At 46.2% G+C, this 124,957-nt stretch overlaps 5 protein-coding genes and 2 long non-coding RNA genes across 17 annotated transcripts; 6 read left to right on the forward strand and 1 right to left on the reverse strand.

Annotated features, from left to right (window-relative positions):
- The first annotated feature begins 4,459 nt into the window (after positions 1-4,459).
- On the forward strand, positions 4,460-8,934 carry LOC129604054 (uncharacterized). The gene is made up of 4 exons (XR_008694609.1): positions 4,460-5,326; positions 5,417-5,440; positions 5,630-5,734; positions 6,639-8,934. It is a non-coding gene; the product is annotated as an uncharacterized LOC129604054 (long non-coding RNA).
- A 15,101-nt stretch (positions 8,935-24,035) lies between these two features.
- On the reverse strand, positions 24,036-25,960 carry fam43a (family with sequence similarity 43 member A). The gene is made up of 2 exons (XM_029148918.3): positions 25,834-25,960; positions 24,036-25,721 (listed from the first exon to the last, which is right to left on the reverse strand). Coding segments are annotated over exons 1-2 (1,071 nt in total). The 5' UTR covers positions 25,835-25,960; the 3' UTR covers positions 24,036-24,651.
- A 793-nt stretch (positions 25,961-26,753) lies between these two features.
- On the forward strand, positions 26,754-31,292 carry lsg1 (large 60S subunit nuclear export GTPase 1). Of its 2 annotated transcripts, XM_029148708.3 has the most exons (15): positions 26,754-26,849; positions 27,062-27,192; positions 27,551-27,677; positions 27,875-27,995; positions 28,082-28,168; positions 28,347-28,433; positions 28,514-28,574; positions 28,681-28,857; positions 28,934-29,299; positions 29,462-29,563; positions 29,635-29,778; positions 29,965-30,088; positions 30,178-30,257; positions 30,483-30,653; positions 30,746-31,292. In XM_029148708.3, the coding sequence occupies exons 2-15, from the start codon at positions 27,094-27,096 to the stop codon at positions 30,917-30,919; spliced, it is 1,920 nt and encodes a 639-aa protein (XP_029004541.1). In that variant the 5' UTR covers positions 26,754-26,849; positions 27,062-27,093; the 3' UTR covers positions 30,920-31,292. The 2 variants fall into 2 exon arrangements, with proteins under 2 accessions (XP_029004541.1, XP_029004540.1); XM_029148707.3 differs by lacking the exon at positions 26,754-26,849 and having other exon boundaries at positions 26,967-27,192.
- A 373-nt stretch (positions 31,293-31,665) lies between these two features.
- Positions 31,666-35,631, forward strand: tmem44 (transmembrane protein 44). 2 transcript variants are annotated; one of them, XM_055508132.1, is made up of 9 exons: positions 31,666-31,974; positions 32,099-32,225; positions 32,294-32,384; positions 32,471-32,628; positions 32,852-33,019; positions 33,100-33,258; positions 33,341-33,409; positions 33,508-33,645; positions 34,595-35,631. In XM_055508132.1, exons 1-9 carry the CDS (start codon positions 31,790-31,792, stop codon positions 34,796-34,798), a joined length of 1,299 nt encoding a protein of 432 aa, XP_055364107.1. In that variant the 5' UTR covers positions 31,666-31,789; the 3' UTR covers positions 34,799-35,631. The 2 variants fall into 2 exon arrangements, with proteins under 2 accessions (XP_055364107.1, XP_029004542.1); XM_029148709.3 differs by having other exon boundaries at positions 31,668-31,974; positions 32,471-32,778.
- A 1,784-nt stretch (positions 35,632-37,415) lies between these two features.
- On the forward strand, positions 37,416-60,537 carry atp13a3 (ATPase 13A3). Of its 2 annotated transcripts, none has more exons than XM_029147196.2 (34): positions 37,416-37,616; positions 42,694-42,774; positions 45,189-45,275; positions 45,365-45,538; positions 46,344-46,586; positions 46,694-46,764; positions 46,971-47,054; positions 47,309-47,378; positions 47,629-47,763; positions 48,087-48,159; positions 48,836-48,967; positions 49,120-49,302; positions 49,388-49,545; positions 49,895-50,083; positions 50,264-50,325; positions 50,653-50,803; positions 50,955-51,074; positions 51,359-51,376; positions 51,492-51,645; positions 51,801-51,921; positions 52,056-52,180; positions 52,325-52,485; positions 52,600-52,731; positions 52,817-52,896; positions 53,037-53,079; positions 53,166-53,275; positions 53,365-53,461; positions 53,546-53,618; positions 53,709-53,886; positions 54,020-54,198; positions 54,291-54,379; positions 54,562-54,642; positions 55,307-55,399; positions 56,289-60,537. In XM_029147196.2, the coding sequence occupies exons 3-34, from the start codon at positions 45,225-45,227 to the stop codon at positions 56,475-56,477; spliced, it is 3,819 nt and encodes a 1,272-aa protein (XP_029003029.1). In that variant the 5' UTR covers positions 37,416-37,616; positions 42,694-42,774; positions 45,189-45,224; the 3' UTR covers positions 56,478-60,537. The 2 variants fall into 2 exon arrangements, with proteins under 2 accessions (XP_029003029.1, XP_029003031.1); XM_029147198.3 differs by lacking the exon at positions 37,416-37,616 and adding an exon at positions 37,740-38,067.
- A 646-nt stretch (positions 60,538-61,183) lies between these two features.
- On the forward strand, positions 61,184-88,338 carry opa1 (OPA1 mitochondrial dynamin like GTPase). Of its 8 annotated transcripts, none has more exons than XM_029147346.3 (31): positions 61,184-61,392; positions 62,203-62,524; positions 62,694-62,790; positions 62,992-63,099; positions 63,996-64,046; positions 65,115-65,191; positions 66,578-66,715; positions 68,288-68,341; positions 68,471-68,575; positions 68,692-68,778; positions 68,914-69,027; positions 69,138-69,218; positions 69,305-69,379; positions 69,480-69,551; positions 69,665-69,764; positions 70,062-70,192; positions 70,450-70,522; positions 70,692-70,764; positions 70,836-70,951; positions 71,681-71,745; positions 71,955-72,031; positions 73,053-73,218; positions 73,524-73,676; positions 73,926-74,034; positions 74,294-74,373; positions 74,466-74,606; positions 74,925-75,041; positions 75,143-75,236; positions 75,430-75,540; positions 86,696-86,769; positions 86,884-88,338. In XM_029147346.3, the coding sequence occupies exons 1-30, from the start codon at positions 61,364-61,366 to the stop codon at positions 86,758-86,760; spliced, it is 3,081 nt and encodes a 1,026-aa protein (XP_029003179.1). In that variant the 5' UTR covers positions 61,184-61,363; the 3' UTR covers positions 86,761-86,769; positions 86,884-88,338. The 8 variants fall into 8 exon arrangements, with proteins under 8 accessions (XP_029003179.1, XP_029003184.1, XP_029003182.1 ...); XM_029147349.3 differs by lacking the exon at positions 61,184-61,392 and adding an exon at positions 61,419-61,528; XM_029147348.3 differs by lacking the exon at positions 61,184-61,392 and adding an exon at positions 61,446-61,561.
- Positions 88,339-103,939: 15,601 nt separating this feature from the next.
- Positions 103,940-111,906, forward strand: LOC121202224 (uncharacterized). The gene is made up of 4 exons (XR_005897679.2): positions 103,940-104,495; positions 104,839-104,945; positions 110,608-110,826; positions 111,209-111,906. It is a non-coding gene; the product is annotated as an uncharacterized LOC121202224 (long non-coding RNA).
- Positions 111,907-124,957: the final 13,051 nt, after the last annotated feature.

Below are 124,957 nucleotides of genomic sequence, written 5' to 3' on the forward strand. Positions count from 1 at the left end.
TCTTTAGAGGGAACAGGGTCAGTGCACAAGCCTATACTGTACTTTGAGGAGTTCTATGTAACAAAATGTTTTGAGCTGATGTAAGTAAAAAAAAAAACATCAGTACCACTTGGTACAGAACATAGAGTTCAGTGTTGGTGAAGTGTTCTCTGCGTTACACGTCATTGCAGCCAATCTAGACGGTAGAGGATTAGTGGTAGCAACATATGAAATATATTTTCCAGACTCACTAAATCTATCTCACAACCACATTCAACGCATGCACTGCAACCTCTGAACCTTTGAGATTTCCAGGACTGACTTCAAACATAACGCTGTGTTGGTGATGTTCATTAGAACATGTGACTGGGGAATGGAAGAATACAAACACATTTATATTACTGCTTTTTACATATGCAATGAAATCAAACCACCGATTCCCTAATCCATCACAGTCCAGTGATGCATTTGTGCACAATGTGGTTTTTAAGGCATTTTCAGTACCTCAAATAAACAGTGACTGAAGATGCCTGTGTATCTGCTATGGTACTAAGTTATCACAACGCACACTCTGTCCCCGCTTCTCTCTCACCCCATGTTGCATCTTTTCACATGTACAGCCACACTTTCGGGCTGCGCTCCGTAAAAATCTTCAAAACACGTGGCATCGGGCGCATGAACCTGAAAGGGCTTTTGTGTTGGCTGTAATCAAACATTGCCTCAGTCTCTATCATTAAAAAGCACCTTCAGGTAGGTTATGTAATAATCTCTGTTATGTAAGGACACGGTGGGCCACTAACTACTCCTCAAAGCTGCTGCATAGCTGTCAATGGAGGCCTCCACCTCATGCACGCTGCATCTCTCGATGCAGAACAGCGTGATACGCCTTCTGTGGGAAGCAACAAAATGTTCCTCTTTTTATCTCTAGTGAAGAAAACTGTAATCTTAAAGTTTTTTTTAACAGAGGCAGGGACTTTGTACCTGCTGTAAAAGCACTCTGGGAAAATAGCTGTTGGTTTGACATAATCCAAGGATTAACCCCATCTACTCACACTCACATTGCAAGGTGTGCAGCAAAACTCATCAAATATCACTCATTGATTGATTGTAGTCACTCTCATTGTGGCTGACTTTAATTGTGTGATTATTCGGAGGTGTAACAGAGTCACACAATTTCAAGGTGCAAAAATCAGTCTGTTATTACTAAGAATTACAGAACTGAGTGTTAAAGCCTTTATCGTAGATTGTACAACGCACTCACCCTCCCTCACAATTACCTGCCTTTCTCTTTATCATTCGAAACGTGTAAAAATCAGCATGAACTATTTATTAAGGTGACACATGTGGCTCATGAATTAGACAGAGCGTGTGGATCACTCCAGGGCCTCATTATACCAGCTAGCACAGGCAGATGTGCTGCTGTTAAAGTGAGAAGAATGGTGCAGGGTAGACGGTGTAACACTGAACAGAGCAGAACTAAAAAACTTAGAAGATGCTGTTTTTACCTTTTCACTGTGTTTTGTGTACTTCAGAAGGTTTACAGGTAAAATGTTCCTGTTCAACTGAGAGTCACTGGAATGAGATACCATTGCACATTACAACTCAGACGTCTAATATGGTCAATCAGTTTGTGTGTATTACTTTAAACCTTTCTATTCTGTGTGTTACCAGCAGATGCAGGAGGAATGCATGAGGCAGATTAATACGGCGTGTTCCCGTTTTTCACACTCACACGTTACATCATCGGAAGGATTTGTTTACAGTGAGCTGTGCTAATCGACTGAAGTGTGGGCCACATCTGAAGTCTGCTCCGACAAGTCACGCTGTGATATTTGGGCCGAGTGTGCCATGTCGCATGTGGCGTGTAGACTCGACTTTGGAGGGCGGCCACGGCCAGTCCATCGCCTCACAGATGACGTCGCCTTTTCCTGCAAGAAGACTTCATCACTGCACTCAGATCAGAACGTTATACATATTTTCCGTGACAGCTCTTGCTTTCTCACAGACTTTACAAACACGTTAGCAGCCTAACACACAGAAATGGACATAAATGCATGATTTTCACATTCATGACCTTAAATTAAAAGGCTCTTACTTAATATGAAGATGGTTTGATTTACTGTTAGGCCTTAAATTACTATTATTAAAGTTAATCTCTAAAAATGAACAACCCAACTTTTTCTGTTCACTAAATTCCTCTGCAACTTCAAAGGTCTTCTGAGACTTAGAGAAGGACACCAAATACCACTTTTATCATTTATGAGCTGGAATTCACCTCAGCTGCTGGTGTGTGAAATCATCTCTGCTCAAAGTGACCACACAAGCTACTTAGTGAGCTAAACTGAAACCGTTAGAGCTGATGTATCAGAGTTTCAGTCCGCTTGAGTTTTTTCTAACCTAATAAGGCCTGTCCTGCAGTTGTAGGTACTTTGGGAGATAGACAAGTAGTCTGGCCCAGAGCGATAGTATGTCTTACCCCCTGAAGAGTTCACTTTCATGGTATTATCTCTTTCAAGTGGCCAATAGATTTCCCAGTCATAAGATTCTCGAGAGGTCATAAGGTGACGGGTGCAGCTAATCGATCACACAGACACGTGTGCACTTTTCTACATAAGCATATTTCAAGTCTTTTAAGTTACAAACCTAAAAAAATGTGTAGTTCCATGAGTTTTTGTAGACTACTTTTGCATTCATGTCTAATTTAATATACTTTCACAACAATAGTTTTCCTATCTCAATCCATTAATGCATAACTTGCACAATTTGAGTAAGATTACACTATGGTAGGTTTTAGGACAATTTTCATTAAACAATATTTCACGTTTTGAACATTTGCTCAACAGTGCAGCTCCGACTCTGTCCTGCTGCTGACAAAGCAAAGCAAAGAGCCAATGATGCTCAGGCTGCTGCTGCTGCTCTTATCTTATCTGCCCTCAGTCTATTTTCCTCACAGCCGTCTCATTTACTCAAACCGTCTCAGGACTGTCATTAGCAGACTACCTGCCAAGAGAAAATGCCATCAACTGCATCAAATGTGAACAAGCTGTGGCAACACGCCGCCTCTAAATGTCTGCTAATATAATTTCCCCACAATGATGGAATTCCATATCACCACATTATGTATGAGAGACATTTGATCCCTGGCATTTCATAAGACAAATGATCTGAGAAAGTGCTTTAATGTCATCAATGGAAAAACATCCCATGACATGATTCATAGCTGGAACACAGTAATTAGTGTAACCATTCTTTTTTGTCCCTGTTCTCTCTTGTGATCATTAGTGTTGTGTAATCCTCACAACACTCCGCAACAATAGCGGTGTTCTACATCTGCCCACAGCCAAGCAATGAAAAAGTGCTTTTTCAGTTAGAAATTTAGCTTTTTTTTTTTGCAGAAGCGGATCGCTATCACTAGAATCCAGATCATAGTGTTCAGTCAATGCAAGCCTTTTAAGAACTGCTGCACTGGTCCCGAGGGAAAGTCTCATTCAATAAAGGTTTTGAGTGAAAGCTGAAGGGGCCCTTTGTGAACGTATGAAAAATGGAACAGCTTACTAAACAATTTTAGCCCCGTGCTGGCAGGCACAGCTGCAAAAGTACAGGAAGTGATTTTCAAACCATCCTCTTTTAGACATTTTCATAAAACGATTAAAGCAAGCTGTCACATTAGGTTTCAAACACGGACCTGTACAAAATGACAAAAGACTTTGCTTCCCTGGAATCTAATTTAAAATCTAATTGACAAAAAATCCTGTCTAGGAGGCCTGGAGTAGATGGTTGTAATGGGAGGAGTTGTATTTGTACGCAGTACTAAGAGGTTCAGTTACAAATATTTGTTTGACATCTAATAAAATAAAATAATTCATGACAGAATCAACATTTGGCATCAAGATATGAACATTTATCATTTACTGATCAGCACAGTAGAATTTGGCAAATCATGACAATGACCTCCCACACACAAACACAAGACCACATCACATACTTTAGGGACGGACGCCTGATGTTGCAGTCACAACAAGAAGTAATGACAATTTGTAACTTCTTGCTTTTCTTCTTATACTGGCCATAAAATGGGACCCATTCCTCCAACTAACCCATGATAAAACACAGGGTAACTAGGTACAGTGCGCGTGAGTGGCTTTGGAAAGTGCTTCATGTTGCCACAGACAGAACGCGGGAGAGGAGGTGTGACGTGGGCCTGGACTCCTCGTTCTCTGAATGGAGAACGGATCTGGGCCACAGGAGGGAATAAATAGGACAAGGTCATGTAAGTGTTACTCTGTCCACAGAAGTACACCTCTATCAAAGACCATGATATTGGTGGCAATAATTGCGTTTCACAGTTCCTGTTTAAATGTTCAGTCAGTCTGTGAATAGATATATAACATATGTTATATTTTTGTATTATATGAACATATTATTGTATAGTATTCATCCACAAAGGAACAATTACTGGTAACGAGCAGCCGTGTGAACATTTGAATGTTACAAATACAAGTCTGCCTGTTGTTTCCAGATATTATTAAGTGGCCGGTGCTGGTAAATGGGGTGGCCTGACTTTAATTGAGCAGATGGAGCTGCTGACCCGAGGGTGACCTGTCCGCTGACGTCCTCCTTCTGACTCATGATGAGGACGAGTGGTGCCGCACAGACAAAACAAGGCTTTAAGACACTTCATAGGATCAATCACGCACATTTGCCCTTTCAATCACAAAAACCCAGCCTTTTCATTGCTTTGCCGTCCTCTTTTACTTCTTTTGTGTCTTGAATGTTTTTATGAACTACATTATTGATCATGTACATGTTAAGAATCACGATAAACCATTGCGTGTTCAGCCTTTAAGTTGGAACTCCACGTTGTTTGAGCCACTCTGCGTGTGCGGAAATTCCACCATGTGCTGCTGACACTGTGCGCAGATGTTTCCTCCCTCTGTTGTTGTTGTTGTTCTCGTGCGGCACCCTGGGGTCTCGATCACTCAGCCCGCGGCCCTGCCAAGACAATCCTATTAGTTTTCTTTATTAACAGCGGTTTTTAAGGGCATCGCCGCCGGATCGGACAAAGAATGTGAGCGTCGGCGGTTTGCTGGGCCATCAGTCATCTTTTCCACACTGGCACAGGAAGCTACTGTCCCAACACCGGCCGGCGGTTTCCTATTTTTAAGAGGAACTTGGTTTACTGTACAGGAAGTGATCATTTAGAAACAATAAATGAAGGAGGTTCCTCCCCAGCCAAGGCAGAGGAACCTGTGGCTCCTGAGTTCACAGAACTCTGCTCCTCCTGGTCGTGTGCAGCAGGATTGAAAGAAACTAAAATGACGAATATCTTTTACAAATGGAAAATAAAGTAGGTCTTCGTCTACACTTGAGATCTGTTATTGTGTGAGGTTCTACCTTCGTAACATCTCACTTTTATTTCTTTCTCCTCACCTTCCAGAGATCTTGAAGCTCCTATTGTGTGGTGCGTACGTGTGTGCGTGTGTGTGTGTGTGTGTGTGGTGCGTACGTGTGTGCGTGTGTGTGTGTGTGTGTGCGTGTGCGTGTGTGTGTGTGTGTGTGCGCGTGTGTGTGTGTGTGTGTGTGTGTGCGTGTGCTCCAGTAGAGAGGACGTGCTGCCCTTTCACTACCTCACCGCTCTCCCGTTCTTTAGCATCACGTGCGTGGAGCGTGCAGCGGGACGGGGGTCTCGTGACAAAGCGCCCGTGGTAAAAAGCGTCTGATTTGGAACCGCCGAGCCACACGTGTGTCTGAGGAGGTAAATATACACCGAGGTATTTATAGGAGCCGTGAATGATTTTCTCCTGCAGCTCTGAGACCCAGCATGGACTGTATGTCTAAAGATACCTCTGTGTCGCTGCGTCTGACTAACGAGGTGCTCTGATTTCCGGCCAAAATAGAAACGGGGACACACAGTTGATCAGGCCGTGTTGTTCATGAGAGAACACTGAGGTACATAATACCGGGTGAAACAAGCACGGCCCCTTGTGTTAGTTACATTTCGGCCCCCGGCCTTCGGAGGCGCCGTTATGTTTGTCTTCTCTGGGCTGCGTGTGATGCCGCTTCCTGTTCCTGTTTCCTGTTTGGTCTAATGATGTCAACCTGCTGCCGTGTCCAGTATATCAGGACTCACATGTTTTTGTTTTGCAGTTCATGTCTCCAGTTATTGCAATGATGATCTTTTGTTACTTTGATCTTTTTTAGTGAGTTTTGATTTCGTACATATTAGATTTATTATTTCTCATGTACTTGGTTCAAGTCTGTGCCAATGGCTCCAGCCTCTGGAAACCTTTGCCGTGGCCTCAGCAGCTCTTTACTTGTCAGTCGTTTTGTTAGTTGGTGGATTAGTAAGTGTGTGACTGTCAGTTTTCTGTGCAAAAGACCAATATTTATTCCAACATCTCGCAGTTATGCACTGTGAATTCAGGAGTCCCTTATTTACCTTTTATGCACACAGTCACTCAATATTTGTGGAGAAAATTATGAGGAAAGGGGAAAATAGTCTTTTCAGACAGAATCCTGCAAAATCAAAATGAAAGCATTCACAGCTCGTCCTTGAAAACCACTTTCGCTCACGTGTTTGATATTTATTTTACCAATCTTTCCCTTTTATTAATGAGTGAATTGAACAGTTTGTGTGCTACTTTGACTTTGTCTTCTAGGAATTGCTGGGCCAGAGAACAGCAGGTTTTCTTCGTACACAGCAAGACGTGAACAGATCAATAAGAAGCGCATCACAAGAATTCTGGCACATGCGCCGACGCACGTCTTCACACCCGTGAAATTCTTAGAAAAGGGCCCTAAAAGACATTACAGCCCATCAGGCAGTGATCTCAAATCATTAAATCATCCTACAACTATTGGATAAAGACGTACATAGCAAATTACAGTTCGTGTCCCACAGTCTTGGATGCGTAGGGTTCTAAATGAGTCTTATTTGTTATAATGTGTTTAAACGGGAGACAAAAAGTGTTTTAGCTCAAGGCAGTGGCAGCTGTGAAGCTTTGGGTCGTGTCCCTGTTTCTCCGCACCACAGCTCAGTTGTAGCCTATCGCTGACACTGAGCAGACACGTTCATACAAAGCACCTTTAATGGGAAACGCACACAAACACCAGGAGCCGTTTGGCCGCAGCAGATACAAGCCAGAGGCTCCAACGCCCCGAAGCACTCGCGTTATTGTTTCACAAATAGGCCTTTGGTTAGAAGTGACCTTTCTGTTTAAGGAAGTGACACCGCAAACAAATGAAACAACACACCTGTGGAACACAGCCATCGTTTACCCCGGCGAGGATCACGGGGGCGAGTGATGCTGCTGAGGAAACGACGCGTGTGTCCGTTGGTTCGGAGCTTCTGTGTGCGTCGCTCCTCTTACGTAACTGTGGTATTTAGCAGAACGCGGCCTGAGGCTACACGGTTCAACCCCAGACGGAGGCTGGAACTCGGGCGCACATGGAGCTGCACTCTCCCACCGGACGCCTGTGACTGTTTGCATTAAAGTGAGACGTGCTCACGCAGCAGCACGTCCTCCTACTTCAACCTAAGCCGCAGCCCTGGAACAGACGACGCTGAATGACTTACACTCAGTCCTGTGTTGAATCCTACAGGTGCAGGTGTTGATGTTACACCTGTACATCTATCTGTACTATAAAACATCACTACAGGCTAAAACAACTGTTTGCCTGTGATGCAGACGAGCCCAATGACTTCCTACATACTGTATCATCAGCTTCTTTTCATAATTCATCTCAGGATTTGATTTCACAACGTGGTGTGTCTGGATTTAAGGTCGGCTCAGCTCAGAGAGACGAGACGAGACGCGGCCACAGTAGTAAAAGCCGGACACAAACGCGTGTGTGGTGTAATTTCTCAGCGGGTGTTTCGAGAGGGAACGATGACCTTAAAAGTCCAGCATCCACTTTAAAAATGTGAAGACGGCCTCTAAAGAAATATGAATCAGATTTAGATGAAAATCTTTCTGCATCTCAACACGTTCCCCTGCTTTTTTCTCTGTTTTCACCAGCTCTGGTAGAGAAATGCCTTGAAAGTGCCAAACCAGTCTGCACAAACACTGTGTCAGTGAGTGGCCACGCAAACTTGGGATAAATTCATTATGTTTCAGCTTGGTTGTGCCTCCTTTTTTTCGTTATTGGTCGTTGTTATTGTTCGATCCGTTGCGATCAGCTCGTCATCTGATCACACGAACGCGTTCCTCCAGGATCCCGGTCCGTGGGGTCGAACGCAGACTTCGTTGCAGCAGGTTGCATCATGCACAGTCTGCGTGTGCGAGTGGATTTGTATGCGCGGGCTTTTTTATTTTGCAGGTGCAGCGATGGCGCAGGTTCGGAGACAAACCGTGCAACCGTGTGAAAAAAGCCTGTTAGAGATAAAGACGTTCGCTGTTGGTTTTAGTGGAATAAATCACCCAGAGCGTGAAGACGCCTGCAGCTTCGTACCACCGTCATCTTTTGTTTGCTTCCAGATGATGTAGTATCGCTCTCCACTCCCACTTACTGCCTTGTGAAATGTTTTGGTAAACGGACGCTGATGAATGTGTTATTATGGTAAGATCACACTCAAATATTTACAAGTGAACCACAAGGATCTGGTCTCAGGCCATTTATTGGTCCTGTCCTGATCTATTACACATTTGGTTGTTCTCATACTTTATTCTGAGACACTGTGGTGTCTGACGCAGATTTTTAATATGCACATTTCAATAATAAATCGAAACGTAAAAATAAAACAAAATATTATGCCAAAAGTCAAATGTCATCATGGCCTATGGGATAATCTGAATTAGACACATATTTATTATTGCTCATTAGAAAAATGTTGCAGACCTTATCAAAATTGAATTAATATTCACGCCATAGAAAACATTTTGATCAAATCCTACATTTACTGTATTTGTACAACTTCCTAAATCCTAAACAATAAAATAAATAAATAAGTGCAGCTAAATCTTATCACTACTCTTGTGCTGGTTGTTGCTTCTTGCCTGTTGTCACCGTTCAGCATATATACTGTATAACATATGCTGAAGTGCAACAGGCAGGACAAACCCATTTTGTTGAAAAGGCCATGAAGGTTTTAATCCCATCCAGAGCCCACGTCTGCCTCCCAGGGGGCCGTGTGACAGGAAAACGCCAGGCGACTGCTCATCACATCAGCGGGGTGGGTTTAGGTTTGGCTCACGAAGCTGTGGGTGCTAAAACAAAGCCCGCTCCACGCCGTGCTTACCTGGAATAGGAGCTTTTCCACTGAACGCCTCGCTGGGCAGAGCGGCCATTAGGGTGAATAGCTCTTATAACGTGGCCCTTCTCTGCCGCAGAGAAAAACCCAGGGTCACCGCACGCTCCAAGCACCATCACGTGTAGTCTGTCGCCGGGGACTCCTTTAAAGCAGGAAACACTGATTCCCCTGTAGTCTTAACATGTGAAGAGCGGGCTAGAGCCAGGTTGGTCTGTTTTACAGTGGATTTCATGACTTTAATGGAAAAAAAAAACATTAGGCGTCTCCAGATGGAAAAAAAAATGCAGCATGTGATGAAACAATGGCCAAATCTTGATTTATCATATAATCCATTTAATAATGTAAACACCAACACATGCTCATTAAATAAAGCTCCCTTCAGCTGGAAGTGACGCCAGTTCTCTCCCAGGCTGAAGGCTGGCTCTTTTCTGAAACCCCAGTCCCAAGATGGCCTGTGTTGTTTTCATCTGCTGTTACATAATCCCAGTGAACAGATGCGTCTGTGAATGGACACTGGCAGCGAGACCAGTTAATGGCTTGTTTTTGCTGATTTCACACACAGACACAATGCTCTCTGTTCCCAGGACATCAAGCTGTATTTTAACTATCCGGCCGCCTCAACAAAAAGGAGAAAGGAGAAACAATGTCATGTATTAACTTATTATTTATGACTTATAATTATTTTTATAGAATAATGTGTTAATTATCTGATGCCAAAGACGCACATTCTGAACTTAGAATGAACATAAATCAAAAAGTGCACGCAGCAGTTTGGAGGAACGAGTATCAAGGAATGGCCTGGGTCCAAAAAGCGAACTGGTCACGTCTCAACTGAACCTCAGTGGTCTGAGAAACCGCGGTACACATGTGGACATATGGGACACTTCCTGTTTGTTCTTTGTGCTCCCAACCTTATCAAGATGTGGAATTGTTCCGCGTGTACACAAACGTGACCCACGTCGACCCTAAACACACTGATTTCAAGCGCAGGGTTGCATTAAAATGTCCCACCTGAGCTTGAAGCTGCGATCCGAGCATCGTCTGCCCATGTGTTCACACATTAAATGCCCTTTAAGGTCATCGTGGGTCACATGTCTGGAACAATTACACAGCAAAGACATAAACAGGAAATGGCTGTTTTGTATTAATCTCCAAAGCATGAACATTTTGCTGCTTCTTTTCTTATTCAATGTGCATGTTCTTAGTGCCTGAGGGTTGTTGCTGGACATGTAGTAGTGAGTCAGTGTTTGTGTGTGTCTGCATGCATGTGTGGGAGGAACCTTTCAGGTTGGGCTGATGGTTCCAGAGCTCTCAGCAGAGGAGATTCTGGAAAACGTCCAAGAATATGACGCGCGGGACAAATATAATCATTCAGACTAAACGGCCTAAAAACAACTCTGATGCTCTGATGACTCTGACACTCCAACAACTAATAGCAACCTGTGCTGTGTCATCGTCACAACTCATCTGGAATCAGCAGCAGGAAAACGAATCTGGCTTAACCCAATCTGACCTCATCTCATTTTAGTGAATCTTATATATTGCAGTAATTGGTGCTATAATGTGCATTTTTTTGTCTGAATAAACAAATAAAAAAAGTTTTGCATGTTTTATATTTTATGTGTGTGAGGACATATTTTTTCATATTTCTTTAAACAAATCTATCTAGTTGCAGCATTGAACTCAATAAGTAACAAATAGCCATGAAGTACGATAAAGTGTTTCATTCATTCAGTGACGGCGCTGGTGCACAATGAATCAAATCTATAGGAAATCAAGCACTAAATCAGGTCTGTGAGTGTGAGAAAATGCACTTTGCTGGTTGTTCCGTCAACATGTGCACAAGGTCCAAAGCTGCAAAGAAAAAAGAGCGATGTCAGCGCTAAAGAGCGAAGGTGCTTCCACTTAAAGGCAGCGTCAGTTCTGGGTTTCTGAGGAATCTGGTATCAGCAAGCAGACATTTGCAACACGTCATCACAGGACACGGATTCATGGGTTGAGCATGAACTGATGTTAAAGCTTTACTTTCAGTCTGAGTCATTCAGGAACCGCATACGCTCACAGTGCGTGTGCATTTCCCATCCTGCTGGAGGTGTCGCTCACAGAGCGCTGGGTCATTGTGCCTGCGTTGCTGTGCAGCAAACTCGCAGCGTCCCGTGCGACTGCTGGCACAGAAACAAGCCGGTCGCGCCGATTACAGCCTCCAAAGCTCTTCTCATAATCGGCAGAACGTCCCGGGATCCGGGAGGTGAACGGCGATCGCACAGAGGAGCGGGTTGTGCTGTGTGTGTCTGAATCTGCACAGTATGGGTGTCATTCACTGAGGCCGCCAGAAGTGGTGTCTCTCTGAAGGAGCAGGAGTTTGATGAAACAGAACTCAGGCAGTTTCATGCAGTCAACAACAGAAATAGGAAACAACTGAACAAGCATTATGCAACGCAATAGCGATAACGCTGAGGAGCAGCAGCAGCTTTTTCAGGCTTTTCCCAGAAAATGTTCAGTGCGGAGTTATTGCGTTTGATTTGTTTAGATCAAACGGAGGAGGAGCTGGTGCACACAAACATGCGCGTCGCTATTTAAAACCCCTGTCTCTGTGTAATCACGTCCGTATCCCAGCCGTCAACGCGACGCTGCATTACGTTTCCACCCGGCCGATCCCTCCACCGAAGCCCCACCTGCTGCCCGGCTCTCGCTTCCCCTGATAACAGTATCAGCCGTGTTCCTAAAACAGCTCTGCAAATTAGTGGAATAGAGATTATCTGCCTCCCAGGGGGCACAGTTAGTCTCACATGTCGCGGCTCAGGGCGCAGGGAAGCGTCCAGGCCGCGTCACCGCTCTCAGGGGCCTCGAAAAAGCGACAGCTCCGTCGTCTGCCTGCCTTTTGCCCGGCGCCTGCTAAGTATAGCGCCCGCACGACGCGCTCCGCATGTCCTTGGACTGAATCTGGCTTCTGCTGAAGTCGGTTACTGTGAATGCCCGTCTGCACGGGGCGAGTCTCAATCAGGGCGAGTAGGTGGGTGTGGGAAGAGGAACGGCAACAACCCGCCAACGCGTCCCAAAGACCTGCTGCTCCGGTTAAACTGAGCGCACTATGTAGTCAACATGAGTAAGCTAGTAAGTCAGGGGGGTAAAAATACAGCAGGGCGAGGTGAAATAAGCTCCTCGCAGCCATGAGCACGCTGTTACTTCATGTTAGCTGTGCTGCTGAGTCAGCGGTGAAGCCGACAGCTAACACAGTCACCGCATCCCCTGCTGCTAATCGGCAGAGACAGAGGAGGATGCCAGGGGCCAGACGGGGATCAGGCTCTGCGAGGTGTGTGGAAGCTAGCGCCTAAAGTCGCACAGAAGAGTCAGACACACGCACACAATCCTCTGCTTTGTCTCAGCAGGAAGTCGCTTTGTTTTGCCTAAAATCCAACCTGAACCCTGCAATAAAAGCCATGTATTACAGCACAGTGGAAAGAAAAGCACCCGAATAAAACATGATGTTAAACACCTGTTACAGTTAATAATAACACTGACAAAATAGTTTAGCTAACAGTTTAGCTTTGCAGAGCTGACCTTTGACCTCTGGCCTCCTTTCGCCTCCTCACCCTGGAACAGCTTCTCTACGTGTGTTTATGCCTTGCTTGTTTCTGTTTATAGAAACATTCAAACGCTTAAACAACTTTTACAGCGTTCTGTTTTCAGACTCTCACACTGACACTAATTGAATAAACACACTCCACTCAAGCCATCATTTCAAAGCTCCTCATGTCTGGGACGAAACTCTTCTGTACTTGTCGTCCAAAACTGATTTAAGCCGAGTCATTAAAACCAGATTCTATCCAAACAATAACAACTAAGGACATTCTGTCAGTGTGAACAAGGCAAAGCGGGATTTGTTTTGTTAGTTTGGAACGTTTATGACCTGTTTTGACACTTTGGGAGAAACTGATCTGAGCTTTCAGGTGGCAGTTCATGGTCCGTCCATTTGTTTCCCTGTGTGTCAGATACGATAACACAACTGGTGGATGTTCCACAGCAGCTCTCTGTGGATTAACAGCTGTAAACTCAGTGATTAAAAGTAAACAGAGTCAGTGTTGAGAACTCCTTCACACTTGCCCTCTGGCAGAAATCCAGGATTCTCAGCTCTGTGCTTTCATGTGTAAATATTTTCAGAGGTGTTCCTTGTAATAACCCCCAGAATCAGTTAATTATCTCTAAGGAGCCGTTGTGTGGACTTGTTGACTGTACAGCTCAATGCGTGAGTGCGAGAGGAGGAGCTGGAGGGGGTGAGCTGATCCTGTTGGGGGGGGGGGGGGTCGTGATCCACTGAGCCAGGGATGCTGACTAAACTGCCAAAGAGCCCCAAGCGGTAGATGACGATGCAGAGGAAGCTGAAAAAACCCGGTCCAACTCGGAGTCAGTGCCTCTGTCCTGTTTCCTGTTTACAACCAGCCAGCGCTATTTTGGTCTACAACATGTACGAAGCACGGCCTTCAACTTTAACAATAGAACGTGGTGTTGGAGGAATGGAAGAGCTGAGAGATGGTCAGACACGCTGCCGTCCTTATCCATTTCCTGTTTGTTAGAAAAGTGTGGGGGTTCAATGAGTGCACGGCAGGTTGGCTCCAGAAAGGCCAGTGGTGTCTACCCAGTAATAAAATGGCGTTCAGTATATTTACTGCTACAAAGAGAATGTGAGAGTTTCAGCAGACACTAAAAACAGAAAAAGGCCGCGACTCTATATTCAGAAGAGGTGACGTGAGAGGTTGAAGAGCACAGGTCAGAATCCAGAATAACGTTTGAGTGAAGCCGTCTGTTCAACTGGCCATGACGCCTGTTTATCCATTAGCTTCCTGTATATGTGTGTGTGTGTGTGTGTGTGTGTGTGTGTGTGTGTGTGTGTGTGTGTGTGTGTGTGTGTGTGTGTGTGTGTGTGTGTGTGTGTGTGTGTGTGTGTGTGTGTGTGTGTGTGTGTGTTACCCTGAACCCATTGCTCCGTCTTTGTCTCATCCTCCTGTATCTGCTTTTAAGATCTCTCTGTCTCAGACACACACACACACACACACAGACACACACTGTATGTTTTTTTATAACTCACATTTTCTTAGTCTGCAGTGATGCTTAGTTTTTTATGTCCACAGTCGATCCCACACTTTTACCACTGATGTTGTCACTTCAGCAAAGAGCAAAACTCTGTAACTAAGAAATGAGCAATTTCATGCGCTGGCAGCTCTGAGAGTCTTTGGCAGCTCTGTGTTTTTGAAAAGAGGCCGTCACTCGATAACAATCGAATCGTTTGCGACATGTTTCAACGGCATCCTAACTTAAATGACCGCAGACACATTTAAACTCTATCCAGCGTTTCTCAAAGGCGCAGAAAGAAACTCTTCGGTTCACAGTGTGATCAGTTTCATGGACTTTTGTCAATTACTGTAAATATTATGCAGCAAGATTTCCTTTTACAGTAAATGTAACCAGATCCAGCTCACTTCTTCTTTCTTGCATAGTTTCTTTTAAAATGTCAAAATGTCAAGTCAAGTTATAAAATCTCAAACATTATGAAAACTTTGATTCTTTTTCTGGGCGGCTGCAGCTGCTACTACACCAAAACCTTCCTAATTGATAAAGACCTGGGAATCTCACGCAGGGTTGTTGAATGAACTTTATAGTCTTACACATAAAGCAAACCTTAAATGGAGATGACACTAATGTAACTGCCTGTCAAAGCTTCAGAGCGCTGTACAATCTGTACAACATGGAGTTTGATCCTCTGTCCTTGGAAAAAAAACCCTGTGGAAGAGCTGCCGCCACCTTTTACTGTGGAGGTTAATTAAAAGGTATTATGTGCTGTCCATTAATCACAGGCCTGGCAGCTCGTGTGCCTAGGTGTCCTTGAGCAGGACACTGAACTCTAAATTGATCCAAATTGTGCAAGTCTGAAGTGCTTTGGAATCAATGCATATTCATTAAAGGGAGTTTTCTCCGTGAAAGCGGAGACAGAGGCGCGTAAAAAAACCCACCCGCGACACCTTCATGCCCACGCGGCCTTTATTAAGCCCCTCCAACCACAGACTCCCACCCACACAGCAGCCGCTTCACATGAACCGTGTGTTCACTGTCTATTTTAACCGCACGCCCGTGTACTGTGTACTGAGTACTGTGCTGGGCAGAGTCGGCTCCGAGTGCAGAGCTATGAAAAACGACGTTTCCCATCCAGATAAGAGGGATTCTGCTGCTCTGGCAGATGAGGAGCCTCTGCACAACAACAATGAGCCCTGCAGAAGACACACAGCACACGCAAAGCAAACACGCACATTCCTCCTGGCTGTGTGTGTGTGTGTGTGTGTGTGTGTGTGTGTGTGTGTGTGTGTGTGTGTGTGTGTGTGTGTGTGTGTGTGTGTGTGTGTGTGTGTGTGTGTGTGTGTGTGTTAATTAAGAAATTAACATAGCTAGTAGCCATGTGCATACAAGGGTTTGGTGTCAAACATATTTAAACGTGATCATTCTGATCATTCAGGTGATTTTATTAGAATTAAAAAAACAATGTGATCTTAAATGTCAATCCAAATGATTTCACCTTTTTAACAGCAGGAAGAGAGTTTAGGATGTCAGTGATTACAAACTATATCTACAAACCAAGATGCCTCACGCTCACTTTTTCTGACCTACTTTCACCCTGTGATTCCTGATTTCATTCATCTCCGTCTCCCGTTCAGCCGTCGGGTGGAATGTGAATTCAACAAGGCGTTCGAGCTGCAGTAGGAACGATGATCAAGGCCGTTCCTTGACGATGGAATCAAAGCCGAGTCTTTGTAATTAGGTGTGTTAAGGCAGGTTGGAGCTTATGGGAGTTGCCCTCGGAGCTTTTGTTCTGCTGCGTCAACCGAGGCGCTCACATAAATAAGTCAGAATAACATTCACGTTGCTCTTTACCTGCTGCACCACCGCTAAATGCCAGCGTTGCTAATGGACTCGGTCTACACAGGATCCTTCCTTCAAATGTCACTTTTATACTTAAATACCAGCACACATTTATTCCGAGCGACATTAATTATCATTTTCAGACCCTCCTTGGAAATAGACTCACTCTGGGCTCTGGGCTCTGCAGCGTACAGGATTATACTGTACCAGCCCGGTTCATTAGCCGGGTTCCATTTAAAGCCATCGATCCCACACGCTTGCAATGGGTTAAAGGTCCCATCACAGGTGCAGCGCGGTCGCTTCTGCACTGACGGGAACTTTGCTGGACCAACGGGGGATTTGTCAGGAGCGTGATCACTGGCCAGATTGGGAGATTATGCAGACTAAACCCAATTTGGCTTGTTTTTGCATGTAGCGAAAAACCTGAAGGAAAATGAGCAGTAATCCTAAAACACATGGACTGCAGCTCGAGTCACCGAGTCGCAGGAGGCGGAAGCACAGAACGCGCTGCCGGCGTTTCAGCCCAAGCTTTGCAGGACAGACAAATGCGCAAATGCAACATTTTTAGCATATTTAGTTTTCAACCGTGCATGTGCTTCAGTGGATACGCCCCAGATCGTCACCGAGGCTTTTTAGGCTGGCTTCCTGTTGACTGGTGATAAACAGGCTGGTCAGGTAGCTTCAGGTCGCCACCAGTCAACCACCACCAGTATTCAGAAGTATTATTCCGTACTCTGTAATGTGTTTTCTACATAATAACCATCGGGACAATGCGCTTGCTTAAATGTCAATGCCATTTAAAAACGTTACGGTGTGGAATTAAACAGAGCCACCGGGGACGAGAACGAAGCCGTTTCCTTCCTCGTCCGAGCGTCGGGCTTCGCCCCCTCCTGCAGCCTCCACTTCACTCTTTCTCATTCTTTCCTTTGAACGTTTTTTTCTTCTCCTCCTTTCATCTTCTTTTCTCTTAAGCCGCTGGAGGAATGCCGGTTTCTTCAAAGAGGCCAAATATGAGCGGCTTTGCATTCCAGCCCGCCTTCGCTGGACAGGTTGGATGAGCGGGCCGGGCCGCAGGCACGTGACTGCTCTGGGGACAGATGGGGACCCGTCCGGCCCCAGCTTGGCCTCGTCTCACTGGAGGATTTCACATTCTCGCGCTCCCTCCTGCTTTTTGCTCATGGCAGAGGTGCTGCACGGTGACTTTCACAGCCCGGCTGCTTTAAAGCGATCGCTCGTTCTCCTCTCCCTTCAGCTCGTCAGCGCGGCCTGTTTATGAAAACACGCGCACACGCATGCACACAAAGTGCCGTACAATCCCATTTAATCACAGGAATCCTGACTGGGAGCATTCCTGTCGCACGGAGTTTGTACAATTTGCTTATTAGAGCAAACAATGGTATCTGTCAATTTCATTTTCATAAGCTGCAGGATTACAGAGCGATGTGCTTATCCTCTGTATCCAGTCCAGCGGATCCTCCGGTTCCCACGTCTGACAGGCACCGCGATGCGTGCGACACCAGCAAAGCCTCGGTTCTCTGCAGAACCCTCATGCGGAGCTGGGCCGGGCCCGTTGTGTTGGTCCGGCTGCAGCCGAGCCCACACGCATGTTATTGGATTGCAACCTTGTTTAAAGACGCTCCTCTGGCCATGATTGCACGTCTCAGCCGGCCTCGTGTCGCCGCGCTGCAGTTACTCACATTTAAACAGGCCCTCCCAGGTATTAGCCTGCACCTGCTTACTCCCATTTTAATGATAACCTGCTGCACCCGAAGGTCTGCATTACTGCGCTGCTCACAACTCGGTTCAGGACCCGATTAGCGTGTGTGCGTGACACATGATAGATGCCTCACGTATGTGCACAAGCATGTGTGTGTGTGTGTGTGTGTGTGTGTGTGTGTGTGTGTGTGTGTGTGTGTGTGTGTGTGTGTGTGTGTGTGTGCGCGCGCTCACATGCTGCAGCTTCGCTTTTGTCCAGAAAACACACCAATATCAAAACAGGCGCACGCAGAACTGGTTCCACTGCATCCCAATGCATTGCTACATACATTGCGCTGCTTTCGTTTTGCCCTCGAATAATATGCGCGTGCGTCTGTAAAAATGCGTGGCGCTGTCACATTCTTTGTGTTTGTGTGTTTCCAGGTGGAGGAAAGAGGGGGTCGGCTTGCAGCAGGGGACCGGAGAATGAAATGAAGGAAACGGGAAGGAAATGACGGAGGCCTGAGCTCTGAAACGGCCACGCTCTCTTTGTCATGCTGTCTGGAAGCTGGAAGACACACACACACACACACGCACACACACGCACGCACACACGTACACACACGCACGCACACACGCACGCACACACGTACACACACGCACGCACACACGTACACACACGCACACACACGCACGCACACACACACACACGTATACAGCCTGTTGTTCTGAGACACAACGCCGTAAACAGCACATAACAGAGAGAGAGGACCGGGTCAGGCAGATAGAAAACATTCACTGGGTGAAAGGAAGAAGAGATAAAGTGAAAAGTTGTCAGCTGACGAAGGAATAAGACACAAACGTGACTTTGTCGCACAAAGTCAAATGTTTCTCAACAGTTTCATGGGTTTCTGAGCTTTAACTCGAGGCCCTTTAGGAAGCCAGTCATTCCACACTGATAACCTACAGGGCACCCGGCTGCACTGGCAGCACAAACATCCCCGTCGCCGCCACAACACGCCGGGCCCGAGTTAAACACGGACCAGGACGTGTTTTCTGTCTTTTGTTTCAGGCAGCGACGCATCGGGCGGCTGTCGATGGAACATAACATTCAGACGTCCAGGGGCCAGACGCGATTCATCTGCAGAAGCGGGGAATGTCAGAGGAAGGTCAAAGGTCACCGCAGGAATCTCACTGGCTTGTTTGTTTTCATATAGCTTTACATTCGTGTGTGTGTGTGTGTGTGTGTGTGTGTGTGTGTGTGTGTGTGTGTGTGTGTGTGTCGGTGCATGCGTGAGGACATACACATGTGCACATGGTGCATTCTGAGTTTTCTTCATTTCTGTCAGAGAAGAAAACAAAATGTCCCCCACTGAGCTCATGATGGGTTCATGTGAAACACAGAAGTGACATCTTGCATTAGTTTGTGTGTTTCAGGGGACTTTCCCCTCTGTGTGGGTTCATTACTTGTGTTCCTTTGTGTTGTGTATGTTGTTGTTGAGTCAGGGTTTGTGTTTATCTTCATTTTACATCATTGTACTAATCATCAATCACATGCAGCACGTTGTTCTGTTGGATCGTTTTGTTGTTGACACGTGTTTCATTGGAATTCAACTCAAACCCAAGTTACAGTAGATAAAGTGTGAGCCAGTGCAGCAACACTCTCTTAATCAGTTATGAATTTATCCAGAGAAGTGTGTCATCGCAAGCGGCGAACGCGACACAAAGTCCAGGCTTTTAATAAAAAGGTGCTGGTCTAAGCGAACGGTGGAAGGTGGCAGTGAGTGAGGTGGCAGAAACCCCCCCCCCCCCCGTGAACAGGAAGTGATGCCTTTTATGTTCTGGGCAGCTGCAACGGGGAAATACATGTAGTGGTGGAAACCAAACTCTGCAGCTGCAACTTCCAACACGTAAAAGGCCCGACGGATCCCAGAGCGGAGGCTCCGCCCCCCGCTGATCTCCAGGAAGGAGCAGCAGCGGTCACACGGCGAGGCGGCGGAAGTCCAGCGACGCGCTGTTGTTCCTGGAGCTCGTGGCCGGCGCCTTAAGGAGCTTTAAAAGGCTTGGAGGAGATGAGATGCCATCTGGCTGGATCCCAAGCGGGCGGGGGGGGGGGGAAAGGCAGGTGACCAGAGCCGGCTTCCCCCACATCCACACACGGAACCTTCTGCTGACTTGATCCAGAACCTTGTTTCGTCTAATGGCTCGTTTGTTTTAAGCTGCTTTGGGTTTTTTTAATGCAACTCTACTGCAAAGGCTTTAGAGTGACTCTCAACTCATCCAAGTTCATCGCACTGGAAATAGAAACCCAAAGGAAACCCCACCCGCACCCACCAGCGCCGCTCAGCAGAGAACACTGCTCTACGTTGTGTGGGTCCAGGTCCAGGTACCGGTCCAGGTCCAGGCCCAGGTTTAGACCCAGGCCCAGGTCCAGCCCAGGTCCAGGTACCGGTCCAGGTCCAGGTACCGGTCCAGGTCCAGATACCGGTCCAGGTCCTGGTCCAGGCCCAGGTTTAGACCCAGGCCCAGGTCCAGCCCAGGTCCAGGTACCGGTCCAGGTCCAGATACCGATCCAGGTCCTGGTCCAGGCCCAGGTTTAGACCCAGGCCCAGGTCCAGCCCAGGTCCAGGGCCAGGCCCAGGTCCAGGCCCAGGTTTAGACCCAGGCCCAGGTCCAGGGCCAGGCCCAGGTCCAGGTACCGGTCCAGGTCCAGGTTTAGACCCAGGCCCAGGCCCAGGTCCAGCCCAGGTCCTGGTCCCAGAGGACGGTGGAGCAGCCTGACACCATAGAGCCTCACCTGGATGAGTCACACGTCACAGACATGTCCAGATTGTGTGCAATGATCCGTCACGGTTCGTCCTCCACGAAACACATGAGCCCCACTTTGAAGAAAGACGCAGCCTGGGCTGCACTGTGATGTCATCGGACAGCGCGTTTTCCACTCTTTTAGCCCGTGCGCTGCGTCACGAGGTGTTGACACCGTCAATATCTCCGCGTAAACGTCTGACAGTTCCTAAAAGAACCTGCTGAGACGCTGGAGTTCAGCGAAACCGGCCTCGGCCACGGTTCTGTTGCCTAAACCTGAGCGCATGCGGGCGTCAGGACCTCGGCCTCCGTCAACATGAAGGCTTCCTGTCGCTCACACCGCTTTTCCCGCCGGCGCCACTCAGAGATTCACGCTCCACTTGCGACAGCGCTTCCTCAGCAGAGACCCATCTCCACTGCTGGGACGGTGAGCGCCGTCGAACCGGACCCGTTCCCGGCGCCTCCGCCACCGCCGGTGGATGAGAACAGGTTCTGCCAGTCACACACAACAACATACCAGCACACATTCCTGCCCCGACCGGTCGACGCAGGCCCTCCCGGTTCCCCAGTGGATGCGGTACCGACCCAAACTGGTCTCACAGCAGCCTCCTCTGTTTCCATTCTTCCTGCAGAGAGGCTCGTGGATCACGGTGCTGACAGGAAACGGCTGCAGACTCAGGTTAAGATCAGCTGATCTCAGAGCTGTTCCTTCTCCTCCCTCACTAACGGACCTCAGGTGCCGTTCTAGGCTGAATGTGCTGATAGCGTATCTGGATCGGTGACTTCAGCTGAGACAGTCACACCGTGGAGCGGGTCACGCCACGAGCTTCTCTCGCTCTCCCCTGTCATGATTCCATTTCCTCCATGCGAACGGACGGAGAGAGCAGAAATAGCGGCCCCGAAACCCGCGGCCCTCCGGGGGCAACGCTTTTGTGTCGGAGCGAGTGGAAAACAAGCGCAGCGGCGGCCGGGACAGCGCGGCATCTCGAGTTTCGCGCCCCACGGGGTTCGGCCCGCGCACGCGCACGCGGACGCTCGTTATTGAAACCGACTGCGCGGAGCGTCGTGCGCCCGCGATCCACGCGGGGAACCGTGGGTTGGACGACGGGACGCGCAGTGATGAAACACTCTGCAAGTACGCGCAACTCCGCGTGCGCCGCACCGACGGGAGAGACCCGTAATGAGTGGAACTCAGGGAGGCTAACGAGGAGCGCGAGCAAAACCTGCTGATTTCTAGCGGTGGAAATCATTTGAGGAGGCGTCCACCTCGAGCGCACCTGCACGCGCGGACGCGGGCCGCTGCTGAGAGACAGCTGTCAGCGTCGGGCTAACGAGAAGCAGCCTGGAGCCCCGATGGGCTCTGACTCGGCACGCGCGCGTGTCCGCGTGCACGCGGCCCCGAGTGACTGGAACAGCGTTAGAGCAGCCGCGTCTGCCCAAGAGCAGTGGTTTGCGTAATTGTAGGGCACGTTAATTACACACCTCCGCGGCGAGGTGGTGATGCACGCTCACCTGCCCACACACACACACACACACACACACACACACACACACACACACACACACACACACACAGTCTACATGCAGCATCTAATTATGCTCTGCGGGCAGGCAAGGACATGTTTCTCTCAGCTATACTTAGATATTGGCTGATGGCGTCCGTTTCCAGTCAGGAGAAGGTCACCAGCCCCCCCCCCCACACACACACACACACACACACACACACACCGTGCTCTGATTCGACCCCTGTCGTGCAGCTGGTGTAATCAGACCCAGACACGCTCGCCATCGCTCCGGTGCTTCCCCAGCTCTCCTCATGCATTATAGACCAACAGATTTTGTGGCACGGTTCAGAAATGAAGGCCCGGCACCGGCGTTGATCCGCTTCAGCGGTGGCCCGTGGCGATGTTCCGCTAGCTGGTAATTAGAAACTTCTGCTGTGAGGCTCCAGTGTCAGTCCAGCACCTCCAGCACCACGTTAGCCTGCCCGTTTGATGGTTGGGGGATGATTCAGTGTACAGTGGCTAATCACAGCAGGCCGCTCAGTGATGAGAACGAAAACAACAACAAAACTGAACAATTGCCCAGTATTAAAATAGATGCCCTGCAAACGTTCACTTTCTAAATTACCTAATTAGAATCAATCCAACTTGAATTCAGTCGTGTCTGACGTCAGAGGAAACAACTGGATGCAGTGAGCAGTCGGCACCTGTTGCAGACAGACGTTATGACGAGATGCTGGACGGACATGGAGGCTGATCCAGGTGAAGTTACAGGGTGACGTCCTCATGTCGTTTTGGGTCAGACCACATAAAACAACACTACTGTGAATGTAGGTCAGGGAGAAGTGTCCGGCGATGACTGCGTCGAGCAGCTGGAGGAAGGCGAAGGCGAACGGCCGCCGGCTCCGTCTCCATGTTTACGCGGCCGATCGCTAATTACATTAAGATGAGCGCGCGCTGATGTCACGCTGCCTTCGAACTGCAGCTTCCATGACGCTGCAGCGGGTGTCGACGGGGCCCTGTATGAGGAAGTAGGTTTCACACTCACAAATACAGCTACTACTGTCTGTGTGTGTGTGTGTGTGTGTGTGTGTGTGTGTGTGTGTGTGTGTGTGTGTGTGTGTGTGTGTGTGTGTGTGTGTGTGTGTGTGTGTGTGTGTGTGTGTGTCCTCTGAGCACACAGATTCATTATGATCCACTGACCCACAATCCTCTGGCTGAAATACATGAACCCTCTGTCTGGGTCTCGCTTTAAAGCCGTGTTGGGGCAGATTTGGTTTCCAGCGGATGCCTCCGCTCGGGATCGTGGCAGCTGCCGAAACAGTCTGTTCTGACGGCGCTGCCCGTGCCCACCTCGCCTGGACCCGCTCCCTCGCCTGCTGCCGCCGCTGCTGTTGGCAGCTGGATGCGCGGCTCGAACAGCTTGTGTGCAAAAATATCTGGGTCTGAGTCGATGGCTTCGGCAGCAGCTGTGCGGCAAACGTGTGGGTCTGTTGCTGCAGTACGTGTGAAAGGGAAGTAGGAGGAAGAGCGGCGGGTCTTCCTCATTCGGGCGGCTGCTGCTGCTGCTGCCGAGGCCAGAGGTCAGACGCGGAGGCAGCGATGTGGAGAAGGAGCCACTGCTGTTTTCCTGCACCGATGACGTCTCCGCCCGCAGCACGTGTCTGGATGCGCTTGTGTCGTAGGCGCGAAAGTCTGACCCGGTTTTGAGTCGGTTAAGGTAAATCCCCACCCGCGTTAAAGGGACCGCAGCCCGCTCAGCTTTTCCAACGCAAACCTCCACATATCAACATTGACAACTTCATATCATTTATATTTTTTATTGATAATTCTATGAGGTTCACATAACAAACCACATTTTAATTCTTTAAAAAATAACATTTATACTTAAAACATCTTACTTTACATCAATATACATTAAGGTGTTTTTTCTTTTGCACAGCAAAGATATGACACAAACGTGTCAGACAACATTCCAACAAACATATGTACATGTAGTCAACATAATACTTGAGTGAATTCCACAACAATGCAAAATAGAAATAAATGAACAGGCTGATTGAAAAGCGGCCAGGTGGAGAAATGAGACTCACAGAACCACTCAGGACGAAAACAAAACATTCTTTTTCATCGGAATGGTTCTTTTTGGATCACGACGAGCACTTTTCACCAGAAAAATGCCATTTTCACGAGAGAAGAGACATTAGGTAAACAAGCTTGAGGCTACAGCAAATCCTCTTAAATAAAAGAGATGGAATTAGCGCAGTGTGTCCTGGGATTGTGTGGGTTCAACCAATTAACTCCCAAACGTGCGTGCACTTGTTTTTCTCCATGTTTTTTAGTGTGTTTGCTCTGCACAGTTTTAAAAATACCACCCGGGCCCCGGTCTCAGAACCCCGGGGGGTCTTTACTGAACCCTCTCCGCTACTCATGGAGGCACAGATTGGACAAACACTCTCCAACACGAGGACACGACACAGAGGAAATGGTTTTAAACGCGCCCAAAGTCACTCAGGCAACCTCCTGCACCTTTATCTCCTCGAAGCCATTAATGAGCGGAGGAGGCTCCTGGTTGCTCTCGATGGACGACTCACTCCCCGTGCTCTCCCCTGACAGAAGTCTGGTGACTCGGAGGTCAGATTTGAGCGTCTGCACATCGTTCCCAATGCTCATCTCTCCCAAGTCATTAATAATCTGAGTCAACTCGTGTTTACCGTTGGCAACACGCTCATCGTCCGTGTCCAGGATGTCCTCGCACTCGAAGTGCATGGCTTTCTCCTCCTCCTCCTCCCCGACCAAGTCCTCCGTGATGGAGCCCAGCTTGGGCGCGCTGCGGCTGCGCTCCACCGGCGGCTTGTAGTAACACTGTCCGTTCAGCAGCTTCCGGATGGGCACCAACGGGATGGTCTGGTCCCCGATGAGCTGCTGCTGCTGGTGCCTGGCGTCGTCGCGCCGCTTGAGCCTCTTGAACTCGGCCAGGGCCGTGGCCGACGTCTGGTACAGCAGCAGCGCCATGGCCTTGGCCTTCTCCGGCTTGGACACCATCACCGCGTGGCAGCGCAGCATCACCGCCTTGTGCTTCATCTCGTGCCTGTAAATCCACGCGAAAACCTTGGGCAGCCGCGGGTCGGCGACGCAGTAGGTGATCCGGTGCAGCAGGTACAGGTGTCCCGGCCTCCGGGCCTTGTCGTCCACGTGCACCATGCGGATGCCCTGCGAGCTGATGGTCAGCCGCATCTTGGTGCCGTTCTTGCCCATCTCGCTCTTGCCCCAGATCTTGCTCACCGCCACGTCCGTGCAGCCGTCTCCCTTGGACTGGATGGTGGTGGCGTTGCCCAGGTAGAGGACCGTGTACGTGGGGTCCTCGCTGGTGATCTTCACCTTTTTCCGCTTGGACTTGAACATGCTGCCCACTCGGTTGAGCGCGCTCTCGGGGCAGGACTTGGCGAAGGAGGTGAGCGCGGAGTAGTTGAGACTCACCGCATAGCCCTTCTGCTTGGACTGCTTGTCTTCTTCGATGAGGTCGAACTTGTTCTTCTTCCAAGGCAGCATTTTATTGGCGGTCCCAGTCAACAGCAACACTGGGAGAAAAAGAAATAAAAAATATACTTTATATTTCTACTAAATTCTATAAAGCGCTCGTCAGACCCGCTATGTGCTTCTCTATGAAGGCTGAACGCAAAGACCCCGTACTTCATCTGTGCGTCTTCTCAGTGCGCTCGCATCCATAGATTCGTCTTCTCGTTGCAGCGCAGAGCACAAGCTTCAGGCGTGGGACGAGCTTCGCTGTTTATAAAGCGGGAGAAACCATTTCACAGAGAAACGGGGGGGGGGGCCGAACCAAATGGGAACGTTGGTTTATGACGACTGTATCCATTGATAGAAACCCCTCACGTGTGTCTGGTGTTACCAAATAGCTGCAAGATATTTTTGTATTGAGTCATACTTAAGATTTAGTATTTGAAACAACGAGCTGTTATAAGCAGGCTGTTTATGCAACAATTACAAAATGGCATTAACAAACAGAAAATAAACATAAGCCGAAAAAGCAGCCCAACTTTTCGTTGTTTAGAAAAACACCTCAAGCTCAATATTCCAACACATTAAATTAATCATGGTAACATCATATAAACGACAGGAACAATAAACTTATAAATGAAGAAACAAACTGACAATTGATTTGTAAGGCTTTTAGCACTTTTCAAGATTAATGTATTATTTGGTTACAAGTGTTTTACCAAGAACGAAATGTGTGTTGCTGAACTTATCATGTCAAATAAAATAAAGTATATACATGTTTATTGATATATATTTGACTCTGAAATGAAAGCTATAATCTACACTATATAGCAGAAAAATGTTCAGTTCTTTCAAACTGGTCTTTTACATCTTGCTGTTATATACTGCCCTCGGGTGGTTATCAGCAACCAATGCGTTTGATAATTCTGCGTATTTTTGTATTGATATTTCGCATACTATAGATTTCTGTTATGATATTTTTATACAGGCTGCTATATTTACAATTAATATGCTAGTATCATTTATACTTACTTACATATACTGATTTTTGGCCGGACAGGGAACGTTTGTGAGAGTTGTCCTTTTTTTCCTACGAGCACATTTAAAAGTTCGACCTACAAGTGGATTCTACCATTACTTCTCTAGTCTAAAGTCTTTGAGTGCAGCGGTAATCATGACGCGATTTACAGGTTAAATATCCTCGCATAACACATGAAATAACATATAATTAAATTAAATAGAAATGTCTATAATGTCTGAGTAGTAACCGTGGATTCGTTCAGCTTTTCAACGGGTTGGTTTGAGCCACTTCCGGTTCTTCTGACGACAACAACCCACTGCACATGGGCCGCAGTAGCTGGTGACATATCGTCTTGAAAGTTTGTGTTTAATTAAATTGCAGGGTATTGTGAGAAGTGACAGTCAGAGGTTATTATGGGCAAGAAGAAAGCCGGCGGAGGAGGCAGCCTGGGCCGAGCCCTGATAAAGGAGAGACTTCAGGCAGTGCGTGGAAGCAGGAGGGTCGACTCATGGGTACGACAGAGCACCAGCAGGTCTTTGCTGTTATGATAGTGGACCCACTGTTAGAGACGCGTTTTTGTTTGTGATGTAGAAAGTTCTGAAAAGTGTGGCTCGTTTCTTGCACCAAACTCCCTTAAGAAAATCGTATTTCCTTATGTATTTAATCCTTTAAAACGCTTTAAAAATATATTTCGGGGACAGATACTTCATACGAGTTGTGTTGATAAAAGGTAATCATGGAAAAACGTCCTGAGTTAGTATGTACCAGTAGCATCTTGTGTGTCTAATGCTGATTTTCTTGTGGTATCCATAGAAACCCAGATTAAAGTGTGGCTGTTTATTAGATGTAACTGATTTATCTCCCGTCCAGCTCCACACTAGTGAACTGAATGATGGCTACGACTGGGGACGGCTGAACCTGCAGTCGGTGACGGAACAGAGCTCCATGGATGATTTTCTGGCCACCGCTGAACTGGCAGGAACTGAGTTTGTAGCTGGTAGGAGAAACCTCACTTATGATTAAACTGTACATAAACATCATGTATAATATTCATTTACTTTGTTAAAGCAAATTTGCTTTGCTCAGTACATTTGACATGTAGGATAGGGAAAATGTTCTTATACTGTTAGGCACTACATCTCTGTCTTTTTTATCACAGTTCCTGACTTTTTTCCTTTCCAACCTTTTTTATAGAGAAACTCAACGTGAAGTTTGTGCCGGCAGAAGCCAGAACAGGCTTAATAACAGCTGAGGAGAGAACCAGGCTGAAGAAGCTCCATGAAGACAACAAACATTTCCTCAGAATTCCTCGTCGGTAATTGAGACAGATCAAGGTAGATTAATCAAACCTAACATTGGTTTGCAGTGTTTACATTGTAGCATTTCTGTGTGAATTTTAAGGCCTCACTGGGATGAAAGCACAAGTCCGGATGCGCTTCAGCAGGCAGAGAGAGACAGCTTCTTGGAATGGAGACGAGAGCTTGCACAGTGTGTATTTATTTCAAATAATTCAATGTAATAACACTTTTTTAAGCATTAGTGTCATTTAATAAGTCAAAATGTTTAAAAACAATTATGAGCATCGGTTCATTTGCTCAATTGTGCAGGTTTAGTGGAATGTTTGTATTAGATTATCTGGTGTGATTCAACACATTTTGCTTTTAAGGCTGGAAGAAGAACAGAAGCTAATTCTTACCCCATTTGAGAGGAATCTTCAATTCTGGCGGCAGCTGTGGAGAGTCATCGAGAGGAGGTAGATCAAACTCTGTAAAGCTGTCAGATCAAACCTGATCTAATGAGTGAATGCTTAACACAGCATGGTTTTCTTTCTAGTGATGTTGTTGTTCAAATAGTTGATGCCAGGAATCCACTGCTGTTCAGATGTCCTGACCTGGTAGGAAGATTCCTTTTTAAACTGTGTTCAAGTGGAAATTTGTGTGAAGTGTGTGTGAGATCTGGGCGCTACACTTTTATTTATGCATATCTTTGTCGTTATCTAGGAGTCGTATGTGAAGGAGGTGTCGGAGCATAAGGTGAACATGCTGTTGGTGAACAAGGCAGACCTGTTGACGAGGGAGCAGAGACGAGTCTGGGCTAAACACTTTGAAAAAGACGGAGTGAGGGCAGTTTTTTGGTCTGCTCTGGCTGAGAACAACAGGCTGGAAGCGGAGGACAAGGTGAGGACATGGAGGTTTGAGGAGTTACACACTAGATGAAGCACAGTGTAAATGTCTCAAACATATTTCTCCACAGGGAATGGAGGTGGAAGACAAAGAGTCTAGAGGGAGTGATTCAGAAGAGGACAGGCAGACGTGTAATGAAGACGTCAGACAAAGAGGGGAAGATGAAGACGGATTGAAGACGAAGGAGGAAGAGGAGGATGAAGAGGGCGAAGAAAGTGGTGAAGAGGAAGAACAGCAGGAGGTTGCTGTGGACGAGGAGGACTGGTACACCTGCTCAGAAGACGAGGATGAAGAAAAGGCGCAATCTGCCGCCCCATCCAGCAAATCCCCCTTTTACAACTCCAGCCGGCTGCTGCGTAAGGATGAGCTGCTGGACATGTTCAGGGCTGTTCACAACGGGCCCCAGTGCAAAGAAGGACAACTGACCGTAGGACTGGTGGGTAAAACATCCTGCTCTTCCACCGTTTACTGCAAGCTTTACCCAAACATTACCCCAGCAAGATCCTTGTCGTTTATGATTGATTCCAAATCAATGCATAACTGTGTTGGATGTATAAAAGCCTCATTCATTGTTTTTCAACGTGTGTGGATTTAACAGGTTGGGTATCCTAATGTAGGGAAGAGTTCCACCATCAACACTATTCTAAGGAACAAGAAGGTGTCTGTCTCTGCCACACCTGGACACACCAAGCACTTTCAGGTAAAGGACCCCTCTTTAAATACAAACTACATCCAACAACAGAAATCTGACTGGTATTACATGTATCACAGACGCTGTATGTGGAGCCAGGACTGTGCCTCTGTGACTGCCCAGGTCTGGTCATGCCCTCCTTTGTTTCCACCAAAGCTGAGATGATCTGCTCAGGGATTCTGCCCATTGATCAGATGAGGGATCACGTCCCTGCAGTCTCTCTGATATCCTGTATAACAGTGTTTTGGACTGGATTCCCTAAGTTGCTGAAATAATAATTGGTAAACGTGGTGAACATCACTGATTTGTATTAGATCTACCTAACTTTCACGTTTACTCTAAAAGATGTTACTCGTGTGCATTACTTGGTTATTTTTTAAAAGGTTTCTGCCCCTTAACTCATTTGATAAGTGTGTCAGACGATACCACGGCACGTATTAGAAGGTACCTTCGGCATCATGATAATCCGGCCTCGCGAAGATGAAGACCCTGACAGGCCCCCCACCTCAGAAGAGCTGCTCATGGCTTATGGATGTGAGGCTTTAAACAATTTCCTGTGTGTCCATTTTTTCTGTTTTCATGTCTTCCTTTTGTTAAATTTTGCTCTCTTTTACTTTTTTCAGACATGAGAGGCTTCATGACGTCTCACGGCCAGCCTGATCAGTCCAGATCAGCCCGGTACATCCTAAAGGACTACGTCAGTGTATGTTCCAGACCAGGTTCATATTTATAAAGTCTCAACTATAAGAAAGTCTTGCTTTTGGTTTGGGAACTACTGAAAGTGGGATCTTTTGGTTGGACGAGGCACCATTCAGGCTGTAGACTGTGTAGAATAGCCCTCTTTACTAAAATAAACATCACTAAAGTAATGGTGGCCACTAACATGTGGCCTGACTACAACTCACTATATAATATTGACTCTTTACAGGGCAAGCTCCTTTATTGCCATCCTCCTCCACATATTAATGCTGAAGACTTCCAGCCACAACACAGCAAGTTTGACAAAAGGGACTCGGATATCTGTGACCTCTCCACAACAACAAAGAAACAGAAGGTCAAGAGAATCGAAAATGTGGTGGACAAGAATTTCTTCCACCAGGTAAAACTAAACCAGTTCCTCTATTAAAACGCGGCTGCACAGAGGATGTTCATGGTAAAGTTAATGGTTTGAATATTGATCTCTGTCTTCAGGAAAATGTGCGGGCGCTGACCAAAGGGGTCCAGGCCGTCATGGGCTACAAACCAGGCAGTGGACCTGTCGGCCCAGGGAACGCTGAGGCGGTGGTGGGGAAGCCCTGGAAAAAACACGGCAACAGAAATAAAAAGGAGAAAGTGCGACGGCTTAACAAGCATCTGGACGCCTGACAAAGATTTGAAGTCTATGAACTCGCTGCTGTTAATTTCAGATACAACACACGTGATTCCAAGGGAATCTAAGCTTTGACGTGTCTGTATGAATAATGCCATTTAATAAACACTTCAGTTGTGTGAGTGTGGACGGGCCACGTGTTGCTCAGGATCAAGATCAGATTTGTGCAAATCATTCCATCAACTGTCTCGTGTGTTCCGTGCTCAGACACTGATCCAGCATCCAAATGAATCACCATATCCAGTTTGTACTTTGAAGCTGTTTTGACACCATGTGGACTATTAATCATAGGCTGAATGTTGGGATACAACATACTGTAATGATTAATGTACTTAAAATGGATTATAGATTAAAACACATTCACATTTATGTTGCTTTGTCTGCCTATTTTTATTAAATTACAATTGATGACATGACATGGAGCAATGTTGGAATGAAAAATAATCTAGTTTTCTACACAGGTGCATGGATTAATATATGTGATAGTCCGTGTTTGGGTGGGGATTCTGGGGCCCAGCATGCGTCCGTCACCAGGACCAGCTCAAGAACTTGAAGTTGACAGGTGTAACTAATAAAGTGGCCACCGAGGGAACGAGATCATGAAATACGCAGCTCACAAAGGACGAACAGCTGTGACGACATAAATAATAAAAAAATCTTTACAAATAATAATAAACCAACTAAAAAGTGGTTTTAACTGACGCCTGGGGGAATAAAGTGAGACTTTATTGCCGAGCCTGCGCTTTTGAGGCGTGACGGCCCCTCCCTCAAATGCGTCCGACGCCCAGTTTGCGCGTCAGGTGCGCGTGTCGGAGCGGGTGGCTTCATTCACCGGACGCGTTATCGTACACGACCGCCTGTGAGACATGGACAAACGCGCGCTGATCGCGGACGATCAATACGGAGGGAGCCTCGACACTCTGCTCCCTCGTTTACTCGACTTTTGCGTCGCCTCGTTCGCCGCCTGCTTCTCCCGGGACGCGGGCGAACTGTGCGTCCCCGTCGGCCTCTGCGCCGTCTCCGTGCTGCTCCTGCTCCTGTCGGCTCCTCTGTGCGTGATCTGAGCCGCGTCATTCAATTTCCTAATGACTTGCTAAAGCTCTGGCGTTAACTGTGTGCGTGCGTGCGTGCGTGCGTGTGTGTGTGCGCGTGCGTGCGTGCGTCAACTGTTGAAGGTCCGTGTACCAGAGCTGCAGATACGGGGCACAGAGGCCTGGCGCGAGCAGCGTCTTCCTCTACTGCTTCATCGGTGACCTGTGCGGCACCGTGGGGGCCGTTCTCTCCAGGCAGCTGCACGTTCAGGTACCGCGCCGTCGGCCGCGCTCTTCCAGGCACCGTGACTTCCAAACGCGAGCTCCGTCTCCTTTCAGATCCTGGTGGGAGCTTCCGCAGCCGCCGTGGATGCCGTCAACGCTGCGTCCTGCTGCCTCCCGGCGCTGCTGTGCAGGGCCTCCACCACCGGTGAGTCCGAGCGCCAGAAGCCAGTAGGCAAAAGCACCGGCGTTATCGGGGACGCTCTCCGATAACCAAAGCGTGTGGTCCCTCAGAACGGCGGCGCCGCCTGCTGAGGGGGAGGCGGAGGAGGCAGCGCCTCCTCGCCGTGTGCGTCCTCATGGTGATCGCAGGGGCCTTCCTCCGGTCCGGGCTCAGCCGTCCGTCAGACGGGCCCGTCGTCGGGAGGAGACTGCTGCGCGTCGCTCCCCGGGTAAGCCGCTTGGACCCCCTGCTGAGAGCCAGGATGCAGCGCTTCACACCTGCCGTTGAACAGGACACCACGGCCGCCCTGGGTTACACGCTGGGCCTGGTGTCCGTCGTCATCGCCTGCTCCTCCAGGCTCCCGGCGCTCTGTGGACCTGTACGTACGGCACGCCGACCCGCTCGCGTAGTTGCTCCGCGGCGATGACCTCTGCTTTTCCCCCCCCCCGTAGTGCAGACAGTCGCCGAGCTGGGCCTCCGCGACCTCTGACCTGCTGAGCTCAGCGGCCTGGGCGCTCTACGCCGCCGCCCTGCTTCTCTATGACACTCGGCGCAGCTTCCTGCTGAGCGCGCTGCCGTGGCTGCTGTCTGCAGTCTGCTGCGCCGCCCTGGATCTGCTCGTATCCTCGCTCAGAGCCTCGGGGGGTCCGAGCGTTTGTCTGGAAGGTGTCGCGCGTCGATCTTTAACCCGGCGTTTCAGATTCTGGCGGCCCAGTGGTGTCGGTGGATGAGGGGCGCCGGGCCGCAACCAGGGAGGCTCTCCTCAGACACAGAGCGCCTGTTGGGAGATCCAGGCATCGCTGATGAGGAGAACGCCGGCATGAAGAGAGCCCAGATTCGTTCATCAGCAAATACAAAGGCAAGTAGCATCAGTCAGTTCAGCTGCATCTACATGGAGAATATCACTGCCTGCCATCATGAACGGTTTTTTTTTTTCTTAGAATAAAAGTGCTCAGAATGTGAGTGAAATGGGACGTTACATGGACGTCAGCGGCCGCCCTGCACGAAAAGTGTGCACAGAACGCGAGTAACGCACATGTGTGTTTTCACTCCTGTGTCAAAGGTCACGGTCCTCCTGTGAACACACACCTGTGCGTTGCGTTCGCAGATCTGTCTGAAAGAGGTGACGGTGGCTAAAGACAAGGGAGTCGACCGGTTTCCCGGCAGAACGGTGCGAATACTGCGCGTTGACGGCCGCTCCTCTACCGACACATCCGGCGACTCTTCGTTCAGTTCAGACCTGGAGGTGCGTACGGCTAACGAACGTGAGCACGTGGAGCAAGTATGATGATCAAACTGAACAGGTGAAACAATATGGGGTCCACCACTAGGTGGCGACAGAGGGGAGTGTTTCCCTGCTGTTTTCTTGTGTAATGTGAGTCATAGCTGTAACAATGAAGTCACTGTCAACGGTTTAATGAAGTAGATGGAGCCTTGAGGCCCTGCAGAGCAATTCCGGGTTATGTTAGTTATGGCTGCACGCTGTAGTTGAGGACTGTGCAGACGGAATTTTGCCCCCAGACGTTTGTTACTGCACTTCCTTCTTCAGACTCAGCAGTTCGTTATAGTCACTAAAACTAAAAAAAGCGACAGTGGAGCGCTGTTTCCAAGTGATGCCTGTGGAAGTAACGCAGACGTCCACGGGACATTTGTTGTAATGAGCAGCACAGTCAGCATGTTCTAGGACTGTAGCACACAATTAAATAAAGCCCTGGCTCCACAGCAGGCCTGGCCTTCGTTCGCGTTCGTCTCTCCTCTCTCAGGCCTAGTCTCACCTCTTAAGGGGTGTGAAATTACAAGCCGGCTGCTTCTCGGGGCCTTGAGCTCATATGAGAAGCGTGCGTACAGCCAGGGGCGGGATTGTTTAGGATTTGCCTTGTGGCCCAATTGTTCTGCTGTAAAGGATCTTTGATTAAATACCAACACTGGGCCGGCCCTGTCTGCCTAGGAAGTGGTGCAAAATGCCTGCCTTGTCTTTAGGGGGCCGCTGCTGCCCTCTGCTATTTTTGGAGATGTTTGTGGTCCCATGATGATGCCTGCTGCCTGGAATTCAGCCGCGTGTGAACGCTTTTTACGGGTTTTCATCTTATTCTTATTTCATGGGAGCGATTGAGTCATTTAATGTCCAAGAGGACCCGATGGAACGAGGGTACGGCCTCAATCTGGGCCCTGTGATTCTTTGTGATATGTTACAGTGGGATTTTGCAGAGGCGCACGCTCGGTGGAGAGACCCGACGGCAAACGCGCCGGCCGGGGAGAAGCTCCCCCTCCTAGAACGGCCCAAAGCAGCCCAGCCCCCCCACGCCTGCGCCACGTCTGGACCCCCACGCACGGCGCCTGGTGCAGAGGAGGACGGGAGCGTCTCTGTGAGATTAGACGAAATGGCAAGAATTGTCTGAGCGTGATGTGGGCGTTACACACATCTCCTGCTCGAACGTCCCGTTCTAAGAGCTGCAGGTATTTTCTTGTTGTCTGTTTCTTTAGTTGCTTTAGTTTTGGCGCGTAATAAACTCCGGACTCCAAAGACCAGCGGTGGTTGCAGTGAATGGCCTGGCGCTGCTGGGTGATGGCGGATGCATTGCTCCACTGCGTGTCACTGCACTGACCGCATTCATCAAGTGGCCTGAGAACCCAGGTCCGTCAGGAAGGTTTCCAGAAAGGACCTGCCCCAATAAAACAATATTGGTCCCCCGCTGCTTTGCCGGGTTATTGGGTCATATCCTGTATTTTGCTAGACGAGCTGGGTTATCGGGCCCGGACGGGACAATGCGCCGGCGGGGCCGATAAGCAGCGGACTAGACGGCCGGAGCTCCTCCGTCCTCTCAGTCGCGCCCAGGCCTCTGTCCGTCAGCCTGATCCGACGGTGCTGGACGACTAACCGGGCCGATCTATCACTGAGGGGGCTTTCTGAGGCCTGATAACAGAACAATACACAGATTAGAGCAAAGGTACGAGGGACATTTCTCTCCTCCCCGTTACATTTCCTCGAGTGACATGTGTGAGATAAACGACTGGGAAACATCTAATGAAGCGGAACCGAGAACCTGCTGATATCAGCAGCGGCAGTGAATGCACCGCAACGCCTCGTTTGCCCTGGAAACACGAAACACAAGGACTGGAGATAGATCGTTATTCAAGTTGATTGATTTTCACTATAATCATGTTTTTGTTTCAATAAGTTATGTTCATCGTTAATGATTTGGAGCACGTTACGATTAAAGGACAAAAAGAACCTCATCTTGTATTATTCAATCTAAAATGCTCTTTAATCGTCTGTTTGGGTCATTTGTGTGTAATTCTGGATTGATTTTATTAATATAAAAAAAAACTATATTTAACTTATGATTCTACCAAATTGACCCTTGTTGGTTTTTTTATGTTGGGATGTGACTAATGAACCTAGTGAAACCAGATGAGTCAAAATCTCAGCTTTAGCATTGATTTATAGCCAATTGAGGCAACTGGGAGGTCTTCAGGACAACCAAGCCCTGCTCCCATCAGACCTCTGCTTCCACTGGGCTAGACTGGACTGGACTGGACTGGACGTCTGCATGATGTCTCCCAAATGTGCCTGCTTCATTCTGTTGTTTTACTCTTTATGTCATCATCAGGTATGCCGCTAAGTCTTAAGAAAACAATGTGTGCTCTATTAATGCCACGAGACGTCACGTCGAATACTGAGCGAGCACGGCTCTATCTCTGGCCTTCGTCTCAGTCCTTTCTCCAAATGACAACAAAACGCAAGCTGCGTCCCACACAGAAAAAGGTGGAATTCTGTTTGCAGACATGTTGAAGGGGAAGGATTAGCACATCTGAAGGCACGGTGGGGAACGGGCCTTTCTGTTTGCCTTGGCCCACGCGTCCGTGATCGCTCCACTGCAGGGGGACATAAAAGATGACGAGCGGAGCAGCATTGTGCTCACCTTGCGTGTCGGAGGGAGGGAGGGGGGGCTGTTCACGGGTAACACAAAACCCTGAAGAGGGGCCGACGAGCAGGAATAAATCAGTAACAGCGCTCGATTGTTACTGATTGAAACAACCCTGAGTTTTCCATCTACAATAGAGTTGTCAGACAATTGTGGAGTAAAAAGTACAATAAATCCCTTTGTAGAAGCTTGAATCAATAATAGAACTTGGTCCGTGGACCTAATGAGTCAGAGAGACAGAAGACTTCAGATGAACGTTTGTTCACTCCCCACCAAATAATTGTGGTACAGTTCACGTATGAGTCAAATATCTTTTCTAGCACAATCACATCCCGACTGTACTCATGATCTCCTCGTGGTCGTGACTCACGTGAGCTGCTTAGCCTCTGACTTCAGCCAAGTGGAGAACCTCTACCAACACACCAATATGCGCTAGAAAAGAGGTCTGAAGGAACAGATCAGTCCAAAGCACATTTTTGTAAAACATTTTAAAACTTTTACTGCTTATTCTCACCTATCTGTTAGTTTTCATGAATATTTTTTCACTTTTTTTTCACGTTTTTTCACTTTTTGTGCGTCTTTCCCATGAAGCGCACGTTGTCGCCCTACAGTGACTGCAGTGTGTTCTGTCTCTTTGGGTCAGTGCTGGGGGCACTTGTGTTATATCCATGAGCAAAAGGAGGTGGCATAAAGCAGATCTTGAACTGTACGTGACCCGTGGGTGGATTACCACAGGAGGTCAAGAGGTTAAGGCGAGTGTCTGTACAAAGTGTTTCCAGTTCTTGTTTGAAATTTGCCAATTAGATGCTGATCTGATTTGTCATAGCGGCTCCCAGAGCGGGGTGTTTAGCCGTCTGCGCCCTGGAGCTCATTTTCCCATAATCCCACTGGAGAGAACATTTCCACCAGGCTGAGCTCTTAATAAAAACTCATAATTACCTTTACATCACGGAGCTGTGACACGTGTGACGTCTTTTACTGCTATTATATTTTCCTAACGGTAATGGGTGCCATGCACCTTGCGCCCCCCCCCCCCCCCCCCAACCTTTGAGAATGACGTCACGACGTGTCACTTCCGCCCGTCAGCGAGCCAGTTCAGGCCAGTTCACTACCGCTGTAGTACTCGGCGCGTCCCTCTGAGCTGTCAACACAAACCCTCCACAGTGCGCGTCCGCGTTCCCCCATCAAACTTAGTCCGCGCGCTCCTCCAGCGACGTTTTCCTCCAGATAGCAGCCGCCCTCGTCTCGCCATGACTCGAAGGTGATCTTCGGCGTGTCCAGGTGGTTCTGGGTGAGTGCGCGTCTCTCAAGTAGCGTCCTGTGTGTCCAGATTACCCCCCCCCCTTGTCACCGCAGCCCATGTGTCTGCCGCTCCGAGCTAATGCTAACGCGCTAGCTACTGTATGCGGACGTCAGCGTCCATCCGGCGGCGAGGCGGCAGCACCGGGGCCGGGCGTGCTGATAATAGGAAAATCGCGGTCACCCGTGGCCGTTGACGGTCCGGTCAGCGGCAGGAGACGCACGGATGCCGTTAGCGAGATAACGTATAAAGAGCGAGATAACAATGAAGCGCGGCTAACGTTAGCCGGCTAGGCGACACCCAGCGATGTGTGGTCGTGCTCCCGATCCAGCGCTGCCTTGGCCGCCGGCGGCTTCTAGTCATGATTTATGGGCAGCAATTGTGTTTTATCATCATCCCCATAAAGCGGCACCCTCCACGTATTCGTTATTAACCAGAAAAGGTAACGCGGTGCATGTGTAGCGTGTGAACATGTGCGCGCCACAGTTGGATCTTGTGGATGAGGTGTTTTCTCCAGGAACAGGAAGCGTCTTAAAATGTCACTGACCAGTTGAAAAAGGACTTCTCGAGGTTCGAGCGGATGGTTCCGTGGACGTGCAGACAGTTTCCATCCTCCCTCCAGACTGCGAAAGTTTTGCAGAGTCGTTGTGCACTCGCTAAGTCACTTCAGCCACACGCGACAGTAATGTATAGTAAACATATGATGGGAATTTATTTTACTATACAGCAGAATTACTGAATATTGGAGTCATTCTTTGGTAGATTTGCTGTTTGGGCAGAGGTGCCAGTTGTGCAGCCTGCGGTCACACTGTACTTTCTCTTGTGCAACAGCCTGAGGCTCAGTCAAAATTCACTGAGGCTTCTGACATATGTTCAATTACGTTTTGTTCACTGACATCCAAGTGTTCTGTCAAAAACCAGCAAGGTCCTACATGAATTGCTTTAATCATTGGCCACTTAACAAGGCGCTGGTAGTAGTGAATCGTTAACTGCTGTTGCAGGTTCAGTTCCTCTGAAATGTGGGATCTTATTTTTCACCGTCGCTGGGTTTTATTTACTTGAACTAGAACCCGTCCTGAATTTGTTTCTATTATTGCTTGTTTTTCATTTTGTGCGTTATGTATTGACTAATGTTGTTCCTCTGTAATTTGACTGAGTTTGGGATGTTTTATGCAGCTCCAAGAAACATAATGACTTAATGAGTGCTTTCCAGTTACTGTGTGTGTGCGCTATATTTGTGGATCAGAGAGTGGCTGTGCATTGCTTGCATTGTTTGTCAGTCAGTGCATTTACAGTCTGCTGTTTGACATGTAACCGGGGAAGCTAGTTTTCTGTAATTAAACAAACGTGATTTTTCTCACATTTCTCTTGGAGAGTTCAGAAATTCCCCTTTCATGTTACGCGTAAACAGTATTTTTTTTATCAGCGTTTTACAAGCATGCGCTCAAAGGACAAAGGCTGCAGGAACTCGAAACTCTACAGCTGTTAGCAGAGAAGAGCATCCAGAAGAAATGGGAGAAGACAACGCAGGATTGACTCAATACTGATTTTTTACACAATGTTTTCTTCTATATCCAGATAATGAGTTTCAGTGAGCAATTAATCAAGAAGTGATTATGCAGCTTTATTCTGTATTATTACACTCCTCAGTAAAAGTCTGTTCAGGTTAATGTTACACTTTACAAACTTTCACAGAGCAGGTTAGGGCCCTTTGTCTCTCCACTTTATATATGTATATATATTAACCAACACGTTGGTTTGTCTGGCACAGATCTTTTGCACCACCATAGCAAGGCTTGGTAGATAATTGGTTTATGAGGCTCTAATGAGAATTTGACCTTTGAGTTGAGTGGGATGACATTCTCATACAAACACATGGAGTGATTTGATGTTGGTCCACATAAGGAAAAGCTTTGAAGTGTGTGCAGCCTGTAATGACACATTGACGATTCAGAAATTATAAGCCGTCTATAAATAAACTTTCACGTTACAAAAGAATGGGAAGCATAACCATTTACTGCTGCTGGCTAGGATGAGTCCTTCAGAATTTTCACTCTGTGTGTGGAGTAATACACAAACAGTGTGATTTGGAAGTTGTCTAGTGTCAGTTTAAGAAGTGAGCCACAAATATTTGACGGGCCTTTGAGCCAGTATTGCAGGTTTTCACAGGTGAGCCTAAAGACAGCAGGCCTGTTAGTGTTGATTCAGAATGGAGACGAGAAATGTCCTAACATGGTATAAAGTCCTCTCCACAGTTCCACACCGTTTGGTAGGACCCCAGTGCAGTGTGATACACAGAAACACACCTTTCTAGTGCTGGCATAGCGGTTTGCCTCCAACAAGTCCAGGACAAACCGGTGGCCCACATCAGTGGAGGCAAGAACCCTTTAAATGAAAGTGGAAACATCTGTGAAATTTAACATAGTAATGCAAACCTGAATGAATACCTGGGGCTTCACTGTCTGTTCACCATTAATCTGAATAGTCCCTTGTCCAGAAGCTTCGCTACATGACTTTTCTGTACCATACAAGTTTAGTTTATTCCTGTATTTGAAAGAGGTTTGAAGTCTTGACCTGTTGCAAACTGACGATGCAGATGATGATTCTTGGCCTTGTGCTGCATGGCAGACTGTCATTTGTAGGTCTTTTTTTTTTTTATTGTAAATCAGCTGCTTGTGTTCGCTACTGATCAGAATGTTCAGCTAGTTCAGTTACTCCTCTTAAAGGCTCTCTTCTCATGATGACCATGGAGCAGAGATAACAATTATGTAGCAAACAGAAAACCACAGCCCAGTTGCTGGTGACGCCACTAACCCCTCTGTTATTTTGGCAATGACACAGCCTCGCACTTATTTCATTCGTCATTCATTCTGAAATGGTAATCAGTCTGCTTTGCATTGCAGAGCAGGTCTTTAAAATACGAGGCTTCTGAAACTACGTTGCACTGAAAAGGCTCACGCTTGCTTTACTCTGTTTAGTGAACTGGTATACATTTCTATCAACTTTATGACATAATCTTGTCCGTAATTAATTCTTAATTTTATTCTTAAGGAAGGCTTTAATGTGTTTATACCGGGGCACTCTAAACCACTATGTCGGTCTATGAAGTAAAACGGTTTTTAATCACTTGCATGGTGGAACGAGCACTTGTTGTTAAACTGTCAAACAATGCCATAGTTAATCCAGGAGCATGTGGTCTGACTTACAAAACCAGCGTACTTTTGATCTGTAGGACTATTGTTTCTTTCCCAGGCTTTTCCTTTTATTCAGTTTGGGGCCATGACCAGTTTCAGTCCAGTCTAAGTCACCTTTTGTTCTCCATGCTTGAGAAAAGGAAGCTCGTCTTAATCAAAATGTGACTCTTAGTGTACGTGGCTACGTGGCTTGATGCCTTGCTTCGTCTGCTTTATCACTGCCTTGCGTGATTGCAAAACGCATACTTTCTGACTTGTCAGGGAAGTTTTTCTTGGTTTTGAACCGAGGAGGAATGGGCTTAATCTCCTAATAAATTCCCTTATGATGTGGGTTTCAGTAGTGTCCTAGTTACAGAACAACCGTTTTGGTATAGGTAAATATTAGCCGTTTGTCATTAAAGTGAACACAACTGGTCATTATTAAAACCATGTTCCATTAATGAAAGACCTGATGAGGGGTTTATTTATGGTTTTGCTCGATAACGCTGTGGACTTTACCAAGCTGTTAATCTGAATCTGATCTCCTAGATCAGTAGGAGGTAGAGGTTTGACAGGTGGTCATTGACTTTAAGTAAAGAGAGTGATGAACAGTTTGATTGGCTCATAATGGGGAACAAAGCTTGGCTATATTACCCTGCGAGTAGGAAGGGAAGTGATAAAGAAAGCACATGGAGTGCAGAGCTGATAGCAACAAAACACTTTTTCCTCTAAGTGCTTCCATGAATTATAGGCCTCTGTCATTAGGTCATGGCTCATTGTTCACTTTTTCCCTTTTGTCTTTGCGTTGAAGACTGAGACCGAAAGAGAAAGGAGAGCATGTCTAGTCCTAGCTTGTTTTCTATTATTCTTTGCTTTTGTTTTTCTTGAACAGTTTGATTCACTTTGTCCATCCTCATACCATGAACACACATGATCTGGATCATGACAGGCAGTTCATTCTGTTGTTGACATAATCAATCATAGCAGTTATAGGATTTCTTTTTACTTTAGAAACAGGATGTTGCTGGATCCAGCTTGTGCAGTCTTTACCTGTGTGACGATGAACTAATAAAATAAACAGAGAAAATAATCAGCGGATAAATAATGGTCCATGTGCTGATGGACAATGTATTGAAAATAGCTTGAAGGCAGTTGATGTATTAGAAAGCACGGCTGAAACAATTTTATTGTCTTTGGACAATCATAAGCTGTGGTTTGATAAAGATTTGTTTAGACATCTCCTCAGGAGCCTTGATGGTTGTCAGGTTAAATCTTAAACAGCCGCCACGTGTTTTTATTCCCAAGCCAGCATTGCTTATTAATACAATAGTAGACTAATCAAATGAGAAACAACAATGTGCCCTTAGGCCGGGCTCGAGGAAGCTATAAATATATCTGAAGTCACGCGAGCTTCAGGAGGCCCCACACAGGGTCCTCTGTATTCTGGTAAGAACGCTGGTTTCTCATCTCATCCTCACATTGCCGACATGTCTGTTCTCTGTTACTGATCATGTTGTGTGAAAGTGAATGGGGTCAGGAGTGGGTCAGGAGCAGTGGTACAGGATGGCCTAGCCCGATGAAGGGCTACGAGTCACGTGGAGTCACCTGACATGCTGCAGTGCATGAAGGGACTAAGGCCATGGCCATTTGTTCAAGCAATTACTAATCAGGTTGACACTTCCAGTACACAGGTTCTTGTGTCACTCAGGAAAATGCTCATTGGGCTCCAGGACTGTGCGGAGTAGGATTTAGCACCAGGGGAATTAAACTGTATGTTTAGAGATAATATTGCTGTGACTTGGGCAACCTGTGGCGTCTCCAGTCTTATTTTTGCTGTGAATGTGCCTTTGAGGTTAATTGGAGACCTAAATGTTGGCGTGTGTGTTCCTCTGCAGGGTTCCAGGTTGGTGTGGCGAGAGAGCAACCTAACTGCGTTGAGGAGGACCGCCTTGGGCATTGTGTCCCCGGCTCTCAAGGTAACATATCGTTGATATGTTCCCATTTAGCCATTGTGTTATATTGGATACTGTTGTTTTTGTGACCCTCTAAGACCAAAGTTAATCATTAACTCGTGCTGTCTCCAACCTTTAACATGTAAATCCTGATAGTTAGGCCTTAAACAGTCTAACAGTCCATGTCTAACGTGTCTTTCGGCCTTTTTCAGTCTGTTCGGAGCCTGTAATTGCTCAACCCTCTGTTTTCTGTGGGTACACTTGTCTTTTTTCTGATAGAATATTTTAATATTACAGGCTTGGAAAGCAAAGCACATGTGCATTGTAGGCTTAAATTATTTTGGTATGCTGTATTTGTTGTTGCTCTCTGTGCCAGGACGGCAGTCTTATGAAAGGCCATACCCATGATGCCTTGGTGTCGGCATTTCCAGTCATTGCAGAAGCTTGGGAAGGAATGTTCATGCTGCACTGCACCCACTGTGCAGCGCCGGTCAGGGGGCCGCTATTGTAAAATACTAGGAAGGGCTTGGCCCAAAGCAAAATATCCCGCTGTATGCCAGAGAAAGACTAATCGAGTGCAACAGGCAGATAAGATCGCAGTGAGGGGGGTACAGTGATAACTCAGTGGTGCGGGGTGACCTTACGGGCACCGTGGCCTGATGCAGCATTCTAACACTCGGCAGTGCTTTAATGATGGGTATTATGAGATGCTTCTATACAACCCTCTACTCTGCATGCATTGCTTTCAATACCCTGCATATCCATCTCTTACATGCTCCCACGTCAGTGTTCGTAGTATAGAAAGCTTGTTGGATGGGATGTGTTGTTGTTGTGGGGACTGCTGAGGCCAGGAAATGCTGAACACAACAGTCTTGTACAGGACTGAGGTTGTTCATAATTGCTGATTAAGTATTAGATAGCATCCCAAAACTGCTTGTCTTTGAGTTTTACCTGTAGGACTGGGCTTTACCTCAGAGTCCAGCAGTGCATGGCAAAGTTGTCAGGTCTGAACAGTGATGCACTGTGTGTAATATGCAACTGTGCTTTTTACAAGAACATTTTACCCAGTTTTTAGCTACAGTAGGTGGATTCATCTCTACTTTGTTAATAGAGTTCAACTAGTGCTTGGCATCTTGGCAAAAGCATAATTGGATGCCATCAGCTCCACCAGAAACCCCTGTGTAAGCCTTCATGTATCCAGTCTATTAATTGACTAATAACAGCTGGCACTGAATCCAGCCCACTAATGAGCTTTATTATTAATTCTTACTTACGACACACACAACTTCACTGTGGCACAGAAACAAATGTGCTGGTTCTGCCTCTACCTGCTTAGTCATCTCCACCAGCCAGCTCGTTTTGACCCAGACGCCCCTTTCTGTCAATATCGGTGCGGAATTCCCATACACACTCACACAGAGTGACAGAGTGCCTTTGCTGGCAGTCAGCCGCTCCTTTGGGACATCTGAGCACAAAAAGGGATGAGCTGGGTATTGTGTGTAATATATCTGACGAGTCAGTCTGTGTGCTCCCACACTCTCGAGGTAATCTCAGGTCTCAGCCAGCTGCTAGACCTCACTGCTATACATTATTGTATTGGAACATGCCCTAGGTATATCAATGACTTGTTGACATTGTCCTTAAGAGATCACACTGGGTATAAAACATTTCTCTGGAATTAGGAAGTATGAAGATTCCCCACAGTTTCTGATGCAACAGGAGATTAACACGCTGAGTAACCGTTCTAAATGGATTCCTTGGAAACGTTTTTAGGGTTAGGGTCTCTTATGTAACTGAGTAATTCAACAGTTCTAGCAGTAATAAAAATATGCCTCTGGTACCGCAAAAAGATTTTCAGGAAGCTTTTATTCACACCAGTATTTCATTTTTGCAGGGGTGTGAATTAGCCCAAAAATAGGAAATCTCATCATCATCACTTACCGTCATAATAGCAATTACATCATCCAACTAACCAACCCTAGTACATTTAGGAAATTCTGAACCTTTTATACACAGTGTGAATTCAGGAGATGAATCATTACCTCTGTTTTGAACCTTTTGCTCTTCTATCAGAAATTGCTCCGGTTGAAATAGTAGAGTGGTATGTGTCAGGTAATTTTAGTGTTTGTTTTTAGTGGTTACTAGACCATCCAAATACCCTCAGAAACTGGTGTTACAGTGGTGGTAAGGAGCTGATACTATATTAAAATATGTTTGCCCACACAATAGTTCCCATACCAGCTTAAGCTGAGCAAAGAACACAGATGTCCTAATTTTGCAACCACAGAAATGCATGAAGTCAAATGGTGAATGATCATCTGGATTTTCCCCTTTTTATGAGAGACACCATAAAAACGTGTTTTCCAAAAACTCCTGCGGCCTCACAGTTTGACTTAATATTTGGTTTCATCCTGACATTTTGTTTGCTGTGTCCGCAGTGACAAAGGAAGGGGCTTGGCAAACTGTTCTGCAGCATGGAGAAGGAAGACCTGAAGATTCTGAACAAGGGGGAGGAGGAGGAGATGGTATGTCGTCTTCATTTTGCAATTTTGCACCAAAGCGAGCCTATTTAGCTTTCCACTTATCTTTTTGCATCAACCCCCCCCCCCTTCAGGAGTTGCAGGGCTACCGTCTGTGTCGATGGCGGATAGCCCTGGTGCTCCTCGGCGTGGTGTGTTCAGGGGGCTTTCTCCTCCTGCTGCTCTACTGGATGCCAGAGTGGTGCGTGAAATCCACCTGCACCCGCACCACAGCTCGTGATGCCGAAGTGGTGTTGCTACGCTCCACGGTGGGTAGTCTGCAAAGCTGCACGTTTTGGATTTAAGCTTTGAAACGGCTTTTGTCATATTAAACAGTAGCACAAAAACCGTAAAATATTTTCATCAAGCAATTAAGAATAAAATGGTCAAAATCAAATAAGTAGCTGGTTAAGTATTTCTTTCATTAATTAATTAATTCATTCATTCATTCATTCATTCATTCAAACATGTAAAAGTGGTAGATATACCAACACACATAATTTTGCACATATGCTTTCAATTTAGTTATTAGTTATTTAGTTATTTAAAGTTATTTAAACTCCTTGATATAAAAAAGTCAAAAGATAATTTTATATGTCGTCTCAGAAGCCCAGAACCGTAGCGGGACGTTGATTGAATTGTACGGTACATGGTTAAACAAAATCATACAATGGCAATCAAAAACAAACAAAATTCCCTGTGAAAAATGCTGCTCTGATTTTTTTTTTTCCTCAAACAAGGTACTGGAGACTTAAGAGTCTCATTCAAATGCTTTCAGACAAGAATTTATGCAGAGCAAATAAAGTTTAACCTTGTAAAACTTGTATATTCTAGTAACAAAGGAACTGATGTCACAAGTCTGTTTCTGTTTTGCTTTATTTGTTCTTTTTTTGACCTGCTTGTTTTCACAGACTTGAAGCAAGCATTTTACTAAATACATATCAGTACAAATGAGTATTCATGCCTCTTGTCAATGATATACATTTTTACATCCAGGATTCCAGATCTGTCATGTCGGCTTAGTAACGCAGAGGTTCTGGACTTGAACTTGTTTTGCTGGGCTTGTTTGACTAGGATGAGTTCCGGCGCTGGTTCCGGGCCAGAGTGCGAGTGATGCTAGCCCCGGGGAGCAACCCCTTCCACAGCCTGGAGACCCAGACCACCTCTCAATCCTCCCCTCCTCCTCCCCCCTCATCTGCTCACTTTTTCCCCTTCACAACCTCCCCCACGCTGGCCAACGGACACACCTCTCACTCCTCCGATGGCATCTCCAATCAGGAGCTCCTTAAAAGATACTCAGACTACCAGCCCACACAAGTAAACTCCCAACCCTCGTGTGTCATCACAATATGTTGACATCTGCACTGAACACACTCAACTTTGCAAATTTCCGAGTCTTATTTGTTTTTTTGTGTTTCCATCAGATTCGCTATTTTACCTTCCATAGCACAAAGTATTATTGGGACGATAAGGCGCAGAACTTCGAAGTTTTAACGTAAGCATAATTTGATTATTTACAGCTTTATGTTTTTTTTGCTGACAAATCCAGTATTTTATAAACTAAATTGTCTAATGATTGTCCTGTGTGCTCCTCAAAATGCTAACAGCTGTGTAATGTTGTGATGTGGAATGTTGGCACTGGTGTGTGTAATTATACTGCGTATCATTTGTCTTTTGCTCTCGCCTTATTTCCTCCTCCAGTGGGCTGGAGGATCTGCAGATCAGCTGCTCCACCCTTCATTCGGCGCACACTGCAGGCCTGACCAGGAATGAGCAGGAGTACAGGTAATAACCAGTCTGAGGAATAGAGGGGTTGGCGCATATGTCACATTCTTGGCAAAACAAGCAGCATTCCCCTCGTTAGGGGAAACCTGGACTCAAAATAAATCATTGTGTCCTGAAATTAAAGCCCTATTAAATGGCATACAATGCAGTGATTGACATGTGGCCATAAATCGGGTTTGCTATAGTGTTTGTACACATATGAACGTCCGGTTCACAACACACAATTCATGAATGTCTTTTTGACTGCTTATCAGGAGACTGTTCTTTGGAGTAAATGAAATTGCAGTGAAAGTGCCTTCTGTTTTCAAGCTGCTTATCAAAGAGGTAGGGCCCAGTTTGCATTCACACTACCCAGATTTTCTGTGACTCTGAATATTAAATAGTAAGTTATTGGCTCGTAATAGAATGGATTCAAGGTTGTTATGCTCAATATGTTGTTTAATGTTACATTCTTGCAGCGGCTGCACATAGAAGCCTTTTTATTTTATTAGTTTTGTTTTATTTTATATCTGTTGGACACATTGCATACATAAAGTCTTGAACCTTAGGCTCTAACCTCTGTCCTCTCCTGCAGGTCCTTAACCCTTTCTACATCTTCCAGCTCTTCAGTGTGATCCTGTGGTGTACTGATGAGTATTACTACTATGCTGGGGCTATTGTTTTCATGTCGGTCATATCCATAGCTACCTCTTTGTACACCATCAAAAAGGTGAGCGTCATAGACTATAAGACACATTTCAGAGCCTTTATAGGAGCTCATCTTGATTGCAGGGCTATTGACTATTGTTTGGGCTAACAGTACACCAAATAAAATACTGTATATTAAGACGCATAACTACAAAGGAGAGTCACAGGAATGTTTATTGAAAGATTGAAAAATGTTGTAAAAAATATAACAGTACAGCAGTCAGGGTAGCATCATCTGCTGCCTCTGGCTTCACAGCGCACAGACCCCGAATAAAACCATAATTGCAGTCACACAAGGTCATGGGAATGAAGGATCTCACGATTTCTTCTGTTTTCTTCCTCCAGCAATACACCATGCTTCACGATATGGTGGCAGCTCACAGTATTGTTCGTGTTTCTGTATGCCGAGCCGACAATGGTTCGTTCCTTTATCTTTTTAGTCCCTTCTTTTTTGCACGTTGCCTCTGTAGAGTCATGTGAAGTGGCTGCACACAGCATGCACTCTGTCTAGTCTCTCCAAACCAACCCTGACTGCAGACATTCTATTCTTTCTCTGCCTGGCCTCACTCAGTCACATAGTCCCTCTGCTCTGGCTGCCCTCCAAATGACTTGGTTGGGTGGGACACTGCGGACTGAGACTGCGTATGTGGGCCAGAGGGTGTAGCATATGTCCTTCGTATACTTCCACTTCACTCTGACAGGTTTTACAATTTTCTACATGTGCAAGCTTTGTTTTTTGTTTAATTCTTCAGCAGAATTTTGGGGCAATACAATGTATAAACGTCTGAAGTCTCATCAGGCTGTAACCATTTTAGTTTAAGACTGGAAATCTGACAGTGTACTTTTTATGATCATTATGAAACCTTTCTATAGATTGTGAGTCACACATTTATTTTTCACACTGCTCTTGCTTGTATTACCTCAGCTTTTTTTCACACTGCCTAAGAGAGTAATATGTGCTGAACAAGACTTTCTCCTTCCTGACTGTGCTCCCCATCGACCATCAGTTTTTGCCTTCTCATTTATTACCCACATTCTCCCGCCTGTCTGTATTTAATGCACACGTTTACCTTCTTCCCTCCCCTTTCTTCCAGTTATTGAAGAGATTATGTCCACCGATCTGGTGCCTGGTGACATGATGGTGATTCCCAGCAATGGAACCATTATGACATGCGACGCAGTGCTGGTCAGCGGCACTTGTATCGTCAATGAAAGCATGCTCACAGGTTAGAGAGGGAACCTAAAAATGCAAATCTATTAAATCAAGAGAATATTGATATATTTGTAGATAAACCAAAAATCACAGTGACTCCAGCAGGAACAAGCTTTGTATAAACCTTCTAGCAACCATTCCTAACATCAGTCTATCCCTCATCAGGCGAGAGCGTTCCTGTGACAAAGACCAACCTCCCAAACCCGGGGCCAGGGGACAGAAGAGACCAGGCTGAAAGTGCCTACAGCACAGAGGAGCATAAAAGACACACTCTCTTCTGTGGCACCAATGTCATTCAGACCCGCTACTACACGGACGAGCTGGTCAAGGCTGTGGTGGTCCGAACAGGTGGGGGGGCGTTTTCAAATGAGCGTTTGCATGTTGGTAATCCGTAGTAATCAGCTGTACTGACCAAGTTTTCCTGTTGGCCCAGGTTACAGCACAGCCAAAGGCCAGTTGGTGCGCTCCATCCTGTATCCCAAACCCACAGACTTCAAGCTGTACCGCGATGCCTACCTCTTTCTTTTGTGTCTGGTGTTTGTGGCTGGAATTGGCTTTATATACTGCATCGTCCTCAGCGTTCTTCACGAAGTAAGGCAGCAAGTGACACACAGATTAATCAAATGTTTCTGAAGGTGCTGTGTGAGTTGTGCAAATAAGTATCAAAGGATGCAGGGCCATTTATTTTACTCTTCAGGCATACCTTAATTACCTATAATGTTTTTGCAGACTGCAAAGCTTTTGAAAGCTTAGTGTGAATCTACAATTTAACCAGAAGAAACCTTTTTGTTCTACACTTGTCAGACCTAAAGTGGTGCTGTATCTTTTGACTAAGCTCATGATTTTCTTTCACCACTGGCCCATCTCCAGTGATAAAAGGAAAAAAAAGGGGGGGGGGGATTGCAGAACTTTAAAATCTTTTCCTTCCTGCCTCCTTCAGGTGCCGGTTGAGACCATCGTCATAGAATCCCTGGACATTATCACCATCACTGTGCCACCGGCACTGCCAGCAGCCATGACGGCTGGCATTGTGTACGCCCAGCGACGCTTAAAGAACATTGGCATATTCTGCATCAGCCCTCAGAGGATCAACATCTGTGGGCAAATCAATCTGGTTTGCTTTGACAAGGTGAGCTGCAACCGTCCTTTGTCCCATTAGGAGAATGATAAAAGATGATCGGTGATACCTGTCTCAATTGTAAAGTTTTGAAGGTGCCTTTTGATATCAACAAGTAACTGCTGATAATAACTAAATTGCAAATTCCAGTCTGGAGTTGTGTGTTAGATTTGACTATTCAAATATTTGTAGACTGGAACCCTGACGGAAGATGGACTAGACATGTGGGGAGTTCAGAGAGCAGAAAATGGCCGGTAAGCTCATCATTCTGAACAGATGTTAAACTACACCAAAACATTTGACCAATATCAGAGTTTATGTTTAGCAGTTGATGAGCTGATGTAGTAAACTGGGTACTTGAATTCCTGCAAGAAGTTGCTGGAAATATTTCAGTTTGTCATATTACATATTCAAATAAACCATGAGCGTCCTGGACCTGCTATAGTTACAACCCTAACAAACCAGTCTGTACTTACTGAAATTGAATTTCTATTTGATTGCACTGTGAAAATATTTTATCTTGTAGCAATTATTGTACATGTGCGCATCTCACCTACTTCCTATATGTCCCGCCTCTTCAGTTTCCACCTCTCAGAGGAAGATACCTGCAAAGACAGTCTTGTAAAGTCCCAGTTTGTGGCATGTATGGCCACCTGTCACTCTCTGACCAAAATAGAGGGCGAGCTGTCGGGAGATCCACTGGACCTTAAAATGTTTGAGGCTACAGGCTGGGTGAGTTGTCTTGTTACAGTCAATCAGCTAATGTTAGGAGGACGTGATATTCCACTCACTGAGCAAATATGTTTACCTATTCCTTAATTCAGTATTGCTGTTGCATAGGAATTTCTGTGATACGTAATTATTTCAACCTTTGCCTGCCCAGATCCTGGAGGAGGCCACAGAGGAGGAGACAGCTCTGCATAACCAAATCATGCCAACTGTGGTTCGACCCCCAAAGCAGCTCTTGCCTCCGGAACCTGCTTTATCATCAGAGGAGGACATGGTATGTGCAGCAACCCGTTCAATGGTGTGATCACAAGTCTGGGGAATATCTAAGATAATATGAATAATATGAAGTGTGTGACTGTGATGGCTAATGCAAACCTATTAAATATATAAATTACATATGAAGGTTTTGTAATTTCACCCAATTATGTTGAGCTGTGCTTGTCTTAATTTACCTCTGCTTGTAATGAAGCTAGCTCATTCTTGTGTTATTTACATAAATAGTACCTTGAAGTATTATTGTGTCATACATCATCATATTTTATTTATTTTTTTTTATAGGAACTCTATGAGCTCTCGGTAAGTCGTAATAATACTTTTTTTAAAACTCTTAAAGTGATGATTTAAAATTTCCTGCGGTCTTACTGTTTTCACCTTTATTTTGTGTCGTTGCCCTTTGTTTTCATGTGCTCAGTCAAGATATGAGATCGGTATCGTGCGCCAGTTTCCTTTTTCCTCGGCTCTCCAGAGAATGAGTGTGGTGGCTCGCCGGCTGGGGGAGAAACGTATGGATGCTTACATGAAAGGGGCACCAGAGGTGGTGGCTAGTCTTTGCAAGGGTGAGACAGGTGAGACGGTCGATTACTGTTACTGCTAAGACGGGGAACAGCTCTAAAATGTACATCATATTGCTTTTGCCACTAGTTTCTTAATATCTACATAATATATTTTGAAATACATTTAGTGAATTAAGCAGTCACCCTTACATCTGCTCTCTCTACAGTGCCAGAAAACTTTTCAAAGGTGTTGGAAGACTACACAAAGCAGGGTTTTAGGGTCATTGCTGTTGCTCATCGTCGTCTCGAATCCAAACTCACCTGGCACAAAGTTCAAAACATCAACAGGTAGCATTGCCTTTTGCTCTTATTTCTATCTCGTGCAGAATATGATTCGCTGGTTCCTGGTACTTTTGTTATATCTAAAATTGTTTGTCATTGAGATCAGAAAGGGAATTCTTACACGTATTTCTTTGAATTAGGAGTAACATAGAGACAAACATGGAGTTCCTGGGTTTGATCGTCATGCAGAACAAGCTGAAGGCAGAAACCCCGGGGGTGCTTCAAGACCTCCGTAAAGCCAACATCCGCACTGTCATGGTTACTGGTAAGATCATGCAGATGTCTGCACATGCAGTCAAACGCACAGCCTAAGCGTGTATTTGTATTGTGTAGCTACACTAGACAGAACAGCCTTCCATTTAATATTTTTACATGCCGTGGAGTAAGTGTTTCCGCCTTTGTGTTGCAGGTGACAACATGCTGACTGCAATATCGGTGGCTCGAGACTGTGGAATGATTCCTTCACAGGACACGGTCATCATTGCTGATGCCCTTCCTCCCCGTGATGGACAGGCTGCCAAGATAACCTGGAGATATGCTGACAAGCCAAGTAAACTATCTCATCTAGAGGTGAGGTTTGGTTACATAATACAACCGTAAACAAAATTAAACAATTAATGTAAGAAACTTAAAAAGTTTTGTTTAACGTTTTGGCTTTAATTGATGCAATTGTGACCTGAACAGGAAGTGAACATCAGCCTGGAGGATGTGTGTGATGTGGATAAGTCCAAAACGCAGGAACGCTACTACCACTTTGCCATGAACGGAAAATCCTTCGCTGTAATTTCAGAGCATTTCCCTGACATGCTTCAAAAGGTAGGAGGCCAGTCCAAAGCTATCATGAAAAGGTGTTGAAATGTCAACCCTTGGTGGTAATGTTCTGTTCTGCTTTGCTCTGTAGCTGGTGTTGCATGGGACAGTGTTTGCCAGAATGGCTCCGGACCAGAAAACACAGCTTATTGAAGCACTACAGGGTGTTGAGTGAGTATTTCAGTCAGAGTTGACCCATTGTACATGCTGCTGAAAATCATAACAACCATAACACAGAGTAGAAAATGTATATATTTTATTGATTTTAATAGAAGTTGTTGAAGAAAACCCTGTTTTTATCCTTCCTACAGCTACTTTGTGGGCATGTGTGGAGATGGAGCGAACGATTGTGGGGTACGGTTAAGCCAGTTTACTGATAAATGTTGTTGTGAAAGTTTAAATGTTTTTAAAGTATCCGTCTCATCTGTCCCCTCTTCTAGGCTCTAAAGAGGGCTCATGGTGGCATCTCTCTGTCGGAGCTCGAGGCCTCGGTAGCGTCTCCGTTCACTTCCAGGAACCCCAACATCTCCTGTGTTCCCAGCCTCATCAGGTTTCGCTTTTCTGTTGCCAGTGACTTGTGTTGACCTGTGTGGTGTGACTTCATAAAAAGATTTGACTGAGTTTCATTGTCTTTCTCAGAGAAGGACGTGCTGCTCTCATCACCTCCTTCTGTGTGTTCAAGTTCATGGCACTCTACAGCATCATCCAGTACATCAGCGTCACTCTTCTCTACTCCGTATGTGCAGTACTGCTGCCAGCACAATTGGTTGTAGAAGTAGGATTTGTGAATTTTTCATTCTATACTGTCTTTGTTTCTCAGATCTTTAGCAACCTTGGTGACTTTCAGTTCCTCTTTATCGACATTGCCATCATCCTCGTCGTAGTTTTTACCAGTGAGTACAGAAGGCAGGTTGGCCACAGACACAGGCTCATTATTGTCTGCACCTATATTTAATTTCTTCTTGTATTGTTTTTATCTGCAGTGAGTCTGAACCCTGCGTGGAAAGAGCTGGTGCCACGTCGCCCCCCATCTGGTCTTATCTCAGGGCCTCTGCTGTTCTCTGTACTGACCCAGATCCTGATCTGCTTGGGCTTCCAGAGCCTTACATTCATTTTGGTTAAACAGGAAGACTGGTACACGGTCTGGAAACCATATACTGAGTAAGCACCTTTTGTCATGACTAATGAACACCAACCTACAAATCACATTGATGTTTGTATACTGCATTGAGCAAGTTAATTTAATTTCATATGTTATGATGTTAACTGTTTTCAAATCATCTTCTCCATTCAGTGTCTGCAACACGTCATCGCAAAATAACATTTCTGGCCACAACGAAACAAAAGAAGACGACCACAACATTCAAAACTTCGAGAACACCAGCCTCTTCTATGTCTCCTCCTTCCAGTATCTCATTGTCGCCATAGTTTTCTCCAAGGGCAAACCTTTCAGACAGCCTAGTTACAAGAATTGTAAGAAATCTGCCTGCTAACATCATTAATTGTGTCCTGAAGTGATACTTGTATGACTGTATGGTAAATTTGTTTTTTGTTGTTTTCTCTAGGGCCTTTCATGGCGTCTGTATTGAGTCTGTACTTTTTCCTGCTGTTCATAATGCTCTATCCTGTGCAAAGCATTGACAATTTTCTAGAGGTAGGTGGACATTTTAATACAAAACTTATTAGTTCTGGCTTTGGTAACAATTCAATATATTTCAGTTATGTCTTCATTAATATATATCTTTGGATTAAAGTGAGTCTGTCTTGGTACTAGTCACACGTGTTTGTAATGTCATCACATTAATGGTCAACACTGGAGTGTCTCTTTCCCTACAGATTGTGTGTGTCCCGTTTCATTGGAGGCGAACGCTTGTCCTTATCATCATAGTCAATGCTGCTGTGTCTTTTGTGGTTGAGGTAAGACACCTATGGAAACATATAGCAACAGTAGGTCTTTTTCTCATGTTCAGCTTTTGTTTTTTTCATGCAGTGTGCTCATCTTTGTGTCATTAACTGGACAGCAGTATCGGTATTGAGAGAGCAGAAATGATATGCTAAAATGAGAATGTTGTCTCTGAAGAGACACACAAGGCTAGATTTATGGGTGAAGAGTCTGCATTTGGGCTTACAGAAGACATACACTTGTCTGATTTTTGGATAAGTAGAAAACAACGTTTTGCTGCATGGATAGCTTGTGCCACTAACGCAGCAGTATGTCTCTGCCTTCGTTGTACCAGACTGACCACACACACATAGACATCTTTGCAGGCACCACAGATTTAGATGCAGTTATTGGCAAAACTACTAGTGCAAGTGTTTCCACATGAATGGAATTCATTGGAATTTTGAGTGGTTTTATACAACAGCATCCACAGACTCTTTTTCTCACTAATCATATCTAATTTTTACTCTGCATGTAGTAATTAACGCAACTCAATGGACAGAAAAAAACATTCCACACGATTACGGAAAACTTTGATTCAATGTGGCTCTGCAGAAGCAAAACACAATAGCAGGAGGTGTTTGAAATCAAATTAGCTTCTCTGTAATTTTTTCCCCTGCCCACTGCGCTATTCCATAGACCTTCATCCTTGACATCGTCTTATGGAAGCTTGTGTTCAGCCGAGACAAACAGGGCAGCTTTGGCGTCACTCCTGCCGCCCCGACACCACAGGTTGGAACAATCTGACACCTTCTTCTCCTGCCCTTTCATTTTCCTCCTGTGTGGTGTTCCCTCTTTCTGTCCCCACTTCCTTTTCTACTGTTACTTGGCACATGTATCTATTTGTAACCTCTAACCAAGACATGCATGTTTGAGACATCAGTGCTATTCTGATATGCCCTTTCTCTCCACTGTGCCCCCGATGAGCACTCTGTTTAAAGATAAGCCCCATATCTGCTTTTAAGGACAAGTTGGTAACTTAGTAATGAATAAACTGAAGCCTGTGTTAACATCTCGTCGCTACTGTTTAATACTATAATTATATTTTCTCATTTGGATACTTTTATCCAAAGCACTTTAAATGTGGTGCAGAGCAAGGAAAAATAGGTCTAGGAGAAGACAGTGTGAGTGTGTGAGTGTCAGAGTGAGTGTGCCCCATAATATGTAATGGTAGGGTAAACACTGAATTTAACAAATTTTTATTAACCCTTTTTACAGTACAACATGGCAGGCGTTGTTTGGCCATATTGGTTATTATCAGTGCTTCCATCATGTACAGTGTGTTCTGAAGAGTGGGAAATGTTTCTGTAAAGATCTGCTGTGGACTTTTGTTTGCGTGATATTTGGCTCCATAAGCTTGTTTTTAAGAACTAGTCTCACTTACGCTGTCTACTGCCAGTGCCTTTAATCACTTACCATGCTGAATTTTGTTGTGAATGACCTGCATGCACGTACAAGTACTACAGTTCACTAGAGAAGAGGTTTTTTGCATGCAGCAGTTTTAGCATGTCCCTGTTCGAAGTTTATGATGACTTCTTTGCCTCCATTTCTGCATTTTTTTTTATTTTTTTTTTTAAATCTTGAATTTAATTCTATATTTTCGGGGGTTTCACATTTGCAGAGGGGAATTGACCTGCAGGAGAACAAATGTCTGTCTTGGCTGAACTACCCACGCAGCATGCCCAAGGCCCGCTACATGCATTTGGCCCAGGAGCTCAGCGTGGATCCCGACTGGCCTCCAAAGCCAACGACGACTACTGAAGCCAAGCCCCATCCTGACTCCACCTATGAAATCATGATCCACTCCTAGCACCTCCACGCTCTTTCCCAATATCAAGTAATTTTATCCAAGAGACTTTCATAAATGAAATTAAATTAAATTAAAAGTAGTGATTTCCAAATGCACTTTACATAGAATTGTCAGGATGAATGCTTGACATCACTGTTTAGAGATTCTCATCTGATTAAGTAGATCCAGAGATATTTTAGCAAAAACTATTAAGATACACATAAATACCAAATAAAGCCAAGTTTAAATATAATTTACTCTCTAGCTTGTCCACTTGCCTATTCTCAAGGTGTCTTGACCAGGATCAATATCTTTGAATCCCACTTAATTTACAATTTCATATTTGGTATAAAAAGCAATAACAAGGCACCATGGTTAAAATTAGATTAGAAATGACTACTACTGTGGCATTTGAAAAGATACAGTATAGCATAGATATTTACACGCGGATGCCTCATGTGAGCTGGCGAGTTTTTTTTCTTTAGCTACCATATTGAAAGCAGTGTTGTTCAGACTGCACTGTAATAACCTGTATAAACGTATATGCTGTACATACAGTGCATGTATCTATGGGTTACTGTGAAACTCTCATAATATAGAACAGGTCTTGGATGTTTCATATAAAAAAACATGAATTTCATTCATTGTTAAAATGCTAAAACGTGACTCGCAATTTAAATGTGTAAAATATAAATTGTCAGTACAAACTGAAATTAGAAATTTCAATTTTAAAAGTATGAAAATTAGGAAATATTGCTTGATTTATAAAATATACTAGGTGTAAAAATGTTTTATCAATTAATTCTGTATTAATGGAAAGCTCTCGTGGCTGCCATTTTACAGTTGGCTAGGAATAAAAGAATGTCTTTAGGAAGTCATTTCTAAGTTTATCTCTAAAATTAGATTCACATTACAATGGTTTTCTGAGGTGTTTCGTTTAAGCGGTTTGTAACTATTCATAGTTATATTTCTGACATTTGCATTAAACCAGAGTTGTAAAACATGGATAGAATGCCTGAAACAACAGCAGCCTCTCATCTGGCATCTACCTGTGTATATCTATGCCTCCACAGTAAATTGTGTGAATGGGATGTTTTAATTTATTCATACAATGATACACAAAAGAACGTGTAGCCATGCCAGCTTACTAGACAACAGATAAGTTCAGAACATCATAGGTCTTAAATCTAATAAGTAATAAATTCTCAGAAGCTCCATGCTTCATTGAACGTCGTAATATAGCATGTTTACATAGAATGCAAACAAATTAAGTATTTTAATGCATCAAAACATGTTTGTGTAATACGTGATAAGCTTTAAACTTTTTTTTTCTTTTTTTTTTTTTGCTGCCAACGTGACTACAAACCTTTAAAATTATGTTTGGATATTTAAAAGCCATGTTCTCTCAGACAGGAAACTGAAAGAATCGATACTTGCATGAAGCCAGTTCCATTGGTTTAATAGAAGAAAGATAAATGTGAATGCCCAGCGTTATAGTAAAATTAGAAAGCATTTACATTGACTTCTCAGAATTAAAACGTCCAAACAGGGGCAGCATGAATCCTGCTGATGGACAGACAGTTAATATCATGCATGAAACAAGATAAATCGCACCACTCCACGTCTAAAAAAAAAAAAAAAAAAATTCTATCACGTTGGCTAGATGAAGCCAGACGATGAAACCTTCTAAATTTATTTTTTTAAACAGCATTTCTTCCTATGGAAGACTGATTAATGGCATCGCACTCAATTACAGTAACGAACTGTGCATCCCATCCAGTCGCTGCTCTTGCCATCTTCATAACAACTAGCATAGGTTGAATGCGACATACCATGTTAAACTGTACTGATGTATTACACATACTGTAGGCTATCTGCATACACAGTCAAGGGCTATGTTTTCTAATCACTGTTCTTTCACATGTAAAGAGATCCTCTCCTAAAGTCTGTTTTTTCCTCTTTACCTTTTTTAAATTAAAAATGTTTTCTGATTATTCAGTCTGTTGTACAGTAACTAATTAAAAGACATACTGAGATTAGACTTCAGTAGGACGTTAAGGAGGAATTTTTAGTTTCTTTTAAACTGCTACTACTGGATCTACTGAAAGGTGGTCACAGCCACTGTAGGGGAAATGTACATAAAATGCAGACTTTGGGTAGAGCATGTCTTCTAAGCAGGAACACCCACATCACTTCAGGAGATTCACTGTCGGTATAAGTGTATACAAACCAACCTGCCTTTCATCAAGTGTTTTTAAGATTCCCAAAGCATTTCCTGAGCACAGTGTGAAACAACTGTAATTTTTTGCCTTTTCATGACGATGTTTATCAAATTGTTCCTCAAATAATGTAACACTGCTGTTACTGCTGTAATTGTACCTACTGTCATATCATGTGTTACACACAACATTTAGTCTGTCTTTTTGTAAATTCAGTGACTTCATTTACAAAAAAAAGATCACTGTCCTACCGTTGTGTCAGTAACAGCATCTAAACAAGTTAAAAGCCATTGTCACTAAATACTTGCAGTATTTGTAATACTGTACACATGCATATGAAATCTATGACCCATAGTTTTTATATTGCAACAGTGACTATACTTTAAATTGATATTTTGTTTATTGAACCGTTAGTTTCTTGTGGGCAGCCTCTGAGAAAGTTTTAATGTAGACAAAACTGGTGATAAATGCATAAATGTACATTCTTGTGCCAAGTAGCAAGAAAACTATGATTCTTCATCAGTAGAATGTTTTGGCTTTTGTTTTGTTTATTTTAGCGATGTTGCAATGTAATTGTTGCTTTTTCTAGACACTTACTGAGTCTAAAATTGAATGTTGTGTAAAGAAGAATATTTAACCTAATGCAATTATGGTTATTGCGTCCATTTCCAAAGATTTTCCATAAAATTTGAGTTGTTCTTTTTAGAGAGCTTTTATTTTTGGCCTCTGCTTAGTTCTGTCAAATCATGACCAGAATTTGTAATTAAAAATTAGAGCTGTCTGTCTGTATATATGAAGTGTACATTTCTAAAGAGGTATCAAAGTAAAATGATTTAGTTGAGTTATTAAAGGGCTGCTGTCTTGTTGTCTACTCTTTTGGTACTGTGCTGGATCTTTTCAGCTTTTGATTTGTGTGTACTTTTGATCTAGAATTGCTTTATTTGAGCTTCCTTTTTTGGGCATTACTGCCGGGCATTTTTTTTTTCACATTTTGAAGTGATAATTGTGAAGGATATTTAGGACACCCGCTTCAGTATTTATTCTGTGGTGTTCGAATAAAGCTTTATTCGAATAAAGCTTTATTCGAACTTTAACTGTTCTGAAGAGAGAATTTTCTCTGCTGCTTGCCAGAGTAGATCTTCTTCTCAACGTTTCCATTTTATTTCATGTCTGTACATGGTAAACATCTAAAAATCTCATACAAGAAGGGAACTGAAGCAAATTCAAAATTTGAAAAACATTTGACAATCGTGTTGATTTTCTGATTTTATGTGTGTTTTTGTTTTTTCGTGCTTGGGGTTTTACAATATTTAGGGCTGAATAGAATATCATTGTCAAAAATTTGCATTGCTGCTGCATTTACAATCTGTTGTGGAATTGTTTTTTTTTCTGTATCATAGCCACACCTTGTTAAAGAAGACTTATCATTATCACAGTTTTTATTGCTAAATGCTACAGCTTTCGCCTTGACACAGCAATGACTTTAATGTTGAATCTTTTTGCTCTTATACAGGTACCACAGATACTGTACCAAGATTTGACAGATTTGACAGCCTTAGCCATTATGTATTTTAAACAATCTACTGAATGGCATTTAGATTGACTCGGCCACTGAGTGTATTAGACTCACATGGATGTTGCTTGTAGGAAACACAGAAAATTAAGTTATACCCAGCTGTGATGAAAATAAATTGTGGGGCTGCAGCAAATATTGTACAATTTGTATTTCAGTTTTTTTTAGTACTTTATTTGTGTTTTGTACTTTAATTTATTTTTAATTTATTTTTCATATGGTTTCCCCTGAGGATTGTATTTCAGATTTATCTTGATTTATTCCTTCTCAATAAATATTCATGAAATGATCTGTTGCGAGGTTGTGTATTTGTATTATAACAGTGTAAAAGTAATTTGGGTAAAGGGATAAAAATGTTAAAAAAAATATCAAGTTATGGCTTTGTTGTGTCATTTACTGAACACAGAGACCTCCAAATTCAAGAAAAATTATTTGCACGCGATGCACAAATAAATGTTTTTCTGTGTGCTAATTTCAATTTCAGGACTGTGGCATATCAGCCATGACTATGTCCTGCAGCTTGTCCTTGAATACTTTTAAATTCACATGTTTATTCAAAGTATATTTTAATAATTTCTCATCAAATGTTTGCAGTTATAAACCTCACTCACCGTGCCGTATAGTACTTTATAACAAATGTCTCCAAAGTACAGACTTAATAGCAAAGGTGTTTTGTAACCAAATATGTAACATTTACCATGCCCAAGGTATTATAATTAATTATTTATATAAAAACTTTCATTTTATGCAGCTGTTGTTTTTAATTCAATGTTACACTGTAAATTTATAAATTGATAGATTGATTATTCTTGTCAACGATTTTATCAAGAGCATCCAAAGGATTCAATGTATTTTATTATTAACATGAGGGGCTGCAGGCAGTGGAGTGATACGTAGGAACAAATGCACTGGCGTGTTTCTGCGGGTGTTAATTTAGATGTAGTACCGTCGACAGGAAGTGGACTGTCATTCGGACTGTGTCCTTGTTAGCTAACCACACAGCTAGCTGCCATACCAGGCAAGCCAATGTGTACTATGTGGGAAGATGAATTAAACTGTGCCTGAATAGTGAGTTTGGAAAAGACTTGTGTTTCGCAGCTGTTACTAACGGCACCATGCTGCGTGTCGGGAGCAAAGCCGCCTGGTAAGTTTATTAACGGTGACGGTTATAGCAGGTAGTAATGCTAGCTGGGGTGTAAGGAAAGTGCATGGAGCTGGCTCTTTTGACAGCTAGGGACGTCCGAGCTAACTACCCTCCTCCTATGAACATCATAGGTCCAGTTGAGTAAGAGCCGTGTTTTTATACGGATCAAGTAGGTTTTTAAGCTTTATCCAAAAGATATGACTGACAAATGTAAAATAAGCTACGAAGTCACTGGTCCTGCTCTTTGAAACTGGCGATACCTAGCCGGCTAACTGACTGGCTAGCTAACCCAGGTTGCTGGTGGATGTGGTCTCGGTTGTAATCAATTCAGCTGGACAGTGTGATCTTCTGATCCGTCTTGCATTTTAATCAGTGAATTTGTATGTATAGGCTCAGTAATACGTCATTAAATAAGCATTAATAACTAAATAAATGTAATAACGAGACGACTGACACGTTACTCTAAAACAGAATTATTTGGATTTAAACATAATTGCATCTAATCTTTGTCTGTACTAACAGGTCTACTTGTATGACTGATAACCTGTGTCATATCATACAGTGACTCGGTTGTATACATGGTAGTCATTTATGAGCCACTATCTCACTGTGTGTTATGTTCTCTTCTCTACATCATACAGTTTGTGGTGGTGTCACAGGCTTATTTAACTTTAATCCTAATATTACATTGGTCACCACAAACTGTAAGGTGTAGAACTATGCTGCCTACTGATGTAGTACTGCCATAAATAACAGCTTTAATTGACAAGGAAATTAATTTGTGTAATTTGTTGTTCTTTTCTTTATTAGCATGGCCTGCAGGAACCTAGTCTCCACCAACATGGGAGTGAGATTTCGAATACCACTGCAGAAGCTGCACCCTCTGTCCCGTGCCATCCACCATCGCTACTCTGGAAACACCAATCCTCAGCGACCCCCTCATCGCACGGCGGCTCGTTATTTTACCTCCATGTCACGGTTGCCCATGCGGCCACCCAAGCCTTCTCCTGGTTCAGGGCGTAGCCACCAGCAGCAGCGCAACTTTTGGGTGGTTCGCCTTGCGGCTAGGCTGCTAAAGCTCAGATATATTCTGTTGGGAACAGCAGTGGGAGGAGGGTACACAGCTAAAAAGGTCAGCATTGAACTGCAGAATGTTTGTCAACGCTTTCTGGTTTTAGAATTTGTTTTGAATAATATTAGAAGTTGAGTTTTATTTCCGAATTTGACATTTGTGGACATCATCATTTGTGGACTCCATCTTAAATCCTGTACTATACATGTAAATGTCTTTTCTCTTTCAGACATACGAGGAATGGAAAGACATGTTACCAGATTTCAGTGAATATAACTGGGTTATTCCTGACTTTGTCTGGGAACTGAGCGAACAAATTGATCTTGGTAAGTGTGTATGTTTCAAGTTCATATTTTAGTTATTTTAATTAACATGCTTGCAACTGGCCAAGTTTCACTAGACACAATCTGTAGGTTTCAGGGAGTGATTTCAATTGATACTTAAAACCTGACTGTAGAGTTATTAATCAAGGGAGGAGACGCCAGACTTTGTGTTTTCCCATTACAGCTTGTGTCATGTCTCCACAGATAAACTGGCTAAGGCGCTACCAGAGATGGAGGAAATTGCTAAACTGCTACCTGATTTTGACAAGATAGGAGAGAACTTCACCTTCCTCAAAAGCCTCCTCTCATCTGGTGAGTGAACACAAACTTTAGTGTCCTGACAGGACTATTGGATCATAGCATAAAGTGTCTCTCAACCATTGTCCACATTAAATAGTTGTCAGTAACTGAACGGCATCAAAGTCCTCTACCAAACCACTGATCTCTGCTTGGGTTTAAGTAAATTGTGGGTTTCCCTTTCTTCCGAGATACTGCTCTACTTCAACTTTAAATAGTCTTGCAACAGCATGTTTATGGTTGTTGTTGAATTTTTTAAAGAGCATTTCATTACACAATATGACAAATAAATATTTGAGATCAGCACTTTGTAGTAATGATAAAATCCCAGCGTCATACAAATGTCATATCTCTTCTCTTTTCTCATTTGTGCAATTCTTTCCTATCATAAGATAAATACACTTATTATTTCAAATGTACAGTACTTCACACAGAGTTAATCTAATGAATGGCACTTACAGATTTATTGCGTATTATTGCAATTTCTGATTGAAAAATTTGAGATATGTAGTATTTATTCTTTTCTAAATTACTTTATTAAATGGTATTTAGCACATTAACTCACAATCACAGTTACAAGGCAATGAAGTGACATTTTTAGACAAAACTAATTTTACTCTTACAATCTATAGAAATGGGAATTTTTTTAATGGCTGCTAATATGTTATGATAGTTTAAGTTTGTACTATTTGAGCATCTGGTTTAGTTTGGCATTATTTATTTCGATTAATAATTTTCATTAGGTGGCTGTTTCACCAAAGCTCCAGCTATGGCATTTTAATACACACCTTTATAGCTGTATCCCTGCTTTGATTACCTTCCCTCTGCTACTGTCTTTTATGATTTTTATCTTGTGTTGTTTTTCCTTTCTCCTCCCCCTTCCCTCCTGTCCTCCTCCACATTCTTCACAGGTGTGAGTTTGGGTAGTGAAGTCAAAGGAGCTGGTCTGCATCTATTGTTAGGTGTGTAAAGCCTGCACTCGGTAGCGGTCCTGTTTAACCACCATCTTTCCACATTGGCATGGGTTCTTAATGAGCTCCTGATGGTGGTCCAGAGAAGTCTCCACTATGGTTTGGCTCTAATGGCAGGACGATTTACTACCACCTTGGCTCTCAGGTTGCAGTCCTCTGCTTGTGGTTATTTAGATTATTTTTATTTAAGGTTTGACAAATCATGAGGTTGTCTAAAAGACAGGCGTATGCTTTTGATGCTTAGCCATAGGCAGTTTCACCGTAAGTGACATTCTTCAAATTTGCAAAAGACTAAAACTTAATTTTTAGACCCCTCTCGCTTCCAGGAAAAAAGACAATTCTCATAGAAAACACAGTTTCCTTGTCCAAAGAGTTAAAGTAATAAAAATTTTAATGTTTCATTCCTACTCTACAAAACCTCAAAAAGCAGATCTTCTGTTCACCTTTTAATTTAACATTCTCTTCTTTTATGACCTTGGCTGTAGTTTGTCCCACCTTTTGTGGTGTTTGCCTCCTTTGACTTCCACCCTCTCTCTTTCCTGGTCTGTACTGGTTGCTTTAAGACTTACACCTGTAGCAGTATTCTCTGCAGCAATTATTTATATATTTCTGACACTTGAGATGTTTGGAAAATGTGCACGTAGAAATTTGACATACACGCGTAGTAATTTGGAAATTACTATGAAGTATTTCAATTAAAAGATACCAAATAGTGATTATGAACTAAATGCACTCAGATTATTCACACATGTATGAAGGACCTAATGTAAGGTTATTTGTATACTGGGAACCTGTACAGCTGTAGCTATTTGTATTTATACTTTAATATAATAATAAATTAAAAATGTAAAAGAAAAATGTGAAATGTGCAATATTTTCCAAACAGCTGAAATTTAATCACTGCTATTTTTTTAATTTCTGGCATGTATTAATTGATTGCTGTCTAACATGTTTTTCAATGTTTGTCTCCTTCAGCTTGTTTAAGATACATATTTTCAGTACTCAAGACTCATTAATGCATTTTCATTAGTAACCTTTTTGTTGTTTTTTGTCTGGTAGAAACCTCAGGTGACCCTTCACTGAAAGCCACAGACTCTTCAACTACAGCCACACAAGATGACAAGCAGTACAAAAAGGCGAGTTTATGAAACCTGCTAATGCTCTCTAGCTTTGTAGCTTTGGCATCTTCCCTTCACTCTAGCTTGATCTCATTCTGTTTCCAGCTTGGCCTGTATATCATTCTAATGCTGGTGGGCTGAACCAAAATAAAAAGGAAACACTAATGACCAATATAAAACAAGAAAAAAGAAGAAACAGAGGCAAATACTGTAGCACAACAACGGAACTCGAATCACATCATTTATATATTCATCATATTCAGTAAACTATAAATGTGTGTATAAAATATCTAGGCAAGTTATTAAGACTCCATTTTTCCTTTTAATGTGGTGTACAACTATCAAAAGTTGTTATTTTTGTTGAATTTATTGATTGACAGTATATTTTAGAGCCATTCTGATGCAGTCCCTTCTCCTGTTTATTGTAAAATGTGACTTTTTCTAGCCTATAATCAGACCATATTAAGTATAGAAGTAACATTGTTTAGCTTTGTTGCAATATTACGGTAACAAATGGCAAATATGTAATTACCATTATATAGCAAGCCAGCCAAGAGGATAGTTGTTTTCTAAAAGGTTGTCACTGGAGATCTCACTCTTGCTTTGTCTTGGTGTCTTTTTGGGGTCATCCACTGTCAGCAACTCTTTTTCAAAATATATTATTTTCCTGTGTCATTTTCATAATCCTAACTACCATTTAGTGTTCATTTTGTTTATTTTCTATCGTGTCTACTAGTTTTATGTATCATCATATCATTTTAAGTATTTGTGTTTTCTTACACTCCAGCGAGGTTTAAAGACAATGAAACCTGCTCTATACCTTCCACCAAGCACTGTTGTGCTTGTTTGCCAATTGAGCAATATCTGAAGTGCTTGCTATGCTCCTCTAATCATCAACATCATCAGATTGATTATGTTCAGAACTGCCTAACATCACTCTTACAGTATTTTGGACTTGACGCTGTAGAGTTACTTCTTGATCAAACATGAGTTTGTGCTCCTATAGTTGACATTGCTAAGTATACATATTAGCTGCAATTCAGCATGGAAAGAACTATTGTTGCCACTTGCTGAGAGGTGCCTGTTTTTTGGTATTGGTTACCTTCTCTGCCTTCAGTCTGGCAAAGTTTGGCATCTCCCTGTTGTGGATGAGAGACACTGACTTTGTTGGGTCACACTGATGATTGTGGCAAGATTACTTTAGCCTAAAAATCTTCATTCTGTTAAACTTGGCCTTTAACTAATAGTGATTCTCCAGCCTGAACGTGCCAAGGCTAGGGAAAGAGACACTGCTATAGCCCTGTATCTGAAAGCAGCATTTTCCTGTAGGGATGACCAGCTCACACGCTGGTTCTTGTATTTTTGCTGCGCCGACCTTTGTCTCACTATCACGTACCCCAGCAGGGTCTACTTGGAGAGCTCATTCTTATTCAGCAGCAGATCCAGCGGCATGAGGAGGAGGTCCGACGCGCCGCTACAGCCAATAGTGTGCGTCCCCCATCACCAGAGCCTGCTCCTAACCCCCCTCAGCAGAAACCCAAGGTGAAGGTTCCACCCCACTTAGGCCGCCCTGTCCATCAGCTCCTCCGAAAAGATCAGTCCTATAGAGTAGGAACAGAACACTTGTCATTCATACTACATATCAACAAATTGGCAAATAATTAGAGTAACTCGGCAAAAACCAGTGGTTCGCTGCCTTTTGGGTAAGGGCTCTTTAAATTTGTTGCACCTCTGGTCATAGTCACTATTATGTTAGTAGTTGCATATGGCCAGAAGTGTGCTCTGTTGCACCTTGCACACACTAGAGTGAAGTCAGTTTACTGGCATGCCCTGGATTACGCTTCAGGTCAACTGCAGCAAGGTGAGAAGTTTGGTCAAATGCTAATTTCTAATTCAGTTAAGTTGTTATTTATAGGCATATAGCCACTCTATCAAGTTAAAAATGAATTTCTATTCCAAATCCAGAATTTAGTGGCCATTCTTTCTGTTGCTTATGGAACATGCGTGGAATAGAGGTCACAACTGCACAAATATCATCTTAATAATGAAAATAATAATTATGTTTCAATGTTGTGACCATGCACAAAAAATAATATCTAATGAAACAACAATACATGTTTACCTTTTGTTAAAATTAAGTCCCTTTTTGCACCGAACAACTGCCATAAAATGCATTTCCTTTTCTCAAACAGTTTATTGTATTGCTATTCTATTGCAGTGCATTATAATGCAGTTGCAGTTGCCTGCTCCTCTATCTTAAGGGCAGTCTTTGTGTTAGTAATATTCTTTGTGTCCATCACTAGCGTGGACAAATTGGCCTCACAGTTCTTCAGTGTGTTCCATACAATTCCCAGCAGTGGCCTCTATGTGTCAACCCATGGTCTGTCAGGCTGCGCTAACTTTCGCTTTGCCAGTGGGCTGTGGAAAAGGCATGCATCAAGTGCTTGGGAGGTCGTTTTTAGTGCTCCTTTAATGTACAGTAGCATTGCATGGACAGAAGTGGCAACTCACCATTCCTCACTACATGGCGTGAGCAGCATTAATTTAAATGCTGTCAACATTGTGGGCAAAACTTTGATCAAAGTTCACAGGGACTTAATAATTCCCTTAATTGTGGGAGCATCGTAATAAACGGAAAGGTTTATTCTGAAGCATGCTTCCTGTACTTTTGGTGTGGAAGTGTGGAAAGCGATTAAATCAACCCATTTTTTTTTTTCAAGCATGTTTGTCTGTGTGTTAAACTCCATTGTTTCCGCTGCGAGTCCTATTTGATCATGGAAGCTGTTACTTCTTTGTGTCTTGTCTTTCATCACAAACGTGTTGCGGTTGTATGAAATGCAAACTAAAATGAGCTCTCCTTGATTTGTGGCTTTAATTATAGAATCTCTGGTGTCTGTCTAAAAGTTTGTTTTGATGAATATCTCTTGATGCATTAACTCGATTCAACTCTTTCTCTCTGTATTGCTTTTATCTGAATGAACCTTAGTGGTGCTGGTGAAATTTCTTGCTCGTAAAGCTGCAATGTGAAAGTGATGAGAAGGCCCCTTATAAAGTCACACATGCCATGCTATTAACATGGGTTGTTTTTTTCTGTTTTTGTAATTGAACATGTAGTCCTCAGACAAAGAGAAGATCGACCAGCTTCAAGAGGAATTGCTCCGCACACAGGTAAATATTGTTTAAAAAATAAATGGGCATAAAAGCAAACCTTATACATCTTGAATGGAACAGAGCACTTTGACATGTAAGGTTTGACTATTGCTGATTTTTGATCGTCTTATATTGTTCATCCAATAGCTTAAATATCAGCGCATGCTGGAGAGACTGGAGAAGGAGAATAAAGAGTTAAGGAAAGTAGTTCTGCAAAAAGACGATAAAGGGATCCACCAAAGGAAAATAAAGGTGGGTCGTAGCTATCAACTCACTAACACACTATAGTTTGACCAGCATTACTTTACCATGGATCTTAGTCTATTATCATTTAAAAATGATGATCATTTTTGTTTCTCGTGATGTAGAAGTCGCTTATTGACCTGTATTCTGAAGTGCTGGATATCTTATCTGATTATGATGCCAACTACAACACCCAGGACCACCTTCCCAGGGTAAGTGGCATGTCAATATGCCAGGATATTTATTGGCTTCTCAGTTGTTAGAAATTCTCTCTTTGAGTAAAAGTTGAGTGTAATGTTCTTCTTAGTCTCGGTATGTACTCTGTCGACCTTTCTTCTTCGCTTTAGGTTGTTGTGGTTGGGGATCAGAGTGCTGGTAAGACAAGTGTGCTGGAGATGATAGCCCAGGCCAGGATCTTTCCTCGGGGCTCTGGAGAAATGATGACACGCTCTCCTGTCAAGGTGTGCTGATTCAGACTCCACTACTGTTAAGGGTCAGAGGGTTTTTGGAAGTGGAAAATGTGGAGACTGACGAGTAAAGCACTAAAGCTCTTGATACTGTTTGTGTTCAGGTGACACTAAGTGAAGGCCCCCATCACGTGGCTTTGTTTAAGGATAGTGGCAGAGAGTTTGACCTCACTAAGGAGGAGGATGTAAGTCACATTTATTCACCATGTCCACTAAAGTTCCCACCAGCTATTTATCTGACCTCACATTTTTGTGCTGTTTTGTCCTACAGCTGGCTGCTTTGAGGCATGAGATTGAGCTGAGGATGAGGAAGAGCGTAAAGGAGGGACAGACAGTCAGCTCTGAGGTTTGCCAACGTATTTTCATTCAGATTGCCTAAAAACACCTAATTATGATTTACTTTTATAGTGGTCTTTAGAAAAATCATGTGCATATCTTCAAAACAGACAATTTCGTTAAGTGTCAAAGGCCCTGGCATCCAGAGGATGGTGCTTGTTGACTTACCTGGTGTCATCAGTGTAAGTATATATTTCCTTGAAAAGCAATAATTCTTGTATTTATTTGAAGAATATATATCACACAATACAATGAATCCATCTAATTGACTTTTTGTCATATTTGTCTTTCTCAGACGGTGACTACAGGCATGGCCACAGATACTAAGGAGACTATCTTCAGCATCAGTAGAGCCTACATGCAAAATCCCAATGCAATTATTCTCTGTATTCAGGGTGAGCTGTGAGCAAATGTTTACAATCTATATACACATACACAAATATACAGCACTCAAACAGAAACAAAGATGAAATATTTTACTTTACAACCTAGATTTCATCACTTATCACTGTATCACTTTCATTTTTTAAATTAAGTTTCAGAGGAGCATCTGTATGAAGCAAGTGTCAGTGGTGTAAGATTATGTCAGAGGACAAATTCAGGAACTAGCTTTCTTGAGCACTAAAGCCATCCACTTCCTTTTCTTCAACATACCTGCTGCCTATTCTTTAAACAGCCTTATTTGCATACAGATGGCAGTGTGGATGCAGAGAGGAGCATTGTAACTGACTTGGTCAGTCAGATGGACCCCCATGGGAAGAGGACCATCTTTGTCTTGACCAAGGTGGACTTGGCCGAGAAGAATCTGGCCAGCCCCAGCAGAGTAAGACCGTTTAACTGTTTCATTGACCTAACATTATGTGTTCACATGTCTAACACATTCTGATTTAAAATGATGTCACTCTGAAATCATGTAGTGAAGCTATGAGCAGAACACTTTTTTTGACAAAAAATCATTTGGCAACAATATGCAGTTGCTCCACAAGGGGGAGCCCAACTCGCACAGTATATTTTAACTTTCTGGTACACCAAGTGGAAAATATTTACAATAGATCCATTACTTCTCTCATGTTCTTTTAGATCCAACAAATAGTGGAAGGGAAGCTGTTTCCCATGAAAGCTTTGGGCTATTTTGCTGTGGTGACAGGAAAAGGTGACTTTTTATTTATTGAGAATGGTTCTTTCTGTTTATAATCATTGTTTTAATTGTGCCAGTTAACTAGCTAAATGTAAAACTCTTAAATTTCTACAATTTACAAGACATTTTACACATTCTTGGGGTTTTAATTCTACCTACCTTCATCTCTTGCACTTGTTTGTAGGGAGCAGTGGTGAAAGCATAGATTCCATTAAAGACTACGAGGAAGACTTCTTCCAGAGCTCAAGATTACTACGGTAAGTAAAACACAATTGATCAAAATGAGATGCTACGCTGGATTTATTGATTTAAAGTTTTATCCAACCAGAGATGGCATGTTGAAGGCCCACCAGGTGACCACGAAGAACCTGAGTCTGGCTGTTTCCGATTGCTTCTGGAAGATGGTTCGGGAGTCTGTTGAGCAGCAGGCGGATGTCTTCAAAGGTAGGACTGAATGTTTGCTAGTGTGAATGGGCTTTACAGGATTTTATTTAGTTAAAACAGGGCTGTTTTCATTAAGCTGCAGGTGCAATCGGTGCTTTATGTCTGACTTCCCACCGGTGTTGGCCTTACTCAGCATAGCCATCCACACTTTTCTAGTCCCTCCAGTCTTGCTTTCAGCTACAATTAGTCTAGACAATCACAAGCCCATTGCTAACAGCACAGGAGATTTATAGCTGTGAGACTGCAGTTCCCATAGGCCTATTGTGTGCCGTATCGATCCAAAGCCCATCAAATCACACATAGCCGTCCTCCGTCCTCCATGCTTGGCGCCACTGTGGCCCCACACACCAGCAATTAGCCTAATCTCCACTGTGGATAGGGAGCTGTAGGACGGGGCAGCAGGCTTGGTATGTGTGTAGGCGTGTGTTCTTTACCCTCTCCCACTGTCCATCTCTTTTATATGTGAAGAATTCATTTTGAGTGTGTTTTGCCTAATTCCTACTGCCTCTAAAGAAATGTATAAAATACAACTATTAACAGATACAGTACACGCCATTCTCAATTTATAAAGCAGATGTTATGAGGCCACACGCTTTGTTAGTTATTGCCTGTCATTATAGAGAAACATAAAAAAGTAATAGAAATCGGATTTTGAATTTGAGGTTTTGAATTGGGTTTATTAGTATTTAATATAAACATATTTACTGTCACCTTTTCTCTTTACCCCAGCGTCCCGTTTCAACCTAGAGACTGAATGGAAAAACAACTACCCTCGTTTAAGAGAGCTTGATAGGGTGAGAAGTCAAAACAGCATAAGTACATAAGTTACTGTTTTAACAGAACATCTTTGCTTTCATTTCATTTCATTACTTTTGCAACAATGTATTTTAACTTGGATTTGGACCTTGTTGGCATCAAAGAGTCTAACTGAAGTTAGACAGTTGTACACAACCAAAGACATATTGTGTTCATTTACATGTCCTTATACTTTTACTATTTGCAGAATGAACTGTTTGAAAAAGCCAAAAATGAAATATTGGATGAAGTCATCAGTTTAAGTCAAGTCACCCCTCAACACTGGTGAGTTAATGTTGAGTTACAGTGTATCTGTCTTTTTTATATTCCACTGATAAACGTATGACTGTTGTTTGATTGTTATTTTGAACCATATTAGATTGAAAGGCTTTAGTTTGAACAGCATCTCACAGCTCATTTACTAGCTGATCTCAAGTATCTTCAGGTGCTCTGCTTCAGTCAGACATGCATGTAAAGCTTTTTAGAACAGAGACTGTTCTCCAGCATTGTCCTGTAGTATAGAGACTGTTCTTCCTCTAAACGCGTTTACCTGGGCCTGAATGTCTAGTTATACCTCAAGCAGATGAGGAAAACCTTGCAAAATGAGATACAGAGTATGCACAGTGTTGTGTTGGGCCATCATTTCTGCTAGATCAATACTCTGATGAATGGCCCGTGGACAGGAACAAGGGTGGCCCTGTTAGCCAGCCAGCAGCTAGCCAGCACTATTGGAAATAGCACTTATTGACAGTGAGAGGTAGGCTGAACAAAAGCGGGATCTCAAAGAAATATGAGCGTGTGTTTATGATGAATGAGAGAGGCACAGCAACGCTTTGGTCTCAAGGGAAATGGGGAGGCTTTGTTACATTGTCATTCTGCAGTGGGGGGATAGAGTTAGGAGGCTGTTAGCTTGTAACAGTGTCATAGTGGAGCTGTATAGGAATCTTCAGTCAAGTCCAAAAGCACTGTCTACACAAGTGAGAGCAGCTTAGCCTGCAATGATCCCTCTTCACTCATTCTTTCCTTGCCCCACTGGGTCGCTTAACAGAACTAAGCTTGACACCCAAAACAAAGTTTGTCCAGAACACTTTAGCTCGTTAAAGCAATTTTGCATCCATCTTGAAACATGATAGCCAACATCTAAAGAAAACATTAAGAGATACATACACATTAAGGCTCTTTAGCAATTAGCTTGTTATTCGAACACGTGCAACAAAAAGAGACAAGACAACCAGTTCCAGGTAGAGGTACTAACTGGAATTTCTTTTGTAACTGTTATCGATACCGATATCTCATACTCTTACAGGGAGTCCATCTTACAAAAGAAACTCTGGGAACGAGTTTCCACACATGTAATTGAAAACATTTACCTGCCTGCTGCCCAAACTATGGACTCTGGAACCTTTAACACCACTGTAGACATCAAGCTCAAGCAGTGGACCGACAAGCAGCTTCCACACAAGGCACTGGAGGTAAAGCAGACTTTTGGTCTTCATGACTCTTATCATATCCTATCATATCTTATAAGAGATCTAAAATAGTGAGGGTTGAATTTTACTTTGAATTTAGTAGTTCTTTGGTTTGTATTTTAAATTCCTTTTTGATAACATGTTTGGGTGACGTTCAAATTCTGCACAACATTTTAACATTGTTCAGCTAATATCTGATTTAACTCTTGTGGCACAACCTGTAGAAATTGTAAGAAATATCTATTCAGGGAGTGACCTTGAGGTTATGCAGTTCTTGTTCTTACCCACTACACTTCATTCCCCATCAGGTTGCCTGGGAGACCCTGCAAGAGGAGTTTGCCCGCTTCATGGCTGAATACAAAGGCAAAGACCAGGACGACATTTTTGACAAGCTGAAGGAGGCTGTGAAGGATGAGAGCATCAAGAGGCACAAATGGAATGAGAGGGCCATGGACAGCCTGGTAAACACACAGCATATTCACCTCACTCCAAGTACAAGAATACAGAATAGAAGTTGATTTAATCTGTCCCTGACAAAGGCTTTTCTATCAACGTGTGCCATAATTTATAAAGAAACCGTTCCAGGTGGCATTGGTGCAAGGGCCCTTCATGATTACAAGGATTATATTTGTTACAGGACATGCGTGCTTAGCCGTTACTTTGCAGCTTTTATAATATGATTTATTTTTGTGTTTGTGTGTATTTTTCAGCGTGTAATTCAGCATAATGCCCTAGAAGACCGTTCCATTACAGACAAGCCCCAGTGGGATGCAGCAATCCAGTTCATGGAGGAAACTCTGCAGACACGCCTCAAAGACAGTATGTTGGCCATAATGACCTCATACAGGTTTACACCCAGGTTATGACTTCCCATGTGATAATTAAGCTGTCAAGTGTCTCGCGAACCTAACAAACATAGCATTAAATCTGGCTTTAAATCCAACCACTGTACTTTGGGCTACAGCAGTGTTTTTACTGTTATAGGCTGTTCACCAGGGCTGTTAGGCATGCCTGATATAACACGTGTCTTTCTCTTTTAACCCTTTTGTGTTTTTTCTGCTGCTTTTCATCTGTTCAGCTGAGTCTGTAATCAAAGACATGGTGGGTCCAGACTGGAAGCAGAGGTGGCTGAACTGGCAGAATCGCACACCAGATCAGGTCAGAGTTGGTGGAATCTGCCCCAAAGCCTCTGCCTCCTCTAAACACCATCAGGAAAGACGGTAGTCACATTCTTTTCTTTAACCTTTTAGCATATTCGCAATGAAACAAAAAACGAGCTGGACCGTTTGCTGAAGCTGCACGATGACCACACTGCATACTTGGCCAATGATGAGGTCACCACAGTTAGAAAGAACTTGGAGGGACGAGGGGTTGAAGTTGACCCCGTTCTGGTGAGATCACAACTTCTGTTTCTTTGACTTTGTAAATAGAAACTAAGACACTATAGCTAAAACTTCACTCTACATCTATCATTGTATTGGGTATAGTATGTATGTGTAAATTTTATTATATATTATTGTCTTTGTTTTCTTTGTTTAATGTGCATTTGTTTAGCTGCTGGTCTCTGAGAGTCACTGAACAAATCTTGGTCTACTACTGCAATGACAATAAAAGACTCTTTATCTTTATAGAACAGCTAACTATTGAAAAAGAAGTTTAATGATGACTGCCACAAAGGATCACTGAGAGCTTTATCTTCTTCTCTACAGATCAAGGACACGTGGCATCAGCTGTATCGACGACACTTCCTGCAAAAGGCACTGTCCCACTGTAACCTCTGCAAGAGAGGATTTTACTATTACCAGAGACACTTTGTTGACTCTGAAGTAAGAAATGTTTTCCTTACTCGTGTGCTTCTCAGTTTTCGTATCTCATTTGTCAGATGTTATTGTGTGAAGTTGAGCATTGTGCCTGCCTGTTTGCCCAGTTGGAGTGCAATGATGTGGTACTGTTCTGGAGGATCCAGAGGATGCTGGTCATCACCGCCAACACACTCCGGCAGCAGCTCACCAACACTGAGGGTAAGGACTGAAGAATGATCCACTAGGAGGTTTTACAGATATACTACAGATATTGAATATGTTAAAAGATCAAGACATGGTTAAATGACAGATTTTTTTATATATGTATACTTCAAAATCTAAAAAAAAGCTAATTATTGTAGATATAGAATTGTATTCATTTCACGTCTGTCTGTGCCATTCGCCTTGGTAGTGCGTCGGTTAGAGAAAAACGTGAAGGAGGTTTTGGATGACTTTGGAGAGGATATGGAGAGGAAGACCCAGCTCATCACCGGCCGCCGAGTTCAGCTGGCTGAAGATCTCAGTAAGTCCTACAAAAGCTTCCGGTTGAAAGCCAAAACCTTTTTATAAATAATTTTTATCAAATGATACAGTAGTCAGCAAATTTTTGACTATAGCATATTGTATACATGCATGCATAGAAATATGCTTACATGGCCTAATATGAGGTATATCATTACTATGTATTTGTCTCCTAGTTGTCAGTAGGTGGCAGTAGTGTTTAAGGAAATCATTAACAGTGTGCTACAGCAGACTCCATCCAGTTAATGCATTAAGCTGACACAGTACAGACAGTTTAAACTCACTTGCATGTTAAAGTAGCTGGTCGGCTCTTTTTCAAGCTACTTGAAAGCCTTTTTTAGGCTACAGTACCAAATGTGTATTTGGTCAGTGAATGATTGGGCTAATGAGACCTAAGCATGTTTCACTAGCATTGACCTGAAGAAAGCTCAGCTCTCTGTTTAGGGATAAGCATAGACTTTAAACTTTATTGTTCCCACAGTGGGGAAGTTCAATTGTTAAAAGCAGCTGCAGAGACAGCGAAGTACAAAAAAGAGAGAATAGAAAAGTGTTTTGGACCTTTTGTGCTAGACCTGTGAAGATTGTGTTCTTGAATATGAGTCTTGATTTATCCTCAGAGGAAGGATGGAGGTGCACTGACTTTCACCTATCTAACAGCAGTTTTTAGATGCCTTAGATTAGCATTTTTGTAGACTGTACTTAGGGAGGAAGGAAATTTACTCGCTGGTAGAATTCAGAATCTGTTAATATTCTCAGCCTTGTGGTTAACTTCTAATCTTCTTGTGTACATTTATATAATTTTGTAAATGTATTATAGTATACTCACCCAGTGTCTGGGTGTGATTTTTGTGTGTATCTGTTAATTGTTACCCGTTTGTTTCCTGAAGCCTCTTGGCTAGTACAATGGGATCTGCAGCTTTGCTCTTACTCTGTAAAAACTGTGTCCACAAAGCGTCATGGCAGGTCGTGCTGCCACGTCATTACTATGTATGACACACATTCAGTACACGTTACGTTCTGTCATCACAAAGACATGCAAGGCAAGCACCACCGAATCATATAAATATTTGAAAGAGCAACTGAATGGTGTGAAAAATGTATAAGCTGTAAAGAAGCCATTTTTGGAGGTCTGTAAACTGACAGGGTTCAGCTGAGGTTGCTCTGCCCTCTGGCCCTGCCGTCCTTTTATCTTTTTTTCTATACAGATTGCTCAGACATCACACTCTCAAACATTACCATGTCCTACATTTGTTTAAACATGTACCCATACACACAATACCTGTTGTTTCACTTCTTCACGTGGGCTTCCTGGCTGCTGATATAGGGCTCTTGTAAAGGTCTACGACTGAATGACGCAGGGCTCCTGTGGTTAGTCCATCTGCGCGTTAATTTGATTGACCAAGACTTCGTTATCACCTTAAGAAAACACACACCCCGTTCATTTCCGTCTGGCCTTTGTTACTATCTGTGTAAATACACTCGTGCACCTTTGTACTCGTATCATGTAAGAACAGGATACATAATGTGATGTGCTTTCAAAAAGCAAGCAGTCACACACAAACGCACACTTCATACAGACATACCATTCCACGGCCTCTAGTATATGAGACGTATTAGTGTCTGCAGTGGAGCCAGGTTTTCACTGTCACCAGCCTAGAGGAAGGAACACACACAGGCACACCTCTATCCATTCCACTCACTGTTAGGAATGCTCAGACCTGCCTGGCCTTGCCGATCCTATAAGGCGAGTCGACCCCAAACTTTCCCGAACAGAAATGACATTCCCACTTCCCTCCGCTGAAGATTCCCCTCGGTGCTAGATGTGGGAATGCGGTTGGGTTTTGTCACAGGATCCTATAGCACAGGAATTCTCAGACTTGCCTGGCCTTGTAAATCGTAAGTACATGTTGATCCCACACTTCACCAGAGCAATGGATTTCCCTGTTCCATTTACACCGAAGGCTCCTCTCAGTGGTGAATGTGGGAACGTAGTGGTCTGTCCAGATTCTAAATATGCATCAAGTCATGCCCACCCCATACACTGACTGCCTGATCTTATGGTAATTCCACTGGCTGGTACTGGCTGGTAGGACTAGATTTCAGTCTACTCTTTATAGTAAATAATAGTAAACAACAAAAGTTGGTTTCCTGACATAACACCTGTGGTGTGTTGAATTTTTTAAAAATAAAACCGATCATCTGCGCTGTTGTAGTGGTTCAACCACAGAGAAAGTCCCAGGTCTCAGGCAGGAGTACAGGGATGGAGCTACTGCAGCCTGTGTGTGTTTTTTTTTTTTTTTATTAAAAAAATCATGTTCATATACAGTCAATGGTTATTGTAGAAATAAATTAAATGACTTGAGGAAAAGTAAAAGTGAAATGTATACACACTAGAGATGTGCAGATCTCTGTGCAGGCTGGTGGCCTCAGGGTGCAGCCACAACCTCCTGGTTTCCGTCTGGCTAGAAACCTTTTGTTAAACAGTTTTTCTCCTCTCCTCCTGTCTGTCTCTGCTGTCTTCTCTCTAATAAACGACTGATGAAATACTAAAAATATATACAACACCCAGTTTTCTGCTCCGCATAACTGCCATATTCTGCAAGCATACCTTTCAGCATGCATACATTACATTACTAAGTGCTCATTTTAGTGTGATGTCAGATTTTTCTTTTCCACCTACTAAAAAAAAGTGTTCCGGACTTTTAGCTTTGTCAGTCTGTCAGGTTGAGTTAGTGGGTGAGTGGAGGATCTGGGTCATTACTTCTCTGACACTTTGCACAGGGCTCTCTGTGTAATGCAGCCTGGACCCATGTGTGTGGGCGTGGGTATGTGGGTCCATCAGTCTAGAACCGAGCTGCATGGCTGATGGGCTGACTCGGTGACATGCCTCAAAGCACAGCACAGTCAGAACACTTTTCTTGGGGCAAAAGTTTTGGGAGTAAAAGTTCATACCAAAAAAAGTCCTGTAGCAGAAACCTTTCACTTGCGGTGTTGTCTGTATTATGTGTTGCTTCCAGAGCATAGCTCTAATGACTCCTATCATATTGGTGAGGGTTAAACATAGTATTTCTGTTATTTTAAATCCTTTATGTACATTAGTACACTGTCCATAATGAGCAATTATTTCCTCCACATGGTGCATGTGACTGATTTTGATTCAATGCAAAGATGCAAAGATCTGCAATGATCTGCATGACCAACATAACAGTTTGTGCAGCAACTTTACTCTGTGCTTTATGAAATTATGCCCCCGCTTCTGTTGTTTTCTCTTCATCCAAGCAGGTCACATTGCCCCAGGTGCAATCTATGGCCTGACCCCACAGGTCGGCAGACTAATACCACCGGCTACTTGATCCAGCCGGCGTTGCTTTTCACTTCTGACTCTTTGGATTTCTCCGTCATGCGTTCGCTGTTTCTGTGAAATTCTGTCCAACTGACCCCCGTCCCTGTCTACCCTCAGCTCTCCCTTGACAGCCAGGGGAGAGGGGGAATAAATGGGGAAACTGAGAGCAGAGCCCACCTTCACCTGACGGCACCTCCTGTAAGAAATGGAGGGAAAGGAGAGAGCTATGGGCGGCAAGAGAAAGGATAAACACACTTAACAAAGGCAGAAATGTGTTCCCAGGGGCAGTCTGCTGTTAAGCTCTATGTGCCCCTACTCGCAGACGGGCCCAGCTTCGCTCAGGTTACAAACACAGGTCAGGTGTGTGTGTCGGTAGCAGATACCACGAAAGCACCAGTAATGAGTGGTACCATGTACATAGCAAAGGTGTGCGCGTGTGCCAGACCAGCTGTATGGCACAGTGCCGCCTCTGGAGCGAAGCCCAGACCTAGTGTGCAAGCGCAGGCTTTCTGAGCAGGGCAGTGTGATGTCGCTCCACTGGTTCAACGCGCCTCATTGAAAGAGTTTTTTCTGTGTACTGTCCTGCGGAGAGATATTTGGACTAGGCCAGAGTGTTTCTGCAATCACAATGATGTGAGGCACCTATGAACGTGGATCATGGCTTCATTGTTTCTCTGGCTTCTGTGGAGTCAGAGTTTTTGTGTGATGATTTTTCTTCCTTAGACGGAATAGAGCCGTCTTCACAGTCACTTCCATGTTATGGGCTTATTGTTGCGTGCCTTCTTTTGAACCTACTAGCTTAAATAAATCTTTGCTCCAAATTCAAGTTCGTTAGTGTAGTAGGTGAACTTCTGGACAGTAGACGACATTCAATACAATACAATCACCACTGCTCAAGCCGACGGCGTGTGGAAAATCGTAACTTTCAGGTTTTGTGTGGAGGCTCTTCGAGGGCTAAGGAATTAAAGGTGTCAACAGAAGGTGCTCCGAAGGACAATGATAATGTGTGAAGGCTGCGCAGGTTTGCACACGCAGATACTTTCTCCTCTTCCTTGTTCCTCTGTAGGAGCAGAACCCCATCAGACCCCGGTTGTCTGGGCTTGCTCACCGGAATGCCCTCTCAGCCTCACGCTCACTTCACTTCCTTTCATCTCCTCCCCCTCCCGCTCCCTTTGAGCTGCCTCCTCCAGAGTGATTAGTGAGGGCTCGATGCGAAGTGTTCTGTTCTCTGCCGCACAGATGACGTATGGTCTTAAAGTGCTGTGCACATGTGCCTGTGTTCAGAGCAGAGGCGAACGCACACGGACGCTTTCTGCTGCCTCTGTTTTCTTTGTGCCTTTAAGGACACATTCTGCATTTGGGTATTAATTAGTTTCTGTGGCCTTTTATAGGTGTGCTTTTTTTTCAGAATTAGATAATTCTTTGGTTGATTTTTAGCTCAAGGTGTTTTGATGAAAACGATAAACCAACTGGAAATGTGGCCACTAGACAGTAGACACGCTCATTTTGAGAGTATGAATGCAGAAACGTGGCCCCGTAAAGTTCCTATTGTGTTGGTAGGTGATTATACAGCATGAACCGACCACACTGTAACTGCCCACCGTCTCTATCAGCCACTGCTCTTACTGCTTTTTTTAGTATGGAGCATTTTTAGAGGTCGTAAATGCCACAATATTTCGAATCGAAAACCAAATTTCAGTGTATGAACAGGACTGCAGCCCGGTCTGACTCGACTGGTCTGCGTTTTGGAACGTGGGGGAGGTTGTGTGCAGTGAGATAGTGGACAGACTGTCTGCTCCTTGGCATGTTGCAGGGTGCTGCCCTTGCACTCCTACTTCAATCTGACCTTTTATGAATTAGAATTTCTACATCTGTTGTTTAGTTTCTCCATCAACACTTGTTCATGCTACGGGCGACTCCCCCATGGACGCTGGCTCGCTGCTATACATCTCTCTCTCTCTCTCTGGCAACTGGCTTTTCCTTTGACCCGCCCAGTCTCCCACTCGCTCCCTGTACTCTCTGCAACGCTCAGTTCCACTCCTGCTGACCACCGGTTTCATTGTCTTTGTATTAAATTGGAGATAGTTAGCAGTGTGGCCCTGTAAAGCGAGAGGCTTAGAAGCTTTACAAAAAGTTTGTTTTTTCCCACGAAGGAGAAAACCTCAGGCTCCAGAGTTGCTGCCAAATGATCCATTTTCTCCCCAGGAGCGTCAAGTACACAAACACTGAATCCGCAGTTGTCATAACACTGGCACAGATGAGGCGGCCCCTCCAAGGTTTTCTCTAATCTTATCCTGTTAATGTTGTGTGAAAGCGATTTCCGAACAGAACAGGCTTACTGCTTTTCTATTGCAGGACACGCTCAACGTTGGAAAATGTCTTTTTCCACATCTTGTGACGGCTTCCTTTGTACCAGCTCCAATACTGGATTAGTGTTAGTGAAGTAAACAATAGTAGTTTGTATGAAAGACATTTGTCACTATTTTTAGTTCACTACAGTCTTTTACCTATTATCACTGATTTCCTCCTGTCCTTCATAGTGTCTATTGATAGTTTCCCACATTTGATCATCTGGTTTTTCTTACTATATCTAAAATGTGTTGTCTTTCTTATTTTATACTTTTTGAATCATCCTAATTTCAACATCCACAGTCAAAGTGTGGAGTTTGATAACTTGTAATAATACAGTAAGTCTCACTCCCCTGCAGTTCTTCTCTTGTCTTATCTGATCTCCTGCCTCCCAATATTCTCCCTCTGTAGAATGACTTATTTTTAAGCATATGGTACATTACTCTTTTTTTATATACTCTTGTGCATTGGCTTCCTCCTTACGTTTTTTCTGTCTTCAATTTTCATAGCTTCCCTGTTTTTATTGTTTTCTGTTGTACAATGTCAATATCAATGTCTTCCATAAAAAACTTTTTTTTTCTTTTCTTACTTTTTCTCCTCCCTTCATAAAGGTTGAACTAGTCCGTTACTCCCATTTACCAAAGTCTGGACCTGCTTCTGTTTGCACTTTCTTTCATCCATCTCGTCCCCCTTATTCCCTTCACTGTCAAGAAGCAGGAATGTCTTGCTTAGACATTGTCCACAAACAGTTCGTGGAGCAAACTCCCTATCTAATTGGCAAGCTTTTAAAAACACACTGTAGCATGCTGATAAGAGGCTTACATGGAGCACTCAACCACTCTTTCTGTATAGTTTAGTGTTTGTACTGCACATTTCTTCCACTTTAGAAACCACCAAATCGCTGACATTGAAATATTAGCTGTTAGCAAGATTGCTGTAATGTTTCAGCGGTTCACCATCAGACTAAGTTCGCCAACAGACCGTCTGCAGATGATGTGGCCGCTTTTGAATATCCTCCCTAGGCACAAACTAAAGAAAATAAATCCCGCAAGGAAGGAACTACGGGAAGACGAGCAGCATGTGTTCGATGACAACCAATCAGGAGGCGACGATGAAAGTGGTGACTCTCCTCAGGGACAGATGACGAGCAAGTGTGGGAAAATAGGAAAGAGAAGGAAGCGTGTGTGATGGGTGGGGTGGTGGGTGTGTGGGGATCACACTGAGGCTTCTGTTCACATGTTTCCAACACAGCATGGCCTCCAGGGACCCACTCCCTCCGGTTCTCTTGTCAGTCTTTCTTACAGTACAAAGATGCAACATCAGGTGCTGTTTATGTTGTGGTAATAGGAAAACCATACACACCAGCTACATAACTATAAAAATACGAGGAACCATGCTTTTGGGTTAATGTTCCTGTGTTTCGTTATTGTCCAGTTCAGGTAATGGCGATCACTCTTCTAGTTGTAGATGAGTGGGCAGCAGTTGTTCCAGTTCCAACACAAATGTGTGGTTGCGTTTTGTGTGCACACTCTGGAGGCTTGCGTTAGTTATCGACGCGCACACCTGCGGCTGATTCAGCAGTGGGGAGTTTCTCTGAGGAGCTTATGACAGGATCTCCCTTTAAACCAGACTTGTCAGCCTTACATCCTCAGGCCCGTGTGGTTCTGGGAGATTGATGGCCACTTAGCCTCAGCGCAGGCATCCATTTGAGAGCAAAAGGCGAGTCTCGGTGAACTTCAGACTCCTGACTTGCAGTGATTTACGCTGGATTACAAGAACACTCGTTTCTGTGCGTGTGGCAGTGTGGGATGCTGCGTTCTCCAACTGTTGCATCATTGCCTGAACACCAGTGCATTGTCTCCCAGTTAAACACCCCCAGGCCTACATTAAAGGCTAGAGTGTCTGAACCCGCACAGCCAGTACAACCTGCGCTGCATAGACCGAATCAGCCATTACTCACTTTCAGGTCTACCCTGCATTTTGCCGTTCCTGCATAGTCTGGCCTCTACCTGACCCCGAGCTCTGACCTGTTGAGAACTATGCACTATATGTCTTTCCGTGGGTTACCCCACTCTCCCCAGTGCATCTGTTTTCCACATACTAGCAGTGAGTACGGCTGCTGATTCATTGCTCTGTCACTGACATAGCATTTGGGCCACTGACATCCCCGCTCTCCCTCGGTCCACGTCTCCCATGGCCCGGTTTTATAGCATGACTATTCAAATTTAGTGACAAATCAAGCAGCAGCTGGGGGGAAACGCTCTTCTGTTTGTTACATTAAAAGCTCGCCTTTCAAAGAAGGGAGCAGCAGAGTGTTTAAACACGCAACATCCACACCTACGCCGTGACCTTGGCGGCCGTGAGGCATAAAAAGTTCCTACATGAATGATGACAGTTTGAAATGATAGGGACCAACTTTTGCACCCCATTGTCTTTGGTGTCCATGCTGTGAACTGTCGCCGTCTCAGAGCGCTACGCTACAGTGGCCACAACCTTGGCAGCGAGCTCCATCCACTGAAGTCTTTATGTCACCACTTCTTCATAACAGGCAGCTTCTCTTCACGGTTCCCTCCCTTTCATATCCAGTGAAGATCTGTGGTCATCTACAGGAAGAGGATTAGCTTCTCTCCCAGTAGGTTCCAGGCCTCTCGCCTGTTTCCCTCCTGAACCTTCCCTCTCTGTGTTGGCTACTAGTCCAGCGGGGCCACGCAGTTTCACAGTCTAATTACAGGTCAATTAGAGGCTTTCTGGCTCAGCCCTCTCTCTGCCAGCGTTTCAGCTGTAGCAGGCTTTGGGGAGTCCACCGAGTGAGAGTGAATGAGAGATCATTTCATGTGGAGATCAGCCGAGAGAAGGCCTTGAAAGAGGGGATTGGGGGGAAAAGGCTCCCCTCTCCGCCTCTGAATGGATGAGAGTCCCTCCACCCTCAGCAGCCCGCATAACACCCAGCATCTTAAAGAAGGGGCCTCTGGGATCGGGGCCAGAGGATTATGGGAATATTCATGACCAGATAAAGGGGTGAGCGGTTGAATGACTGTGTTTTGGGGCTCATCTCTTAGGTAAACAGGAGCCTAAATGGAGTTTTAGATTGCTACTCCCACTGCACAGTGAGCAACAGGGAATGGTGACTCTGTCCACATCTTTTTGTTGCATTTCACCGGGAAAGTGAATAGCGTGCCTTGTTTTGGCCTTTTCTCCCCCCCGCTGCCGTCCTTTGGTGGCAAACAGATGGTACTGGGGAAATAAATATCTGTTTTTCACAGATTTTATTCACTGAATATTGGCTTTTGTGAAAGGCACCATTCACGTCCACCTGTGGCCTCATGTGCTCCTGCAGGCTGTGCAGGGCTCGTTCTGAAGCCATTAAGCGTTCTGCTCTGTGGAGTGTCCTGCGTTGACGATCATGTTGTCTTTTCAAATATGTTTTGTCCATTTTGCTTTTATCATTAGGATTCTTCGATCCTGTTTGAATTAGCCTTAATTTGAATGTGTGTCGTTTGCGTTTTGCTTCAGCGTGACTGTAAAAAGCAGCTGCCAACTACAGACACACTTTTTGAACTGTGCTCCATCACTGACTGACGGGTTTCAGATGTCTCACCAGAAGACGTTGACGGGAGCTCATCGAGCCACGCAGACAGTCTGGGTATTCAGATCTGTGTTTCCTCTGCCTCTGGTGGTCTCTTCTCAGCAGTTGGCGGGATCATAAATGTTTGACCTGTATTAAGCAGGATGCCTGCGTAACGCTGGGGCTCCGTAGAGCACCTTCCCATGAGCCACATCTCAACCCAGTTCGAGGCTTTGAAGCTTGAGCCAGGGGATTTCCCGTGTTTTGATGATCTGACAGTTCGTACCCTCCTCTTCCCGCGCCGGCCACAACTCCACACCCCGACTCCACACCATACTGTACCCCGCGTCTCCTTTTCTACGGGTCCGGCAGATGTTGATAATCCCGCTCTGATTGGCTTGGATCGGGTTGTGTTGTCCTGTGGTCGGGATGAACCCTGTCAGCTCGCCTTTGAGCCGTGCCCTGCGGTCGGCTGCCTTTTGGAATGGCGTACCGCAGGGTTATGTTTCATTCAGCCCCACACCTGCTGCAGCGACTTGTCAGCGTGCCCCTCGACGGGGCCCCTTAATGCCTCCATTAGGTGCTGTAATCTCCTCCTAACGCCCTGCCATTTTGCCTGAGTGTGTTAACAGCGTATCAAAGGCAGGGGATTTTTTTTCCCCAGCTACCTGCCAGCAGCGAGCGTGTAGGAAGGTGAAAAAAGGTGGAGGTGGCATGACTGTACAGCTCTTGCTGCCTTTCACGGCGTAGCGGCGGCTCCGCGCGCCGTCCGGGGGCCAAGCTTTTCTGGCTGTCGGCGAGCGTTTCTCAGCTCGGCCTACCTGTGCGAGTTTGTCACTTCTCCGCTCTGCTAGTGTTTCAGAACATGTGTGGGGGTGTGCCTGCATATCTCCTAACCACCCGGCGCTTTTCATCCATCAGGAAAAGGATACCTCGGCAGCTCAGCGCTCCCATCAATGGGGCTGCACACAAGCCCCCGAGTACAATATTTAGTTTCACTCTAAAGCGCGCACACAGTTATAACCTTTGTGTCGCCATGAAATGGACACTAACAACACTCGGACTCCAAGGTCCACACGGCCGCGATGTATCTCCCTGAAAACAGACTTTTTAAAGCTGTTCTCGTCACACAATTGACAATGGGCCGCCTGTGCATCTCGTGTAGCTGATTGATCGCGATAGAGCAGAGCTGGTTTGTTCTTGGGTTGCTGGTGTTTGAGTTTGTGCTTGGGGGAGATCCAGACAGATTAGAGGGGGTGACGGGGAAGCCGAAGAGCCAGCCAGGCCTCGAGGTGCATCTGGCACTGGGAGCCGTGGCTCCTCTGGCCGCGTTGGCTCCCAGACTTAGTTCAGCCACTGTTTAACCAGCGATTAAGAAGTCTCGTGTGACGGTACATGTTGGGAGGAAGGATTGCCTGTCTCCGGACAATAGGAGTGTAATTATGAAGTGACTAACTGTTATTCCCCCTTTCATGTGAACTGTCGTTGTTATGGTATGTCCTTCTGTCCATTAGCAACGTGCCCGGGAGGTACGTGCCATGAAACGGGACGACTGAGAGCTTTTGATGTGGTCTCTGTTAACTGGGAAAGTGTGCGCGAGCCTTCACCACCAGATGTGTGAAGGAGCTTGTGGTTTGGCTTTTACTGGCAGAGGAGACCATCTGGTGTTTTGGTGAACGATGCGAGAGCTGGAAAAAGAGCTTGACCTGCAAAACTACACTAGAGTGTAGTAGTTTTAATTATGTTTTTTTACATAATAATTAAAATCAGAGAAAACTTTTATTTTATGTTTTATTCAGTTTAACTTCAGATAATGCCAAACGATGATCAAAGCAAGTTTTCTCATTCAGTCTAAAGCCTAATTACTAACGAACTGTCTGCTTTGTGCCTTCATTGCAGAGAAAGTTCGTGAGATCCAGGAGAAACTTGAAGCCTTCATAGAAGCTCTTCACAAGGAGAAATGAGACTACCAGGTTTTTGTCTTTGTGTAATAAATCTATACATACACAGAACTTGTGTTGAAATGATCACCGCTAACTAAATTGAATATTCAGCCGTCATTTTAATTCTCTCCTTCCTTTTCTTAGAACCAGTCAAAGAAATGTTCAAATCACAGGAGAGAAATGCACTGAGAAAGAGACAACTATATCCATACATGTTGTCATCATCTCCATCTGGCCCCGCTCCACCACTCACCTGAAGCTGACCCCCACACCTTGGCTTCCTGCTTCCCACTGGACACTTCTTGGAAAAATAAACCTGACAGTTTACATTTGTTCTTTTTGCCTCACCTGAGTCCAGGAAGAACCGCTGCACAGGAGTCCCCCTCAGAAGGACGACGAGAAGCTTGCACAGTGTTATCAGACATCTGACCAAGATCTTAGTTTAGTTCTTTTCCCCTGGTTGGTGGTGTTTGTGTATAACAGATTATATGAAGGTGTATATTGAGTTGTGTGTAGAGAAAAACAGCAGTGGTGCTGGTCTTAATGGGCCCGACTGGTAAAAGCAAAATACATCTCTGTTTAATGTTCAAAAGAATCTGTAGTAGCACTTCATAAGCACTTATGTCATCCCTCCAAGCTATAGACAAGCATTTACTGAGTATATAAACCTAAATGAGTCATTCACACACCTTCACCTTAAATCTATGGGGAGAAAGTGTCTATGATAATAGAGGATGATGGAAACAATGTTGTTTTGTTCAAAGTTCATTTGACAAATGCTATGTTTGCTTGTCTGCCAATTGCACACATCTCTTTAACCCACCTTTAACTTGATCCGTCATTGTATAATTTCATGCGCTGTTGGCTGTTCCCATGTTTCAACGGACACACAATAATTTACTTCCTCAAAACAGATTGCTCTTAATAGATTAAAAATGTAATTTAAAAGTACATTTTGTCATTGAGACGTCTTATTTAGCATCAATTTTTTAACCAATAATCAGTTGATAGGTTTTTTCCCTAACTTGAATAATAATTAAGCTGTTTCATTTGATGTTGATAGAGGTTTCATTATCTTCTATTTGTTACTAATTTGACTTGGTCTTTAACTGTCCTGTGTCCAGTTCTAGTCCAGTTAAACCGGAGTAGGTGTGGGTTTATTCTCGGTTCAGTTATTGAGAAGCAGGGATGTGCCCTTTTTTACATCAACGCCCCCAAACCAGGGGAACACGCATCACACCACCGTCTTTGACCCTCTGTTGTTTAGACCAGGCTGATTCTTTCCATCATCCTTCCAAACACCCTTCTTCTAGCTTGAAAACTCCTCCGCTGTTTGACGTCAGGGGTGACGCGCTCTGGTGCTTTATTCAAATGCGGATCTGGGGACGCACTAATGCGCCGCGCACTCTGTACATTTACATCATGTTCAACACGCGTTCACAGCCTGAGCCACTTATAACAAGACTGGTGAGTTGGTTCCGACACATGTTCTATGTTGTAGAAGGTAATGTTTGCATGGTGTCTCCCATCAGGTGTGGTTTATTTATTACATTGTGTTTAAAGGAAAATAAAATTGAGAAATAAAAAGATTTTTCATGACGTGTCAGTTGAAGCTACTGTAGATCCATTCGCAGGTGCACCTGGTTATAAACTACACTGTAGCTAATTTCAACCGGAGTGATATAAGAAGAAACAATCAGCTTTATTACGTATTGTAGCGTGTTAAGTAGTAAACATGAAAAGCTATATCAGTTTTCTGACAATTTATTGGGAATTCGACATGATCCACTGGTTTACACTCGTCCCTGGAGAGTGGAATTGTTGTTCTCCTACAACTGTTTAGCCCCCGGATGCAGTGACCTGTGCCCCGATGTGCTGAGGCCTCGGCTCCAGGCCCGAACAGACCCTCCGAGTATTTGACTCTCCGGGCTGTTGCTGCATCCCATCCAGCTGCAGCAGCCCGAGAGAAGCAGGCAGCTGAGTGTCTGACTGATTAATAAGTCTGAGTCCAGAGGTCCGACACTCCTGGGCATCGTCTCGTCTTTCACGAGAGCAGGGTCGTTACTGCATCTCCACATCGCTTAAAGGCCGGGGGAAGAGGGGGGGGCTCATCCTCACCACCATCACCTGAGGCTTTACACATGCAGCTAACTGCCTCGACTCGCTGCTTTCTGGGCAGCTATTATATTCATCTGTTTTCATAAAAAAAAACGGAACGAGCGGGGGAAAAAGTCCTAATGACTTGGTAGCGGCCGTGAAAGGAGAGGAGGGGAAAAGTCAACCTCCAGCAGAAGGCCTTTGTGTGATCAGATAGCCGTGTTCTGGGAGGAGGGAGGCCGGCTGGGACACACTATGCACCATTAGCATCTGCAAAGGCCGTCACGTTGACTAATAGCCAGCGCCACAACGGCACAGTGGCTCAGTTTGTGTTTTCACTCAATCCCCTTTATGCCGCTGACACAAAAGCAGCCGGGCCCAACCTGTCAAATGTGCCACAGCAGCGTCCGCGCACAAAGCTGCGTTCCTGCTCTTTCTTAGGAAAACGCAAAGTCCGATCGTGTCGCTTCATTTTTTAATCCCCCACCTCATCGCACAGACACGTTCTGGGTGTTTCGGCAGCAGGGGTGTGGCAGGTCAGTATATGATGAAAACTTTGAATAAGTCTTAGAAAAGGGCAATAAATTGTGGGGATGGGCCTTTTTTTTGGCAGTAGCAGCGGTGTTAGCGTTTGTTTGCCTTCTTGTTGGCTTTGTTCTCATCTTTGTGTCTCTTTCTGTCGTGGAGCTGTTCGCTGGCTGTGGGAGAGGAGAGTGATTCCAGCAGGCGGATTATTGCACAGGACGTCCACGGCCGCTCAAAGCATCCTCAGGTGGTCACTGACCAGGACGTAGCTCCTTCAGCGACACGGTGACGTTAAAAAATACCATATGGACCTGTTTCCAATTTGAAAAAAACATGAAAAAATCCTGAAAGATCCAGGTTGGTTCATTCAAATACTGACAATTGTAAGAGACTGAATCCGACTGAATCAAACATCTGAGCATCTCCTCCCAAATAGGTGGGTCTTTGTCCGAGTCTGTTCATGAAGGACTCAAAGAGACGCCGACAGAAGACACTGATTTGGCCACAGAGCTACTTATCTGCACTTCAATCAACAAGTGCAGATAAACATAGTGGATGTAAATCTAACACTTTACACCCAGGGAGACAAACTGCCACTGTTGAGTCGCCGCTGATGAATCTTATCAGAGGCTTGTTAGAGAAACAGGCTTCCTACTTTGCCAACAAAACCTTGTACTGTCCCCGGGCGGCGCTGCTTTCTGCCCTGCAGAGAATAGCGTCACAATTGGCCTTTGTGTTCATTATGTCGGAGGCATCTTCCCATTGCTCTGTGGGGCCCATTCCAAAGCTGAATTAGGCCCATGGGGATTTTTGCCAAGTCAAAGGGGTCAGTGACCTTCCCCGTCATACCCCCCAACATACACACACACATACAGGGCGCCCTGTTCTTATCCTCGCTGAGCTATAAATTGTGGCGGCGGTCGGATCTTAAATTTTGGCGGGTGGAGGAGGCCGGGCCGTGTGAATGCGGCGGTGGTCCCGTGTCCGCGTCTGTTTGCGTGACACCCGGCCGCTGTTTTCTCAGGGGTGGCGGGTGCAGGATGACGGCCCGTTCTCACCGTCCGCTGACGCGCCGCGCTCCCGGTGAATCGGGCCATTGTGGAGGGAAACGGCGTCTATTAATACGACCTGATGGATCCTCCCGTCACTCACACACACTGAGGTCATCCTCCAGACAACATACGAGACAACAAACGGGGAAGAGGCTCGGAGCAGCTTAAACCATCACGTCAACGGTTCAGATCAGCCTGTGACTCAGACACATGAAGCCTGTTGTGCACGGTTTTATCAAGATGCGGCGTCGGCCTCCTCCAGATACTGGGTAGAGTGGGAGCGACTGGGAAAATGCTGGGGCAAGAAAGACAGGGGGATGAGTGTTTTTTTCACAGAGGGGTGGGAATTTTTCCTGCGAAGAATGGGAACGTGCAAAGTTGCCATGGATAAACTGATCGTCGCGCAAACTGTTCCTTAATCGAGTGGGCGGGAGGGAGGGACTCCGAGGCCCCGGCACAAGAAGCGGCTTTCGGGTTTGCATGGACTTAGTGGGATTATGCGAGCATTCATGGCGACCAGTGAGACCAGCAGGTGAGGTCTGGGCTCAGCTGCCTGAGCCTTTGGGCAAACACCGAGTGTTGCCAGGCTGAAATTGTATCTGTCCACACTACTCACGTCAGGCAGCCTGATGGGGGGGGGCACGGGGAGTGCACTTGTTGCCGGATGGGGGGCGCTGAGGACCAGCTTTCATAGTCTGAGTGCCACAGTGGAGCAGACCAAAAACGGTCTGGTGACATTACTTGACTGGCCGTCAATAGTATCTTAGCAGGCGCTAAAACCAAAGGCAAACACGGCGGCGAGGCTGCGTGTGAACGTCAGCGGCGCTCACACTTGGTGAAGTGATCAAGTTCGTCTCTTTTCAGAAGACGCTGATCTTGTTACGACGGAGCTTACGCCTTAAATTAGATTTGCATTTTCAAACCTGCCTGTTTTTACATTTGTTTAGCGGTGAAATGAGCTCAAGTCGCATGAATCGCTCACTGTTTCCAACACAAACCTGTCTGACATCACGTCACTGAGGATGCGACGCTTTGCCACGAAACACATTCAGGGTTTTTAGGAATTCACGCACATTCATTTCACACAAATCGAGCCTGTGACCTTTGAAATTGTGACCTTTGCACAAGTTAAAGAGGGAAATAAGATTGGAAGTGATCGTCCTCGTCATCTACGAGCGCAGCCCTTCGTTAGCGCCGCTGTGGTCGCGTCTCCTCAGCTTTGAGCCGTCTCCCGCTCCCTCGTTCGTGCAGAATAAAAGGCGTGCGGTGCCTGAGCTCCTCTGTGTTTGTTCACCTGCCGCTCGCCTGTCGGGTCTGGGCTGAAAGGCCACCGCATCCCAGCGACCTCCTGACCCCTCAGCCTCCACACGCCGCCTCTGGACCCACAGACATGGAACCAGTCACTGCCCAGTCCAGGTCATGCTGTGTGTGTGTGTGTGTGTGTGTGTGTGTGTGTGTGTGTGTGTGTGTGTGTGTGTGTGTGTGTGTGTGTGTGTGTGTGTGTGTTTGTTTTTTTATTTATTATTTTTATTTTTATTTATCCTGGTCTGTCTGTAGACGTCCATCCACACAACATACACTGCATGTGGACACAACTAATCCTGTCTTGTACACTATGTGCGGCCTTTGTGTGATGGCAGTGTCTAACTTTCCTGTTTTGTGTGGCTTGGTCCAGATTAGTTCCTGTTTCCCAGCTGCGTACGTCCTCCTTCTGCATCGTCTGCGTACTCTTGTATGTGTGTGTGTGTGTGTGTGTGTGTTTGGGAGAGAGAGACAGTGTGTGTGCTTTTGAGATCCCGGCTGTTCAGGAATGTTTGCTCTGCCAACACTCAGCCGACTGTAGTCGTCGTCGTCCCTCCAGCCTTCGGGTGAAACAGACACTTTGCAGCCTTTTATCAGCCGGACGCGGCCGATCCCTCTGAGAGGAGGAAGGTAAATAACGGCGGGCCTTTAATAGGTGGATAATGTGCTCACAGGGCACAGGGCGGACTGTCCCTGAGCAAACAGGAGCCTGGACGTGCGCACACACACACACACACACACACACACACACACACACACACACGGGGCAAACAAAGGGAACGTCACAAGTGTGTACGTTCAGCGGTTTATCTCACGCGTCCTCCAGCCGGCGTCCACGCTTACAGTGCTCAGGCAGAAGGTTTAATAATGAGCCTGTTAGCACACAACACACACATTCTCCTCCTGTGAAGCAACAACTGAACATGCATCCGTCTCATTTTGCATCTTTGCTAGTTTTAGCCTCAATATTATGTTGTTGTGTTTATATTAATTATGATCCTCATTTAAGGAAACTGGTGTAATTATCAATTAATTAATTAATTAATTAATAGACAGTGTCAAACAGGAAATAAACATCAAATTAAACTTTCAGTAGCCACACACACACACACACACACACACACACACACACACACACACACACACACACACACACACACACACACACACACACACTGTTATCATGTGTCACATCCATAAAGATACAGCAGGTTTAACGTTACATACAGACAAACACACACACATGCTAAAGACTCCAGAGGCCAATTAAGATAGTCTGCTCACCTCAGGGCATGAGCCCCCCATCACCAGCTCCCCCTCCTCCCCCCTAAAGACCCTTTGACCCCTGACACACGACCTCTGCGCTGAATGAGTACACACAGGAGCGTCAGAGCGAGACCCCCGACCATTCCTGCACACACACATGGCAACACACACGCACGCACACACCCCCTCTGGCTGCGTGCACTAAAGTGAACAGTAAAAGAGGGATGGATCACCGGTCATACACAAGGCGCTTCACTGCTCGGCCTCCTCGCCGCACGCACACAAGCACACACAGCTGGAAGGTAAGAGGTTAGTGGCGGGTCACAGGTTAATACAGTCCAAATGGACAGGACAGCTGTAAAACTCCCTCAGCTGGTTTAGCTGCTGAAGTCTGAGCACTGAGGTGTCACTTGTGTAAAGTGGGACAGAGGGAATTCAACAAAAACACTTTGAAATCACCTGTATGATGCAGATTAGCTAAAAGAAGAGAGGAGGCTGCAGATTTGAAAGATTAGGATGAAGTAATGGAGAGAAACGGAGAAGGTTGAAAGAATGATGGATAGAGGGGAAGATGCTGAGGAAATATGGCAAGTCATCACAGATGCAACCATTGATCACTTGTCTTAAAGAGAATAAATAGAAAAATGTAAATGAATGATTAAATTAAGAGCAAAGACAATTCACGTGTTGTTTGTGTGATCCAGTATTATCACCATATTATAATGCAGAGACTATTAAATGCACACACACACACACACACACACACACACACGGAAATCTCTGCAGTGCTCTGCATGAGTTGGTGATTGAATATAGATGTTGATATAGATTATAGACTGATATGGAGGAAGGTTCATCTGATGTGCGTTGCAGTGTAGTTCTTTGTATTATACCTGCTCTGATGCATCAAATCCAACACAGTTGCTCTGCTTTCATCCAAACTGTGAATCGTTGCGATCTGGTGGTCAGCGCATGAGGACATCAAAGGGATCAGTTCAGTGGTGGCAACAGTGGGAGGAGGATAAAACCAGAGGCAGACAACAAAACTAAACCCAACCTGAAAGGCTGCCGGACCCAGTAATACGGGATCATCCCTGGTGTAATTCCTCCCTCCTGGTCCCGAACAAAGAGACCTGGGACAAGAGCTGCACATCTGGGGGAGGGGAGAGTGTTTCAGGGGAGGTCCGGTGGTCTGACAGCCACTGACCAGGTCGCCATGCCAAGAACACTGACAAAACCTCCTGCAACAGTCCAGAGCCCCTTGCCCTCTTTCATCCCTTCTATATTGTGATCAGTCTTCCTGGGCCTCACATTGTGTGTGGACGTGTCCAAACATGGCGGGAGAGCAGAGGTCAGCCTGGCCGCTGACCTTGGCCTCAGAGGCCCATTAAGGCGGGGGTTGCTGGATGTGGGTGGTGTCGGGCCACGACTGTGTGCCTCAGTGGCAGGTCCGGTTCCTAATCAGCTCAGGGGCCGGTTGGAGGCCACGGGACCGGCCGCGCATTGTCCGTCTCCAGCTGAAAGGCCCGGTGCTGAAAGGGCAGGGAGGACGGGGTCAGACCGGCCTCAGCGCTCCGCTGCCTTTCAAATGCCATCGATACCCTCCTTCACTCTGTCCAGCGCTGCGTGGTGAGCACCCAGCCGGGGACGACGTGCTCCGCGTCCACAGAGGACGTCAGGACGTGGAGAAAAGCCTGAGCAGATCCTCACACGCAGAAATAATGAATATGCGTTTCCAAATGTAAAAAAGTCTTCATATTTCACAACTTTTGATGCATTAATCCTAACCAGAAATACATAGTTCTTAAGATATGAAAAATGACTTTATTTACACACACACACACACACACACACACACACACACACACACACACACACACACACACACACACACACACACACACACACACACACACACTCCATCATCCTTGTTGACTCAGGACTCAATTTGCAGCTGATAAAAAGAGAGCAGGCTCCTAATTCACTTCCACTCACAGGGCTGCGGACGCCCCCGGAGGTTGACCCGCACACGCTAAGTCCATTACAGCTGTCTGCCAGACTAATTTCATCAAGCATCTCTCGCTAACGTACACGCACTAATCACATTTTCAGCAAAACTAATTCTGATCAATGAGGTGGGCAGGGTGATTAAGTGGTGTGGGAGCCTCTCTTTGAGGCGCATTCCTCACAATCAGTGAGCGTTTTTTTCCAAGAACTGCTAAATTATGTGTTAACGAGCTCAGGTTATTTACTGAAGTAGAGTAAATATGAACCAATCAGAATTATAACAAAACAAGTTCAGTTTTACACGGGGCTGTTGCTTCATTTACAGGCTTTCTGGGGCCCTCTGACCTCCTGGGGCCTTCTCTCTGATTAAGGGGTCTGTTTGGTGATGAATCCCTGCAGCCGATCACCCTAAACATGGAGTAAACGCCGTTCAATCTCTGAGCCCGCCGTTGCGGGCGCCTCTCTGATACCACAGGCCTCCAGCATGTGGACACCCACAGGACGGGCGACGCTCCGGACTCCTCTGCGCTCGTTGCCTTGCAGACTAATAGAACCTGCCAACGGAGCTGTCTCTTTTTCCCCTCACAGTCAAGAGAAAGGCGCACAATTAAGTCCAATTGGAGCCCACGGCAAAGCGGGGACCTGGGCCCCAGGAGGCCCCGGCCGCCTGGACGTTTAATCATCATCTGACCCAGTTGCTGCTTCTGATAAATGGGCCTAGGGAGGGAAAGCGCTGGCTGGTCATTAATCTACAGTCAGATGGGGACAGGCGCACACGGACGCTGCCAAGTTAATTGGCCACTTACTTTAGCACGAGCGGGTGGCTGCGGCGAGATGGAGATGGATGTTCTTCCGCTGATCCATAATTTGGCCCTCTGGGGTGCTAATACAAGCAAAACAAACAGAGCAGGAGGAGGAGGCGAGGCGGCGAAGAGGAGGAGCGGGAGGAAGAGGGGTCACGTTCACCAGGAGATCTGAGGGACTTCCACTGCTTTGCGGGTCGGGAAAACACCGCGTGGAGCGCGTTCATAGAAGCCAGCTGGTGGTGAAGGAACAGATGGTGTAATATATACAGTAAACAGGACCATGGAGAAGTCATGACTTCCTAAAACTGGCCACGTCACGAAGGAAGAATGCCGAACTGCAGAACACTCAGCCTCCTTATCTGCCTTATCTCCTCCTCCGAGTCCTGGCTGTCCGAGCAGGTCGCCGGTCGGGTCAGCAGTCGTCCAGGTGGCCGAGCGCCTGATGGATGAGGGAAACACGGGGGATCACCCGCTTGTGATAAGGAGCCTATCTTGACAGGGGCTTCCTCTCCAAGCCTGCGCTCAGTCACACAGCGTTGACAGGGAGATGGATGGATGGATGGATGGATGGATGGATGGATGGATGGATGGATGGATGGATGGATGGATGGATGGATGGATGGATGGATGGATGGATGGATGGATGGATGGATGGATGGATGGACAGTTGACAAAGTCTAACCTGTCCTCCTGTGTTCAGTTGGTGTCTTTTAACACAATTTTACACCTTTTCACAAAATTATTGGTCAGATTTGGTTGAAAAGTGAAACAATTTCAGACACAATTCGCAAAAACAGCCACAGATCATCACAGCGAGAGGCACGAATGGATCCCAGAGCTGCTGCTCTGAGGGCCCGGGGTGTGTGTGTGTGTGTGTGTGTGTGTGTGTGTGTGTGTGTGTGTGTGTGTGTGTGTGTGTGTGTGCGTGTGTGTGTGTGTGTGTGTGTGTGTGTGTGCGTGTGTGTGCGTGTGTGTGTGTGCGTGTGTGCGTGTGTGCGTGCGTGTGTGTGTGTGTGTGTGTTGGGGGGGTGCTGGGCCTGTTTTTCTCCCTGCCGTCCCGTGTCACCTTTGTCGCATGTGCGCCGTCGAGGACAATCGCCATCTGTGTTTCCTCTGGGTTAGTGCTGCATGGCCGCCGCTGATCCGCGCCGTCATGCTCCGATGCGTGCGAGGAATCGGCCCGAACGGCGGGACGCCGATCAATATGATCAATTCAGGCGCCACTGCACCGTCCAGCCTAATTCCAGCTAATTGGGACTTTTCACACTCACCTCCTTTCGCCCGCTGATCCGCGGCCCGGCTGACCTGCCGGCTCCTGGTTCCAGGCCCGACCCCCGTGGCGGCAGAGCGGGCCGGGGTCAGGCCCAGAGTCAACAGCGCCGGGCCGGCCTCTGTGGCCTCCCGCCGCCGGCCTCTGCTCCCCTGACCCCTCAGGCCCGGCGCTGCCCCCGCGGTGAGTCGGGGGTCGGTCGCCTGTGGGGTCATTGAAGCGGCCGCTGACCGAGCGGGGAGCGGCGGCTGTGAAAGCCGGGGCGCGCCGGCACCCCTGCCGCTGGGGCCTAATTTGGCAGGATGCCGGCGCGTCAATGGCCCGGCGCTGGTAAACAATAATGTTTGTGCAAGGCCTCTTTCTTGGGGCCAATCTGAGGCTCACAAAGCCCATCGGACATCAATGAGGTGTCCCGAGATGCTATTCAGCACATCAGTCTTAATTTTGCCCGGCTCTTCAGCGGAGCTCCTCTCCGGATGCTCAATACCCAGTGTTGGCTGATACTTAGAAATTGACAGATGCTATAGATCTGAAGCTTTGCAGAGAAGTGAGCATGTGTGGAATCTGTCCGTTATTAGATTTAGGATTTCATGCCGTCCTCCATGCAAGTGTGTAAACTCTTCAAAGGAGACAAGGACGTCCCAGCCTGAGACGTGACTCTAATTGGCTTCAATGAAAAGAGAAAATGAGGAATCCCACAGCTGCTATGACAAATCCACGTGCCAGCTCTTAACACACTGTTGAAAACATTGTTGCGGATTCATCGTCACAGAAACAATCACAGACTGAACTCACTCCTATGAAAAGCTGGCAACGAGCTGGTTTCTAACACTTTTCTTTTCCCGCCACCATCGGACGATTGGATGGCGTTGGGATCCGTTCGAGGCCGGCGTGCCGCGCTGCACGGCCTCCGTCTGAAGTGATTGATCTGCTGACAGGCCGCCGCTTGTCTGGAGGTTAAAGGCGCGAGCTGCTTGCACAAGTTTTCCCCCGACGCGCCGAGAAAGTCCCACACGGAGAAGGCTCCTCATTCAAGCTGGATTCTGGCACGTATGAGTCATGTCTTTATTCGGAGGAGTGTGGGAGGAAGTTTGGAACAAGATGGCCAGTTAGTATTTTGTTCCCAGTGCTGGGACTGGGCCGGGGTGAATAGTCAGGAGGCTAATGAATAAGAGCAAGAGCCACAGAGAGAGCGTGAGAGTGGAGGAAGTGAGCACAGCGAGTGGCAGATAGAAGCCAGGGCTCGCTCTCTGCGTGTGTGTGTGTGTGTGTGTGTGTGTGTGTGTGTCTCTCTCTCTCTCTCCTTCTGTTCCTCCCTGTCTCTCGCCCGATGCGGGACAGGAAGTGGGACCGTCGGTGACCAGCACGTGTGAGCGCGGCCCAGCATGCTGCGCTCTGCTGAGTGAGGTCAGGCAGGAAGTGGCCAGGCGTGGGCTGTGACCTCTGGGTAATAAGTGGGGGGGGGGTGCTGCCTACCGCCACGTTCCCCTGCACGCGCACACACACACACACACACACTGAACTAATTCATTTAACAATCTCTTTACTTGCGTTACTTGTGTTAACAATTATCCCAACATCTACTATGTAATAACTGTGTTGCTGTTGTTTGTATTGTTATTCTGGGTTTTATTTAAGGTTTTCCCTCAACAAGAGTCTTAAAATCCATCATCACTTTAACTTTACTGCTGTTTAATAGTGTTTTCTATGTAGATGCCAGGAGTCACGCGAGGAGACGCAGGGTGACACATGTACATTATGTTTATTAGTTGTTTTAGAAAGCAGCAAAAAGCACAGGGATCACGTGCGTGAGTGTGTGTGTGTGTGTGTGTGTGTGTGTGTGTGTGTGTGTGTGTGTGTGTGTGTGTGTGTGTGTGTGTGTGTGTGTGTGTTTTCGCCTCCTTTTGGCAAACTGCCCCCTTCCCATGCCTCCTGCCCTTTCTTTGGCATACTGCTTGTTAAGCTCTGCCATTGTCTGCGCCGTGCGTTTCATGCGTGTCTGGGATTCAGTGTGTACGTCAGCGTCTCCATCTGTTAATGCGTCTTCTTCGTGCATCGTTGTGAGTGTGTGTGTGTGTGTGTGTGTAAAGTGGTCGGCCGTGGCGTCAGCGGGGCAGGGACGCCTACATCCGAGGTGCATCCTGGAAGGATGGGGGGGTGGGGGTGGTGGTGGGGGTGGGGGGGGGGGGGGGGGGGGGGGTCTGACAGCGGGGCAGCCAGCCAGGTTCCCAGGACACCCTCTGCAGACCACTCGAGGCCAAGAAACAGAGCAGAGAGGGAGCAGGAGAGGAGGGAGAGACAAAACACAAAAACCTGGGGCCACATGTCAGCGAGGCTTTCACAGCCGTCGCAGGTAGCGGTGCCAGAGAGAAGCCGAGTCGTCCTTTGTCACACAAGAGCCATCCAGTGGGAACAGGATGCTGTCTGCGGGACGTCCCAGACCCCGCGGCGCTGCATTGTGGCGCGTGTGTTTCAGTGCGTGTGCATGCATGTCTGGCCCAGTGTTGACTTTTGGGACTGGGGAGGACCCTCCTCTCCGTCAAACGTTTGACAGAGGATGAACTCAAGGAGCCACAACGGGAGCTGTGATTTAGCACGTACGGCAAACACAGGTTGGACGGACAGACTGATGGAGAGACGTGATAGAAGCAGTGAGAGCAGAGGACAAAGGACAGACTCTGTCCTGCGGATGAGTTACACACCAGACCTTCCTCTCGTCCCCAGGACGCGCCTTCATGACACACCTCCCGCGTGCCCAGAGTTTCCTGGCCACATTTTAGGGCTCGGGTGAGACGACCCGACGCGTCCCGCACAAAAGAGCCAATGAATTTATGTCAGCTGAAATCAGCGCAGGGGGACGGGAGGCAGCTGCAGGTTCCCATGGCGACGGGGATGAAAACACGCACTTCCTCGTGCGCTGAGCCCGTATAAGGGGTCCGCTGGGCCGATGCCGGCCCAACAATACCTTTAATGTCATAGCCCAGCGAATGGGCTTTGTGAGCGGGACAAAAACTCAAAGGCAAAATGGATTAGAATATGAGAGAAAAGATGACTGAATCAAACCCAGTGGATTGGAGGAGATTAGGTGAAGGGATTATGGGAGAAATGACACACTAATTACTTTCTGGTGCGGTAGCACAATTTAAAGGTTGTTACTAGCACTCAGTGGAGTTTTTGAGTAAAATGATGATCTGGTTGTTTTGAATTTGGAAGTGGATCTATTGTAATAATAAAAAAAACACTTGAAGCTTCACCCAGAAATTAATTATTAAAATCAACGTAATCGGGATCTGCAGGATTATATGAGCGACACACAAAATGATTTTAAAAATCTATTTACATTTGAAGTTATTGGAAGATTAAAGCTGCTTTAAAGGCAGACAGTCTCCTCCAGCACTAGTCACAGATTGATTGTGTAACATTTTCGTTTGAGCATTTAAGATTCAAAAGCCTTTAAATGTCAAACATCCCACAGTCAACTCTAATTCCTGATCTTTACCTCCTGGAGGCCTCGGTCCTTTTCCTGTTGTGTTTGTGAGGAATCTAAACTCAAGTCAAACACTTTGCCATAAACAACAGCGAACCACTCAGACCTGAAATGTGACTTTGTGGGCGAAAGAGCTTCTCTCTCTTAATTATTTGACCAAACTGGAGTCGGGAGCTTAGACAACATCTTGTGTGGAGTTTGCTCTGCTCTCCAATTAGCCTGAAAGGACCCCAGGAAGGATAGTAGAAACAATGGAGGAGAAAAGGGAGCAGGAGGCAAAGGGAAAACAAAACACAACAATCAACAAGACCTCCTGGCACATATGTGTGTGTGTGTGTGTGTGTGTGTGTGTGTGTGTGTGTGTGTGTGTGTGTGTGTGTGTGTGTGTGTGTGTGTGTGTGTGTGTGTGTGTGTGTGTCCCTCCCATCCCTCACAAATGCTGTGGTGTTTTCTGAGCACCGGCCGTCACTGTGGAAACCTAGAGCTTCTTTTGCTCATTGCATTGGTTCACTTCCCTTCCTCCAACACACACACACACACACACACACACACACACACACACACACACACACACACACACACACACACACACACACACACACACACACACACACACACACCGGCATCCCCCTCTACTTCCCTCCTTCTCCTGCTCCTCCATTCACGCCCTCTTTTCTTCCTGAGCTAAAACAAAGCACGGGGCTGAAAGGACTCTGAGGTAGGTAAATGTATTCAGTGACACCGGCCGGATGATTCCATTCTGCGCCAGCCCTGTAACATTTGTTTCAGTCCTTGTCTGAGGGCAGGGACAGCATGTTGAGCCTTTTGTCCCGCGCGCCCTCTGCACAGCCCTGCAGTTAATGGTGGCCTTGTCCCAGGCTGCTGGACCAGAAACCGGCAGCCCCACGGGATGTGCAGACACGGTGACATGGGAAGTGGGAGAAGCTTAGCATGGACAGGGAGCTATGGGATGCTGGAGCTGCCCAGCTGGTGACCTTTCCTTTGCTTCCTCTCCTCTCCTCTACTCTCCTTTCCTCTCCTCTCCTCTCCTCTCCTCTCCTCTCCTCTCCTCTCCTCTCCTCTCCTCTCCTCTCGTCTCCTCTCCTTTCCTCTCCTCTCCTCTCCTCTCCTCTCCTCTCCTCTCCTCTCCTCTCCTCTCCTCTCCTCTCCTCTCCTCTCCTCTCCTCTCATTTCCTTTCCTTTCCTCTCCTTTCTTCTCATCTCCTCTCCTCCTTTCCTTTCCTTTCCTTTCCTTTCCTTTCCTTTCCTTTCCTTTCCTTTCCTTTCATTTCCTCTTCTTTCCTTTCCTCTCCTCTCCTCTCCTCTCCTCTCCTCTCCTCTCCTCTCCTCTCCTCTCCTCTCCTCTCCTCTCCTCTCCTCTCCTTTCCTTTCCTTTCCCTTTCCTTTCCTTTCCTTTCCTTTCCTTTCCTTTCCTTCCTTTCCTTTCCTTTCCTCCCCTCTCATTTCCTTTCCTTTCCTTTCCTTTCTTCTCCTCTCCTCTCCTCCTTTCCTCTCCTCCTCCACAGAGACCAGGTGCTTGTGGAGAGGGTGAACTTGATCACTGGGGGCTCGGAGGCCGACTTCCAGCTGCGATCCGTCTGAAGAGGGCCCCCAGCCTTTAGCAGTGAGGGTCCCCACTCTTTCACTGCCGGGTGCTTGAGAGCATCTTCACTCCTGTTTTGTGCGTCTCTTGGTGGGAGACGAGTGGGCATTGGGCCTGAGGACTACACCACACTTGACTCTGGTAATCTGCAGAGCGGCCGCCGTGGATGTGACGGCGGAGCTTTTTGCGGCGCTGCTGCTGTTCGTAACGCAACGGCAAACGCATGTGCCTGAAACATTTCATTAGTGTCAGGGGAGCGTGAGGGCCGTTATTTTTGTGCTGGACCGGTAATAACAGGCTGACAAAACGTAGCGGAGGCGCGTCTGTAAAACTTTAAAACATCTTTTGATGCCTCTGCTGAAGATGTGACATATACCACCCAAAGATGTCAAGCATGCAGCTTTGCTAATTCATGTCTGAGTCTATCTAATAGGGTTTATCTGACAGAAACAGGAAATACATGTAAACAGGCGGGAGGAAATAATACACTCATATATTTTTGAGTACACAGTCCTAAGTAAAGTCTGAATACTTGAGGAACTGTAATAGTACATACAGTGATTGTGGTTTGATATAAAATGCCAAGAGGTCAACATGTACCTGCCAAAGTGGGGATGGAACCAGCTGTGATTTGAGTCCAGAGCTTTGGAACGTCCATCTGTCCATTACGCCAGCAATCCCAGCATCCCCATCAGAGTGTTCGTGCCTTTGTGCTCGCGAGTATATTCATAAGCCCCAAAACCCAATCCACCCCGTTTGGCAACAAAATCAGCTCTAGTGCTGGGGGTCGCCACTACAAACCGTGTGTGAGGGGATTAGGGGCTCCTTGACCACTTCTTCAAACACACCCCCAGCACGGCCGCCGCCATTATGACCATTAGATGCCCTGAAAACGAGAGCGCCATCAAAGGGCGGAACGCCGAGGGCTTTTCCCAGGGATGAATCTGGCCGCACGTCCAGCGAAAATGAAAGTATAATCCAGCTCCGTACAAAGGCCGGAATGGGAAGCTGTCCTGGAGTGTTGTGCTAGCTCGCTGAGAGAGGCTTTATGTTTCTATTGCCTCCGTTGAGCCCGGGAGTGCCATAATAATGATGAGAGACTTTAAAGGATAGATTCAAGTAAAGGCGACGGCAGCTTAGTCTGTGAAGTAATTTTGGGGCAATTGAGCAGGTTTCTTAATGGGAAAATTCCTCTGAACACGAGTGAAAAGCACACGGGGCTCCGTTCAGCATCAAACTGATCAAACGACTGGGTGAAAAAGGCGACGGGGCACCTTAAACGTGCTCGCGCGCACGCCGTCGCCTCCGCACGCGGCACCTCGCGGCGCAGCTCATACCCGCGCGCGTGCGCCGCTTATCCGTCGCTATCCGGGCTGCCGTGCAGCTGAAGGTGCCGCGGGGCGCAGGGCGCGAGGAGGCGCAGGGCGCGAGGAGCGGCTGCGGGACCGGAAGGCTCGCCGCGTGCACGCCGCAGGCCTCCAGCTCCCTGGACGGAAGGCGTTTAGAGAGAAAGAGAGCTGTTAAAGCCCGCGGTGGCTGGGATTTACCTCAGGTCGGAAACGGGGGGGGGTTCTAATAACAAGTGACGTCATCAGTGAAGAGACATTACCTGCATCGCATCACATGCAGAGAACGTTTACTCAAGCAGAACGGTTCCTGGAATAAAACATATTTCACAATCATATGAAAAACCCAAACGGGGGGGGGGGGGTAGAAAGCCCCGAGAGACCCCCAAATAGCCCACGACCACCTTCTCCTCTCCAGACACACAACCTGCTCTTCTGCCAGCATTCCTCGCTGTCCGACTCAAACCAGAGAGCGTGGAGCTGTGCAGATGAGAGGGAAGGCCACTCAAACATGCAGGGAATGGAGGGAAGAAGCCATACCAGGAGTCGGCGTTAGGGAACTTTCAGTGATTTCTTTAGATTTCGATGCACACATTAACAAATGCACAAACTCAGACCAGCTGACTGTCAATTATTGGGCTTCTCATGTGCTGAACTGTGAAACGCTCAGATTCCACCGACAAAATCGTCTCACACGCCACATTTAATGCAACGCGTACGTTTGGGCACGCTTCCCAAGTCACGCGTTCCCACCCGGTTCTAATTTGAACGACGCTCTCTAGAGTGATGCTGCGACCGAGGGACGCTGAACGCAGCGGGAGACGTCCGTACCTCCGCCGCTAGAGGGCGCTGTTGGCTCTGATTCCCGCCTGCACCGCTGCAGGAAGCCCGGAGGCTGGAGACGCCGATCAGAGGACGCTTCTCCGGCGCGCGGAGACACGTGGAGCCGCCTGCGGGTCGCGGTTTGTGCGCACGACTGCAAAGAATACAAGACTGTGAGTGAGACGATTAGATCGTCCTCGTCCGGTTTAAGTCTCCACTTAAAACGAAACGTCCTCGTGAACTGGTTTGCGTCAAACGCTACTAACTGTTTGTTTCCAAAACCCGTTTGGAAGCGCTTTCAGCTGTTTGTTAATGCTCCCATTGCTTACACACCACTCTGACTGTAAAGTGCAATTTCCCGTTGACTCATGTTTCTGCCCTGCAACTATCATTAGCCGTGTGTGTGCGCGCTGTTGGTGTTTACATATGCGGCGTGAACGCACCCCCGAAGGCTGCGCGTGTTTTTCCTGTCAATCCACAGATGTGGTCCGGCATCAAAGTGCGCTTCTTCCCCAGGGTGATGCATCCGCACCCGTCAGAAGTCAGGAGGCCTGTGTTTGCTCCAGGGATTACATTACCACACCACAGAGCTGCCAGACAGACCCGCTGCACCACCACCCAAGGTAAAGCCTCTTTTCCTGATGGGTGTGGATGCTGCACAGTTCAGCGCTGGTCCTTGGGGGGGGGGCTTCATGTTGTGCCCCCTTTCTGTGCTGCTCGTCCCTCTGGGGGAGCGTGTTGACTCAGATGGGGCTCGTAAACAGAACCGGGGTGAAGCCATGTGGCCGCTCCATTCTCATGGAGCCGCGGCCCAGTGGATTAGGCTAATGCCGGCCCGCGAGAGGGGAGCGGCGGCGCGGCCTTCCCTGACAGGAGGTGATGGATTAGGGCTTTGTCAGGGCCCATGTCAGCCTGAGGGACCCAGCGCTGAGGGACGCGCGGAGGTAGAGGGGAGATCGGGGCCAGCTCAATCCCAGGATCAGCAACATGTTGACAAGGGATTATCCTGTTTGTTGTGTGTCGCTTCAGGAGCTGGGGAAGGAATATAGGAGGTGTAAGAGCACTGTGCGGTGAACTGCGTGAAAGTGTGCGGAGAGCGTGGATGTTGACGAATGAAAAAAACTGCACGTGTCCACGTCTCAGATGTTAAACTCTGCAAAAACATTAAAAAGCAGCTGCCTCCATGACCGCGAGAAGGGAAAACCGTCGCCGCTTCGCTCTCAATGGCACACGATGGAGAACTGCTGATTTAACAGCAGCCGTAAATCCCCACACATGAGCGCGGATCGAGTTACAGTGAGCGTCGGCGACGGCCCCCCCCCCCCCCCCCCCCTCCTCCCCGAATCAGCGGTGGCGCGATCGCTCCACGTTCTTCCATCCGAATGGGAAAAGCAGACGGGGGCTTTTTATGGGCTCCCTTTGAAATGTGCCACACTTGACCCTCCCTCAGCTGTGGTTTTACTGCGCGCTCCCTCCGGTTTATTTCTGGAGGCCTCCTAACGCCGCTCGGCTCATTCAAGACGCCCGCCGGCGTGTGCCTTTTGTTTACTCTGCCAGTCGGGACGAACAGCGAAGCGGCGCGATCGAGCGCCTGCACGAGGTCGTGAACGCCCCGGGAGGAACCGCAAAGGAACATTTGGAGGGAGGCTCGTCAGGCCGCAGTTGTTGGTGGTGTTGAGTGGAGACGGCTGGGTGGGAATACATTACCAACTCCACAGTCGCGCTCCGTGGACTTATTAAAATGTGAATGTAGAGTCCGAGCAGAGCGGTGGTCAGATCGCTGCTGCTCGACGCCGCTAACGGATTTCTCCTGCGCGGGAAAACAAGCGATTATCTGCGTGCGCGTCGGGACGGCGAGGGATGAATGGAGTCGGGGGGGGGGGGGGGGGGGGGGGGGGGGGGGGGGGGGCGAGACGTGGCTGTGACTGACATGTGGCAAAGAGGCGCCGAGCTGCCTCCTGCCCGGCGGCACCACGCTCCGCGTGTCGGGCCCTGGCGCGGTCCCCGGTGTCAGGCGTGGGTGGCCTCCTGACACGCGTGTGTGAGCGTGAGTGTGTGTGTGTGTGTGTGTGTGTGTGTGTGTCACGTCCGTCTGGCCTCAAACGCACACACGCGCCCACGTAATGACACTGACACCGCGCCATCAGGCTCGCCACCAAGCCCAGCCGGAGGCGCCGGCGAGAGGAGAGCGGCCTCCGTCGGACCGCTCCGCCCGTCCTGTCGCTCGTTGGCGCGGCATCAGCTCGCAATTTGGGCCCGGTCCATCCTATCTAATGTAGTTACGGGCGTGCGAAGCGGGACGCGGGAGCCGGCCCGGCTCTCGCCCGAGGCCGGTCCGAGAGGCAGCCCCGCGCCGTGCAGCCTAAGTGGCTGTTTGAGTGGAAGCGAGCGCGGCCCACACAGGCGTCACTCACACGGACCCCACTCTGTAATTGCCTGCTGGCTGCAGCTCTGGACGTGGCGCTGAGGCTGAGGCTGAGGCGGCGGCGGCGCTGAGGGGAGGAGGGACGGGAGATGTGACGCACAGTCTCCCACTTTCTGCTGTGCTGGTGGACCTTTTTTATTTTTATTTTTTATGTTCTGCCTTCAATCACCTCCCGGGGCTCCGTGGAGGCGGGCCCGCCGACCGTCCGGGGTCCGGCGCGGATCAGAACCGGCTGACGCGCTCGCGGCAGGTAGTGACTGCGCTAGCTGTTGCTGCCGCAGCGGAACGCTACTAGGACCCCATCAATGCGGCGAGACAGTTGGAGCCGTGTCATTCGTATTCACAGAGGAGGCCGCGTGTCTTCACATAACAGATGTCAGTCCATTTGCCGACGCGCTGCATATTCATTCCGGTGCATTCCTGCAGGTGTGTTTGTGGGCGGCCGTCTCCGCGTGATGCGCCACTCGGCATAAAGAGTGGGAGGATGGGGAGGGGTGGCGGGAGGGCGGCCGCGTCTTGGGGGACAATGGGCCTCCCCTCGGTGCTCCGTGGGCGTGGGCGGGCCGCGCTCACAGGCCATTCAGAGCCGCGTGCGAGCAGCATTCTGAGGATGACTACCTGCCCAGGAGCCCTCTCTCTGCCCATCTGTCCCCCCTCCAGAGACCCCCCCCCCCCCCCCGCCTCTCCACACACACACTCACAGACCAGTGGGTGACGCTGACTCAGCTCTGCGACAGGCTGACAGTGCAAACAGAGCGAAGCAGGGGGTGAGGAGCGCGTGGGCGTGGGAGGGAAGGGGCTGCTGTTGCACGTGTCGGTGTGTGTGGGAGTCGCTAGGTGGGTGAGTCGGCATTCATTAGCGCTGATGGATGTGTGCGTGGGCGTGTGTGGCTTTTCATGTGGGAGGAATTCAGTGGGTGGTTGTGGGTGCCGTGCCGCGTGGGTGAGCGTGTCTGATGCAAAATGGCCACTTTATTAGGTACAGCTGTGCTGTCCTGTTTCAATAATACCAGGAAGTTTGCCAGATTGTAATTATACTGGGTTTGATGTAATTTTATCTTTTAATATCTGCATGTTTGTATTTTGTACTAATGCCAGTATTTTGTGTGTTTGGTGAGAAATATGTAGCTCTGGGATATTTTTGCGCGGCATGACTTGCTTTGCTAGTGTGTGGGTGTATGTTCTCAACCGCGTGCCCTTGTTTCTTGGAGCAAGGCAGCAGCTTGTAGCCCGACTCTGCAGGAAGAGGCACAATGTGACCCTCATCCGAGCGCGCTCGGCCCATTAGTCCAATTTACTCAGCTGTCAAGCTCGGAATTCACACTCGCGCTGTGGTAGCCGATTTCTGCCCATTCCTTCACCCTCCTGGTTTCAAACCTTGTGGTCTTAGCACATAAACGTGCTGAATAAACCTCCCTTTCTGTCCAGCAGTGAGAAACCAAACCTCACCCCCCCCCCCTTCCCCTTGGTTGGAGGATGACTGTAGACGAGTTAGCTAAACACTTTGTGGCTAGCCAGCGCCGGCGTCGCTCGGCTCTTTCTTCCTCGCTTGTTTTCCCTCCCCTCTTCTCGCTGAGCGGAGGAGTCACCGGAGGGGAGGTCAGCCAGGGAGAGGCCCGCAGCTGCGGCCGCGAAGGTCCCGGCGTGTTTGTTTGGGCGAGTCCAGGCAAAATAAGCCGAGTCGGGCCGCGCTGCCGAGGACCGCGGCGCTTTTCATCCTGACAATGGGGGAAGCGCCCGGGCCGAGCGGGGGGGGGGGGGGGCTGGTTACTGCAGCTGCCCCGTCTGCGAGGGAGGAAGTGTGCCGCAGATGTGGACAGGATATATGGTTCATGTTCCCACACCTACTCCTGTTGTGCAGCGGTTCAGCCGTTATCGGGGGTCAGTGAAAAGGTTCCTTTGTGGACCTTCAGATTGTGTAATGTGACCGCGGTTCTGGGAGCAGCTCCGTGTTGCGTCGGGACCTCAGGTTGCAGATATAGTGTAAAATGAACAACACAGTTGCTTGTGTTTTATTGGGAATGGACAGACTTTTGTCTGCGACCGGAGAATAAAGGCTCCAAGTTAAACAGAGTAAGAGTCTGTTTCAGCTGAGCCTAATTATAGGTGTCGCCCTTCAGTATGTTAATAGCTATAATAAAAACAGCATTCGGAAGGGCCATAAAATGCATGAAGTCACAATGATGCCTTTGATTGACTCACCTCCTCTGCTATCTCAGGTGATCTCTGCTCGGGTCAGCGCCTTCGGCTGCGTGGAATAATGACATCCCCGCTCGGCCTGACTCATCACCACCCCCGTCCCCATGGTGAGGTCCACCCAGCCCTATGCAAATGCTCGCAGGTGTCGCCCCAGGTCCTCCGAGGCGGGATGACTGACAGCAGCGACCACCTCTGCACATCTGTAGCGGGCTGTAAAGTTGAGGGATAATTAGCTGGGCCGCTCGTGTTCAGCGCCTCGTCCCGTTCACGCCGGCCGCGCCGTGGAAGTCGCCGCCCGGCTTATCTGCTGTATCTGCAGGTTGCCCTGTCTCCTGCCTCGCCCCCGCCTAGGGCTTCAAGCCACCTTTACACACCTCCTCCTTCTGACCTCTGCACAACCTGTATCCTTCCTTCGACATCACCCCTTCCCACGGCCTTTCTTGCAGTAGCTCCTGTCAGTCAGTCAGCACCCTAGGTAAAAGGCCTGGATATGTTTGCTCCCCCCCCCCCGCCTCTGAGAGCAGGGAAACTGCGTGGGGCCTTGAAGAGGGACACGTGTCAGCGGAGCCGACAGACATGGCAGGTGCTGTGGCCAGGGCCTGAGGAGGGGCAGCTGTCCATCAGACCCACTGCACAGCCACCACATCACATATGGCCACTAGATCAGGGCCAGCTTGATTGACAGCCAGGCTGGTGGTGGCAGGAGCTAACGGTGCTGATGTGTCCTGGCAGAACCAGTTCAGAGGGACTGTTTACCCTAAATATTTGTTGGAGGTTTATTATCCATCTGTGTTGCAGAAAGGATGCTTCACCGTCTTGTTTCATATCTATCAAAGCACAGCTACCAACATCCACGGACTCCAACTACCATCTGACCCTAGATTGTGGTGCCTGCAGGACGCTACTCCTCGAGCGCCTCATCGAGGAGGGGGTCCCCGATTCTGAAGCAGCACCCCCCCCCACCTCCTCTGAAATTAAAATGCAAAAATGCAGACTGTCCTGTGAGAATGCTCTACATAATTTGCTGTCCTCCCCCACCTTTAACCCCGGCTTCCCTAAAGCATCACTCTGAAGCCTGACAGCAAGTGGGTGACTTGTGACAGGTCGCATTGATCTCCTGGCTGGGAACGCAGTCGGCCTGACAATGGAGAACATGTGTCCATTTTAAGACAAGCCCCAACTTGTCTGACCCCCCTCTCTCGTTTGAGATGCACCCACACATGCAACAGCACATCTCGGGCAGAGGAAAAATATCTTCTCCGGAATTTGTTTTCTTGTGACTTTTCTTGGTTTGTCTTGTTTTAAATTAAGTCGACACAATTGCATTTTGTTGCATTTAGTTTTCTTCGTTTGTCTGCCGTGTTGAGAGCTTTCTATCTGGTGTCTGGTGTGGTAGATTAGACTCTGGGCTTTCTTAACATCCTTTTGAAAAAGCAGATGAAAAAAATGTTATTGTCTGTGTGTGATTAGGTAGTCGTGCTCCAGTGACGTTTCTTCCATGTGAACATCAAACAAGTGCCAGCCCACTTCTGAAAAATCTTTGATAGATGATACAGATTCCTTTTATGCGCATTTGAAATGGCTCATTCTGTTCGCATTAATAACAGGCGTCATAATCGGGACATGGAAAATGCTTTAGTTCACTGTTCCATTCTTCACAGGGATCCATGCTGCAGCTCACGCGAAATTTATTGCCGGTGAACCCCTTCGGCTCAGCCCTGCCTCCATGCGCGCCTGTTGGTGTTCTCTTCCTCACTCGCTTCCTGGTTCTGAGGTCCGCGTGCGTCCGACAGCAGGGTTCAGCTGCTCGGACCGACTCATCACCGTTGACGTCGGTAGAGTACTCGCTAAAGTAGTCACTCGTTGCTGCAGGAGGAAAGGTGCGTTTGGCTTCACAAGTAACTGTGTGAATGTGTGACTTATTCAGGACAAACTGTCTCTTTTCCCTTTTGTATATAATGTTTGAATAAATAATGACAGTTAGGGAATTTCCTGAGGTTCACGATCACCACTTGGAGTCAATCACACAGAAAAGGGCCTAAAAGATGCAAACTTCACAGTGGAACTATTCTTTTCCTGTTTCTCAGCCGCATGGAACACTTTCCATCTTCCACTATATTTTTCTGTCAGGTTGAGGAAGGATGTGGGGTTGACCCGAGTCTGGAGACACAGAATTCGTTTCAGGATTATTTAGAGTTCCTGCTCTGAATTTAACAAGATTTGCAAATGGAAAAAATCTTATTTATCAAGTGTTTCTTCCAGGGATGGAGCAAGGTGAGGACTGAAGAGGCCGGAGAGCGAGTTTCCTCTGAGTCTGTTTCTCCCGTTGTCAGAGGAAGAAATAAATTTAGCTTATTGCATTAGCGGGGCACTTTATTTTCACTCCATATCCAGAGATTACACCACACACGGCATCAAAACCTTCCTCCCAGATGTGCAGTAATTGCAATTTAATCTCCTAGATTCAACTTTCGATTGAAGCTGATCTGAAAACTGCAGAATTTTCAAACCGACATTTATGGTACAGTATATGCTCCTTATGCTAAAGTGACGACATCTTGGCTTGTAAATCTATCAGAAGATAATCCTTTGGAAACAATAGCAGATGTTCCTGTTCTGTTGCAGCTGCAGCTATTTAGCATTTCCCATGGCGATAATCAGGATTAACTTTCATCTTATGTCAGTCACTTGGACCCGTGGCGATTACATATGTAGATTTCCATATGCGTCACTGGATGTGAGGAGCAGTTCTCTTGGAGCCTCTGTGCTCCTCAGATCTTAGGTGTGTGTAAGCGTTCATTTCCACTCTGCTCTTTTTATCGAAACACGCTAGAAAACAATATTTTGACTCTCCGCGTCCTTTATGACACTGCAGTTAATTGACGACATCTCTCCCTGCGTCACTCGTGACAGCGCACACTGTGTGTGTGTGTGTGTGTGTGTGTGTGTGTGTGTGTGTGTGTGTGTGTGTGTGTGTGTGTGTGTGTGTGTGTGTGTGTGTGTGTACCACAGCGTGTGTGTGTAGCGAGGTGTAGGAGGGTGGCGAGAGTGCCTTTCATACTTCGGTGCCACAAATTTGTATTCTGATGAATGCATCACAGATCGGCTGGTGCGCCTGTGGTGATGACTCCAATCTGCATGAGAGCTCGCATGAAATGGAGAAACGGCATTAAAATGTTTCAGTTGTTGCTTGTAAATCATTTGCCTTTTTTCCATCGGCAAATCAACGTCTGTCTTGTTTTTATAGTTTATAAATACATTTTAATATTAAAGCGATAGATATTTTTTCAGACCTGTTTACATCAGGACTGCAGGAGATCTCACTCACCAGACCTCTATTTTCTCCCTCATTGCTTCTGTGACCTCTGATAACAACAATGCATGTTTGGCTCCATTCTGAGCCTGGGGTCATATGCAAAAATCAATACTTAATGTTTTGTCTCAATGACTATCTTCTCAAGCAGACGCTTCCAGTTAGTGGACTGACTGGATCCTCCACAAATGCTGAATTCTTCTCGGAATGAAACAAAGGAGTAGGATGCATGTTTTAGAGATGTTTGATGGCAATGCAGATGATAAACAGATGAATTAATGCATTGTTATATAAGGTATTAAGAAAGCGCTTGTTTATTGTTGCTGTTGTTATGTTGGCGGCCACTCACTCACAGATTGGTTGTCTGACAAATGTCCCACACAGGAGTCTAGTATTTCAAGCTCACCTGTGAGATACGGCTTTGGCATTTGAGACGCTCCTATTTGCTTTAGCCTCCTTTCGGTGGAACCGTCTTGGTTCACGAGGATCTTGTAGCGCCGCGTTTCTTCCCGTGATCACCCTAGACGCGTACAGATGGCAGGCATCGCGCCGCTCCCTCCTGCAGGCGCTCGGGGGTGACGAGCCGGCGCTCGGCGACGTCTTCCGGCTCCATTCCGCGGCGCTTGCCTTACACAGCAGCGTTCACCTATGGGTCCGGGTCTGGTTTGTGTCCATGGAGACTTTGATGCGGGCCGTGCCGGGTCAGCCCCTCCACGTCTCAGGTCTGACCCACAGGGCCACTCTGAATGGCTTCCCCTGTCTGCTGCTCCTCTGTGGGAAGGAAACACGCATACTCATTACAACAGGCTCTCTTGTTGTCGCTCCTTGCGAAGGCATTCCCACCTGTGACTGGGACTGCGAGACGGGAGGAGGGATGTGTGAAATATCAGTCTGAAAAAGCTGGAGACCGGCAGCAGCTCAGTGAATCAGAGAGAGTGGGCCAGCTGTACATCTAATATCACCTATGGGCCTTTTGGCCGGGAAGGCCTGACTAATATGATACACATGTGCTACATCCTGTCTGAGCCACTGCCTGGCTCTGAGTAGAGACGGGCGGGGGGGTTGTGTGTGTGTGTGTGTGTGTGTGTGTGTGTGTGTGTGTGTGTGTGTGTGTGTCCATTTTGTGCATGTCCGTCGACAGCTGGAGAGCACTCTGGTCTTTTAATAATCTTCCAGACCTGAGTGTTTACGGCGTTAGCGGGAATTTATATTGCTGACGTTCACTGATTACCAGTGTTGCATGAAGATAAAACCTGCCTTATGCATCTCATTTCTGTAACTGTGGGACGTAGAGTAGAAAAAGAAAGGACAAATCAAAACCTAAATTACTTTAAATATCTTTAGTAAAAAGAGTAAATCTAACAATTGTTTCTATTTTCTCAAAACTGAATTTTCCTTGTGTGAGCGCAGCCAGGCCTTTGACATTAACATACACTTTATCTCTAATTGACTCTCCAGGGGTTACTTATTGACCCTGTTGCACCTGGGCGGATACGCCAGAGCTTTTAACCGCTTCGCTGAGAGAGAACAGCTCTTTTGAATTAAATCCACCTTGAGTCTGCAACTCGACCACTAGGTAAAAAGGAGGCAGCCATAACAGTGAGCTGAGGTTCTTTCGGAAGTGGGGCGGTGTTGAGCGCACATTAGTGTATCCCAAGAGTCTTAGGGGATAATACCCGGCTGACTACCTGGGATTCTGTCCATATCCATTCCCCGCCTACTAAAATAGCCATGCTTTGATGGCTTAAAATTAATTACCAATTACTTTATCTCCAACCTCTGTTTAAGCTGTAGGCTGATACCTGGTGCCAATTTAGAGCAATCATCAGCCAACTTTAGAGTTAATTGGCAAATGATGCTTGGGCCAATTAGGAAAAGTAGGCACAGGAGACAAAGGCTAGATTGGATGATAACTGCTGAAATAGAAACCACATTGTAAAGAACCTTTACATGCATTGCTCTTAATTAGTGGGTTTTCCTTTGTCTGAAGTCTTCTGGTCTTAGTGTCTGTACTTAAATTATTAAACGGATTATGATTCTTTGCCTGATTACCGATCAGCGTCATTGTGCCTGGGAGACTGATTACCGGAGGCTCAGGAAGAGCCACAAGCCCGGCTCTGGTCTCCCGAGGAGAGGTTAAAGAGAGGAGTCAGCACCTCCCTGGGAGCTACAGACTTGCTCTCTGCCACTGTGTCATCCATCCTGGAGCCTAATCGAGTTATCATATCTACAAATCTCCCATCAGGGGCCCAGTGTTGACACCTCCAGAAAGACACCCGTAGGGGGAAAACAAATTTCGAGCAGCAGGGCGTTGCTAAGAGAAGAGCCCCGGCACCTGTAGAGGTCTCCTCGTCTGCCCACAGAGAGGGCACTCCCGCTGGGCATCACGCTGCTCTCTGGCCCCTGGTCAGCCGTGGAGCACAAGAGCGGAGCAGTAGAAGCTATAGTTAATGCTGTGCACAATAGGCTGAGGACACAATGGGAGCACTATATCACCAAGACTGTCAATAAATTTAAAAGCAACCCACAAACAATTAGCTGAAAGGGCAGCAAGGTTTCATGGCCGTAGGCCTCAGCTCTGCAGGCCCACAGAGACAAACTGTCCACCCACGCGCAAATGGCAGCTGGTGATTCTGCACACAGGATACGTTCACGGACTCCCGCGGATCGCTGTCTGACCTTTAAGTGTGCCCCTCAAAATGAACCACATGCTGGGCCATTCCTCTGGTCACAGGATAGTTTATGACTCCTTGGATGTGGGAAATAGTTTGCCTTTATGGTCATATAGAATAATGTAGCTTGTTCCTGCCAGAGATTACGTAGCAGGCAGTGTGAACCAGCCAGCTGTTTGTTTTTCTTGATGTTTTATCAAAGTGATGCCAAGGTTTGCTTTTTGCAATGTTATAAAGTGAGTCTAGCTGTTTGCGTTACTTTTGATTATTGTTTTTCTTAGCTAACTCCCCAATTACGCTATTGGAGCTTAGCTAACTGAGGCTAAAGTGAGTCATCAGTAAATCCCGGAGAGCATGATGTCTTGATTAGATTTTTCGGAGATAATTTAAAAAAGGCTTTGTTTGCATCGTCCATGTACCCTAAAATCCTGCAATATGAAAAACAAATGCCATCTTTGATTTGGGCGAGTGGGTATGAAGTCCATCTGTTCACAATACCCTAAGAAGAACAAAACGCCCTTCAGGGCAGTCGGAGCAGCCTTTCATGACCTGAAAACTCGAGAGCCTCTTAATGTTACTTCTGAAGTGTCCCAGTTTGATGGAATCACTTAAATAGGTTGGCAAGCGATAAACAGTTCGCGACAGGATGACAGATCAAGCTCGTCTTTTACTTTTGGCTACAGATTGTTTTCAGACCGCATTTCCAAAGATGTGAGCTAGCCCAGGTTTTGTTCATTAGCCGAAGGTTTCAGGGGAAACACATGCAAGGGGAAAATAGAAGATGACTCAATGGCTTCCAATTTGTGAAACAGAATGTAAAAACCTCTAAAAGCTGGCAGCTGAAGTCGATAAGTTCAAACAAAGTGCTTGCGGTGGTGAAACAAGAATTTAGTGTCTTTAGCTAGTCGCTTTCAACTACGGCCTTCTAGGATTCTCTTCATCCGGCTCGTCTATAAATCATCCGTCTGACCACCACTGCCGCTGACCAGCTCGACCCATTGGCCAGGAGCCAGGCCGGTGTCCGGACAAGGCCCTGACCCATGAACCTTGGCCGGAGACCCTGGGCCAATGGGCTGAGGCTGCTGGAGCGGCGACCCCGGCAGCCAGGGCTACCTGCTGCTCCAGCATAATGCAATTGGACACAGCCATCAGAATGATGGAGCACAGGGAATTCTCCACGCTGACCACGCCAATGGCCGATGACCAGTGTCAGCACCAACTTTAGCCCTGCAGAATGTAAGAAAATGGCCCTTTTCATATTATGCCACAGATGCTGGTTTTGTGTCTTCTGCCTCACGTCCATATTGTGTCCTAGCTGCTTTTCAGTAGGGCAGGGCAGCGTTGAGAAGTGCTTTGTTTTCATGCAAACTTTCTCCTTTTGTTTATTTAGAGCTTCTTAAATATTAGTCTGGTGAAACTGTGAAACTTTACTACACCAGCGTTTCATTATTTTGCTTACTTATCATTTAAACCTGTAGTGTTTGCTTCAGGTCTCAGCAATTCATTCAAACTGTCACGTCACATGCTTGGTGCACCGAAACGCCCGGATGCTCCTGCTGACATTTCCCACCTCTGTTTTGTTAATGGCACAAGGTTCACACTGGTAGAATAATTACTAACATTAGACCAAACTAAGAAAGACTCTGCAGGATACTCACCCCATGATCCCTCAAGCACTGTTTGCCCATCAAGAGAAAAGATGCGACATTGGTTCCCTGCCTGACTCTGTGTAAACTGAAGGCCGGCCAGTGTATTCATACAGGCTTCACCCCCTCCAGTGAACACACACCTGAGGAACCCCCTCCAAATCCACACAATTAGCATCGTCCATGCCCCACAGAGCTAAACCCCTAGTGCAAACAAATGCACCTGACTGACAGGCAGCTTAGGCAAATGACTTGTTTGGGGAACAGGCTGAGTCTCTTTGGGCTTTCAGAAGAGATACCTGAATTTCTGCTTGGAGCATTTGTATTGCAGAATAGCATGAAAATAAGGAGCACCAGGATACAGTTTACCTGAATTCACAGAGGGCTTCTTGTTGAGAGTGGGATTTCCCTACGTCATCAGTGGGGTGTTGCAGGCACTAGTGGAACCAAACGTTTTCCGGTTTGCTGGAATCTATTGGAACTTCATCTTGATTCTAATCTCTCTTGGTTGATTTTCTTGTTTATAAATTTAAGTAAACCTCAACCACTGATCCTGTGTCTAGAGCAAAGAATATACTGTACTTGGCCCAGGCTCAATTTGGAAAGAGGACATCACACAAATCCATCAGTTCTTAAAAGAAAATTGCAGATCCAGAGATACTCAGTAACTGGCCCAAACATGTATGAGATTCATGTTAATGATCCTAAGATATTGAGATCTTTCTGTGCTATTACAAAAGTAATCTTTTTTGAGACATATTTGTATCCTGCTGTTATAAACCAGAAACTGTAATAGTGATAAATGTGTTGAGCATGTTCTCATAGAACTGCTTACTTTAAAGTGTTTATTTAATTGGTTTATCTTTTGCAGATTTTCTTTTTTTGTAATTAAAATAAATGAATAAATTAGATTTCTTTGAGAATGAATATATGTGCAGTCCTGGCCTTACTATAAAATTAGCCTTTGTGTTATCTTTCAAAACACAGGGTCTGGTCTTCTAAGCATATTCAATGTGGGCCAGTAGATCCCATTACTCATCTCTGCAGACGTTTAGTTTGGGGTCTTGACACTTTAAAGGGGGTTTTAGGGTCAGTACAATGTCATCTGAGTCTTTTGCAGTGGGCCGGGGTCTCCAGGCTGCACAGAGAGAGGAAGAGGGAGGTGGTCATAGCATTAGGCCAATCTGGATGGACAAACAGATAACAGCATCTGCTTGCTTTGTCACTGGAGGAGAGTTTAATGGAAGAACTGAGTGCCAAACGTTCGACCGCACCAGATGAGGACAGAGATGGATGATTGGGAGGTCACGGGTTTTTTTTGGTTAACGGGTCCAGCGTCTTATCTCTGACCCTCACTGGCCAATCAATTGGTTGTGGGGCATTAGTCATAAACTAAATGCAGGTCACTGCTTTCTTCTCCAGGTCCCACCCACTGGCATAGTGTTGTTGGCCTGCATGTATGTGCCACTCTATAGAGATGGATGAACATTCTGTTGCCAGTGCAAACGAAATATCTGTGTTATTAGCAATGTTTGAAGGATTATTCTGATCCCTAGAGAATGAACCTTAAATTTTGGAAATTTTTAAAATGACATTAGGTCTGTTTTCTTTGGAAGGGTTTGTGGCAGAAAGTTGCAAAAACCATGTGTGACTAAATATAGAAAGCTTTTAATTTCTGACGCTATAATATAATTCTGTAAAATATATGTATCTACCTCCTGGTTTGTTCTTTTTGTGTTTATTTAATGCATCACTATTTTAGATCTTTTGAGAAAACTAGGAAACCAATACACGTAGATGAAAGTATTTTAAAGCATATTGGAAAGGCTCCAGGATCCCATAGATGATTCAGAATCACAATCCACAAATGTAGACTGGAATGAACAGTAGTAAACCTAAACCTCTTTACCCACCGTACTAAAGGCCAGTTATCATGACTCCACTCTCTGAACCAGACAGTCACCAGGAGACAATCCTATGGATGCCTTCACACTGTCTTCATACAGGCCTCACTCCTGACAAGGTTGACAAGCTTACACTGGCATCTCAACACTACTGGACCAACATATTTGCAAAGTAGTTGAAGTGTTTAGCATTTATACCTCATAAGTTTAAGTTCTTGGTAAACCAAGCCATTTTCTAGCTTTTAGCTAACCACCCAGCATAAGTCAAAATCTGAATAAGCGAACGGAATAAAATATAAATTTTATAAGAAGGGACTAATTTAATTGGGGCTGAGTATTGTCTAAAAGAGGTATATATAAAATCAAAGTTTGTTTGAGAAGCTGGGGCCAAAATTCAATGTATTACGTTAGTGAATACAAATCAGGCTTTTGTATTTTTCGGGTAGAAAGAAAAACTCCAAATCACGTCTTAATTGGGACCGTAGAATTTGAAAATGTGTGGCATTGGAGATGGGGGAGTAACGTGCCTTTATATGGCCCGAGGGGCTGCAGACAGAAATCATGGTGCTCTGCAGGAAATCCATTAGGGCACAAGACGAGAGGAGCCAAGAGGATGTCTGCACTCCAGGAATCTAATCCAATACCATGGGCTCTGCTTTGGAAAAGACCAGTTCCGCAGTTCCTGACCTCCCTCCGGTTCTGGCAGGTGCTTCAGTCCACCAACAATTAGCTGTCCCCACAGTTTGGCTACTTTTGTGGCTGAATTAAGCCCGGAGAAGCATTAACTCTGGTCACATTAGCTCTAATGCAAAAGTCAGCAGGGGCACTTTTTTCAGCTTGGTTTACTTTATTGTTTTTTTTTTTTAGGGGAATGTTAATAACATCGAAATCCTGACTTACTCCCATAGGATCCTTTTATACAATGTCACCAACAAAGAAGATTGAAAAACTCTGCGTGTGTCGACAAATTGCCTAATAGGCATAGCCAGTCAGTAAGTTGTGAGTTGCTCGCAGATGCTAGCCACAGTTGATACTATCATAATGTGAAGGACTTCCACATAGTTTCTCATCGTTGGCCTCTTCTGTTCCGAGTTCTTTGGTCTGAGCATCTGCTCAGCGCTCGTCTTAGTGGGATCTCTCTTGCTTCACCTTTTAATCTTGGTCTTGGAACCCGCTCTCTCCTTATCTGGCAGCGCTGAGCTGCTGCATGAGAGTGAAATTAATTGTGTGCTAAGCAGAGTGGAATTAATGGCTTGCGCTGAAACCTGTGGCCACAGCTGGCTTAGCCCTTTGCAGATCCTTCTGATCCTGCTTGTTACAGGAGCTTGACCATTGTAGATGGTGAGATGATTGTGTGGTTTCAGCCTCTTGTCTCTGTCTCTTTTGTCTCCCGGGAGCACTGGGATCCTTCCTTTTGTCTGCCTCCATGTTCCTTTCAGGCAGGATCACAGCTGGCCCCTTTAATTCACTCAGGACATCAGCTGACCCTACCCCCCAGAAATCTACTGTAAACACAAACACTCACCACACACGTTACACATACACCTCAAATGGCTCCTTCTGCATTTGCATTTGCACAACTGCTTGAATACTGACTGGCACTTTGTGGATCCCAAATATATAGACCTTTAAATCTCACCAGCTGCTTGGCCAAGTACTGAAGAAGTTTGTTTTGATGTGTATTTCAGTCTTCGTCCACTGCCATTGCCCAGTTGGCAACCAAAGGTCCAACAAAAATGTGAGTCAGGTTTACAAATGCATCAGGTTGGTCCCTGGGAATCCCCAGTGTGTGTTGTCTAGCCATCTGCTCTCTCTAAAGATGCCGACTCATTGATGCGACTACTATACGGCCGAACAATTACCCTAAACAGCTTGGTAATGAGTTTATGGTGTCTCGAATCATGGCCCGCAAAATAAAACTACAGGATCCCCACAAAAACCTTACATGGCTGTAAATATGTATTAACCAGAAAATGGGCCTTGTGTGGGATCATTTAGAAGAGACAAAGGCCGGCCCTCGGACAAAGAGGCAAGATGCGGCAAGAAAGAGGGGATTCTACTTAGCTAATGAGTTGCTCCATAGAAATGTAAAGAGGTGGGTCTTTAGGAAGAGCGGCTGCTCTGCTGGTGGGGCCTGATAGACTGTAAAGTGTGGAGGTCCAGCCACTGTGCCCACTGTCCATTGTGGTCATGCTAATTCATGTGGGCCTCCGGTTCTGTTTCTGAAGGCTTTTATTGTGGCATAGGGCGGAGAGGGACAAAGTCATGATTGGAAGGAAACTCTCTGATAGACCACAGCGCAGAAAGGGCTTTGTTGGTATTCAATCTTCAGGAATGTTAAAGCAAACCACCCTCTCGCAGGCACAAACAAAAATACAGCGTCCACTGTGAGCAGTGGAGGACCAGCCAATTTACCTCAGGGCCCTTCAGCGTCAAGGGCCGTTTGAGACTGTGCCCACTCTGTCTGATGAGAAGTGGTCAGGAACTGACGGAACAACCTTGAGTCAAATGAACAGCATGTGAAGAGACACCCAGATGAGCCGTGTTGGTTTGTGATTCTCACAAGGTGCTTAAGTGCCGAGAAAGAAGCTCCCGGAACAAAAACACTCGCAGTGATGCAATCTTTCAAGCAGAGAACGCAACGAAAGCGCCAGACGCGAACCCTAGACCATCGGAATCACGCATTCGCACCTACAAAACACCAAAGCCTCGTCAGAAACGGAGCCGCTCGTGCTGTACGGCAGACGTGTGACTGATCCCTTCATCATCACATCTAAATGGCTGAATTAGGAGGATATCGGTGTTTTGTGTTGGGGAAGATGGGGACTTGGAGATTATACCGCCGATTGAAATGTAAAACAGCTATTGCAATTACCCATAACCTCAGCGCGAACCTTGCCTGAAACAATGCAACTAGTTTCAAAGGCTGAGAGGCAGCCACATCCCTGAGAGGCACGGCTAGATAACAAGGAGGCATCATTAAAGGTAAAGTAGGGAAAAAGGGAGATTTTTTATCTTTCTTCTCACTGATGTGGTCAACAGAGGAGCCCCCTCAGCCAAACACTGTTATTAATCTTCTTTTAGTGGGTAGTGGAATCATTTTAGATAAAACGTGAGGTTAGGTCGGTGTTTTTCTCTTTGTGATTTATTAATTTCAATATCAAAGTGGGAAATAGGATTGTTTGGTAAATAGATAAGTGGGACCCAGCGCTCTGGAGCTGCAGCGTGCGAAGAAGGAATGGGAGTTTGAGGCGCTGCTCGTGTAGTCGTGTCCAACTCCGCGGCGTCAGCCGGCGTCGGTTTGTACCAATTTAAACTCTTTGCGTCGACACCGGTGACCTGTGATTTCACAGAGCGGTGAAAGGTCCGTTCAGTCAGGAACAGAGCTGGATTTAGCAGACATTTGCATGTTAATGTCTCTAATACAGTCCAGTACAGAGAAAAGATATGGGATCAGTGCAATTGCTGCCGTTTTAAAAGAGCTCTGAGGCCTTTTCTAAATGGGGGGGGGGGGTCTTTTGACTGCTGGAATTAGCAAAGTTCACTGTTTCAGGCTTTTTGTTGTACCACACACACACAGAGGACACACCTAATCGCGGCCCGCCTCATTCGCCCAGATGGGCCCGTTTCTCCCTGCGTTTTGATGTCCGCTGCTATTCTCTTAATTCCGAGCTTTAATCACTCCCTGTGTCAACGCCGAGACCCCAGCTTGCCCTAAACCCACTTGAGGACAACCTCGGAGCCCCTTCCAATCTGCCGCGCCGCGGCCTCAGCGTGGGGGGCACATGTGGGACAGCAGCCGGCGCTCCTCGAGGCGTTTGCCGCCTCCATCCTCTCTGTCAACACCGCGCTCTCTCCGCCGCGCTCACAAAAGCACTGCCAGCTCCGGATTGAGGTCGGACGTCGTTGAGCCTGTGCTCTTTGGAGCGGTGTTTGCATTGATTTGCATGCTGGCCTGAAGATGAGCTGTAATGGAGAGGACGAGTTTGGTCTATTTACACGTTGGAGTGAATTGATCAGCCTGCCGATCAATAGGTGACGGGTTTTAAAGGGCTGTTGCTTCCGAACGCAGGCTCTTTCATTCATATTATTTATGTGCTGCATCCTCTCCTACGCAGCTTCTCCCTCTATTGAGCTCAGCTGACTCTGGAACGGATGTCAAGTGTTTCTCTGTTCTGGCGCCTTCTCCTCGTTATCATCACGAGGCGGCGATTATAAATTTGAGGGAGGACGCCGGCGTCTGCAGCCGCAGACGGACTCCACGCTCGATGGGCAGCTCGACTTAGTGGACGTGAACAGCGCCGCAGCAGAGGAAATAGGTGCCGCCGTTCAGAAAAGGAAGCTGTGACTCAAACCACTGACTTTAGCCTGAAGGCGCGAAGCACATTAACACCTCTTGAGCCCAGCGATACGCCGGCTTATGTATATGGCGACTTCACAATGCATTCATTTAAGCCGCTCTGTGTTTACTGACAGGGAATCAGCTGACCTATATTTCACGGTAGCGTGACAGTCGGAGGCTGGCTCGTGATCGCATCCGCGCTACGGAGCAGTGCGATGACGACCCGGGTCCTGTGACCTGCGTGGCTCCTTCCCCGGGCTGTGTTCCAGTGGCTGCGATCATATGGGGGCTGAGAACACAAGACCCGCTCAGTCAATAAGGCTAATGGCTCTAATAAAAATGCATTTAGCGGAATTCATTATAAAGGATTCAGATGTGAGACAAGCAAAGTGAAACATTATGCAGAGGTTCAGTTCCATAGAACCGTGACAAAAGGAATATAATGCTCATGAATAAGCACATAATTATCTCAGTGCTGTATTAATTAAGGAGAATCTGCTATTGAGAGCTCCGTTCTGCCTCATTGTCCTGTCTGATGTCTGCTCAGGGGCTTTCACTGCCACCTCGCAGCTCTGCCACTTCCTGTGCACGCTCCTGCGGCACGTCAGCAGAAATAGACCGGGGCCGAGATGTGGTGCGAATCGAGGAAGTGAGGAGCACCTGCGTGAATTAAACCACACCTAATTATGGCTCTGCCCTCACACACAGTCACATGCGCTGCGTTTGTAAAGAAGGCAGCTGCTGCATTTAGCAGCGGAGGTGGCCGTCAGCGAGAAGCTCTACGTCCGCGTCCTGGACGCTCAGAAGGTGCGGAGGCTTTAATTATCACATCCACCAGAGAGCGCGTAGTCACGTGTCCCCTCCCGTTCCGAGAAATTAAAATACAGCGAGTGTTCATCTCGGTTATGGTTGGTCGTAAAGCAGGAGATGTGTATCCGTAAAGTGCAGCCCATCTGTACTCCTGATGTAATGGCTGTTTAATGTCCGTGTTCACCCTTCCTTCGGTGTGTAAGTGGCTGCTGATGGCCAGACGCGGGGCACAGAGCGCGTTTAGAGGCTGGCGTAACACGAGGCCGCGACCCGGCTGCACACACCCCCTCCGCACCTGCCTCGCCTCCCCTGCTTCCACCTCCCTCCATCCATCTCCTTGTCCTGCCACTGTTTTATGAAGGGGTGCGATAATGGCCGCTCTTGATGGGAGGCGGCCGGATCAGAAGGGGAGCGGAGTGTGCCGTCTATCAGACGGCTCGGCCCTCGCTGTCTCGTGATGATGATATCACTGGAGCCAGGCGTCTCGCGTCGCCTTTGCCTCATGCTGCTTGTCTACCAGGCTGCACAGGTGACTCACAGTGGCTGAAGCAGTGTGTCACGGTGGAGTCTGGTGTCTGAGCGTGTGTGTGTGTGTGTGTGTGTGTGTGAAAACGCAGCCAAATGCATTGGTGAAATGGAGCATGATTTACCCAGTGACCCCCCTGGAGTTCACCTCTCTTATGAACTCATCTGTGACTCAACTAATAGCTGAACCTTCCACCGATTCAGCCGCGGCCCCGTTGCCCCGCAGCCCCACTGCAGGTTTATTGAGGCGTGACGGCGTCTGCGTCACTCGCCTGGTATCTAGACGGCGGCGGGTGGCAGCGGGCCGCGTGTGTGCGCATTCATGCGCTCGCAGGGGTTTGTGTTGCTTTCAAGAGGCCCCGGTGAAGTCACGCAGCGCGAGGAGCCTTTGATGGCGCTTGGAGCCAGCAGGCACGAGGACTCTCTGACAGGCTGGAGCCGCCGGCGCGGGACATCGCTAATGAGCGAGCCGTCTGTTTTCCGGCCGTCTGGTGACAGGGCGTTCCCGCGGCCGCGACACGCGCTCCCAGCAGTGGGACGTTGGGTTCCATTGCGACACGTTAGAAGCATGTCTCACTTTATGGCCCGATATTAACGCTGCGTGTGTGTGAATTAAATGGTCAGTTAGACCCGTGAGGGGTCAAAGTTCTGCCTTATCGCCGAACGTGGCTGAAACTGCACGTCTGCTGTTGGATGTTATTGGATGATCTTTATTGTCCTTATCAGGCTTTACACACGCACACACACACACACACACACACACACACGCACACACACACACACACAAGCCTCTGCCCAC

Source organism: Betta splendens, chromosome 4 (assembly GCF_900634795.4).
Source record: "Betta splendens chromosome 4, fBetSpl5.4, whole genome shotgun sequence".
Lineage (NCBI taxonomy): Eukaryota > Metazoa > Chordata > Actinopteri > Anabantiformes > Osphronemidae > Betta > Betta splendens.

Coding starts and splice junctions, on each gene's coding strand:
- lsg1 (XM_029148708.3), top strand. CDS start 27,094: ATGGGCAAGAAGAAAGCCGGCGGAGGAGGCAGCCTGGGCCGAGCCCTG. Junction 27,678..27,874: donor AGGAACTGAGTTTGTAGCTG/GTAGGAGAAACC, acceptor CCTTTTTTATAG/AGAAACTCAACGTGAAGTTT. Junction 28,858..28,933: donor GGCTGGAAGCGGAGGACAAG/GTGAGGACATGG, acceptor ATTTCTCCACAG/GGAATGGAGGTGGAAGACAA.
- tmem44 (XM_029148709.3), top strand. CDS start 31,790: ATGGACAAACGCGCGCTGATCGCGGACGATCAATACGGAGGGAGCCTC. Junction 32,226..32,293: donor CCAGGCAGCTGCACGTTCAG/GTACCGCGCCGT, acceptor GTCTCCTTTCAG/ATCCTGGTGGGAGCTTCCGC. Junction 33,410..33,507: donor GCGGCCGCCCTGCACGAAAA/GTGTGCACAGAA, acceptor TTGCGTTCGCAG/ATCTGTCTGAAAGAGGTGAC.
- atp13a3 (XM_029147196.2), top strand. CDS start 45,225: ATGGAGAAGGAAGACCTGAAGATTCTGAACAAGGGGGAGGAGGAGGAG. Junction 49,546..49,894: donor TCCTCAGCGTTCTTCACGAA/GTAAGGCAGCAA, acceptor TGCCTCCTTCAG/GTGCCGGTTGAGACCATCGT. Junction 54,380..54,561: donor GCATTGACAATTTTCTAGAG/GTAGGTGGACAT, acceptor CTTTCCCTACAG/ATTGTGTGTGTCCCGTTTCA.
- opa1 (XM_029147346.3), top strand. CDS start 61,364: ATGCTGCGTGTCGGGAGCAAAGCCGCCTG. Junction 71,746..71,954: donor GTTTAAGAGAGCTTGATAGG/GTGAGAAGTCAA, acceptor TACTATTTGCAG/AATGAACTGTTTGAAAAAGC. Junction 73,219..73,523: donor TTCCACACAAGGCACTGGAG/GTAAAGCAGACT, acceptor ATTCCCCATCAG/GTTGCCTGGGAGACCCTGCA.